We start from the raw sequence: 144,179 nt of genomic DNA, 5'->3' as shown, positions 1-144,179 counted from the left end.
GGCGATACACGCTGATCCCCTCAAAAAAAGAAAAAAAGACCTGTGACCACCCCCAAGCGAAGTGGGCATCAGAAGCCTGAGAGCAAGGCACTTTGCATATTCATGCTGAAGCCACAACCACGAGATCAAAGAAAAGCGGTGCTCGGTTAAACCTAGCACAGAGAGGGCCAGCAGCCTCCTTCCCAGGCTGCATCATTTCATAATTAAAGATCAGGGGTGGCCACAGTAAATAGCATGACATTAATCAAGTCTTTAAAATGCCAGTGTACAAATCAGTCCTTCTCATTTCAAAGAAACTTCGACAACTTCCAAAAGGCATCGTCTCGTGCAAACGGCGTGCTGTATTATAACTGTTTAATTAACTCTGGTTATCAAAAGGCAGATGTGGCCCCAGCGGGAGTCCTGATATCTCACATGGAGGCAGCTGCCTGCACGTGACCACAGCCCCACTCACTGTGCCACAGCCACCCACCTTGTCCCCCAGCAAGCTTCTTTCAATTCTCCAGATCTGCTTCACTTTCATAAAAAATAAAAAAAATAAAAAAAATAAAAAAAGAGAGAGAGAGCATCCTTGCAGGGGCTTGATGAGATCGGATGATGTTTCTGGAGACACACTTTGAAGATGAAAGCAGTGAGCTTCTCTCAAACAGCAAGTTGTGTGTGTGTGTGTGTGTGTGTGTGTGTGTGTGTATGTTTAAACAGTATTTGATGTTAACGCTGATTGTCAGCTCCAGGACCCAGAACCATCTAGGAGACTGGCTTCCGAGCATGCCTGTGAGAGGCGATCTAGGTTAGGCTAACTGCAGCAGAGAGCCTGGCCTTAACTATGGGTGTCACCACTCCACAGGGTGGGGTCCTAGATGGACTGAAAAAGCAAACTGTGAGCTGAGCATTAGCGTTCACCTCTCTCTGCTTCTAGACTTTAGGCACAATGGACCAGCTGCCCCAAGCTCCGGCTGTGACTTCTCCTTCTTAAACCAACCATGAGCCCCAAATCTTTCCTTAGTTAAGTTGATTCTGTCAAGTACTCGGTTTGTTTGTTTGGAGGGCAGCGGGTGAGGCAGGGTTTTTCTGATAGTAGCCTTGGCTGTCTTAGCACTCACTCTGTAGACTAGGTTGACCTCGAACTCACAGAGATCTGCCTGCCACTGCCTCCCAAATGCTGGGATTAAAGGCGTGCGCCGCCGCCACCACCACCACCCAGCTCAGGTATTTTGTTATAGCAAGCAGGTAAGTTCCTACCTAATACACAGTGCTTTTCACACTTAAGGATTCCTGGTAAAGCTACGACCTAGGAGAACCGGAACTTCTAACCGTTCCCAACTGGGTGCTGATGGTGTCCCATGTACAGCACTCTGAGCAGCTGGGACAAGCTGATGCGCAGTGACCAAGAATGATCTTTAGATTTAGACCCGGTAGAAGCTGCTCGTCTTTGAATGCAGAACTGTCAGCTTTTAGAGTGAAAAGCAGACCCAAGGGATAATCATAGTAGCGACCTCAGAATGTCTTCAGTCAGACACAAAGCAGGGCCAGTCTCTGCATCCGGTTTCTTTTCTGCATCCAACAGAGCACTTATGTCAAATCTCACATAGCAGAAAGGGGTGAGGCACATGGAGAACACAGCTTGTTTCTCACAGGTCAGCCTAACCGTGTGGAACATAAAAGCGCCATCTGTGATCCCAGGACCCATTCAAAAGAGCTTTGGGGTTCACAGTACGGTGGTAATACTGTCGACTCAGCAGCATCTAGAATTTCCTGGGAGACAGGTCTCTGGGCGCATCTGTGAGGGAGTTCCTAGGCTGCGTTTACTGAGCCACGAAGATCTGCTGCATCTCTGGGCGGCACCATTCCATAGGCTGGAGTCCTGGACTGGATAAAAAGGAGACAGCTGTGCGAGTGCTAGCATTCACGTGTCCACTTCCTGACTGTGCGCACAGTGTGACGAGCCGCCTCATGCGCTGTGCTTCCTCACCATCAGGGCTACACACTCAAACTGTGAGCCAAAGCCACTCTCCTTCCTTGGCTGCTTTTATCACAGAAATGACAAAGGTAAATAATATGAGGTCTTAATAGAAATTAATCAGTCCTCATGGAATTTCCTACGTCTGTGAATACTTTCCCTAATATTGTTGCAATCTGGAGAAAGAGAAGAAAAAAGAGAACAGATGGCTGGCTGGGACCCCATCCTTACTTGCCATCAGTGATTTTTTTCCCCACCAAAGAGGAGGGCAGGTTTTAAATGGCATGTGCTATTTTCTTGTGCATAGATATATTCAGTACCTAAACCTGTGAGTGGGTAAATGGACTGAGTTACCCCTCATTTGCTATATGAGAAGGTGAATTAGAAAATCATTTGATGGCAAGCCCATGCTCATCTACTGAGTTAGTGGCTCAGCTGAGGCAGTCCGCTTCTTAAGCAGGAGTAAATTGTGTTTGTTTTCTTTTAAGTGTGTGATGATTGATACTGACTGCCAGCATGATAGGATGTAGAACCTTCTAGAAGAGCACCCTCTGGGCATACCTGTGAGGGGCTCCGAACCATGAACAACTCCTTTGTTTTCCAGTCTAAAATTACATCAAACCCACAGTTAAAGCTGACTGTGATTACTCTCCAAATTTACATGCGTTCTTTTCTTGAATGCTAGACTTACTTTTAAAGACATTTCTTGGTTGGCTTTTATTAACTCTATAGAATTTTTTATAAGCTAATTCCGCCTTTAAATCATCTGGCCCCCCAAAAAAAGTAGCTCACATTTGACTAGGTAAATGTGACAGTTGAAATTTTTTTAATTCACCAAGAGCCACCATCAGGGAAACATATGATGAATTAATGAATTTGTGAAACAGGACAAAACAAAAGACACTGACTAGGAAGAGTGGGTGATATGTAGAAAGAGCATATGTAACAGCATGTGTGGAAAACAAAGGGTCTTCATATGGGAAAAATGGATGACAGCTTCCACGATGTAATGGGGGCATTTACTAGTAATGGAAAGTAGATATGTATTGGCTTGGATTAACCTAAACAAATGTCTCATTTTGGCACAAAATAATCCACAAAGAAAAACACCCAAACTTTCAACATTTTCAGTGTAAGTGCCATGAGGACAGAGAGGACTCAGGCTGAAGGTCTCTCAGCAGCCACGGGCTGCGCGTGAAGGACACTACGTGAGGTCAGAACTTCCTCCTCTGTTCAGGTTGGGATTGTAAAGGACCGAAGAAGAAAGGGGCTCAATCAATGTCACCCATTCATTGTCCCCTCTAGGTTGAAAATATAGATCAGTGGTAGAGTACACGCCAAGCATGCCAGATGCTCTAGGTTCAATCTCCAGTATTAAAGAAAGAAAAGTGAGAATTTTACTCTATCTGGGACCTTCGGTACAGATATTAGAACTGCTTATACCCCTGGGCTCGGGGTGTAGCAATCATTCTGTGGGGACATGATCTTGACTGCTCTTGATGTCTTGTCTCCACCCCACATCCCTATTTTCTTCCTACACACAGGCTTCCATTGGATGTGTTGGATATGCATCTTCGGATACGTTTTAGATATATGCAAATTTTAACTTGCATGAATGATTCTGTTCTATTTTTTTATTCAAACATCTCCAAGGAAGATGCCTCACTTGCTGTTTCAAATACTTCATGCAAGTTGTGTCTATTTCAATAGAGCAGGATGTTCTACAGAGAAGAGTAAAGTAAAGAGAGAGTTAACTGCACACGATGCCCAGTTTTGCCAGCTCCTCAGTGGTGTCTTTACTGGGAGAAAGTTCATCCTAAGCATAGAGATAGCAAAGAGCACCAGTGCAACTAGTAGGGAACTAGCGATGGGCACAGTCATGAGTCTGCCCAGAATCCAAAGACACAGGTCAACATGAAGACTTGTCATAGTAACTTTGTCTTATACACCGTCTCTTCTTTTTGCATTTGTTACACTTCATTTTTTTTTTGTAACATTTTAAATTTATTTATTCGCTTTACATCCTGATTGCAGCCCCACTGCTGCTGCTCCTCTCTTCCCAGCCCTCCCTCTCACACGCCCCTCCCCCACATCCTTCCCTCTCCTCCTCTGAGAAGTGGGAGGGGCTCCCTCGGCCATCAACCTACCCTGGCACATTAAGTCCCTGCAGAGCTAGGTGCAAATTCCCCCACTGAGGCCAGGAAAGACAGCCCAATTAAGGGAAGAGAATCCAAAGGGAGGCATCAGAGTCCAAGGCTGCCACCCCTCCCCCAAGTTGTTGGGACAATCCATATTAAGACCAAACTATGCATCTGTTACATATGAGCCGGGGGCCTAGGACCCACCCATGCACGCTTTTTGCTTGATGGTCCCCATGGGCCCAGGTTAGTTGACTTTGTAAGTCTTCTTGTGGAGTCCTTGACCCCTCTGGCTCCCTCAGCCGTGCCCCCGACTCTTCCATAGGACTCTACAATCTCTGTCTAATGTTTGGCTGTCTCTGCATCTGTTTCCCTCAGATGCTGGGTGAAGCCTCTCAGAAGACAGTTATGCTAAGCTCCTGTCTGTAAGCACAGCAGAGTATCATTAACAGTGTCAGGGATTGGTTCTCTCCCATGGGTCTCAAGCAGGGCCAGTCTTTGCTTGGTCATTCCCTCAGTCTCTGCTCCATCTTCGTCCCTGCACATCTTGTAGGCAGGACAAATTTTGGGTTGAAGGTTTTGGGAATGGGTTGATGTCCTTGTCCCTCCACTGGAAGTCCTACCTGGCTACAGGGAGTGACCATAGAGGAATCTCAAATGGCTGACAAACACTTAAAGAAATATTCAGTGACCTTAGTTATCAGGGAAATGCAAATCAAAATGACTCTGAGATTCCGTCTTACACCCCTCAGGATGGCTATGATCAAAACCCTAGCAACAGCACATGCTGGTGAGTTGGTGGAGAAAGGGGGACACTCCTCCACTGCTGGTGGGAGTGCAAACTTGTATAACCACTTTGGAAATCAATCTGGTGCTTTCTTAGAAAATTGAGAATAGCTCTACCTCAAGACTAGCTACACTACTCCTGTGCATATACTCAAAAAATGCTCCATCATACAACAAGGGCATTTACTCAACTATATTCATAGCAGCTTTATTCATAATAGCCAGAATCTGGAAACAACCTAGATCTCCCTCAACTGAAGAATGGATAAAGAAACTGTGGTACATTTACACAATGGAACACTATTCAGCTATCAAAACCAAGGAAAGTATCATCCTGAGTGAGATAACTCAATCCCAAAGACACGTACAGTATGTGTTCACTTACAAGTGGGTATTAGCCATAAAGAGCAGGACAACCAGGCTTCAATCTACAAACCCAAAGAAGCTAAGTAATCAGAGCGCCCAAGAGAGGATGTTTGAATCTCACTCAGAAGGAGAAAGAAAATAGGCATTAGCGGTGGATTGAGGGAGGGAACTGGGTAGGAGAGAGGATGGAGAAGAGAGCAGGAGTTGGGATTAGGAGAAGGGAAACTGGGAGAGAGGGCCTGGTGAAAGAAATCTGGATGGAGGCATCTCTGGGATTTGCCAGAGACCTGGAATAGGGGAGGCCCCAGGAAGTCTATGGGGGCGGGGTCACCTTACCTGGGACTCCTAGCAGCAGGAGATATGGAGCCTGAGTGGCCACCTCTTGTTACGCTTCTAATATCCACAGAATTCACACTGCTTACTCTGTTACCTTTTTTACCTTAAAAAAAAATTCAACTCTAAAGATTAAGGTCATGATTAAGTAAGAAAACTACAAGAATGCTATTCTCATACCCCAGGACGGAGGCCAAATCTTTCCTGTGAAGCCAACTATGGTGGGAATTATGAAAGAGAAACGCAACCAGCATGTGAAGTTTTACTTTCTTACCCCATGATTCCTCAAGGACATCCAAACCAAGAGAAGTTGGTGGGCTTCTCAGGTGCGGCGTGAACTGTCAACATGTTGCCAGGAACCAAAAGTCTTTGAAATGGCATGTGACAGCTAGACTCATCCCCATGGTGGGTGCCTAGAGAGGCATGCCTAAGGAACTCCTACGGAATGTAATTCTGATTCAACCAAACCTGGGCTCTTGCTCAGACCTATTGAAACAATGTCAGGATTCAGATGGTTGCAAAGATCAAGAAATGGACTTGGATTCTGAAGTCCCTCCTAAGCTCACACAGCACAATGTGTCAACATGTGGTCATTTTCTTTGCTCTCAGGTATGTGTCCTTATTTTTTTATGCCCTTGAAATTTATCCTCTAAATAAATTCTTGGAGCACAATTTTCTACCAGTGCCCAAAAAAGTCCCCATTTTTTAAAAACATGATCTGTCAGTTTCTGAGAAAGGAGTGTTAAAAGCTCTCAGTATGATGTAGATTTTCAATTTATCCTTGCATTTCTATGTCAAAGCTATGATGAAAATTGTAAATTGCTTGGGTTCCTCTATCTTCTGGGTAGGTGTTCCATTAATACATCACATCTTTCCTTTCTCCTTCCTTAATGTTTTTAGCCATAAGTTACATCTTGTCAGTTGATCACTTATTGTTTCTGTTTTCCTGTTATTAACATTTGCCTCAGATATAATTACCTTTTCCTTTATTTTCAACCTCTCTGCCTCATTTCATTTTATATTTGCGTCTTGTAAAGACACATGACTGGATGCTTAAAGCTAAATCTGTGAGCTGTGTCCTTCACGTGGATTGTGATTCCTGACATGCCTTCCATTTCCTGCTGTTCTGCTTGATTTTCAGTGTACTATTCACCCTTTCATTTTTTTCCTTTTCCTGTCTGCTTTTAATTTTTTATTCTATTTTTCTTCTCTTAGTTACTTGGAAATTACACCTAGTATTTCTATTATTTAAATAATTCCCTTTGTAATTTTAACATGCACCCTTAAAGATGTATTCTAACATGAGAATTAATTTGTGTGTTTATTCAAGAAAGTGATCAGTGCCTTCCTATCTTGTGTGAGATGGTTTCCTAGAGTAACCATGGATTCCACAGAGTTGGACCCTCAGGAACATCATGAAATTTACCTTCTGGTAGGGGATAGAAGACAGTAAAGACAATAAGTGTAGCTGCAGGTCCTTAAAGTTCAACAAGCATCCCAGTGAGTGAGAGAAAGGCAAGATGGCAGACCATGAGGTAAGGGAGGTAAGAAGTTCCTCTCTAGGAACTACTTAGTAGAAGTGGGGAGCCTGGTTTCTGTACTCACTGAGTTGGGAATTAATGAAGGGATTTCATCACAGGAGAGAAATAGTCTGAAATGAGTTTATGTGAAATTACATAGATGCAGGACTGAGAATCTAATAGCAGGGGGAAAAAAGCCAAAAATGGGATGCTACTGCAAAGACCCAGAGGAAATAGTATGTTCACGTGGACCAAAGGAGAGGAGCAGGTGGGGCAGTAGTGATATCCTAGACTTCCTGAGAAACCTTCTTGTGTCATGAGCACAAGAGAAGTGGGCACACTAAAATGTACCACATGAACAAAGGGCTAGAGTTGCCAGAAGCTTGAGAAAGAATAGATTATCAGAAAACTTGGTGGGGAATACCAAATTTGGTTTAGGAAATGTTCAAGTCCAAGATGAGCACTACACATCAGAGAGATGAAAAGTGTGGTACATAAAGACCTACAAATACGTGAGCTGGGGAGGGCTAGAGGTAAACATTTATGGGCCCTCAGTACAGGGATTGTTTCCAGAGAGAGGAATACAAATGAATTCACACAGGCACTACAGACCCCAAAGAGGGGAGAATAAAGGTGTGAGGCTCAGGACAGAACACATGTCAGGTAAACGAGAAGCCAGGAATAACCTTGTAAGAATGAGAGAGAAATGGGCCGGAAGGACAGTAGGGAAATCAGGTTGAAACTGTGTCCTACAATCCACGGGAACTTGACCAGTTTCTAGGACAGAATGCCAGTTTCTGCCAGCAGGTCAGCTAGGGCAAGGCCAGTAATTGGCCGTGGCATTTTCCGTTGCCGTCAACATGCCTCATAAGCATAGTTTCAATGGAGACAAAACATATTTGTACTTGGAGCTGTGGAGACGAGGAAGAAGAGGAGCAGGGGAGAAGGAGGAGGATGAGGAGGAGAAGAAAGAAGAGGAGAAGGAGGAGAGAAATTGGAGATGACTACAGACAACATTTTGAAAGAGTTTTGCTGCAAACAAGAACAAAAAGGGCCAATCTTTAGTAGCCTTAAAGTCAGGACTTTTTTTGTTTGTTTGGTTTTGGTTTTGGTTTTGGTTTTTCAAGACAGGGTCTCTCTGTGTAGCCTTGCCTGTCCTGGACTCGCTCTGTAGACCAGGCTGGCCTCGAACTCACAGCGATCCACCTGCCTCTGCCTCCCGAGTGCTAAGATTAAAGGCGTGCGCCACCACGCCCGGCTTCAGGGCTTCAGTGTCTTTGATGGAGAAACCATCTACAGTATAAAGCTCCCATGTTCTGGATATTTCCGATTGCATACCCATAGTACGGTGGCCTAAATATAATGTGTAATGGGAAAGTTCTTTCCTCAAATAAAATACTATGTGGAAGCACATAAACGAAGCTCAAAGAAGGCACTGAAATGCAATCAGCTGTGAAAGCCCGAGCAGCACAAGAACCAGAGGGCACAAATGCACCTGCGGGCTCTTGCATCTAAATGACGCCAGACTGGAAAACCAGTAGGTATGCCAGAGTTTCTCTTCACAGTGAGCCTTTCATATAATGACATTGTTCCTAACCTCCTGGTAAGGACACTGGAGCCCTGAAGGTCATCCAAAGGGCAATTGCTACCCTGATGAGAAGTCTCTATATAACTGTTCTCAGCTGTTCGGGTAATAATATTCATCACAGACATCGGGCACTTTAAAACTCCTTTGGCCAAAAAGTGGGATGCTCCTGCACTCAGAATCCAGTTTCTTTAATGGCCAAAGTGCTGAATGCTCCTTAAGACTGTGCAGAGCTAGAGACCCAAGCTGTGGCTGTCAGTCGAAATAAAACTGCCTGGGCCGTAGTAAGGTCAGACATGGCCTCTTCAGACAGCTCTCTAACTCTAGCCAGCCCACTGAGCCCCAAATTCTGACTAAATTACAAAGGGGGTGCTTTTCTTTCTTGTCCATTCCTCATTGGATGTAGAAAGCATCTCACTGCGTGTCCCTGATGAGAGAGCGTATAGGTTCAGTGGGAGCACAGCTTCGGGGTTTATTAGGGGAGTAATGAAACCAAAGGGAGTCAAGCGTGTCAGAAAAAAGAGAAAGACAATTTAACAAGAACACCCTGTGCAGGAGCAAAGACTGTTTTAGGAGTATGGATCTTTGTCTACTTCTCCGGGCTTATATTAATTGCTAATGTGCAATCAGGAGTTGTTATTTTCACACTCTCGCATTAAGAGGCAGAATATTCATAAATATTTACCAGATTGTTTGTATGTGGCATGTAATTTCTTCTCTCTCCATAAATTATGAACATGTGTGATACATCATCAGAGGAAAAAAATGTAGGCAGGCACAAACAAAACAGTAATTGAAATGGCAGGCCCCACTTTGGTGGTCTCTCTGACTCATTTTCCCCACATCGAGCCCCACTAAAGGGAAACTAAAGGGCTCTGAAAGGTAACCTCCTACACAGCCACAGCCCATCGTAAGTGAGTTGATCCAGATGTGTCCTGGCTTGGGGATTTCACAGCGCTAAAGGGTTCTGATAGTCAGCCACTAAGTACCATGCTCTGCAGGAAGCTTTGAAATGGGCAGAGAGCCACGTGTGCTAGCTTCGCCTCATCTCCTGTCTCATGCCCAACTCATTTTGACTGTCTAAAATAATCAAAATTAATCTCAAGTAAGAAAGAATAATCAAACCATCAAGGGCATCCTTACCTATAAAGATGTACCACCTGGCTGTATACCCCAAGAGATCGAGAAAGGCATGATGTTTTACTACCAGTACCCCAGTGTGCCAAACACCACAGAAATTAGTATTGACTTTCCACATCTTTCAGTATCTTGCTAACATTCACAGTTGAGAGGTGCTGGTCAACCAAAAACTTTAGAACCTCTGGAAAAACTGAATTTCCACACCCCCATCCCCTTCTCTGTCTCTCTCTGTCTCTCTCTGTATCTGTGTCTCTGTCTCTATCTCTGTCTCTGTCTCTGTCTCTGTCTCTCTCTCTCCCCCCCCCCCACTTTATCTGTTTCACTCTGTGGAGCAAATGAGTCTGTGATCCCATCCCAGATGTAATTTACTACTTTCATAAGTAAAGAAACTCCAAAGATTAAGAGATGAAGTTTTGGGCTGAAGAGATGACTCAGAGGTTAAGGGCACAGACTGCTCCTCCAGAGGTCCTGAGTTCAATTCCCAACAACCACATGGTGGCTCCCAACCATCTATAATGTGATCTGATGCCCTCTTCTGGCCTGCATGTGTACAAGCAGGCAGAGCACTGTATTCATAATAAATAAATAAATCTTAAAAAATGAAGTTCCACATTTGTGTTCTTTTCGGGGGGGGGGGGGGTAGGGATGGGAGTTATTTCTTGATCTCTTGATGAAATGCCCTGATTATTTCTTGATGAAATGCCCTGTGTTCATCCGAGACTATAAGGATCATTAAAGCCTTTGAAGACACGTTTGTTCATAGAATAGCTAACATATAAAATCCTGACTGTGACATTCTCCACAGTTGTGTGGAGAGCGGGGACTGACTCTGACATGAACTCTGGTGCCCCATATTTGACCACCTCCCCTTGGTGGGGAGGTCTGATGGCACTCAAAGAAAGAATAAGCAGGCTACCAAGATGAGACTTGATAGCCTGTGACCATATAGTGGGGGAGGAGGTTCCCCTCGGTCTTAGACTTAGGGGAGGGGAATAGGGTGAAAGCGGGAGGGAGGGAGGAATGGGAGGATACAAGTGATGGAATAACAATTGAGTTGTAATCTGAATAAATTAATTAAATAATAATTTTAAAAATCCTGACTGTGCCTAATCCTGGCAAAGACGTGGAGCAACAGAAATCCTCCACCAGTTGCTGGTACAAACTCAAAACATTACAACCATCTTGGAAAACAGCCTGGTAGTTTGTCCATGAATTTGTTCTTTCACCTACTTTCCTGCATTGTGTGTCAGCCATGGGAGAACCATGGCTTAGTCTTTGTCTGTCTGTCTGTCTGTCTGTCTGTCTCTCTCTCTCTTTCTCTCTCTCTCTCTCTCTCTCCTTTCTATGTGCAGATGAAATGTAACCAGGCAGCTTCCTGCCCCTGTTGGCATGTACCCTCCATCATTACAAACTCTAGACCCCTGGAAGCATTAGACAAAACAAACTCTTCCTTCCTCACTTTGTTCCTTGCTATGTAACAAAGTGACAAAGCTAACTGATGTGATAACTATGGTGATATGTGGGTTTGCCCACAATGGTCATGTCTTTCTTGGTTTAGCAATGGTTTGGTCCGCATAGGAAAAAGTGAGGTGGCCACTTGTAAGGCTGATTCATGAGTGCTCATAAAACCCTCTGTGCTACCTCTTACCCCACAGCCAGGGGCCCAGGACATAGCAGAATCCCTAACTGTAAGGAGTTGGTGAGATTGCTGAGGATGACCCACATCTCTCTTGGTGCCCCGAAGGCATTGGGAATTGCTGAAACACTGTTGAACCATGAATAATGTTAGATAAGCCTTCACTGTATGTGTATATCTTCTGTAAGTAGCCTAAGATGTTAGGATACAGAGTGCTCTGACTCCTAATTGACAGCTGTCGTGGCTTTACCTGGGGTCTGGCTGCCGGTCGGGGAGGGTTACCAGTCAAGCAGTCTGACTGATTATCTTCATGGCAAGTCAAGCCATTCTGAGTACTCCGTATTACTCCTTGGGGAAGCTACATGACAATTACAGCTGCTTACTGCCTTCACCTAGTACCAGCTCCTGAAGCTACAGCCCCTACCACAGCTGTGTTAAATAGATCTTTCCATGCAACCATTTCCATCCAGGCCAGAGGGAAAGATCTTCCCTGGAGATCTAGTGAATAAACTGCTGTGAGTAGCATAGCGAGACATGGCTGGGGCCAATACAATGCTTCCTTTGACACGAAGATCTGCTGTAGTTGGCACAAAAGCCCTGATTCGGGCCAAATAGACTAGTTGGGCTATTTGGCTCACTTAAACTATTTGGCTGGGAGTTTGCTCTCTGTGCTGCCCTGCTGGTGTTGCAAGATTAAGTCCAACCAAACACTTCTCTCAAGGGATCTTTTCTTCACTGGTTGCAGCAGAGCAGGCTCGGCTAATAACTGGCTGTGATGACAGCAGTGAAAGTGCGCACAGAGCTAAGACAGCCGAGTAGAGACAGTATCAGTGGGAACGAAGAAAAAGAAGAACAAGAACAACAAGAAGAAGAAGAACAAGAACAAGAAGAAGAAAAAGAAGGAGGAGGAGGATATAGACAGAGATAAAGACAGAGAGAGACAGAGAGATATATATATATATGGTAGCAATGGCAGGTATAGTAGCCACAAAGGGCGACTCAAGAGCCCTCAAGAATGACCAAGGCAAAAACAACCTGAATGACAGAAGTAAAAAGAACGTAAAAAGCAGCAGCATGCTGAGGTTGGACACAGAGAGGAGGCCATAACAGGAACAGAGACTGTAGGTTCACATCCTTAGAAGAGCTCTAAGAGCTGCTGCCTAAGGACTAGGGGTTTCTGAGTCCTGGGCACCAGCCACCGTCAGAGGCCTGGGGAACCCAACTGCTGAGGTCTACACAAGCGCTGTTACGCCAGTGGGTGCTGCCTGATGCTGTCCGCTACTTGGACCTCTCAGAAGCTGAGGACCGCAGAAGCTTCTGGGCACTGACACAGGAAGAGTTTCTTTTTGCCTACTGTGTGGTCAGAGATCTCCTGTCAGGGGCTTGGGCAATGGGTTAAGGTGCTCAGATTCAGTCATTCCCGGCTGGTCAGCCTACCTAGGGAGGAGAGTGAGTGGTCCAGCTCTCGGTCTCATTATAGCCTGAACAGAGGAAACCATGACATGAACATGAAGAGTGTTAAACAAAACAAAACAAAACAAAAGAGAAAAGCCTCAGTTCCATGAAGGAAGGTGTTCTGAGAGGACCAGAGCCCTTGGTGGCGCAGTCAGAGAGACACACATGTGGGAGAGGAATCAGTGACCTACAACTCAGGACCCGCAGATGCAGCTATGATGGGGGAGGAACACCCAACAGCTCTCCAGGTCCATCATGGCACCCTCCTCCCTTGGAGGAGAACAGCATGTTTCCTTCTGTAGAACAGTTTGGGATACAATGACACTGATGAAGCTAAAGAGTTTGTCTTTATTTCTATAACTTTACAACAGTACGTGAGTAGACTCATCGGCCGCCTTCAGGGACAATTGGGGACATTTAGTGGTAATCTCAGTCAGGCCAAGGCTACAATAGGATGTCCACATTAAGAGAAGATCCACACATTCTAGGAACAAAAGCAAGGTCATTCTGACTTCCTCCCTCTCCTCCATCCCAACCTTCACAAAGCCACCCCGTAACCTGAGCAATGGCTGGACTGATTTCTGGCACCATTAAAAAATGAGTGTGCCTGGGGATGAATAGTATTAGCACGGGAGACGAACAGGGTATAGGACTGAATAAAAACCAAGAGGGAGGAAAAAGAAACGTGTAAGGCTATTGGCAGATGTGTTGATGGTAGAAATAAGAATATACTGATAGGAGAATATAATAAGAAAAGAGCAGGGTCGTGTGGCTGCCTCGGAGTTGCAAGCCATTTCTACTTGAGTAAACAAAGGCTCACAGAAACCAATCTAGTGCATCCAGTCTTCCCACTCACTGGTTGTCTTTAAAGTATAGTAATAGCAGTCAGGAAAAGATGGAGGAAGCATACACTTTACTAAATAAAAAGGCTGAGATGGAGAAAATGCTACAAATTCTGATTCCCACTATATGCCATTCTTTAAAAAAAAAAAAAAGATGGAGACCATAAAAAGATCAGTGCTGCAGGGTCTAGAGGAGGTAGGGATGGGTAGGTGCTACACAGAGGACCCACTGTAGGGCCATGCACTTCAGACGATGGTGTGTGAGTGAAGGAAAATGCTTAGTGTAACTAATAGACCCAGCTGGAGTTGGGGGTCAATGGGGGCAGAAGATATATGAAAAGTCTCTGTCTCTTTCTTCCAGTTTTGCTATGGATCTAAGCCTGTTCTGAAAAGTCTATTCAACCCTCTAAAACACAAAATATGTTTTATAATGTTCATACAAATGTGCAAGCTACACATATAACTTGTACAGCTATATATTTTCATATAAACTAAGAATTTAAGCAAATTCAGGTCTCTACACAGGATATGTGCTTTTACTTCCTGGAAGATCGTCATCAAACGAGGCTGCTTTTACTTCTTTGGCTTTGTTTTTTCTTTTTCGTGTTTCATTCTCTAAAACTCACACTGTGAAGTTCATACCCCAATGTTCATATGGAATCCATACTTGGAAGTGATATATTTTTTTATTTCCTAGCATGCCTGCGTTTTAGTATGTTGCCCATCGCTTTTCTTATTTGTGTGTGTGTGTGTGTGTATCTCTAAATCCATATTTTATACCACAGTGTAATTAAATCTTCAACAGATACAGTTCAGCAACATCCAGGAGCAAGAAGGGATGTCCTGACTCTTAGGCGATAAAAATTCACAGTAAAGCCATAGATATAGCAAAGTGAGAATTACCACACCAGCAGGAACTACAGATAAAAGAGGATTACACAGGATGAAATGCAGTAATTGACTAGAAGTCACCAGATGGATGTCACTGCTCTCTGTAACTCTAATGTGCCAGAAGATTTTATTGAGTATCACCAAAGGTTCACTTTCAGTATTTTCTTGAGTGTAATTGAAGTTTATTGATATGCCATTATTGCCCAGTTTAGATATGACCGTAAAAATATACAGTTTGATGTACTCCTATCTCCACAGAAATCTTGGGATTTGCTGCTTAAAATGAAAGTGCACAGTTGTAATTGTGGTAAAATTTATTCCTCTTCTTCCATTAGTCTTTTGCCCAGAATATGGACAGCAACTGCTCCCGGTAGCATTAAAATTGCAGGGGTGTCTTCAAACGCGATTGGTGCATAAAAGATCAGCTGTGCAATTTTGTGTAATACCAAGGGAGACTTGCAAAGAATTTTTATGTTGAAGGTAAAAAAAAAAAAAAAAAAAAAAAACAAAAACAAAAACAAATGTATATGCAGAAATGATCTGCCATGGGTGGTACGGTCACCTATTACTTTTCATGGCTCTCTTCCTATTTAGTCGTCAGCGTCAGACTATTAGAGAAATGACTGTCCGCCCGAGCTAGAGTACCTATTCTATAAACATAGACATCTCAGGCCTCAGCAAAAGCAAAGACCATTTCTCTCAGCAACAAACATTTGAAATTAAGCTGAAAATAATGGGTGTGAAAATGACTGCTTCTCAGAGCAGCAAAAGAACACCCTTCCCAGGAATTCCAGGTACAGCCTGAATCTCATCCCTGACAGGTTGGTGCAAACACGCAAGAAGCTGCTGTAAAGCCCAAGTCAAAAGGCCATGCAGCGTGATTATATTTTCACAAGCTAAAATCACTTGTCATTTCTAAAGAAAACGATTTCTATCTGAACCTCTGGTGAGCCAGAGTGAGTCAAGTAAAAGCAAAGAAGAACGACCTTACAACATGGTTGTCGGAAGCCGAACCTTCTCAGAGAGAATAAAAACAGAGAAGGCAGGTCCTCATGGAAGGCCCTTTCAAGCAAATACTACCCCAGGGACACACTCCAGCGATTCCAAGTGAATACGTTTTGTTTAAGTCTGCAAGCCACAATGTCAAGATAACATACTAACAAGGCTCCCGTAAGGACCACCTCCTCATCGTGAGCTTCCAACCAAAGCAGGAATTCTCCGAGAGCTGTCTCCTAGGCACTACCTGCATAAGACTCTTCTGGAAAACTCAGATTCCTGGGGCTAGGGAGATGTCCTTACTCCCCAGCCCGACGTGAGAAACCAGGCATGGCTGTGCATACGAAAGACACAGATAGGTGAGTGCTGAGAGCTCATTGGCCAGCTGAACTAGCCAAAAGATGGGCTTCCAAGTCAGTAGAGTCCTTGACCCAAATAAATGCAACAGAGAGCAGTAAAAGTTATCCCACACGCTCAACTAAATAAAGATATGATTTTAGAAACAAAAATTATGATGTCTAAGTCCCACACCAAACTATTAACTTAGACCCTCTGGTAATAGTAAACACACACACTACATTTTAATAAACAATCAAAGCAAATCAGAAAGGAAGAAGGAGGAGGGGGAGGGGAGGAGGGGGAAGAGGAGGAGGAGGGGGAGGAGGAGGAGGGGGAGGAGGGGAGGAGATGGACAAAGACCTACTTCTGGATAGAATAAATCAGGAAATCCCAGGAGAAGGACAAGTCTAGCTACACAGTATCTAACTCCAGATCTGTCAGGTAACGGTCTCTTGGTGTGCTGCATGTACACATGAAAGAATGAAAGATTGTCTTCCATGTAAACACCAACGTATTTTCATAAATTATGCCCGAACACCCATGTCTTATGTATTGGGGGGGGGGGATGCATTCAAATGTCAAATATTTTGATATTTGCAGAGAGGAACAGTCACACATGGAATCAGCATTTCAGTACAGCTGGGGACAGCCAGCCATAAGATCAGCCGAAGAAAGCAAGAGCGCTGTGCTCTGGCCCAGCTTTGAGTCAGTCAGCACAGCTGGACGTCTGGTGATGATAGCGAGTCCCATGCGGGGGCAGTGTCTTCTCCCTCTGTTTTCTAGCACCTCGTAGTCTTGATTATGAAACAAGAATCATAATACATACATGGGCATATTTCCACTTTGCACCTCTAATGTAGTTCAGAGAATCGTACTGAAAATAACAACCAAAAGCCATATGGCATTGCTGGTTCTCCTCCGCGTCAACGTTCCTTTCCCATCTGGCAGGTCCGCCTGTTTAGCCTCTTCTGGGACACACAGTTCCCTCGTGGACCGGATTTCAACTGGAGGTTGAAGGCTACATGCAGCAAAAGCCTGACTTCTTGTGGTTGGTTTTGTTTGATTTCAAGCACGTTCATTCATTCTGCATTTCAAGTGATGACTTTGGGGCCAGCTTCTGTCTGGGGCTTCGGCGGTATCAAACCGCGTGAGGGATGCTGGGTATTCTAAATCCAGCATTGCCGGTGAGACTAGGGCCTGAATATTGTTCTGACTCACACGGGAACATCCTAACTCTGCTTGACTCCTTCAGAACGTGACTGTGTCTTCAGACAGGACCATGAAAGAGGTAAGTAAGATAAAATGAGATTATGTGGACCGACTCTATTTCCAAAAAGGATAGAGTTCTCTTAAGGAAAAATTATGATTCAGACCCTCATGGTGGGCAAGGTGGGGGGGGGGAGTGGGGGTGAGGGTCACGCAAGAAGGCTGTAATCTCAAGACAAGAAAAGAAGTCTCAGTAGGGAAAAAGAGAGAAACTTCTCACGCCTTGGTCTTCAACACGAGACGGCGAGGATAAGCAGTACCTTCAGGCATATAGGCACCTTGTCTGTGGCTGACCATTCTGACAACCTTGGGCAGCCTATACTGAAACCCCCAAACTATAGTAGGAGATCTACAGACTTTCCCATGAGAGCCTGTGGGTCTCACAATCTAGACTCCTCCAAAACTTAAGGAAAAGACTGTTGAAGTAGTTTTTCAGACTTGACTATTTCTCTATTTCTTTACAAAGACTGTGGTTATAACAAATGAAAATTCATTTTCTCATCACTTGCTTGAGCCTCCTCCCTTACTCTGGGCAGAGCCCTCCTCCCTTGCACCCCCCCCCCCCAGCTTCTGGTGGCAGCTGACAAGCCCTGGTAGCCCTTGGCTTGCAGCTACACTGTCCACTGGGTTAGTCCCTGTATCACAATTGGTCAAGACAGTCCCAGCCCAAGATGATCTCATCTTAACCAATTTCAACTACACCAGTTCCAAGTGGAGTCACATGTGGAGCTGTCAGGGACCAGGATGTCAGTGTGTCTTTGGGGACACACTTCAGTCCACAGCTGATGGCTGTAAGCACCCTCACTAACATGAGGCAGTGGAACAGCCACTGTGGCCTGACTCTCAAATACACGGCGGATGTCTCAAGTAAAGAGGACAGATGATCAGCACAGCTGTGACTACAGCAGACTTGACCTGAAACCAAGTGGCTACATCACCTCATCTGACCAGTAGAGACTTTGTCCAGGGGCTGAGGAAGGAAAAGGACGTGATCTGCCAAAATGTACATTACTAGAAATACCATGTGCTTTAACAAGTGAGAAATCCTGACATGAACAAAAGGAAAGTTATTTTATTGTCAATACCCTATGTTAAAAAACCCAAATGGTCTTTTTTTTTTCTCCAAATAGTCTTTAGCCATACCTCCAAGTACCAAAGTAAAGCCAGCTATTGTGGTAAATCCCTGCCTTATTCAAAATCACCGAAGAATACACTTTGAGTTCTCAGAGTCAAGGCTCGTTATCTCATTTGTCATTAAGAAAGAGGTGGGGACTGGAGAGAAATGCCAGGACACCATCCAACTCATCCACTACAGCCAGTTCACACATTTCAGCAACACTGAGGGCCAGACAGTCACCATGCAGACCCACACAGACCTCGGAGCACACAAGCCAGCTGGGTTTTGCAAGCTACAATCAAATTCAAAGTCTTACAGATGTCTTACCCAAGTTCCTTTTCCTGGCCGAAAGATTCTGTAGACCATCATTCTTAAAAGGTGTTAAATAATCTAGAATGTGCCTCAAATCAAATTATATTATTAATTATAATCCTTTACAGTCCCTTCTTCTTAGAGGTCAAGTGTTGCTTACAGCAGTCGCTGGTTCATTGTGCATTTTCAGATTGTCTGCTATTTGGTGAGTCTGGAATTTGAGGGCTCCTCCACCCTTTTTACGGGCTCTATTGGTTACTACCCGAGTCCGAGGCATTGTGACCTGTGCTAACTGCAAACAGGGAACAAAAGCTGTGACCCTCACATTCTGTAGGGACATGTGTTTTCTGCTTCTGGTATCTACAAAAAGAAAAAGAAAAAACCAGCTATATCCCAAATCCTTCTGGCCTCCTTTCCTGATGGGTTTGGCCCAAGTCTCCATCGTGTGGAACTCAGCACATACTCTCCTCAGAGGTGATGGTACCCCTTCTTCCTCATCTTCTGTGCTTAGAGAGGAAAACGGCCCTTTGTTAAGTCCAGACACCTGCCTATCCTGGCGTGCTTTCAGAGAGGCCTTTTCCGTGTCTACTGAAGAAAAGAAACTGGCTCATAGGTCTATCCTCCCTAACCTGTGGTCGTGGCAGCACTCCCCCAAGGGATCTGTGTGAAGAACAGACATGTTTAGGGCTCCCCTAGCTTTAAGAGGATAAGGACTGCCAAGATCTTACCACCGGGAATCCTGTTTTCGTGGTCTTCTGACTGAGAAAGGCTCTTAGATGAATCAGTGAGCACGCAGAGGAACAGGCCTAGAGATGAGGGCACTCGGGTTGGTAGTAACTGTCTCCTCCAGTCTGCAGTCATGCGGGTCAGCCTGCCTTGCTCACACGTGCTTCCTCTCTCTTTCCTCTCTCCTCCGTGTGTGTGTGTGTGTGTGTGTGTGTGTGTGTGTGTGTGTGTGTGTGTGTGTGTGTGACTCTCTCCCCCCCTCGATATCTCTGTCTCTGTGTGTGTCTCCTCTCTCTCTCTCTCTCTCTCTCTCTCTCTCTCTCACACACACACACACACACACACACACACACACACACACACACACATGCACACACCACACTTCATAAATAATAAATGGATTTTGGCAATTGATCTAGACCTGGCCGAGATCCCTTCCCTGGGCACCTAGAATTGAATACAAAAGAATGACAGGCAGAGAGGGAGGGAGGGAAGGAAGGGGACGGAGGGAGGGAGACAGAGGCCTGTTCTGAGGCTAGGTCAGGGCTCTGGAGGTCTTGGTAACTGGCTTTGCCTGTCCTATACACAAAGGTGCAAGAAAAGCCAGGCTGCCAAAAGCAAAGAATGAAGCTTAAAACAAACAAAACAACAACAATGGCTAGAAAGGAAGAAAGAAAGAAAGAAAGGAAGGAAGAAAGGAAGAAAGAAAGAGACTAGTAGATAGACCTTCCTTTTGTTTTTGCCAAGTTCTTAGCTCCTGTAGGATTTGCTCCACCTTCCTCTTAGCCCTGGATATCTGTGAGACTTGCCTACTTCTGTGTCTGCAATAAATCCTCCTTGTTTTAAGTTACTTATATTATTCATAACCAAGAGAAAACCATCCACTGCAGAGCCATTGTAAAAGCCCCTGGGCACACGAACGGCAGCAAAGGACTAAAGGGCTGATAATGTCATGCGTGTTTGGGATGTCAGTCTATCCGTTAACTCCCTTCCACATACAAACAGTAGTAATACTCATTTGATACCAACAAAGACATTTCCCATGCCCAATCTTCGTGTTTTAAGCCTCTCTGGAGCCTGGTTCCCATTGACTTACTTGGATATGCCCAGTCCTTGAAAATAAAAGCTAGAGAACGGACTGTGGAATTCAGATGCAAAACAAGAGGCAGGTCCAAAGGAGACCATCAGCTACAATGGCAACCATTTCTATCAATCACAAGGGATGCTCTTAATGGCTCTTCTGACAAAGAAATAAAGTGGAAGGGGAAGGAGGTGTCCTTGGTGCTGCACTGGAAAGTGTGATAATGGTCATTTCTATAGCATGGCTCTGTCCGGAAAGCGGATGTACAGTGTGCAGACAGTGATCAAAATAAATTCTGCAAGCCACGTCTCAAGAAGAAAAGCCAGAGTTCATTTTCGGCTTTACTGAAAAGGCTCATGGCTTACATACATCCTTTATTTCCAGAGCCAGAGGTTGGCATGCCTGTCCTCTGACTGAGCTGCATCTCCAACATTCTCCTTTAAAGAATACATAAAGCTGAGGCGCCCAGGGCTGGCCCAGGGCACCAAGACCCAGCTGCCACACTCCTGGAATGCAGGCCACTGCCTGCCACAGTGATGAAAGCCCAGATCAGGCATCTCCAATGCTTTGATTTGCAAGAACAGCTTGACATCCATAGCAACGTGGTTAACGTGAAAAACACAAGATAAAAACATTCCATTTAATTAAAAGCCCATAGTTCAATGGTAGTATAATTATTACAAGTGCATTTTATGGCTGTCTGCATTCGTTTTGGGTACATAAATTAATATGCAAATTTCCAGCCCTTCTCCTGTTCCTAAGCAGTCCTCACCCCCCCCCCAATCTTTTCTCCAACATGTCAATTGTGTAAGGCATGGCTTTTTAAATGCAAAATAAAATTCACATTTATGGTGCTTCTGAAATCTCTCTGGGCTGGTAGGCTTTATTTTAGATGGACGGTGTTTAATTAACAGAGTTCCCCTCTCTCCAAGGACCTGCAGGACAACAGAGACAAGGCTAAGGCACGCCCATGGTCTTCAGGCTGGCCAGCATTAAAGAGTATTTTTTTCCATCTCAAGGACCACCTATGAAGGTATTTGTGATTCTCTATTCATGACAGCAAGCATTACAGCGAAATAGTGTTCTGATTTACAGAAAAGCAAGTTCCTGACCCTTAGCCACATGAGCTTGATATGATTCCCCAGGGAAATTCAAGGAGGCATTATTTAAGACCGTGTGTAGGCATTCAGAAACATGGTGGCAGGCAGTAGACTCAGAACTAGTAGTGAGTAGGGTTCGCCTGAGAAGAGGTAGCATGCGCGGACTTCATCTGCGTTGACAGAATTGCTGAACTCAGCTAATAATGAGCAGAGCCCATCTGAACCTATTAACGTATGCATTGACAAGTTAGAAGATGCTACATGGTTGGGATGTGACATGTCCCTCACAGGATCATCGCGAATCCTTGTACCAAGCCAGTGTCACTCTGGGGAGCTTTGGGGAGCTGTAGGAGGCAGTGGATCCCTCAGAACCACAGATCTTGAGGTTTGGAGCCTGTGCCCACTCTCACCTTCTCTCTGCTTCCTGACCTACCCAGGTGCGAACAGGCAGCCTAATATTTTTAACACTGTAGCTGAAGCTTGTCCTTCAGCCATGTCTTTCCTCAACGATGGATCCTCGAATCGTGAGCCAAAATAAACCTTTTCTGCCTTAAAGTGCTTCCTGTCAGGTATTTGACTCAAGTGACAAGAAAAGCAGCTGAGACGATACAAGTGGCGCCATTGCTGTCTGACTAGTAACCCTGAGCTCATCCCAGCACCAGTGGCTCTGCGCTTACCTCCACTTCCTGGCACCCACATGAGGACTCACAGCAGTCTACAACTCCAGTTTCATGGAAGCTGTCATTCACTTTTGACTACCATGGACACTACATGCATATGCACATAAACTCACATAGATGAACACATATACACACAAATGAATCTTTAAAATAAAAAAAAAAAAACCATCAGGTATTTGAATGAAAGACATCAAGGTAGACCCTAAAGCCCCAAGCTTTATCTTGCTCTAGCAGTAAGTCTAGTGTCTGAATGGAGCTGGGGGAAATGTGTTTGAGTAATTTACAAATATCCCAGGCCTAAAGCATCAATTACTGTACACTTCCAGAATTAAAACTCCCAAATAAAAACACCCCAAAAGACTGAGCTTATTAAGTACAAAATTCAACTCTCCAAGTAGAAGGACTTTCTTGTATATTAAGTTTTGTTTGTTTTTAAGTTGTGAGACTAATCGTGGTACCCTTCAGGTTGGCATAGATAACTAAAGAATAAAAAAAAAGAATCATTAAAATGAAACAATACAATATAGACAAAAGGGCAAGGGCTTTATCACACTACCAGTGTCAAGAACAGTGTCTATAGGATGTGGATGGTGGCTCAGGGCATAGCACTTGCCCAGTATAAGAAAAGCTCTAGATATCCCCATGGTATCACAGTAAAACAAAATAAGCTAAGAAAGAATGACTAACATATAATATATGCTAAGTAAATACTAAGTGGGCAGGTGCTGTATTTCCCATCTCTACACTAAAAAGAGAAATTGTAGAAAATTTGGAAGACACATAAAAAGCACTAAAAAATGAAAAAAAACTTCATGTCTTTTTCTCTATGCATTTCCCTATGGTGAAACAACTTTATGTGATAATTAATTTACATCATAAAAATTATTTTCTATGTTTTAGATCTTCACAAACACGAGTTTCGCGGCTCTGTATCAGTCCACTTCGTGCACCTACATTCATTTCTCTAACCACTCACATACTGGAGGCTGTTTAGACTTTTACCAAGTACTTCACATATGGGTATTTAACACTAACATACAAATATCACCATAAGCAAAGCTTTCTTTGTGTCATGATGAATAATAACCTTCTTGCAGCTGTACATGCCTAAAGCTAAACTCTGTGTGTGTGTGTGTGTGTGTGTGTGTGTGTGTGTGTGAGAGAGAGAGAGAGAGAGAGAGAGAGAGAGAGAGAGAGAGAGAGACAGACAGACAGACAGACAGACAGAGACAGAGACAGAGAGAGAGAGAGAGAGAGAGAAGCCAAGAAAGCCATTATTCTTCCTAAAATACAAATCCTTCCCAGGGATGTGGGGAGAGTGTGCTGAAGTCCGGTGAGCCGAGAGCTAGAAGCACAGACTCCTCCATCTGGCTCCTCCGTCCATCTCTTGCGTAACACTCCGAGCAAGCTTCCTGAAGCAAAGGCTTTATTTTCAGTTCTATAGGATGGACCTCCTCAGGGTTACAGTGGAGAAGTGATGGCTACCAGTGCCTGACATAATCCAGGCTGTTGCTCACCAGCTCGTTGGTCATTCTCACCACGTTTAGGAAGCAGCTCACAGAAGCAGGCATTGTTTCCAAGTTTGGACAGGCTTGACCAACCTGGGGCAAGTGGAAGGGGTGACTGACGCTTGGGATGGTGTGGGTAGGGTAAGTAACGAAATTCTCCAGTGTCCAGTCCAATGTCAAGTGAGGGTGCAGGTTGACAAGAGCAGAGCACGGGACGCACGCAGAAGGTCGAGTTGCCAACGGGGAACTCACCCTTTATGGAAATGATGTGCATGTGCAAAGGTGCGTGCAGCCAATACGGGAAGGGAGTGCAGCAAGCGCCACCTCCTGGTGTGACTGTAAGTGAGGACAGGGCCTCCCAAGCTTCAGGAAGTGGTTAGCCTTAATGGTGCTACAGGTGGTTGGGGTCAGGGCAGGGCACGTCTCCGTTCTTGGCCTCGTGCTCAAAGAATTGAAGATAAGGGCTCACGCACATTTACAAAAGAGGGAGGAAATTTAATTTAACTCAAAAGTCAAGTCCACAGGAGCGAGAGTGCAATCAAGAGCCCATCACTGCTGGGAACGTCCTTTGGTGGGGCTAAAGTGAGGGGGGATTGGTGGTTAAGGAGTATGGATAGCCAATTCTCTGCTTTGACTGGTTGATTAGGTCATACAGTCACTTCTCTGCTGTGCGTGACCCATCCCATAATGCATCTGATTTTAATCACAGTCATGTTACTTGTGCATAGGTGTAAGATGGTAAATAGAGGATCCTCCCAGAACTCTACCTGAGGACACAATGCTGCTTTTCTTCCCACACGCCCAAAACCAGTTCAGGCTAGATTGGCCTTTCTCTCCGTCATATCCATTCACATTGGGAATACACTTGAATATAAAGTGTCCAGGTTTGACCGTGTCAGGGGAGAGGAAACCGACTTCACTGTTCAGAGAAGAGTCTGTAGGGGTAGCCTGAGGCAGGTGGACGTCTGAGTTCTGCTAAGCTCACTGTTCTGAGAGGGATGTGTGGGTACAGCGTGTGCAGGCCCAGGCACTAGGGACGCAAGCTCATTATTAAAAGAGGGAGGTGAGAACTACCTAATCCAAACCAGTCCTGGTTGCAAAGCCCTTCCCTACGCCGCCTGCCTCTGCCATGTTCTGTCACTCGGCCTACTAGAACACATGACCGTTCTCCTCTGGCCAGAGATGTTTTGCAAGTCCGATGAATGAGATAAAAGCCCAAGAACAAGCCCACAAACATGGGCCAATTACGATGTATTGTATTTTAAAAATCAGCTTCCATTATTTGCAGTGAGCGCGCCTCTCTTAAGGGCCTACCACTGCATTCGGTGGTAACGTTCTAATTCTTTAATCTTTTCAAAAAATTCCAAATGTTTGCCAAAATCTTTTGTATCCACTTGTTTGGGCTGTTATAACCAAAGAGCATACACCCAAATCATGTAAACAATAAAAATAATTTTTTTTTTTTTACATTTCTGGAGCCAGGAAAGTTAAAAAAAAAAAAAAAAAAAGATCCAGGAGATTCATTGCCTGATAAGATGATAAGAACTGGCTTCTTTGGTCAATGGACGGCTGTCATATCCCTTGGTGGAACAAGAGAATGCTGGCCTCTTCATCCCCTATGGTGTACTAATTTTATTTTGGGGGAGCCATCCCCACGACCTCAGAACACCATCACATGAGGCCTTTAACTGTCTTTGGGGGGCAATGCAAGCTTTCCAGTGCAACACTCTCCCAGTAGTTAATGACTTCAATCAAGAACCCAGAGAGGCTTTCTCTGAAATTTAAATCAATGTGGCTGTGATTACGTGAACAATAGCTAGTTACTAACGTCCCACTGTGGCTACAGGAGCGGCTGATTATCAACAGTCGCATCCCTTTCTACATTTAAAAGAATAACAATGTCCTCATTCTTTTTCCTTTTTCAAAAACTTCATGCCCTGAGTGTCTCTTGTATTCATTATTTTTTTCTAATGAGTGTACATCAAGCAATCATCTCTCCACCTGAATACATTTTCCTGTGTAGAATCACACTCACTGTTCCCACCCCAACTTGACTTCATGTTCTTTCTTCTAGCCTGGACTGTAACACGGCTCTGACCCTCCGAAATAAACTGTGCATTGGCTCCCAAGGTTTCCATAGCTGAACCCCAGAAGCACTTTGATATTACCTTGCACAGCAAACAAAGACTTTGCAGGTATGCTTAAGGGTCTTGAACCTGGGAGGTTACCTTGGATTATTTAACAGATCCTAAACACAGGCCTGGCGGTCGTTTTAAGAAGTCAACAGTGACAACAGTACATGAAGATTAAAGGGGTCACAAGCCCCAGCATGCAGGGGCCTCCAGAAGCTTTCGGGGGCAACAGAAAGGCAGCAGATTCCTCCAGAAGGTGTCCAAAAGGAGCCAGCCTAAGTTTTTATTCTACTCCTGGTTTTTCTGGCTCCAGAGCTGAGCTGTTTGATAATGCTCCGTTTATGTTTGAATAGCCATTGGAAGCTGTCCTTCCAGAAAATCCTTACCACCTCCCTCCTAGCACCTCCTCTTTTCATCCACCCTATGAAGAATTTATAGCCATCCCACTGTATCCATGGGAGACCAATTTCTGAGCCACCTGCCAATACAAAAACCAAATGATGCCCAAGCCTCTTATATAAAAGCCGCAGTATTTGCTTGCACCCTACCCACATGCCTCTATGTACTAAAAATCATTTCCTGATCATCAAATTCACAATGCAATATCTAATTGCATGCCTAATCTCCAATGCAATATCTAATTGTACACCTAATATCCAATGCAAATGCTGTGAATGGGAGGGGCGCTGTATTGCTTAGGGAACAGTGATGAGGAAAATCTGTACATATTCCACGTAGTTGTAACTTTGGAAAAATACTCTCACTCTGCAATTGATTGAATTCAAGGATGCAGTGCCCATTGGCCTGGCCTTCATCTATTTCAATAGAGAAAATAATTTCACTTTTCAACTACAATATTTTAAAAATATTTAGCTAAAAACATTTAGCTAAATTTAAAAAAAAAAAAAAAAAAAACCCTGGTGCTCACAGCCCCGAGGCAACGTTACAAAGGAAACTTTAAAGACAAAGGTACAACCAGAGTGTGGTGCTGTCTCTCACTTTTGTTTTTGAGACATGGTTTCTGTTTGCTTGTTTTAAAACAGAGTCTCACTATGTAGCGCCGGCTGTCTTGGCTGCCTCACTCTGTAGACCAGGCTGGCCTCAAAAAAGAGTGTGTCACTCGGCCCAGCTAAAACAGTTTCTGATACTCCAAGGTGGCCTCAAACTTCCGAGGTAGCCAAAGATGATCTTGAACTCCTGATCTCCTGACCTTATTGGCCAAGTTCTGGGATTTCAATGATATGCTATCATATTTGGCTTTTTATGAAGTGTTGGAGATTGAACCTAGAACCACAAGCATGCTAGGCAAGTACTCTACCAGTTGAGGCACAGTTTCAACCCAGAACATAAGGTTTTAAAATCACTGGTTGGTTTGCTTTTGCAGAGAGTAAATTGCTCTCGTTGAGTTTGATGGGAGAGCAGGTACACGCTTTTTTTTTTTTTTTTTTTTTTTGACACCAAATCTTTTTCTCTGGGGCATGAGTCTCAAGGCCATGGGCCTGGGGCCCCTACTGCACATCCTGTTCATCGGCACTGCCTCCAGGATCCTGTGGCTTCATCGTATCTGGAAGCTCTGGAGGGGCAGGAGAAGGGCTCTGTGCACGGAGTTTCAGAGGCGTCATCTGTTTGGAAGGCCAGGCTCACAGTGGCTGGGGCCTGTGGCCATGCTGTCTGGCTAGTGAAGCCACACTCACGCAGAGTTTTTCTGTCATCAGGAAGCTGGTTGTCCTTGTACAGCTGCTACTGGTCCAGCCGCCACTTGAGGATATGCTTCAGCTTGAAAACGGCGCTCCACTCTGGCATCTGTGAAAATGGCGGTCTTGCGGCATCTGATCTTTAGAAACAGGTCCTAAGGGTGGCGGAACTATCATTGTTAGCCTGAGGCCCCGCCCTGGTGCCCACCCCTTTGCTGAGTACACACTTCTGGTTTTGTCTGTTCACTTTCTATGTTGATTTTAAGCAAGACAGACTACCCAGGAAGCTGTCAAGAAACCTGCTTATATTATCCTTTTCAATCTTAACCTGAAATTTAGCTCTGATTCATTTCATTGCTGGGTCACACAACACAATTATGTCTAAAAACAAAGTACCAAAAATCCAAAGAGAAAAAAACCTGTAATTTCTCATTTAATACTATGAGCCTATTAAATTATTGTAAAGGGGCTTACAATGTGGCCCCATGAGTAGAACACTTCCCTAGTGTGCATGAAGCTCTGGGTTCAATCCTCAGCACAGGAGAACAGGTCAGAGAGTACAAAGTCATTCTCAGCCACATGGCAAGTTCAAGGTCAGAGGCTGCATGTATGTACATTGCAATAGCTTATGCAATGACTCAAGACTACCCTCCATTAGGACTCCATTTCTGGCTCTTTCTTTTTTATTTTATTTTTTTAATTATTCAGATTACAACTCAATTGTTATCCCATCACCTGTATCCTCTCGTTCCTCCCTCCCTCCCGCTTTCACCCTATTCCCCTCCCCTAGGTCTATGACCAAGGTCTTTCATGGTAAGTAGCTAGCTACATGCTATGTGCTACTTAGCCTCCGGGTTTATCATATTTGAACTATCATGGATGACTTTTGGCTTCCGGTCTGCCTAAATACCACGGCACATCCAAGTGAATGCATAGCCTACGACTGCCTACCAGAGTCCAGTCAAAAGATGGCCATCCTATAGCTAGTCATCACATAAAGAGAAGGGGAAATATAAAAATGGCAAAGTCTCATAAAATTCATGGGCCTTGGAGAATATAGTTATTGTCTGCAGGAGGCAGAAAATACAACTGAGTATGTTTTCATCTGGTTTTCTGCTCATTTTCTGCTTTCTTCCTTTTTAAAAAAAAAATTTCCCTCTCCTTCAGTTGCTGTAATTATTTTGTCCCCATAAATTTCTTTCTGTTCCCTAAGGAGGTCCAGTCTGTTTTTCTTCGCTTTCTTATCTGAGAGCAAATCCAACAGATACTCATCTCCCACATAGGGACCCTTTCCTGCTCATCTCTGGTGGAGCCAGGCCACCTGAGAAAAGGGCAGCAGACCAAGTAACCGGAGGGGCGTGGGTCCAATTTCCTCAGTCAGCAAACGTGCTGAGGGCGCTTCCTCTCTGCACAGGGCCCCCTCCATGTCAGTTGCCTACCAAGTCATTTAAATGACTAATACTGTGCTATTTACCAAATCATATTTTTTTCTAAATATACTGACCCCTTATTGGGAGGCATATGCTTTGAAATGATCTCCCCAACAATACAGCAGTGGCTGGTGGGTCTTCCTCGGCTCACGCTCCAGACAGAACCTTCTGGGAGGCTCTGTAGGCGGGAAGCTGTGTTGCACTGAGCCCCTTCTGCTGATACTGGGGATCAACTGGACATTAAATCGAGATTCCTTTTATTTTAATCACTTTGACTGCTGGTGCAGTTATTATAGTAAATAATTTTCTCACGCTATTTTACAAGCATATGGCCTTAATCTATTTGGATTACAGCAAGAAAATGTCTTCAACTAGGCAAGTTACAAATGATGTTGATTTGTTGCCTATAATTCTGGAGGACAGGAAGCCCAAGGTTGAAGTGCCCACATAGTCAGTCTCTGATAAAGGGTAAATCTTTGCCTCATAGCTGGTACCTTCTTGCTGTTTCCTCAGATGGTAATAAAAGGCTTAATAAAGCTTCTTTTGGGCTTTTTCATGACCACTCGTGAGTGGCTTTCCCTCATGACTTAACCACCCTTAAAGCAGTCCCCAATACTGTTCATTGGTGACAATTTTCAGTAAGTCAAATTCAGGGGCGTACAAATAAACTCAGACCAAAGTGCACACTGGCCATACATTTTAGAATTTGATTGAAATGACCCAATTCTAAGTTTTCAGAAGCAAAAATAAACATGCAGGTCATTTCAAGTGTGAAAAACTCCATCTTGAATCAGTGTGTTCCACTTGAGTGTGAGAACACTTGATCCTACTATGTCCTACCCTCCCTGTGTCTATGTGGCTTGTCTGTGACTCTCTATGTCCTCCCACTATAGCCAAAGCTTACTCCTTGGCCTATTAAAGTTGGCTTTGATCTTTAAAATTGTTTGGGAATTTGGATATGAGTACAAAAGTTCTGGGGCAAAGCTTTTAACAGCATTCTGTTTCTGCCCACCTTCCCGGAAACTTCCAATATTTGCTACGAAAATAAGACACCTCAGCACCCAGCAGCTTGTGATAAACGAGACCTGCCAAGATGACCAGAGCCCAGCTTAACTAAAGCCCCTTCTGATGTGGACTGAAGTATGCTCTCCCCGAAAAATGTCAGAACTTTAAGTGCTAACCCCTAGGCCCTAAGGTCCTCATGATTGGTCTATATGACAGTAGTTGAAGTTATGACCTTGAAAGAGGTAATTAGGCTCATATAGATGGACTGTAATGCACTATGACTGGTGGCCTAAGAAGAGATTGTAATGTAGACCTGTCTATACATGAGGGAAAGACCCTGTGAAGACAGGACGAGGACAGCCACTTGCATGGAAAGACGCCGTCCAAGAACACCACAGCTCATTTGAGACTTCTAGCCCCCACAACCATGAGAAAGCACAGTTTGTTGTTTTGCTCAAAGCAACCTAGTCTATAGTACATTATTCTCCCTGACAGACTAATTGACTGTTCAACACAGTGTAATGTAATGACTAGGAGCAAAGGCTTATTGCTTGAAGCCACTGAGTTTGGGAGCGGTATTCCACACAGTGTCCCTGCTGTAACAGCTGGTCTTATTTTCACTTTCATTCTTCATTGCCATTATGATGTCCTGTGGTCATAATATAAATGGCATGCTTGTACAACAAGAAGCCAAATGCTCCTGGGGATCAGAGGCCACTTTTCGTTTAGCTTTGTATCCCTATATTAGTTAACTTTTCATCTATATTACAAAATACCTGATGTAATCAATTTAAATGAAGAAAGGCTCATGACTTAAGAGGCGACAGGGAAGGTCAGCAGGGAGGACAGGGAAAAGCTGGTAGCGGTGAGAACATGTAGCTGACGGTCCTCCCATCTGGGTGGGCCTAAGAGCAGAAGGAGGCGTCCTGGCCTCTGCTCACCTCCTCTGTTTCCCATTTGTGCTCAGGCTTGGACCCCAGTCAATGAGATGGTGTCACCCACATACAGAACAGGTCTTACCCTTCCATTCACCCTTTCTGGAAACTTCCTCATGGACACGGTGAATGCCACATTTATATCCTTGGTGTTTCTCAAGTCAAGTTGACAACTTAATTGGTCCACAGTTCCAAAACTCAGGACGATTAATGAGGAATAATGGAAGACGTGACCAAATGCAGAGTACAGAAAGGCACAAGGGAGTGAGCAGAGGCTGCTTGTAAGAAATATATCAACAAAATATGGGAGATGGATGGTGTTTTGAAGGAAACTTGAGGATTAAATTTAGAATATGTTTCAGAGCTTATGTTCAAAGAATTGAGAGTTGTTGTTTGCTTGATTGATTGATTGGTGGCCTACTTACGTGTTTGCTTCTGGTGTTCCATCTGCCCTCTGACCATGAAATTGCAGGTACAAATCTCTGTCTCTCTTCAGGACATTGTTTTCTAAAAAATAAATTACCCATTAATCAGACAACAGCACAGATTTCAACAGTGACCAAAAAACAAAACAAAACAAAACAAAAAACAAAAACCTGTGAAATGAAAGCACATGACCTCATTGAGGCCAGGGACCATGGCATAAATCACAGGGGTGCTGGTGGTGAGAAACGGCGAGGCGCTGCCGACAAGGACTGCGTAATGTCAAGGACTTATCTCTATAAGGAAGCTAACTGATCAGTGGCAGCAGGCAAGTGAGACCGTGCATCTGAGAAAAGGGATTTGTTAAGATTCACACTAGTCCTGTTAGATACGGCTTGGCAGCAGCAATAAACTCATAGTTATGTATGACGACTGGTGAGAAGAGACTATAGATAAATATCAGTTATATTTGCACCGTCAGCTTCCCTTAGGGAACGCCCACAAAACGAAACGCATCTGCGTTTGAAAACTGACCTCTTGTACCACTAGAAGGTTATGTGACCTTGTATTCCTTGCTTTCCCTCATGGAAGTGACAAAAAGGGGGTGTGGTTTATCATTGGGGAACAGAGGGCATTGTGATGGAGAAGGCATGGCAGCAAGAGTAACTGGTCATGGGCTGGAGAGATGGCTCAGAGGTTAAGAGCACTGGCTACTCTTCCAAAGGTTCCGAGTTCAATTCCCAGCAACCACAAAGTGGCTCACAGCCATCTACAATGAGATCTGGTGTCCTCTTCTAGCTTTGGCGTGCAGGCAGAACACTGTATACATAATAAATAAATAAATCCTAAAAAAAAAAAAAAAAAAAAAAAAAAGATTAACTGGTCACATTGTCCCAGCAGCCAGGAAACACAGATGAGTTCTCTCCTTTTCACTCACAAGTTAGGGATCAAGTCCAAATGTGGGGTAAGGGTTTCTTCCGCTTTTAAACAGCTCTGGAATCCCCTACAGGCACAGACACAGGTACATTCCAGATTTGGTCAGGTCAAAACTGACAGTGAAGATTAACCGAACACATCAAGAGAATTACTTAGTGCCAGACGTGAAGCTCAGCGGCGGAGTGCTTGCCTGGCCCTCAAGAAGCTCTGGGTTCAACCCCCATCTCCACAATAATAACTATTATTCAATCTCTCTGAACTTTAACTCTACACCTTAACATGGGTATAGCACTCCTTGGGTCCTGGCAGCCTGTTATCTGCCTTGTGCTAGCCTACTATGTGTCATGTGCTAGCCCACTATGTGCTAGCCTACTATCTGCCATGTGCTAGCCTACTATGTGTCATGTGCTAGCCCACTATGTGCTAGCCTACTATCTGCCATATGCTAGCCTACTATCTGCCATGTGCTAGCCTACTATCTGCCATGTGCTAGCCTACTATCTGCCATGTGCTAGCCTACTATCATCTGCCATGTGCTAGCCTACTATCTGCCATGTGCTAGCCTACTATCTGCCATATGCTAGCCTACTATCTGCCATGTGCTAGCCTACTATCTGCCATGTGCTAGCCTACTATCTGCCATGTGCTAGCCTACTATCTGCCATATGCTAGCCTACTACTGCATGTGCTAGCCATCATGTGCTAGCCTACTATCTGCCATGTGCTAGCCTACTATCTGCCATGTGCTAGCCTACTATCTGCCATGTGCTAGCCTACTATCTGCCGTGTGCTGGCTTATAAAGTAACTAACAATAATGACCTTTTAGCGGTGTCATTATGGTTACACTTTGGCTTTGCTCCATAAACAGAACTAATCTAGTCAATACATCTAAGCATCCACTCACCTTCCACAGTAAAGCTACCTACACATTATAGGTCACTATTGATTCATTATGTTTGAATTGGCACGAGAGCTTTGACAGGGCCCATTTGCACACCCACATCCTCTGTCATGAGCAAGTTGCTGTCGCTGTGGATAACTGACAGTGCAAAAACTCAACCCAGAGCAAGAGTCTCTGACGCTGTGATGGAGACCTAGTGGAATGCATCCGGGAAATATTTTGAAAGCATTAGGTAACTAATTCTTTTTGAACTTAAAATTAGTTATTTACTGGTATTAGGGAAACACCTCCATTGCTGTGTTTCTGAGCAGTTTAACTCTCTGTTCACAGTCTTGCTCAGGCTTCCTGGATGTTCTTTCTTGACTTTAAAATCTTCTCATTTTAAAGCTGAGAGCTGTGGCTAAACTTGCGCTTTTCCATTTTCACTGTGGCAGACAATATCAACAGTATTTTTCATCCCCACCAAGGTAGACTAACAAGATTTTTATTTTAGTGTGGATTTCAAAATGTGTGTTCAACGCAAGCAACAGATGTTTAGGTAGAACATTGAAGCTTTCTGTGGACCATTTCCTGTCTTCGTGTTTGTATTTATCATATTCTAGGAAACAGGTTCCTGGGAGTGTTCAAGGATCCTGCCTCAACCTGGAGTGCCAGCTGTGATCTTAAATCTTTTATCTGAAAAAAATAGTAGATGACCTTTCCCCAAATAGAGAAATTACATTTAGCAATGATTAATATTCTGTATGTTAGTGTTTTGTTATTTATGAGTATGTTGGTTTTGGTGGTATGTATGCAGGTTTTCGCTGTTTACGTTATTTTAGAAACACAGAACCGGGAGCCAGAGAAACGATGCAGTGGGCAAATGTGCTTACTGCCAAGCATGAAGGTCTAAGTTCAATCCCTGTGAACCAACATCTGAAAACTGCCTTCTGTCTTTTACACTCTAGCTATGGCAGGTACAGACACACACACACACACACACACACACACACACACACACACGTACGCATGCACGCACACACATGCAGACACGCATGTCTTCTCTCAAGGCAATTAACCATTTATTCTTCTTTTCAAGATAACTCTGCTCTTGTCCTTTGCCCTGTGTTCTGTGATAGACTAGTCACCTCATAGTTGACTTTCTCAGCATTACTTTCCCCTGGGGTCTTGCCTTATAAATAATGAGTGCTTGACCACAGCTCTATACACTGCCTCAATTGAATTCTTCTAACTGGAACCTCAAAAATGCCCAGGGAAGGTGGTTTCCCATCTGAAACCAAGCCCATTCCTCCTGCTTTGAAAACAAAGTAGAATTCCCCCTTGTGTATGAGAAATTAGTCACAGGAAAACTCAAGGGAGCCTAGCTAGCTACCATCAGTTGGTTTATACCTGTGGTGGCTTGAATGAAAATGACTCTCACTGGCTGTGCTGGGGGGGGCACTATTAGGAGGAAGTGTGTCACTGGGGTGGGCTTTGTTGTTTCAGATGCTGGAGCCAGGCTCAGTGTCTCCCTCTTCCTGCTGATCCAGATGCAGAGCTCTCAACGCCATGTCTGCATGCACACCGCCATGTTTTCCACCATGTTAATAATGGACTAAACCTCTGAAACTGTTAGGCAGCCCCAATTAAATGTTTTCCTTTGTAAGAAATGCAGTGTTCTTGGTGTCACAGCAATAGAAACCATAACTAAGACAGGATTCTTGGAAGGTACCACATCTCTTTCTAGACTTTTTCCCTCCACATTTGAAACTGTAAAAATGTCATTCTCTGTAGATAACAGAGTCAGTAAATGTTTCAAGTCCCAGAGTTGTGTGTGTGTGTGTGTGTGTGTGTGTGTGTGTGTGTGTGTGTGTGTGTGTGTGTTTTAAACATCCTACATTAAGCTACAGTAGATGTTCCTATATCCTACTTAAATGACTGTGGTCCATGTCTGATAGGGGATTCGGAAGTAATAATACTTTCCAGGCTATAGTGGAAGCTGTCAGCTACACCTACAGGTGTCATGTATTTATAGGAATGTTTGCACCATAATTGTCTAATCTTGGCTAGAACAAAAATAGAAGCAAGAAAACAAATTTCAGGTTTTCATAGCTATCATGTAAAGCTGTTGATCCTGCAAAAGATTTTTTTGAGAAAGTACAGAAATTGGAGTAAGCATGGTTCCTTCCGGTTCCCACCTAGGGTCATATTTCCCTACCTTGAAAGCAAAGTCCTCAAAATCAGTAGCTAAGGAGTTGTCAGTTTCTATCTGTTAGCTGAGCTTGAAAGACTAATCAGAACTTAAACAATAAACACCAGGTAGTTTCTCCACTGGATCTCTATTTTCAAATGAGGTCTTCCTCAAACCTGAGCTATTTCCTGAGGCTTAAGAACCCTGGGCCCATTATTTGCATTCTTTCGCTCAGTTGTTTGGTTTAGGTTTGCTTCTGTGCAGTGTATAAGTTATCCATTTGTTCATTTACTCATCAGATAGTTCTGAAGTGATGGGAAAACCAAGAAAAGTCTGGTATGGGCCCTGGACCCTTTGTATTTGCTGCTCCAGTTTCTGCAGTCTCCCCACCTTACCCTGACATTTCTCCCTAAAAATTCTGCAGCTGAAGCATGATCTGTCCAAAGGAGAAAACAGTTTGCCAGCTGAAAACCAACTAAAAAATCCAAACAGAAAAAAATAAACTAAAATTCTGAAAAGCTGAGAGCTGTTTATTTCACATTTTAAATTGAGGTGTTACTTCCTATATCTTAGATATGCAATAGTGTGTGTGTGTGTGTGTGTGTGTGTGTGTGTGTGTGTGTGTGTGTGTGTGTGTGTATGCACTAATCAGGGCCATATGGTGCACACAATATGTTAGCTATTTTTTCTTTTCTTTCTTTTAATTTTTTTCCATCTTCAATTATGAAGGAATCTGTGCACATGGGCACAGGTGCTTGCTGAGGCTTAAAGAGGGCGTCGGATGCCTAGATCTGGAGTTAGAGGCCCCTGTGACTGTGACAAGTGGGAACGGAACAGAGGACTTCTGCAAGACAAGTTAACTGCTCTTAGCCCCTGAGCCGCCTCGCTAGTACCCCTTTCTATCTTTTGGACTTTGTTTACTTGTAGTCACAGTTTTAGGCAGGGTATACCAGGAAACACAAGCACAAAAAAAAAAAAAAAAGCCATGATTACTGACTCCAGGGTGCTACGGTAGCAAAGGGAGACATTCAAGTAAATAACGGGCAGCCCTGAGAGATAAATGTGGCCACCGAGGTGAACATAAGAAGACCGTGGATATTTAACGCAGGTAAACACAGAAGCAGAGGCCTTGCAGAGGAAGGCCTTGAAATTTTGACGGCCCGCCTTTCATGGAACACTGAATCTCAGACCTGAACTAAAGACTTTGTAAGCATTTTCTGACTGAATCTTATTCACACGCACGCACGCACACACACATGTATACATACGTGCACACTTTACAGACAGAAATCCATGGGAGATTGCCCAAGCTACTCTCAAGCACACAAACTGCCATGTCAGAGGCAAGACTGAGGCTTGCCCCCACGCCCTCCATGTCCTCCCATAGTCACCGCCCTGAGCATGTGGCTCTGGACCAGCAGGTTTTGAGGCTGAGCAGCTGTGGGTCCAACTAAAAGTGAGGAGAACCTGTGGAAAGACACCTGACTCTGAGGCAAGTCACTTGGCACTGGAGGGTTAAAAAATAACCTGTGAATGAGTGTAGAGCATTTGCTTAGGAAGCATGTGACCCTACGCTCGACCTCCTGAATACATATGTTTTCCATGATGGACTCTCTGAGCCCCATAAACTATATAACCACTTATGGTCGCAAATGTCTTATGTGAGGAAAAGAAGGCGCTGCACTAGAGGCCCAGCTCACACACTCTCTTGTGTCCCGGAGTCCTGGGTGGGCAGGATACGAGCCATCAGTCACCCCTCCACATCCAGATGAGTCTCTGAACGAGGGTTAAGGCTTATCTCCACACAGCCACCCCAACTACAGCCACCCTTGGAGCCACTGCATTACCCTTCCATTCTCTTTTCACTTTGGCTCCTGTGTTCATCTCTTGATGCAGCAAATGACTTCCAACTCTAGCTACGGCAACACACATCACCCCAAGGTTCCGAGGGTCAGACAACGAGGTGAGAATCGCCTGGCTACACTGAGGATGCTGGCAGCACACCTTCTTCCCTAGAGGGGCTGCAGGAGAGCCTGCTTCCTTGTCCATCCCAGCTTCCTGAAACTCTCACGACCTTGATTCCGGGCCCTTCTCCATCCATCTCCAAAGCCAGCTCCAGCAAGTGGGCATTCTTGCAGTGTTGTGTCCGGGTCTAATTTGCTCAAGGACTCCATGTTGACCTTGATCCCGTGCAGAAGATCTAGAATGATCTCTTTAAGGCCAGCTGGTTACTGAACTTAATTCCACTCCTACCCTTAGTTTGCTAAGCAACGGTTCTGGAGATGAAGAAGGCATGCCTGGGGACCACCGTCCCTTCGCTCAATCAGCAACACAGAGTCTCTCTGCTGCCTCCACCTACCAGTTTGGACAAAACAAGAAAATCTGTGCGTGTGGCAGTTGACAGGAGTATCCAACCCACTTAAATGTCAATTTCAGATCAGCAATGAGCATGAGCAAACTCCACTCGGTACTAGGACACGCCTACGCAGAAGAGCTGCTGTCTCTATCGGCACAGCTGAGGGGACAAGCCCCAGCTCATCACCAGCCCCATCATGCCTTCGCTGCTACTACTTGACGAGAGAACGTAAAGGGCTCACACACTTTAGAAAGAAGACTTAGTATGAGCTCAGCATGGGCCGTGAGACCCTCTCTCAAAATAAGCAAAGCCACAGAACTGAACCTAAATCAGATTTTTTTGCTATGGTGTCCTATGTGTTTCACTGCAAGCTAAGATTGTGAAGCCTGGTCAAATTTGAATAGTCCAGTTAAAATGAACAGTTCTGTATTTAATTCACAAAATTAAATACAGGATATACTTACATAAAAGGATATACTTATACTAAAAAGTAGCCCTTGTTTAATGTAAATTGATAGTTAACTCTGTGCCCTATATTTTCATTAGCTAACTATGGCAACCCTGTTGCCCTGAACCTTCTCGAAGAAGCTATGCTACTCAGAAAGCTCTATAGCCCTGCTAACCTAAGGTCAGACACGCCCTCTGCATTTGCTGGGGTTTTGTTTGTTTTTTTGTTTGTTTGTTTTTCTTATTTTGTTTTATTATTGTGAAAAACAGTCACATCAGAAACAAAAAAAAAATATGATTGTTAGCATCCCTTTGAAATCTATTGTAGGGCACTAATACATTAATTCTACATGGATATATATTCTTCTGTCTAGCCTCACAAGAAGAAAGCCAACCTCAGCACACAATTTGTCTAGAGTCACTCATCTACCAAAGTGGAGAGTGAAGGTTGGGCTTGTAGCTTCATGGTGGAGATCCTGCCTAAGAGCCACAGACCCTGGGCCCAGCACTGGCAGGGCAAAAACACATGATAAACTAAATAAAATATTAAAACAGATCATAAGCTTTGAGAATTCAACCTGGTTCTGACTACCTAGAGAAAAGTCATCCTTCTATCTTCCCCACCCATCAGAGCTTCTCTGACAGGGAGCTGTGGCCTCTGCATATTCAGCCTCCACCTACTGTCAGTTATCTGTACATCTACATGCATTCTAAACCTCTGCACAGGATCCTCTCCCTCTCCCCCTCCCCCTCCCTCTTCCCTTCTCTCTCCCCCTTTCTCTCCCCTTCCCTCTCCCTCTCTCTCTTTCTCTCCCCCTCTCTCTCCCCCTTCCTCTGCCTCTCTCTCCCTCTTTCTTTCTCTCCCCTCTCTCTCCCTCTCCCTCTTTCTCTCCTCCTCCCTCTCCCTCTCCCTCCCTCTGCCTCTCCCTGTCCCCTCCACCTCCCTCTCCCTCTCCCTCCCTCTCCCTCTGCCTCTCCCTGTCCCCTCCACCTCCCTCTCCCTCTCTCTCCCCCTTCCTCTCCCTCTCTCTCCCTCTTTCTTTCTCTCCCCTCTCTCTCCCTCTCCCTCTTTCTCTCCTCCTCCCTCTCCCTCTCCCTCCCTCTCCCTCTCCCTCTCACTCTCCCTCTGCCTCTCCCTCTTTCTCTCCTCCTCCCTCTCCCTCTCTCTCCCTCTCCCTCTGCCTCTCCCTCTCCCCTCCACCTCCCTCTCTCTCTCTCCTTCTCCCTCTCACTCTCCCTCTGCCTCTTCCTCTTTCTCTCCTCCTCCCTCTCCCTCTCTCTCCTCTCCTTCTCCCTCTCCCTCTCACTTTCCCTCTGCCTCTTTCTCTCCTCCTCCCTCTCCCTCTCTCTCCCTCTCCCTCTTTCTCTCCCTCTCCCTCTTTTCTCCCCCTCCCTCTCCCCCTCCCTCTCCCTCTCCCTCTCCTTCTCCCTCTTTCTCTCCCTCTCCCTCTTTCTTTCTCTCCCCCTCCCCCTCCCCCTCCCTCTGCCTCTCCCTCTGCCTCTCTCTCTCCCTCTCTCTCTCTCTCTGTCTCTCTCTCTCTCTCTCTCTCTCTCTCTCTCTCTCTCTCTCTAATGAAACTATGTAATTACAGTTAAATTTAGGATAAATTCAGGAAAAGACTCAAAGTCAATCAATCATAGGACACAGAGAATATCTCCTGCTGTCAGATGGCACCACAGCTTGGCTGTTGCCCTATTTGTAGAAACTTTCTAGGTTGTTTTTAAAGTCTAAGGCACAACATTTACTAAGCTGCCTTTCCCCTAAGTTGACAGGATCAACTTTTATTTAATTTCATTCGATATTGAATCTTCTTTGAAAGCCACTTTTGATTATCCAGGCTAAAGGAAGGTATTGCAAAACACCAGATAAGGAAGCAATTAAGTTTACCTTCAGAATATGTCACGGCACTTACACTTTGTTCACCACAGTAAAGCAGGGAGGCTCAGGCTCCCTGCCTGTGTGCTGTCCGATGCAGCCTCCTCTCCTCGAGCCCACAGTCAAGCCCATCTGTGGAGCTGTCTTCCTTCAAGGGCAGGAGTGAGGACGAGCAAGCCGGGGACCTAGATGGAACAGCGGCCTCGCCTTTCCGGAATACCTGTCAGGTCTACTGTGAAGTGCATCAGCCCCTGAGTCAAGGACACGCTGGAACTCCTTCTGAGTCACTAAAGCTCCAAGAGAGACTGCTTCTCTTTTCTTCCCCTTTCCCATATTAGCTTTTGGGAGCATGAAGACATGCTATTCACAACCTCTGCCAGTCAGGAGTCATCATCTGAAGAGGTACATAACAGGAATAAATAGCCAAAATATGGTGCACCCTTAAAAGGGAATAAAATTCTGAAACATGCTACAACATGGATGAAAAAATATAATAGTAAGTGAAATAAAAACCAACACAAAAGCACAAATATTTATTATATGAGCTACATGGAATAGGCAAATGAGTAGAGACAGAACACAGTGTAGAGGTCACCAGAGCTAAAGGGAACAAGGAATGTGGAGTCATTACATCAGGAAGCATTTAGGTTCAGTTTTGGAAGATGAGTGCATTATAGAAATGGACAGTAATGCTGATTGCACAGCTCTGGGGAGTTGAATGTAACACCACTAAATTGTAAACTCAAAAATGATGCAAATGCGTTATTTGTTGTTTATAATTTGCTGTGATTTAAAATCAAAACTATCAACCAACTGAAAATTTCCTCTTAAGGGAATGAATAGGCATACAAAAATATTAAGGCCGGTAATTTATTTACCTCTCCCCAAAGAATGTGACTTAAGAAATGATCTTTGTTCTAAAATTGCAAATAAATAATCTGAAGGAAAAAAATTGTGATGCTGTTTAATTCGCTCAAGGCCCTAATGAGTTTGCTTTATAACATCAGAGAACACAAATGGGGCTGGGGATAGAGGGTAGCAGGCAAAATTCCTCGCCACACAAACGTAAGGAGCAGAGGTCAAAACCCTAGAAGCGACATAACTGCCAGATGGTTGTGGCAGCCCACCTATAAACAGTCAGGAGGTGGGGATGAGGGACCCTGAGTCAAGCTGGCTAATTAGTGCCTGAATCAGTGAGCTCTAGATTCAATTGAGAGACCCTGCCTCAATGAGCGAGGAGGAAGAAAAGTGGTCAAGACTCCCAACTTCGGTCTTGGGCCTCACACACATGTGCATGCACATACTCATCCAAACACATGCATCTCCACACGAGAAGAGTGATATATATGCACCACAATACACGTGAAAAAGTAAGGTATAGGACATGATGCGTTTACTGGGGGCTTAAGAAGAGCACAGCTGGAAGGACCTGTGAGCGTTAGACAGAAATCCAGTCTCTACTAAGTTCTCATCTCAAGCAAACAAGAGATAGCTCACCCTGGAGCCAAACACGAATGGTTATGTCCTGGGAAGATGGGTTCAGGCAGGCCTAAATGCTACACTACAGTTTGGAAATCTTTTCCTGGAGCTTCTGTAATTACAAAGCAAACTGGGCAAACCATTGCACTTTTCTGATATATGGTGGAAACATCAGGTAAGTGGGCTATAGCAGCTGAGGAGAATCTTGCTGTTGACCTCGGATGCTTTCTAATGACATTCTTAACTGTCGAGTTGGTGAGAGATAGGATTTGTCAACATGTCCCAAAAAGGTAACAAAGAGGTGGCCAATAAATGGTTATGATGGGGGCAAGAGAAAGCCCGGTATGCTCTGGCTTGGAGCCCATCCCAACCCTCCATAGCAACAGCAGATACTATCAGTCGTGGTTTTTGTTCCCCACTGCGCCCCTTGGGGAACGTCAGTTCACAGTATCCTAAAGGGTAGGAACTTCCTAGGACGAGAAAGGTGTTACTAGCAGCTTCCCAAAAGATCTGTAAGACTTCCAGGGTGTTTGCAAATGCTCAGAGGAAATGCGGACTCACCCCGATCAAAACTGAGCATGTTATCAGAGATTAACAATTAGATATAAATCAGGACCCCAGCAGTGCATGCTGCCTGTCTTTTCAGGATTCTACAACGTTACATGTTCTCCCCTTTAGTTTTAATTTTTTCACCTTGCCTAGCATCATTTTCTTTCTTACAGTGTTTATTGAAATATATTCCTAACAGAGTTGACTTTGTTAAGTATAAAAGAGGCCCATATACAATGGTACAGATTTTCCAAGGAAGTAATGCTAAACATCTTACTGAAGTGTCCAGAGCCATGGGAAAGGCAGGGTGCACTGATCAATGAATATAAACCTTAATTTGAGCCTCACAGGGAACATTCTGTTTCCCACTTAAAATGAGTACATGTGGGTCCCTGGAGGAAAACCAATCTCACATGGCTTGGCCACTTCTCAGAATTGGGCATCGCCCTCTCATTTTAAAAGCATTCGCCGGGTACACCAAAAGGGAAATGCCTGCCTTAGTGGTAGGACGTTTGTGCAGCTGTAACACACTGATAGTGCCCACGCTGCTGGGGTCAGTCAGGATTGTTAGTCACATGCAAATACTTCTTGCAGAAATGATCTCTGATGTACCCAGGCACTGCCAGAGGGTTCTGGACGCAAACTCCTGGGGTCGCCACACTGTTATTCCCTAAGACCACTGTCATATGCTTCCCCAGAGACGCTTCTTTGCTTTACCATGTCACTTTCTCAAAGCTTTATACAAACTAATCGGATTCTCATAATGATTATGTGAAATGAAGAAAGCTAAATAACAGCCACCCAAAGATGCGATGCAAAACATGGCTCCTAATCCACAGAGCCTACACATTATCCCTAAGAGGAAGCCATCTTTGTGAGGATATGGTTAAATTAAGGCTTTTAGCTGGCATCTTAACCAAGACTAGTGAGTTATCCTGAGTCCAATCATAGGCTTGTAAATAGACGGGCTGAGAGAACTTTAACACAGGTTTACACAAGAAGGGAAAGCAGAGATTAGGGTGGGGACAGTAGCCGAGGGATCCCAGCAGCCTCCAGCAACTGAAAAACCATAGATGATTCTTCACCACAGTCTTTGCAGGGACTATGGCCCAGCCAAACTCTGATTTCAGATTTTTCTACAAGAGTAAAAAAATAATAAATTCCTGTTTTGCTAAGGCATTCAATTACGGCAATGAATTACAATGGTGTTGGAAAACACTAACAGATACCTTTTTTAAAAAATCTTCGTTCTGAAAACAGGGATACAGGCATAAAAGGATGGTGTGCCATCCCAGCATATCACAGATAGTAAGTGACATAGCAAGTATTTGAACCCACACAGATGGGCTGCAGAGCAAATCCAAATCTAGAGTAAAAATTTATTCCCCTGAAGACAACTCGCTGTCCCATCCATGATGAAAGAAGAATGCTCCGCCCTCCTCCCAGAATACAGAACATACCATAGTCTATGGACCAGCAAGATGGACAGGTCTGGAAGTCTGGGGCCAGGGTACCAGCAGCATAGGTTCCTTCTAACAGCCATAGGGAGAAGTCGCTCCAGGCACGTCCTCTGGCTTCTGGTGGTGCCTAACTCTCTGGTTCTCCTTAGCATAGGCTTCTGCCCTCTTCTGCCCCTGTCTTTACAAAGCTTTTCTCTGAGTATATATATTTCTCCAAATATCCTATGACATGGGACAGGATGCTGCCCCAAGGACCTCTCTTAACTTATTAGATCATCAACAATTCCTTTGCAAGCCAGGCCATATCCTTGAGCACATAAGAGTTTGCAGGGTGTACAACTGGACCCATAATAAACCCAGCGCATTTCTCTCTGGCGCTGATGTGGTGAGCACTCAGAAAAGCAACTTCACTCCTTTCACTACCTCGTGCAGCATCTGAAAGCACACCTGGAGCTTGCCGCACGCTCGCTTGCTGTCTTGCTAGTGCTTATTTCAGCAGATTCTCAGAACAGACTGTCTGTTCTATTTTCGACTCTTGCAGCACCATAACTTCAAAGCCAGAGACAAGACTGCATTACGACCATTTTTTAAGTCTCTGAATTTTTACATTATATTATAGCCCCAAAATGTTCAGAGTTTGAGGCGATGAAGCTCCACTTTGATCAATTACCCTTCCCTCTGATCGAAATGTCCCCCATAGGCTCAAGTGTCTGAATACTGGTCTCCAATTGGTGAAGTTTCTGAGAGGTTATGGGACTTGGGGCCTTGCTGGAAGATGTATTGAGTCACTGGGGCAGACCTTGAGGTATTATATCCTAATTCATCTCCCCCTCCTCTCCCTCCCTCCCTCCCTCCCTCCCTCCCTCCCTCCCTCCCTCCCTCTCTCTCTCTCTCTCTCTCTCTCTCTCTGCGGTGTACATATGAAATGTGGCCTCTCTGTCCTGACTGCCAGGCATTCTCCTGCCACTGTGTCCTGTTTATTTGCCATGGTTTACTGCATCCCCTCTGGAACTTCAAGCTAAAATAAACCCTTTTCTCCTCTGTGCTGTTTGTTGGTAAGGTACTCTATCACGGCAGAAGAAAACTAACGCAGCCTGGATTACAGGCAAACCCTCCACCTCACAGTTTAATTTCTTCACTCCCCTTGTACCTCTTGGTGTTGAGATTTTCTCTAGTAAACCCTCAGCTCCATCTATGACTTCCTCAATACCAAGGCCGGACCTTCTGACCAAGAACCCTCCCACACACACACACACACTTCTTGTCATGTACAAGACATGTCTTGGGTGGATGAACCTGGACTTCTAGGCAGCTGGGTGCTCCTACCTTTAAGATTAAGGAGTTTACAGCACTGAGAGTCAAGCAGCTAAAGCCGAATGAATCTTTCAAAGAGTCCGGAATTGCAAACAGGGCTGCCTGTTAGAACTTATCACCTCAAGGTCAATACTGCAGCATTTCCTAGGTCATCTGCAAGCTTTTACAGAGCAGCCAAAAACCAAGTCACTCTGTACCAATGTTCACAGATGAGGTTGAACAATTTAGTTCATGTGCCTTTGTAGGTCTGTTTGGTGGTGTGTATCACATGTTTTGTACTTTTTCTGGTGAGCTCCCTAGTTGAAATGCCCTCTGAATCTAACGCTCAGGAGCTGTCTAGCATACCTAAGGGAGGAAGGCAATGAGAGGAAAGGTAACTTTGCCAATTGTTCAAATTCCTGAAAGTGACCATATGCAAGCTGAATGGTTGTGCTCAATTAAATACCATGTGTCAGGAAAACTTGCCCCAGGCATAAATCGGTCCTGAGTTCAGTGTTAACAAAGCAAAGACATCTATTAAATGGTGTCTTTAAAGGTGAATGAGATAGCTTTGAGGTGGGAGTGCCTGAATTCCATCTCCAGAGACCAGAGACTGAAAGAAAAGAAGTGACTTCTGCAAGTTATCCTCTGCCTTCTACGTGTCTGTCATAACACACAAGTGTGCACCTGCTACACATACACACACACACACACACAAGCACATACACAAACGTACACACACATACATACACACACACACATACACACTTACATACATATACACACATACACACATAAAACACATACACACACAAAATGTATACAAACACACACACACACACACACACACATGCACGACAAGGTTATATACTGACAAGCTGATGAGATATGGCTAGGGCTCTGTGAGAACCAAACCCTGCGCTTGCTCTGGGAGTATTGGCCTGTCGTGCACTAATTAGTGTTGGCTATGACGTGACAGAAGTCATCTCGAACAACAAGTAAAGCCATTACTTTACTGTCCTGCTGATCATTACTGTGGAATCCTAAGTACCTAGCCTAGCGCCTCTTACAAGAAGGAACAAGTGAATCCATGCACTAAGAAACATCACTCAATGGCCAATGGCAGTCATGCCCTCTGTCCTTGAGAATTACAGGCAGCCAGGGTCTTCCCCAAAGCATGATCCCTGTCCACAATCAGGGGACGGTTCTGCTGTTTAAGATCATAGTCTACCAATACTGCCAGTGCTGCAAAAATTCTCCGCCTATGCTTGACACTTTCACAACTAGAGTTTTGCGGCTGCTGGTGCTCTGTAGCCTTCACTTTCACCCTAGGGTACAGCTTGTTGGCAAGTGTTGCTGCTTCTAGAGGAGGGATGGGACAGGGGGATCTAATTTGCCTGCTCTGGCCAGCAGTGCCACGAGAAAGCAGATTTGAAGCCCCTGGGGTGTGAGTTATAACCCTTAGCCAGCATCCATTTCCTCAAAGTGAGGTCATTTTCCAAAGAGAATGGCTTCACATTTCAGTAACTGGAGACGCCACTGTAACCAGAATTGTGACATTAGTGCTTCAGCATTGGGGCAACTGGGGACTTAACATTTTACTTTGTTGCGTTGCACTGTAAATGTTCCCACTGTCAGAAGAGAGTTGGGAGGACAGCCTTCGCCCAGAAGCACCTCAGAGCTAATTTAGCATGAGGGATCGAGGCTGCTTCCTCCAGCGCCTGCCTAAACTGTCCTGGAAGGACAAGGAGTGGGAGAATGAGGAAGCTACATCCACGGCCCCCAGCGTTTGCTTTAATCTCCTCCCTCAGCACAGTTATCTCGCTAGGCATAGACAAGTCTACTTCCCGATTTATGGTGCTCTGGAATTGTAAAGAGGCACGAATTGCTTCCATTTTGGTTGGGAGAGATAAACCACAGTCACTTAGCAGTGGGCCTCAACCGGGAATGCCGTTGTCAGCCAGAGCCATGCCAGTCCCAATGGAGGACTCAGGAGGGACTGACTCTTGAGGAGTGCCTGTGACAGTAAGGAGAGTAGAGATGCTGGCCTGTGCAGCTTGGGAGGAGTGCTGCCAAATGTAAATTCTGTGACATTGAGTCCTATATGACATGCCGTGTTTCTCCTTGTCTGTGGGGCCTGGGAGCCCTGGAACCAGGGGAGCCAGCCTGGAGCAAGAGTGAGGTCGAGGTGTGTCCAAACCTCAGAATTGTCCTGAAATGGTCAGGAAAAGAACTGCTCCCCCACCCTGCCCGGGGCCTTCATGTCAGGTGCATGTTGCCCCGGAGCCCTCACCTTTGCTCCCCAAGGAGGTCTCACATAGCCCAGTAGCCAAGTTAAACCTCCTTTCCCCTTACAAGGTCAAAGTCCAGCAATACCCAGAATTCCTCCTTATGCAAACGAGGCATCTCCAGCAGCCTGGCTTCAGCCAATAATGAACATTCACCACGCCCCCCCCCAAAGCTCCTACTCACCTTGCAAAGCATTTAGCAGCCTTTGCTTCCCTCACCCCCCCACCCCCCACCCCGTTAAACAAGCGGTCTCTCCAAGCCTGTCTCCCGAGAGTCTGTTCTCAGTGCAGCCAGTCCCACCCATTCCCCCTCTCAGAATTGAGCTGTAAAGGACAGGAAATGGAGCCTGGACAGCGCTCGGTAGCCATAATGAAAAAGAATACAGACAGACAATAAGGAAAGTGGTTGATGTGTGGTTTACCGTATCCAGAGAAACTAGAAGTAGTATTGGAAATATCTCCTTAATTTTTGAAGTAGGAACACCTTCCTCTGCCGGGGCACATGGCCCAAGGGGATAAAACAGAGGGGCATGAGAAATGTTAGGAACCTTGGTCTCACAGAAAGACAACCTATTGAGAGCATAGTAGAGACTGCAGGGGGCAGCAGAAAGAATGCTAAGAGCAGAGACTCAGGCACCTGGCCAGCATGAAAGGCTTTTTGTACTTGACACAAGCCTTACATTTCTGGGACACTCAATTTTACCACCAGTAAAGCAGATATAACTAAAAAACTTTGACTCTATAATGCAGAATTGTCAGACAAGGCTATAAGATCATGGGTGTGGCTCTCAGTATTACAACTGCACGTGGCATTTAAGGACTGAAGGAAAGGCATCCAGTATAGATTTAAGGCCTTGTCAATGTAAATGTTCATAAATGAATTGCTGATCCAGAGACTCCTTGGGTCTGTAGCTAAGAAGAATGGCATTTGGAGCCTGTACCCCTAGATTCTTTGCCCAAATTTGCCACTAAATGGCTCTAAGAAGGTCATAGCCTTGTCAATTGTGAGTTTTCTCTGGTGTATAAAATGAAAGTGCTTCCCTTCCGGTTCTAAGAGTTTATGGAGGATTTTTTTTCCCATCTGCTATTTTTGAGTTGCATTACTTCCGGCCCTTCCCCAAGGTCTTCTCTTCGCCGACCCCACTGAACGTGAGTTGGCCATGAGTGCTTCAGAGGAGCGCATCGGAAACAAAACCACGGGAGGAATCTCTGTCCCTGGGCATCTTGTGACGATTAGCGGGAGGTAGGACTGGGTAGTGGTGCTGCTGAGAGCACAGGAAGAAGGGGGGGGGGTGATTCTGCAGGGAAGTTGGCTTTGCCAAGTGTCCAAAGCCCCTGGAAGTGAAGCCACACTCTATAAAAAGCATATCGACTGGGCACAGTAGCCTTCCTCAAGTCAAGAAAAAAGGGGTACCAATGATGTAAGCTCCCCCAGACTTCAGTGATGCCTTGCTCACTGGTGTAATCTTCTGCAAATGGGTGAGACCTCAAATTAACAGCACTCAATTGAGCCTAATGATGATATTGCACAACATTGTATCTCCTGCTCAATCAATACTTCATTTTCTCATACAGCCTTTGGTCCTGAGCTTTTACTGTGTTTTGCAAAGAATAGCAATGGCTTTGAGTGCCACCAGTCACCTTCAACCTTAATACCCCCAAGTGGCTGAGTTTGTCTTGAAATATTCCCGACATGAATACAGATCGAATCTGACACTCGGGGAGAAAAATGGCTTTACAATATTTGCTTCTTTTAAATTATGTACATGCCTGTGGGGAAGAGGCAGCATGCACACATGAGTGAATGTACTCGCAGAGGCCAGAAGATGTGGGATGCCTTGGAACTAGAGTTGCACGTAGTTGTGAGCCACCTGAGGTGGTTGCTGGGAATCGAACTCCAGCCTTCTGCAAGAGCAGGAAGTGCTCATGACCACCGAGCCATCTCTCCATACCCTGCAATGCTCACTTCTATCATGTCTGGTATGTCAGTCCTTTTCCTCACTCAAGGCAAGGTAATTCTGGCTTAGAAACCACCCTTTGCCTTTAGAAGTAACTGCAAGAGACACTGCCGACCGTCAACAAAGTTCTATGTTCTCAGGCCTCTTTGCTGTCCGGTACAGATGCGCCATTCCTGCCGTGGCTGTCACTGAAGCTCAGCAAGTTTCAAAGAAAACTGACTTTTTCCATTTCAGTTAACAAAAGGTACTCTATAACATGACGGTGGGCTAACTTGGAATTTTTGGAGATGTTTTAATATTTTATTACGTATCTTCATGTTGTATACTGTAAAGCTATATTATAGGGTCCTCATGTGTTACACACTGTAAAGATACATTTTAGGACTCCACGATGTTGTATACTATGGAGCTATTTTTAAGGTAAGAGGAAAGCACCCAGAGTGATCTCTTCTGTATCTCTTCCTTTCATTCGTGCTGAGGCAACATTTCTTCAGAAGACAAAGGAGTTTAAAGAGATTTGAAGCCCCATCGTAAGCTCTCAAGTTCTGAAGAACTCCACAATAAAATGGTGCCTTTCTTGGAGTCTGGGCGAAGACTGCTCCCACCTTTCTATTGTAACTAGGTCTCTGTTAGGGACATAACAGATTGCCAACAACTTGTCTCCAGCCATCAGGAAAGTAGGTGTACCTTTGTCCTGGGGTTTTCAGAATTGCTCTTCAGAGTCACCATATCTGGAGGGAACTGAGATTGCATGACCATCCAGTCTTTAAGACCAGGGTTGATGAGCCTGCACCCAGCCACACATTCACACCTTGGAACCAAACAGAGCACAGCGTCCTTATGGGAACGTGAGCATGACACTGAGCAGTGAAGACCTTGCACAGTTGGTCCCTTATGCTACTGTATCTTAAACCTTTCATCATAAGCTACTGGACACATTAGTTTCTCATCTGCTGCCTCGCGGTTAGACAGTTTATGTTATTCCTGGGAGCTTACTAGTTAAAAAATTAGTGACCTGAAAAATATTCTTGCTCCAGGTCATTCATTTTGTCTGAGATTATTTCCTTAAAATATATTTTCAATGATGGCAGAATCACTAAGTCAAGCAGAACAACGTTTTTAAGTTTCTTTTTTGTTTGTTTTTGTTTTTTGTTTTTGAGACAGGGTTTCTCTGTGTAGCCTTGGCTGTCCTGGACTCGCTTTTTAGATCAGGCTGGACTCGAACTCACAGTGATCCGCCTGCCTCTGCCTCCCGAGTGCTGGGACTAAAGGTGTGCGCCACCACGCCCAGCTGTTTTTAGGTTTCTTAATAGCTACTTCAAAGTTCTACATTTGGTACTAATGTCTACACCAGCACAGTCTCTCCGATATGAAGCCTATTTTGTTTTCCTTTATCTCTGCCAGTTTGGAAAACTCAAAGAAATCACACAAGAGCTTGGTAAAAATCAATTCTCTGGTGCTATTTCTTTCACTGGAGAAGTTGGTGACTTCCCATGCTGTTGAGGACCAGAGTCCAGGCAAATGAAGGCCTTCTCGGTTGCTCAGCTCCATGTCCGTAGCTCAGAGGTTTTGCAAGGATGGTTCCCGTCTCTGGCCATCATTCTTTTTCTACTTCAAGAATGTTCTTGACCTCGCCCACCTCCTATGGTCAGAATCTCAGTCACAACACTGTGTCATCCGTGCTTCCCCGTGACCTCTTCCCCATTAAAAAGACATCCCCATGCCAGAGGAGTCCAGTTAAAACTGTTCGTCTTTGTATGTCTGGGTCCTGGTACATCGTCTGCCGTAAAGAAAAAAAAAAAAAAGACAGAGTGACAGATGGTGGTGCAAAGAGAATGAATACTGGACAAGAGAAAGTGGATAGAAAATTGATATTTTTAGGGCCAAGTCTGACTTTCACCTCTATGAGCTCCAGGTGTCATGACCTGACCCGAGCGTAGTGCTCACCATCAGATTTCAGTCGTAATGTTATTTTGACAATCACGCCGATATAGCAAAGTGCTCAATGGCTATCAGGTACAAGAAACAACAAAACTTGATGTGTTCTTAAGGAATTTTAGAAGAATTGGCCTGATAGCTTTTAAGCGGAAAGATGTCCCCAGGTCTCCCCTCTTTCTAGACTGCGGATTCTCACGCACAAGGAGAAAACAGCGGCAGGTGGGCGAACAGAGTGTCTAAGGAGATCCTAACTGTCTGTGAGACTCACATCTGGCAAGACGCATATGCTTCCCGCAGAAAGACAGCACGACCAGCGAGTAATGCTGCCGAAAGCTGTTTGCACAACATGTCTATCCAGATCAGAGCTTTACAGAAGATAAAATCCCGAATAATACACAATATGGGCAGCACAGAAAGCAAGCGCCCCACTTCACGGAAGACAAGACAAGAGTGGAAACCAAGCAAAGAAGAGCAGATGTGTGTCGCGGGAACGGAGAGGCTGTCGAAGGCCGTAGCCAAAGCAAATGGCTTCCTGCGGGCGGGGGAATGCGTCTGCAGGTTGTACCTGCCAGCTCCGATGGAGGCTGCCCTGTCTCGGAGGACAGGCTGTGTTCACAGCTCTGGAAAGGCAAAAAGGCCCGCTTCAACAGCTGTTGTCATTTTCCATAAGCCTATTCGGAAGAACGGCCACGGGCACCAAGCTGAGCTGCCTGGTGCTCCCAGGCAAAGGAAGGGCCCCCAAGCTTGCAGACATCCAGGGATATGGAAGAGATTAATTAGACAATGTCTCTGAAGTGCTTCAGAACTTTGGAAATGGACTTTTAATTATAGTATTGGCTGGAAGCAAATAAAGAACCAGAAGGAGAAATGCTAGCAATTTTGCCAGGGGTAGAAAAGTAGAGTCGGTCCAGACAACCTCCTTGCCTCGAGGGAAACACCTGTTCTCCCACGTCCTTGTGCTAGAGTCTCACACATCTTGAATAACTCACAGTGTCCTCTTACCTCCACATGTTTGTAGGATGAGAATCAGCTGTTCTTTTTTAATTTTTTAAAAAAGATTTATTTTTAATAATGTATTTGCTGTGTGCCTGTGTGTTGGTATGTGCACATGAGTACAGTTGCCTGTGAGGCCAGAAGGTGGCGCAGGATCCCTTGACACTGCAGTTAGAGGCAGATGTGAGCCATCTGACATGCATGCTAGCAGCTGAACTCGGGTTCTCTGCAGGAGTGATGCTTTCTCTTAACCATTGAGCCATCTCTCCAGATCCCATAACTGCCCTTTATGTTAACTGTACTCAGATGTTTTGGGTTCTGTAGTCATTAGTTCATTTTCAAACAAGGTTCTACTGTGTAACTCAGGCTGCCCTCCAGCTCCACACATAGCCCAGGCTGACCTCCAGCTCCACACATAGCCCAGGCTGACCTCCAGCTCCACATATAGCCCAGGCTGACCTCCAGCTCAACACATAGCCCAGGCTGACCGCCAGGTCAACACATAGCCCAGCTGACCTCCAGCTCAACACATAGCCCAGGCTGACCTCCAGCTCAACACATAGCCCAGCTGACCTCCAACTCTGGTGATCCTCCTGTCTCCACTTCCTGAAGACTAGGTTTTCAGGTGTGCAGCAGCACATCCAGTTTCCTTATTTTTAATTCAGACTCATTATTCAAATCAATTCATTTTTGGAAACTGCCTTTTAATAAGAGAAAGGTGCTTCTTTGTCTGCGATTGAGGCTTCTCGTGAAGTTACTGGAGAGGTGCATTTACCTTAATATAGTCTGCCTATAAATTCATCCCATAAAGAGCGTGGAGATACAGGTTACATCAGAACTCAGATGAGGACGCTTTTAGGTCAACGTTCTGAAAGCTTAGGGTTGGGATGGCAGGTTGCAGTGTTGGGTGCAGACATGACTCTCCTCCCTTACAATCTTGTTAAGACAGAAGGACAATGTGGGCTCCTCCCATTTTGCCTTCCTCTATGCTAAGCAAAAGCCAGAAGTGGAAGATGCCGAGATGCTTGGAAGACAATTAATCCCTCCCGGTCCCTAGATATCACCGGCAAGTCAGCACGCTTGGCTGGGATGAACTAGCTAGAAGTGAAGCTGCAGCCGATGCCTATGCCTTGTGTTTCCCAGAGCCCTAGCCTGCATGTTTAGGAGCCCCACAACATAATATGATGGCTGCGTCAGAGTCAGACGCAGGCGCCACAGGAAAGCAGGTCAGAGCATCCATCTGCAAGGTCTGTTTTCCTGTCACTCCTCAATGCAGCAGAAATACTTGTGTCCTTCACTGAAGAAGTCACCTGAACAAGGAAATTTAAAGCACTGGACTAATCAATAAAGAGAAATGCAACCTTCTCAGGTTAGAAATTTGGTTGCTTTTGCCTTTATTGCTCCAAGATCAATCAATCTTTCTGCTGAGTCGCCTGTAGCCATTGTCGGTCCCTCAAGGTCTCCCTCCCTTCAAGGACATAAACCCTGGATCACATGGATCTATGGATGCTTTTTTCTTTTCTCTTATTTCCCTTTTTTTTTTCATTATGGTTTCATCTTTAAGTTAGGTGATTTTTAATTTCTACATACCTCAAGGTTGTTCCCTCTGCCTTTTTTTCACTTTAATCTCCATCCTATTGATCCCAATTTCACTGCACTGTGGTGAGAAAATGTGGTCTGCATATTCCTAGTTCTTTGAAGCCAGTTGTACTTGCCTGTGTCTTACTTTCTGGGCCCTTTTGTAAAAGTTTCCAGTTTCTGTGAAGAGTGAACTCTGAGACAGAATTCTCTGCATCTTGAATAAGTCAAACACGAAAACCATGTTGTGAAATTTTTCTTCAACAATTTTCAGTCTGTTTTCTATGTCATCAGTTGATTGTAAGGGACGTATTAGAATCGTCTGTTATAACAGCGAATCGCAGAGCTCCATTAGTTCTTCAGCTTTAATGACTTTGTTTCCATGTTATGAAGATATTTTATTAAAAGCCTCCTAGATAATTGTAATTATATCACCAAGAAGAAACCCTCCCAAGTGCCATACAAACTTCCAAAGAAGCAACAGCCCCACCCAGCTACAGCACCTATGAACCACAACAACAGTCACTAGCATGACAAAAAATAACCCTAAGTGGTGGCACACACACCTCAGTAGAAACCAACAGCTCTCTCACGGGACCTAAGACCAGCTCAACAAGATGGAAGCCATTCCTGGTCCTGGACGACCAGCCAACCATCCAGGACTAGTGAACATTTGGATCATCATAACCCACATTGTAGATACCTATTCTTTTTTTTTTTTTTTTTTTTTTTTTGGTTTTTTTTTATTAATTTATTCATATTACATCTTGATTGTTAGCCCTTCCCCTGTTTCCTCCCATTCTTCCCTCCCTCCCATTTCTCCCCTTCTCCCCTCCCCTATGTCTGTGACTGAGGGAGACCTCCTCCCCCTATATATGCTCTCAGAATATCAAGTCTCTTCTTGGTAACTAGCTATCCTTCCTCTGAGTGCCACCAGGCCTCCCCATCTGGGGGACATGGTCAGAAAAGGGGCACCAGAGTTTGTGTGAGAGTCAGATCTCACTCTCCACTCAATGGTGGAGAGTGTCATGTTCGTCGGCTAGGTCTTGGTAGGGGTTCGAAGTTTACTGCCTACATTCTCCTTGGCTGGTGCCTTAGTTTGAGGAGGACCCCAGGATCCAGATCTTCCTGTCATAAAGTTCTTCTTGTAGGTTTCCAGGACCCTGTGGGTCCTACTATTTCCTCTTTCTTCCATGCTACTCTTGCCTAAAGTCTCAATCGGATATCCTCTCCTCTGACCCACTTTCTTGGTAAGTAAAGAATTTCATGGTACGTATCCCTTGGACTAGTGTTTTGATATAAGTGAGTATATACCGTTTGTCTCTTTTTGCTTCCGGGTGAACTCACTCATTATGATAATTTCTAGATCAATCCATTTGTACACAAATTTCGGGAATTCCTCGTTTTTAATAGCTGAGTAGTATTCCATCGTGTAAATATACCACAGTTTCTTAGTCCATTCTTCTACTGAGGGACACTTAGGCTGTTTCCATGTTCTGGCTATTATGTATAGAGCAGCTATGAACATGGTTGAGCATATGTCCCTGTTATGTGGTAGGGCATTTTCTGGGTATATTCCAAGGAGTGGGATGGCTGGGTCTTGAGGAAGCCCTATTCCCATTTTTCTGAGAAAGCGCCAGATAGCTTTCCAAAGTGGTTGTACTAGTTTGCATTCCCACCAGCAATGAAGGAGTGTTCCTCTCTCTCCACATCCTCGCCAACATGTGGTGTCATTTGAGTTTTTGATCTTAGCCATTCTGATGGGTGTAAGATGGAATCTCAGTGTCGTTTTGATTTGCATTTCTCTGATGACTAACGAGGACGAGCATTTCTTTAAGTGTTTCTCGGCCATTTGATATTCCTCTGTTGAGAATTCTCTGTTAAGTTCCAAGCCCCATTTCGCAATTGGGTTCTTTGGTTTTGTGGTGTTTAATTTTTTGAGTTCTTTATATATTTTGGATATTAAACCTTTGTCAGATGAAGGGTTGGTGAAGATCTTTTCCCATTCTGTAGGCTGTCGCTTTGTTCTCTTGACAGTGTCTCCTGCCTTACAGAAGCTTCTCAGCCTCATGAGGTGCCATTTATTAATTGTTAACATTAAGGCCTGGGCTGTTGGTGTACTGTTCAGGACGTTGTTTCCTGTGCCTATGTGTCCCAGGCTCTTCCCCACTTTTTCCTCTAACTGAATTAATGTCTCTGGTTTTAAGTTGAGGTCTTTAATCCACTTGGATTTGAGTTTTGTGCATGGTGACAAATAAGGGTCTAATTGCATTTTTCTACATGTAGACATCCAGTTAGACCAGCACCATTTGTTGAAGATGCTATCCTTTTTCCATTGAATAGATTTGGCTTCTTTGTCAAAAAGTAGATACCTATTCTTATGACCACAGATAAGTGCTGCCCTAATCAAGAAAACTTCTCATTGCAACACATAGAGAAACACATCACGGAAAACACAACCAATCAAAATGCAGAGCCCAGTCACACCTACAACACAAATGCATGCACCTAAGGCTCAGGAAACTGTAGAAAAGGGCTGAAAATATTGTACAGGCTGGAGGACCAGGGAGATGCTGTGAGACTGGGTCTCCCAGTAATGGCAGAAACTACACCATAAATTCTCACCAACATGACTTCCTGAACATGGGCTGACCTAACCAAGGACAACAGCAATGCTAACGTGGGTGGGTGAAAGCCCATGGGGCCTCCATCCTCAGCCCTACACACAGAACTACAGGCAACTGAGGAATGCTGAGGGTAGGGGAAGTAGTCTTCCACCAGAAAGAGCACACCGATTGGTTATCCAACACCAAATGGACACCCTGAAACTTTCATATACAAGTAACATTATACAGACTGAGCAGGTTGTATGTACGGAGTGTGTGTGTGTGTGTGTGTGTGTGTGTGTGTGTGTGTGTGTGTGTAACAATTAATGAATAAAGGAGCCCATGAATTTGAAAAGAGAAAAAGATGGGTACATAGAAAGGCTTGAAGGGAGGAAAAGGAAGAAGGAAATGACATATTATAATATAAAACATTTACACAATTAAGTTTTATTTAGCTGTTTAAAAAATGAGACCATGAAATTTTCAGACAAATGGATGAAATAGAAAGAAACACATCCTGAGTGAAGTACCCCAGACCCAGAAAGAAAAATACGGCATGTACTCACTTATATGTAGACATTGGCTGTTAAGCCAATGATGGTCAAGCTACAATCCATAGAAGAACAGAGGGATTAAAGTAAGGAACCAAAGGGACCAGATAGATCTCATTAGGAAATAAAATAGAATGGATAATCATGGATGGATGTCAAGGCACTGGAACAGGAGGATCAAGTGGGAAGAGGGACAGAAAAGAGGGTTGACCAGTAGTACTTGGTTTTACCCTTGATTGGTTTGAATAAGGGAATATGGGGAGAGACAGAAGGGGACATCTAAGGAGTAATATAGAAACAGTGGAGTAGAAAAATCTAAAACATATACATATATGAAGGCAATCTAAATGAACTCACTAAATCATGACAAAGACAGAATCCTAACTGGACATTTCTTGTCACCAAACAAAGCTTCCAGTACTGGGATTGGGCTATATCTAATTGAGTTTTTGGCCATAGGAGTCCCATGGGAAACCCTAACAACCCAAGCTGTTGTCAAGACTACAGGATGCTCTTCACAAGCTGACAGGAAGATCCTATTGCTGAAGACAACACCAACACAACTCATTGAACATGGAGAGTTAAAGTTGGTGCCTACATGGAGCCTATACCCATACATTCTAGTGTCGTTAGTACAGGAAAGCCTCTGCACTCTACAAAAAGAGAAACGTAAACACCAGCCCAGTCACAAACACTTTGATCTACAGTGGTGTTCTGCCTGCAAGATATGCTAAGGTGATGGTGGCACAAAGCTTGAGGGAGTAACCAGCCAATAACTGATCTGACTTAAGGTCTACTCCACGAGATGGAACCCATACCTGACACTGATTTACTGACCAAAAACTGCAGAGTAGATGTCCCAGGAACCCAGAGTAAAACCAAGTACTACTAGTCTTAAAAGGATAAGAAAAGGAAAGAAAAAGTAGTCATGAATTTACTTCTAAATAACATTCTGCTGTACTCACAGAACAGTGCCTTGTTCAGCCATCATCCGAGAAGAAGATGGGAAGAAACACAGGGACCCACAGCCAGGAATAATATAGAGGGAGAGACCTTGAAAAACTAAGCCATAAATGTATGGACTGTCTCCATCAAATCCCAACTCAGGAATCAAGGAACCCTGTAGAAGAGGAAGCAGAAAGAGTGTAAAATTCCAAGGGGGTAAAGAGCACCAAGTAAACAAGGCCCTCTAAATCAATATGAACAAGCTCATATAAACTCATAGAGACTGAATCAGCATTCACAGGGCCTGCACCAGGTCCTCTGGGTACATATTATGACTTCGAGATTAGCATTTTTATGGGATTCCAGAAAGTGCAAGCAAGTGGGTCTCTTATTCTCATGCCTTCTCTTTGGAGGCTCTTTTTCTTCTGTTGGTTTGTCCTGTACAATTTTAATGGAGTAGTTTTTGTTTTATTTTATTGTATGTCAGTTTGTTATGTTTTATTATTATTGTCTTTGAGACAGCTCTTGTTTTCTAATGAGAGACAGAAGGTAATGGAGCTGGATGGGACAGAAGCTGGGGAGGAACTGACAGCAATAGTGAGGGCAAACTATAGTTGAGATGTATCATGTGGGAAAAGAATCTATTTTCAATAAAAATAAAATCTCAAAAGTAAAAGAAATATTTTTAAAAGGACTGATATCCAAAATATATAAAGAACTCAATAAACTAGACATCAACAAACCAATTACCCCAATTTAAAAATGAGATACAGACCTAAACAGGGAATGCTCTACAGATGACTCTAGCGGCTGAGAGGCACCTAAAGAAATGTTCAACATTCTTAGCCACCAGGGAAATCAAATTCAAAATGACTCTGAGATTCCATCTCACACCCGTCAGAATGACTAAGATCAAAAACTCAAAACGCAGCTCATGCTGGTGAGGATGTGGAGCAAGGGGAGCACTCCTCCACTGTTGGTGGGAGTGCAAATTTGTACAACCACTTCGGAAATCAATTTGGCAGTTTCTCAGAAAATTGAGAATAGATCTACCTCAAGACTCAGCTACACCACTCCTAGGCATATATGCAAAAGATGTTCTACCATACACAAGGACACTTGCTCACCTATGTTCATAGCAGCTTTATTCATAATATCCAGAAACTGGAAACAACCCAGATATCCATCAACCAAAGTATGGATAAGGAAAATGTGGTACATTTACACAATGGATTATTATTCAGACATTAAAAACAATGACATCGTGCAATTTGCAGGCAAATGGATGGAACTAGAAAAGATCATCCTGAGTGGGGTGACTCAGGCAGAAAGACAAGCACGGTGTGTACTCACTTACATATATACACATTAGTCATAAAGTACAAGATGACCATGCTGTTCACAGACTCAAATAAGTTAGGTAACAAGGAGGGCTGGCAGGGGGTGGGGGGGACACTTGAATATCACTGAGAAGGGGAAACAGATTAGATTTCAGGGGTGGAGGGAGAAAGGGGACTGGGTGGAGGATGGGTGGGGATGAGAAGTAGGAGGAATCAGGTTGGGGAGAACAGTGGGCAAGTACTAGGAGAAACAGCAGTATGGGAGGGGTGCTTCATGGGATGAGCTGGAAACCCACGACAATGAAAATCACCAGGAATCTATGAGGGTGACCCCAGCTAAGAGGCCTAGCAATGGAAGATATGGAGCCCGAACCGGACATCTGTAACCAAGCAAGACTTCCAATGGAGGGACCGGGACACCAACCCAGCCACAAAACTTTATACCTACGATATGCCCTGTCCACAAGATGTGTAGGGGTAAAAAGAGCAGAATTTGAGGGAATAGGCAACCAATGACTGGCCCAGCTTGAGACCCGTGCCATGAGAGGGAGCCCACCCCTGACACCATGAGCGATATTCTGCTATTCTTGTAGACAGGAGCCCAGCACAACTGTTACCAGAGAGGCTTCACTCAGTAACGGATGGAAACTGACACAGAGACCCACAGCCAGACATTAAGTGGAGCTTGGGAACTCCTGTGTAAGGAAAAGGGAGGAAGGACTGAAGGAGCCGCAGGGGTCAGGGACACCACAGGAAGAGCTGCAGAATCACGGAGACTGAACTGCCAACCTCAGAGCACGCACGGGACTGACTAGGCTTTCTGCACATATGTGTAACCGTTGTGCAGCTGGGTCTCCAGGTGGGAGCAGGGTCTGTCTCTGACTGCATTGCCTGTCTTCGGATCCCTTTCCTCTAATTGGGCTGCCTATAGATAGCCTATAGATAGCCTATAGATATCCTCTATAGGAGAAGATGTGCCTAGTCTTACTGCAACATGATATGCCAAAGCCGGCTGACATTCACGGATGGGGTGGGGGGCGGTGAGAGGGAGTGGTGGGGAGGAGAACGGGAAAGCTGTGATATGGGATGTAAAGTAAATGAATAATTAATTTTAAAGGGGTCTACTGAATAAAGATCATAAGAATTTCAATTTTGAAAAGTAACCCTCTACTTAGTAATGTCTCTACCCTTGAAGACTGCTTTTGTCTGATAGCGAGTTGGCTGCTCCGGCCTTCTGTCTAATGTTGTCACAGACAACTGGATGCTCCTCACTGTCTAGGAGACAGGCATGCCTTTCAGCATCTGCAGAGAACTACTCAGAAGGCCCGCTGTGAGCGTGAGCGGCACCATCGCATGTGCTGGGGTCCTAGACTGAATAAACAGGAGCAGCCTGGCTGACAACCAGGACTCCTCCCTCTCTCTCTCTCTCTCTCTCTCTCTCTCTCTCTCTCTCTCCTCTCTCTCCCTCCCTCTCCTTCTCCCTCTCTCTGCTCCAGGTCTCTGGACACATGCGACAAGCTGCCTCGAGTGTTTTGCTGTCTCACCGCCACCCTTCCCTTCCCTGCATGGTGACTATACCTTCAAACTGTGAAGCGATACACATTCCATTCTTTTTTTCTTTTTTAAAAAAATATTTATTTATTTATTATATATACAGTATTCTGCCTGCATGTACACCTACAAGCCAGCAGAGGGAACCAGATCTTATTATTTCTGGGACTTGAACTCGGGACCTTTGGAAGAGCAGTCAGTGCTCCTTAACCTCTGAGCCATCTCTCCAGCCCCACATTCCATTCTTAAGCTGTTTATTTTGTCACAGCATCGAGAACAGAAATTCATATAGTAGGCACATACTGTTTCCATTGTCTCTCACCCATTCGGCCTTTAACTTTGTATTCACAGAAACGGCACAGCATCAGGTCTGGGGGAGGGGGTCCCCCTTAAATATATTTTTCCCATAATCTTTTATGTTATAAGTTCAATTCATTGATATTAATGATATACTTGAACTTGTTCACATCTGACCTCTAATTTTTCCATCTCTTCTATGCCTCATATTTTTTTTTTCTTGTTTCTTTCCTCTTTTTTAATTTTAGGGGGTTAATGAAGGATTTTAATTTGTTCTCATACTGCTGATCCATTTATTCCCTTTGAAATTAAAGCTGATATTGTAGTCTTTGAAATCATGCTATGTGCATTTAATATATATATATATTTCCACTTCTTTTCCAAAACGACAGGGCTCTGAGGCCCTCTCACAGACCACCATCCCTCCAGTACAGCTGAATGCTCCAATCTTGGGCCTTTTAAAAGACAAAAATAAAGCATTCTTCTCATATCTAGAAATTCTTTGTTGAAAACTTATGTATTCATCTTTTCCTATTTTTCACATGTCTCTTCTTTTGTACCACTCAGATCTTCCTTTTAGAATTGCTACTTTTTTTCCTTCAGAGGGCTTTTAAAGCTGGCTCAGTAGTGGTAGCTCCTGTACAATTTTTATATAAAAATGCCTTTATTTCTCTTTCAGTTTATATATATATATAGCCATGTCATTGGGTGCAGGAATCTAAGACGACATTTTTCTCTCATAAAGACATGATTCTAACATCTTCCCTAGTCTACGTGCCTTTGAGACATCTGTTCTTTGTCACATTTCATAGGTGATCTGTTTTCACCCGCCTCTGGCAACTTTAAAATCTCTCTTTAGCATTGTGGACTTCCATGTGCTGAATCTGGGCACAAGATAACTGTACATGTCTCTTCCAACACGTTGGCAAATTCTCAGCAATCATTTCTTTGAGTATCCCCTTGCTGGGTTCACTGGGCCCTTTTAGAAAATGCTCTCCAGTTCTGTGGCACATTTTCCATGTTATTTTTTTTTCTGCTTGACATTTAGGCATTTCTCTCAGATCCATCTTCCAGTAACTGTCTCTTTTTTAATCTGTCTAATGTACTGTTGAGGCATTATTATTATTATTATTATTATTTATTATTATTATTATTATTATTATTATTATTATTATTATTATTATTATTATTATTATTACAACAGTGGTAGCTCTGTTTTCAGAAGTTCCATTTTGGTTTTTGCCTGAATCTTCTTGGCCATGTCTTACAGCTGCCATGGTTGCTTGTCAAAAATGATCCCATCCTCTCTAAGCAGTAAAAGTAATCTTATCCAAGACAGAAACCCAGAAGGCGGGCATTCTAGAAAGACTTAGGCAGCCTCCAAGCTCTGTGGAAACTAGCCATGGCTCAGAACTTAACGTAATGGATACATCTCAAGCTGTGACCTGTGGCCATGTCTGTTTGGGATGAGCTGGTGCCCCAGCCACAAAGCCTGGCTCAGCAGAACTGGAGCAGATGGCCTGCCACGCCCTATCACTCTTGTCAGTCCTTTCTCAGACCCACACCCTGCAGTTACGGTCCCCCTTGTGTTTTGTTTTGTTTTGTTTTGTTTTGTTTTTGAGACAGGGTTTCTCTGTGTAGCCTTGGCTGTCCTAGACTCACTTTGTAGACCAGGCTGGCCTCGAACCCACAGTGACCCACCTGCCTCTGCCTCACGAGTGATGGGATTACAGGTGTGAGCCACCACACCCAGCTTACAGTCTCCCTTGTAAAATCTGACTCTGTCTGTTACCACACATAATTTGTGTGTCTTACCCAGTAAACAGGGCCTCAGTGAGTGCAAAGCAAGCCTCCTCTGCCCCAGCGTCCCTCTTGTTTCCAGCCCCCACCTTAGCGGCTACATGAAGGTCAAATGCGCTGTTAGCCCCACCCCTAGGATAACCCCTTCCTCCTGATGCCTTGCTGTCAGAGACTGTTTACGTCTCTAAGGAAAGCTTGGAGGAATCTCCTCCATCTTCAAACCAAGCAGTTCGTCAAAAAAAAAAAAAAAAAAAAAAAAAAAAAAGTACATTTTAAATAGAATCTCGTTATTTCTCAGTGGAAAGGAGCCCAGAGTCCTTCACTCTCATACTGACAGTTTAATTTGGACTTCAAAATAATCCTCATGGCGGCGCTGGCTCCATTATGACACCTGTCAAATCTCAGGACTTACCAAGGACTGGCCAACCAGCTTCTCCCTCAAACACATTCGTCCAAGATAGCAAACTGACGACCATCGCTGACAATGCTCCCCGGAGAATCTAGAAGAATCCTGCGGAAGTATTGGGATCCACAACACTGGCAGTGAATAAATAAATACGTCCTCCATCTTGCTTGCATCACCTAAGCACTTTTAACGCTCCTGTGCCTGCGAGTCTAAGCGCAATGACTGCAGCCTCTGTCCTCGGCCGTGTTCACAGACCAGGTAGATAAGCAGACCAGTAAAGTGATGTCATGCCTACCAAAGAACAGAAGAGGAGCCAGCAGATGGTCCCCACGAAACACCCCAGACCCAGGGCAGGGTGAGCCAGCTAGGCAAGTAACTTCCCAAGACCCACCCTGTGGGAGCTGGTGGGATGACATCTATGGCACATGTTTCTGCTGAAATCCATGCACACGTCCATGGTCTGTACTGCAGCCTGAAGCCACAGTGAGGTCCATGGGCCAGGCTGCTGCCAAGGTGGCTCAAGCTGCCATCTGAGACCATGGTGAAGTCCAGGTTCTCACTGCCACCAAGTGCCACATCTCGGTCAGAGGCCCTGGTGTAATTGGGGGAGGTCTGTGTTAATGTCCATCGTCTGGATTTCCACCAAGGGCCATGTGGAAGTGGCCTGTGGTCTGTGCTGCCTCTGGAAGCCATGTCCATGTTTGCAAGAGGTTCTGCCATGTGGGAGCCATATTGATGCGGGTGGCCTGTACTGACACCTGAGTCTATATTCATGTCCACGGAACAGGCAGTCTCTGGGGGTCTTGTTGGGGTCTGTGGTCCTGCTGCAGCAGGGAGCCACGTTCATGGTCTGTGCTGTCATCAGAAACCAATGGAGGTCCATGATCCATGCTCCCGCTGGCTGTGAGCAACAAGGAGGCTACTTGTGCCTTCATTGACTGCAGGTGTATAGCTGAGAGAGACATAGAAGGCTTATGTGAAAATCCTACTGCAGGTGTTTTGTTTGTTTGTTTGTTTGTTTTGGTTTTTTTGTTTTGTTTTGTTTTTGTTTTGTTGTTGTTTTGGTTTGGTTTTGGTTTTTCAAGACAGGGTTTCTCTGCATGGCACTGGCTGTCCTGGAACTTGCTCTGCAGACCATGATGGCCTTGACCTCACAGAGATCTGCCTGCCACTGCCTCCCAAGTGCTGGTATTAAAGGCATGCACCTGTACTGCTTGACTATATTTTAAACTCTAATTTATTTAAGGTTCCTTAAGCCATGAGCTCCCTTTCAACCCCCAGCACTAGGCAGGGGAGGAAGAAGGTTATAAGGGACGTAGGTCTCTTTAGACTTGGTTCCAGCTGGCTAGGGTCATCAGGTTCTTTGGGGGCAACAATAATCTCAGTCCTCTGGATATCCGGCGCTGCCTTCTTCCTTCTCCATTCTCTAATTGTCTCCTAGAAGCCTCTCTCTGTCTGTCTGTCTGTCTGTCTCTCTCTGTCTCTGTCTCTCTCTGTCTCTCTGTCTGTCTCTGTCTGTCTGTCTGTCTCTCTGTCTCTGTCTCTCTGTGTCTGTCTCTCTCTGTCTCTCTGTCTCTCTGTCTCTCTGTGTCTGTCTCTCTCTGTCTCTCTGTCTCTGTCTCTCTGTCTCTCTGTCTCTCTGTGTCTGTCTCTTTCTGTCTCTCTGTGTCTCTGTCTCTCTCTCTCTCTGTGTCTCTGTCTCTCTCTGTCTCTCTGTCTCTCTGTCTCTCTGACTCTCTTTCTTTCTCTCTCTCTCCTCCCTCAAAGCATCCTTTTCCTCTCTCTGGGCTCTGTTATTTATACATAACCCTGTCAGAGTCCTCAACACTAATCTAACCGCAGCTGGAAAAGGCTACACCCCTCTCCAAGCTGCACAAGGCTGTTATCATCATGAAAACTAAGGCAGTTCCATATCCCACATTTGGGTGTAAAAGTAACTTTATTCTTCTGATTCAATTGTTATCCTAGAGGCTAATTGCCTCCTTCTGTTAACCTAGGCCTATTCCTGGGAGCTTCCAGCCTCCACAAAAATCTAATCTAGGCCTAGAATGTTTTCAGCCTCTGAGACTCACTGATTAATAAGCTTACCCTTACTTGTTCTTTCTGAGCTCTGGGCAAGCTGCTTCAACTCGGCTGTTCTGGTTTATACTCTTCTCCCAGCTGACTTATTTAATCTGGGCTTCACTCTTGACCCAGAATTGCTCTGCTTGGCCTCAACTAACCCAGCAATCTGCTCTAATCTTCTGGCTTCCCCTCATTTTCTGGCCTGTTCCATCTTCACCTGAGTTCTCTCTCTGCAACCCATCTCTCTATTACTGTCCTGGTAAAACTGCCTCTTAACAAACAGCCAAAACACTGTGAATGTAACATTAATACAATTCCTGATTGTTTCCTGGTTCTTCTTGCTGTATGTGTTTTATGTTATATACATGTAATAATATAAATGTATATGTAAAAAATAAAAAATACTTTAAAAAATGTCTCTTAAGTAGTTTCCCTTTCCTCTCCCTTCTCATGAGAGTCACGCAAATTCTATTCTCTCAAATCTTCTTTGATTCATCACCTTTTCTGCCACTCAATCGGACATCATTTTCAAACATGGGTGCTTCCTTGTACAAACTAACTTTACCTTCATTTGGGATTAAAGGCATGTACCACCACACCTGGACCTGAGTTTTTCTTTACCTAATACTTGCTCTGTATCAGGTGTGTCTGTCTCTGTCTCCTGGACTGAAGGCCTGTCTGTGTTCCAGCTGGATCGCACAGACCTAGAAGGTCTTTGGATGTGATCTCTCCCAGAGCAGCCATGTTCTCAATTAAAATTCTTCTACACTTAGGATTAAAACGAAAACCCATTTACATAACATAACTGAGTTTTCAAAGGAACCAAAACTTCCACTACACCCTAATCTCCCAACCACCGCCACCCCCCCACCCCCCAAGTAACAGCCTAGACAGGAAGCCACTGAAGAGGACACTTTATATGTGTGGCAGAGCGTAAGAGGAGCTGTCCGCAACTGATGGCTTCTGGGGAGGTGCAGTGCGGGGGCGGAAGGACTCAGCTCTATGCCAAGAGGCAGGCCACCTAGAATTTGACCATGCTCCAGAAAGTATAGCAATAACACAAAGTGGACTCTCTGTTTTTTCTTTCTTTCTTTCTATTCCTTTCATTATTATAATTATTATCTTAATCTTTTATTTCTTTCGGAGGGAGGTTACAAGGAGGTGGCAGGCATGGACAGCCTGGGAAGCTATTGTGACTGGGGTGCATGATGTCAAATTCCCAGAGGATCAATAAAAATGTTAAGTAGAGGCAGGGGAAGAGCAGAGGAGGAACAGACTGTGCTGTGCTGCCATTTCTTGTTTCTGACAGCAATAGAGAGTCAACAGATATGGAAAGGAGCTTTCCCGGAGATTTCCTTATCTGACTGACAGCAGAAACTTGGGAGAAATAAAGACTGCTATAAATCCCTTCTCCCCAGGAGTTATAGCCGTGGGCTGAAAAGCCATCTGAGATGAGTCTACAGAAATGAATGCTATGAAAATAACCCTCATCTTCCATTAGTTTTCCCATATACTTGTCTTTCCACAATTTACCACCCTGGAGGGCTTTAGCACTCACTTCCTTTGTCTACTTAATCCTCCAGAATCTATGACCCTTTGTTAAAATTATTTGTAAGCTTCCATTCTGTTTCTTTGGATCTCTGCATCTTTCCTCTGAAGCCCCTATACACATAAGAATATAAACATCAGTGAGGAAACAGATGCCTGTTCTCCTACTAGCCTGCCGCCTGCTAGTGCAATCCACAGGTCGCTAGGTCACAGAATCTGAGAAAGCAGAGGAAAAGCCTGTTCCTGCCCTACAGAGATCTGCATACATATTAAAACGCAGAGAGGGGGCGTTGCTTTTTTCCTTTAAGGAGATGAGGGGAAGGAAGGGCAGGGACAGGTTCATAGAGGAGGCAGGAGATGCCTGTGAAGTGCCATGAGGGGAAAAAAATAAGAACTGGTCAAGTGGAGAAAGTTTAAGACAGAGAGGACAGCAAGAACCGGGAACAGCAAGCGTTTCGACGTGGCCAGAGAACGGACCGTGTGTTGAGTAGCCTCCCGCTGAGATCTGAGAGTCACAGTCAGGAAGCCTGGGTTGTATTCAGAGGGCAATAGAGGAGATATTGGTGGGCAGGAAACAGCCATGCGGTCGGCTGGATTTGCATCCTACTCATCATGAGGCTACGCTGTAGTTTGGTGTGTGTGCTGAGGCCACATCCTTCTAGACCAGAACTATGGTAGTTTCTGAAGAGCAGAACTCATCTATATCATCCCCCCTCCCCTCCCTACCCGCCCCCCCCCTTCCCCCCCCCCCCCCCCCGTGCCTAGGAAGACTGAGGTTCCAGCACAGGGAAGCAGGGCTCAGAGGGGCTTATCATGAGACCAGTGAAAGAAAACCCTGGGATGCTTGGAGGCGCCCCCTTCCAGAAGATGACATGTGGTCCTTGGCCATTAGGGTGAGGCAGGGGAGAGTGACAAGGCTCCGGCTAGGTATATGTTGTGATATTTTTTCCTGATGACATGTTACCAGATGTCTGTCCACCCAAGGTGGAACACTGACAACAGAGCAAACAAGTCCACCCAAGATTAACTTATAGATTAATGTATGGAACCAGTGAAATTGCTGGTGTTATTTTCAGAGGCAGCTGCCTCACTGAAAAACGTAAGCGATGACTCACAAAAGCTGCATCCCTGGAACTCTGCACAGATCTACAGACCTCTTCCCAGTGGTTGTTAGTGCTTACCTAACCTTGGGGAGGCGCCTTGTGAATCGCTTAAGTCTCATGAACTTCCTGAAACTTGTGATCCGTTTTTACTTCCTGGGTTTTCTATGTATTTTTTAAAACTCTTGCACACTCAGGTTTACACTTGCTCCCATGTGCCTGCATCCATGTTAACACCCGTGGACACATCTGAACACTCACATTGGGTTTTCTAAATTTACTTCCTCAGTCTTAAAGCAGATCTCATCAGGATATACTGCTTTAATTTAGAAGAAATTGCATGTATTAATTATTTTGGCATTAAAATGTCAAACTATCCTACAGAAAAAAAATTAAGAAAGAAGAGATTTAATTTCATCTGTGTTTTCAAAGCCCTTCAGTTGGTGTGGTGGTTTGAATGAGAATGACACCCCCACACCCCCAACACCCCCACATCCCCCCACCCTCCCACCCCCGCCGTACATAGGCTTCCGCTTTTGAATGCTTAGTTGTCAGAGAGTAGCACTATTTTAAAGGGATTAGGTGGTATGCCTTGTTGGATGAGATGTGTCACTGGGGTTGTCGGCTCAATTTTCTTAATCAATATATTTCATTACAAGCTTATTAACCAAGCGTATGTCACTTATAACCCGACTAACCAAAACAATAGCAAAAGAGGATTAACAGACACAATAACAAAACCGTAAGGATATCCGTTCCGAGGAACGATTCTCCCGGCATACTCAGCAGGATTTCTTCTGCTGGAACCTGGAGTAACCAGAACCCAGAACTTCAACAGAAGCCCAGAGCCCCAAAGCCTTTCCTCAAGCAGTTCTCTCTAGGAGCTTCTTGAAATGGAGCGATGAACAGCCAAAACTATCTCAAGTCTCCAAAAAGCCCCGCCTCCAGTTCTGGGCTTATTTAAATAACTCCTCCCAGAGTCTGTTCACAGTGTCTTTTCAGCTGGTAACAATCAAGCTCCCGCGCGAGGTGGTTGGTCTTCTAGTGGATTAACATCACCTGTTCTCTCACAAGACGGTTCCGATCCCACACTTGGGATCCTAAAAAACAGTTTCTCTCTCCTTCAAATGGTCTTGCAAACAGAACTAAAGAGAGCTTGCCCAGGAGGCAGCGGAGAAGGTTCCTGGAGAGTGTGGGCTGCTAGAACAATGATGGCCCAATAACTAAGAGCACTGGCTGCTCTTCTAAGGGGGCTGGTGTGGATTCCCAGCACCTCACATGGCCTTTCACAACTACCCATAACTCCAGTTCCAGGGGGTCTGAAGCTCTCTCCTGGTCTCTGCAGGCACTAGGCACGCGTGTGGTACACAGACATACGTGCGGGCCAAACACCCATACACACAGAAAGGCCTAATGAAAAACATAATAGTGAGACAAACTGGGGCACACCTGTTCCTGACTCCTCCTGCCTAGTGAAGGGTGTAGACTTGGCAGGACAGTGAGGACTCCCCTCCTCTAAAAAAAGAACAAAGACTGTATCTATGTGCCTGTCGGGGCTCGGCTCGTGACTGAATATGTGCCTGATGAATGAACAAAAGAAAAGGGTCCTGGACAAATACAAGAGCTAATGAAAACGTATATATCTGGTGGAATTAGCCTCAGCATGACACCAGCCTGGCCCTAAATCCTGTGTCCTCGCCACCTAATTTCCAGTGTGCCTAAGAGCATGTTTCTCCACTGTTCTCCTTACTCTATTTCGTTAGTTTGTTTCTATTTATTAGAGACGTCTCAACTTTGTTTAACCTGCACTTCTCTGTTCGTGAGGACTGCATGCCCGTGCCATGTGACAGGTTTTATATATGCACAAAGAAATTAAAATACAGACAGGCCAATAATCAACAGGCAGATAATAATACCATCGCTTGTCTTGTTCCAAAACCTGTGTGTGTGTGTGTGTGTGTGTGTGTGTGTTTCCTGCTGTGAAAGGCAGGCTCAAAATCTTCATCACCTGCTTAGCTGTCAACGTTCTCAACCTCGACTCCACCGTGTTCTAGATGCAGACACCAGGGGCTGACTCAGCAGCTAGCTGAGTGGAACAACTGCGCACAGCTCTTCGTGCAGCCCCGGCACGGAACATGGCCTCCTGATTAGTGTCAAGCCTTGCGAGGAAACAAATGGCAGGCTCTAAAGATCGTGTGCCCTACTTCTCAGAAGCCACGGGTAGGCTAGGTTACACGGCATAGGGGACTGTGCAGTCGTAATTACCTTGAGGACATTGTGACGAGCCCAGATTATCCCTGATACACAGAGGGGACCTAGTGTGGCCTCAGACTTCTGTAACAAGCACAGGAATCTCTTCTTGGTAGCCTGAGATTCCTCTGCTTACCACAGAAGTCTGTTGATACCCTATGAGCATATACAGTGGCAGGAGGTCCCCCTCTGTCACAGTCATAGGGGAGGGGAGTAAGGGGAAAACGGGAGGGACGGAGAAATGGGAGGATACAAGGGAAGGGATAACAATTGAGATGTAATATGAATAAATTAATAAAATATATTTTAAAAATATAAAAAATATATATTATAAAAATATCAGAGTCAATGAGAAAGACGTGAAGAAAGGAGGAGGCTAGGTCAGCGTGGCTGACTCTGAACACGGAGGAAGAGGCCTTGAGCAAAGCAGGCAGATACCAACTGAAAAGAGACAGAAAACTGGGCTGCGCCCTAACATCTCCAGGAGCGCAGGAGGCTCAGGCAGCCTGAGCTTCCTGAAAGAGATGCTCTCCAATCTGCTGAGCTGCTTGCAGGCTGCGCAGTGGACGCTAAGCTTCTGGCCGCCCTGAGATTTTAGCAAAGCAGCTGTCTTTGAGTCATTTCTGTGACTTTTGGTAACATTTCACCCACATTCCTGTAAGCAACCCCAACAAAAAAAACCTCACTGATTGACCCAGTTGGACTTTGGTGGCATCTTGGTCTGTTGTCATTTCCCTATCTGGGTTGAGGAGATATTTGTATGTATCTCTCCCCAGTAATAGTGCCATAGACATTTATGCCAATAAGCTACTCACAGGTGGTTGAAATGTAAAGCTTACAACATGCATAATATTCCACAGAAAGCAGAAATGCCTCCTTAGCCTGAACCCCACGTGAGTAGGCAGCAGGAACCAGACATAAACATGTTGGTCTGTGATATGTGCAGATTGTTGCACTGGCGATGCAGTTTAAGTGCACGGGCACCTTTAGCTTTTGTAAACTCTTCTTCAAACTAAAGCATTTTACTACGGTGAACACTCTAAGTGTCTAATTCTGTCTACTAGAGTTCCTAGAAAAAGAGAAGAAAAAAAGAAAGAAAGAAAGAAATTAAGAAAGAAAGAAAGAAATTACTCAAGAATGAAACTAGAGTCCTGGGATTCTACTTCTTGGTAATAGTGTTGTGTAAATTTTTAATCATTTCAACAAAGGTAAAATAAGACACCATAATCATTTCAAGCCTTACACTCACATTGCGTTCTGTGCTTTCAGAACTTCCGTGGCTGCCTATGATATGACCCCCAGGACAACCTTCTGTGGTTTGAATATGAAATGTCTCCCATAGACTCATGGGTCTAAATGCTTGGTCCCTGATGGCGGCGCCATTTTGAAGGTTGTGTACAAGACCAGTACGGTTTCATAGCCTGGACTGTTCGCTCCTTGTTTTCTGGCTGTGGTCATAGTGTGGCCAACCGCCTCGCACTCCTGCATCCGTGCCTGCCCACCACGATGTGCCCTACAGCTTCCTACACTACTATGCAAGCCCGAGGAAGCCCTTCTCCTCTTCGCTCGTTTCTTGGTTTCTTGTCATATATTTTAGTCACAGAAAAAAAAAAAGCCACTAAAGCTAAGCTAGGGATCATTTGTGCCCATCACTACACAGTAACTGACACCATAGGGTATGGGAAGTGGGGTGGCTGCGGGGGATGTGGGGGGCGGGGACTAAAACCAATCCCAGGTCAGGGTGCCCAGACTCTCCTCGGTCTCAGCCGTAGTGAACACTTTGTGGATTATGTCTTCGTTTAGCCTCAGAACATTGTCCTCTCTACAGTTGGGGTGATACAACAATTGTGCCGACTGAAAGTGCTTCAGAGCAAATTACAAGCGTCCATCACAAAGCTTAGCATCACATTACAAGTGGCTCATTGAGCCACCGGGCAGTTTGTTTGCAGGAGAAGCAAGCGGCTTTCTGCATAATCCATCAGTGCAGCTGGCAATAGCAGGAGCTGAGATAAAGGATGCAGTTCAGGGGCAGGAGCCTCATTTACGGACAAGTGAGGAGACCCTAATGGAACAGCATTTTGGCCCTGTCATCATCATCCTGAGAAAATTCCCTGTGAGGTTTCCCATTTGAATCTTGGGCATATTTATGAAGATCAAAGTAATGGCTCTTTAAAATTAATTACATGAATTTGTAGCTCAACAACCTTGAGTGAAAGACGGATGTTGTACCCCATGCCTTGTTACAGCTGTACATCAAAAGCCTGGGGCTCTGGGGAGAGCAGAGTCCCCCTCCGCATCAGCCGCGAGCAGCCGGGACAGACATGGAAAGAGTACAAAAGATCAGTCCCCAAAGTTGTTGTGACAGCTTAATTGTATTATGGTGCTTAGATAATTCCCATTTATTTGGCTTTTTCCTCAGCTCCAATGCTGGCCCCCCAAGCACAGCTATTACCAGGAAAATTAAGATTCACAACTTTAATGGGTCCGCTTGCTCTCTCTAATGCTGTCCCTGCTCAAAAATCCTGGTAATTGTTCCACGCTGATCAGGACTTCCCCCCAGCCCATAACATGCTGAGACCCGACAGCAACTAACTAATTGCAATTAAAATCTCCCACGTGAGTGGAAGAGAATAACATAAATTAATCAGTACATTAGCAGAATTACATTTAAATGTTCAAATGTGCATCCAACATAGTGGGACATTTTAAATTATAAAGCAAAGTACTTCATTACAGATGCTGATATTTTAATGAGGAAATGTGATGTTTGGTTAAATGGGAGTACAATATAGAAACTTCCTTAAAATTAGCATCGATGATGCATTTTAATTCCAGAAACAAGTTGTGATCTGCGTAATTCCTGCAAATCAGCGTTTAAAAAAAAATTGCCTGGAGCTATGGAGACAGTTGATCATGTCATTCTCTGAAGAATTAATAATTTCAGCTGTACTAACTAGCATTTTATGTAAATTGTCGGATAAATCACAGCAATAAATACAGGTTTTAGAAGAGCAAAACAGTATGCTTCTCTGTAATTTATTCAGTCATCAATCCGTGTATACTGAGGCTAAGGGATATGAAATATTCAACATCCAGGCCAATAAATAAATAAGTAAGAGGAAAAGAAAAAAGAAGAGACTGTCTCCTATGCTGGCATGGGGGGAGGGGGGTTGGGGGTAAGGCAGGAAAGTCCATCGAGTCTTCCAAAATTGTAAGTAGGAAAACATGAATATAAACGTAAAAGTTGGGATTATGACTTGAGAAGATTTGAACCAAGAGGGCTTGCCGCCTAACTCCTGTGATCTCTGTGACCATCCACATGGTGGAAGGAGAGAACGAACCAACGACATTTACAAGTTGCCCTTGGACCACCACAGACACACACACACACACACACACACACACACACACACACACACACACACACACACACACACTAAATAGTAAAAAGAAGGGATCTTCTCCCTAAACAAGCCTCTTTCCCAACAGTGATCACTCCCTGCTGTTTCTCCTACTGAAACACCCTATCTTGCTGTCTCTGTGACGCGTCACTGTTGTACACCAGGTGGCAGGAGTCCGTCTTCTCCTGAGTGGTTAGAGCAGAGCTGGGCACCCTGACATGTGTAAAGATGCCTGCTCACTTACTGACATTACCATGGACACTGCTGGGTTTTCCTAAAGCTAGTGGTCTTGATAAACAGACGTTGAGTACAAAACCTTCTTCCTTTTTTGTGCTTTGGGGGGGAAAGGGCTGCTGCAAAGATTCCTCCCTTTTCTCCACAGACACAGACAACACTCAGAGATGGTTCCCTCGCTTACGTTCAAGAAGAATACACAGAAACCAAGTCCCACTATTGGCCTCAGGAAAACTTAGCCATTCTGGACACAGTGCCACACACTTATAATGCCAGCGTTATGGAGGGCAGTGAGGAAAGGTGTTCTGTGGCAGCTTACCCCATGGCAGATAGGACTCAGAGGAAATGATAATTAATAATAAATATGAACATAATAATAATAATATCAGTATAATCAGCTGCCCCACTTGTTATCACAGAGCAATTGAAACCAGGCGTTTGACCAAGTTTTGACTAAGCATCTACCCTTCCCAAGTGCCCAGACCTGGGACACCATCAGTCTATGTAGCGCACAGATGAGAAGAGGCCAGCCACAGGTTGGAATGCTCTCCGATACTCTGTACCCACCATGGTTTGAAGTCTTCCGTGCCTGCAGGCCTGAAGGCAGAGCACTCTCCATGCTACAGGGATCTCTCCACCTTACAAAAAGCCTTTGAACAAAAGCTCTCCCTCCGAAGTGTCTCCCATCAAGCACAGTGATTAGTGGCCTCCAAATGTGACCCAGAGCACTACCGAGAGCTATGCAAAGGCATATCACCGCATCACATGAATTAATCATAGCTAATCCAAGAATAAATTGAGACTACTGAAATTTGACAGAAAACATGGGTTTTTATGTGTGCTTTGTCTGCACATATGTCTGTGGACCGTGTGCATGCAGTGTCTGCCACCACATGGGTGCTGGGAATCAACTGAGGTCCTCCAGAAGAGCAGCCTGTGCCCTTAACTTTCTGAGCTGTCCCTACAACTCCTTCAACAACACAATTTTTATTTATTTATTTTAAAGATTTATTTATTTATAATTTGTACAGTAAGTATTCTGCCCACGTGTGTGCCTACCCGCCAGAAGAGGGCACCAGATCTCATAAATGAAGATGAGCCACCATGTGGTTGCTGGGAATTGTACTCAGGGCCTTTGGAAGAGCAGACAGTGTTCTTAGCCTCTGAGCCATCTCTCCAGGCCCCTTCAACACAGTTTTAAACTTACTCCCATAGTAAAACATTTACCATTTTGTAGCCCATGAACAGGGCAATGACACTTAAGCAAAAGGAGCTCTGGCTTTCCCAAAAAGGAATTTAAGGCTTAAAGAGTATGCTGCCTTGCCCACCTCTGCAGGGAGCAAGAACATACAGCCAGGGCCATCTGGATCTTAATTACTAGGAAACCTAACGTCTGACGGACACCAGATCGGGGACCTATTGCTCACAAATGTATAAATGCCTCAACTTCTAGAGCAAATGCAGTACTGCACAAACACACACACACACACACACACACACACACACACACACACACACACACACACATGCATGCACATACGCATATGCCCTCACCAAGTTACATAAAGTTGTAACTGGGTCTTAGACTAGACGTCTACTTTGCTGGTTGCTGGGAACAAACACAGGACAAATGGCATCCATAAGGAAGGGAAGGTTATGTCTCACAGTTTGGAGGGTTGCAACCCATAACCCTGGGTAAGGCACAGAAGCAAGAGTGTAAAGCGGCTGGCCACGCTGTACCCACAGTCAGGGACCTGCCAGACATGAATGCTGGTGCCCGAGTGGCATCCTCTTCTCCCCCTTTTTTATTCAGTCTGGACCCCCTATGTCATGGCTTGGTGCCACTGATGTGGACGGTGGCTCCTACAACCTTAGTTATACCTCTCTGAAAATGCTCTCACAGACAAGCTCAGGGATGTGAATCCGGTCATGTTGACAGTGAAGATGAATCTCTCTTCTGTGACATACCGCTTACATACACGCCCATCAGAGAATAGATGGCCCTCTGTGAGATCCATGACATGGGTCCCTCGTGAGCATGTTTATCATGTTCACTATAATAGTGACAAGGATTAAAAAGAAAATAGTATCGAGAAAGATTAACATGACTATACCAACAGGTGATTATAAGTTCCTTTGAAATGGCTGAATCTCTCCCCCAAAGACATGTTGAAGTCTTAACCCTTAGAACTCATGAATGTGGACTTACATGAAAATGAAAGTGAGATTGTTATAGTTATAATTAGCCAAGATGGTCACACTAGAATAGAGCGGCCCTTCATCTGAAATGGCTATGTTCTTCCAAGAAGAGACCGTTGTATGAAGGCAGACATGGGAAGAAGTCAGTCATGGGGCAAACATGCAGAGACTGAAGGTCAAGGAACCTGCAGCCACCAAACACTGGGAGGAAGAGGATGGCTCCAGGGATTTCAGAGAGACCTTCTAGAATGGTTCTGCGAGGGCCTTGCTTTATGTGTCTGCCCTGTAGAAGTGCAACAGAGTGAAGGTGCGTGCTGCTGCACTTCTCTGGAGGACCCAGCAGACTAGCACACGGGAGGGGATGCAGTAGCTATGTGTCTGAATATGCAATGCCCGCCCTCCATAGACCCCAGGGTTTGTGGCACTGTTCGGGAAGGCCATGGAGCCTTCTGGAGGCGGAGCCTTGCTGGAGGAGGTATGTCAGGAGGGAAGGGCAGTGGGGGAAAGAGTGTTTTTAGGTTTTATAGCCTGGCCTCACGTCCTTTTCTCTCTCTGCTTCCTGACTGCCAGGCTGGTTCACACTCCAAGTCTTCTTCGAAGTTAACTATAAACAAACAAACAAACAAACAAACACCCTTTATCCTCTACTTGTTTTTGGTTGTCATTTTCTCACAGCAACAGAAAAGTAACTTGTGCAATCTAGAGGCAAACAAACTACTCTAGAGGCTTTCGCTTTGGAAGTTCCAATATGAGAAGAGAAAATTCTGGGCCAGAGCGGTTGTGACAATGAGACTAGATAACTTATTGACCAACCGAGTGGCTTCCCATTAGACTGTTAGGAAAACCCCACTTTCATAATCAATTAAGGGTCAGAGAAAACAGGCAGCTGGGAAGTCAAGCCAGAGAACGGCTGCCAAAGACAAAGATTGCATTTTCCTTGGCTTCTAGATCCAAGTGAAGGGCAGCAATCTTCAAAATCATGATGGTGCTGATGCAGCTTTGTAACTTAAAGAAATAATATACACATAACCCAACGCTCTTCTACAATGAAGACAGACAATGCAGCCTTAAAGAGTTGGCTCTCGTAAAAGTTCACGGAGCCAGGTAGACACACGGAAGCTGGGCAGTCTCCATTCCAAGGTCAATCCAGTCTGCAATAAGTAGGAAGGGGATTTTAAGGTGGAAATGCCTTAGGATGACCTTGTTGTGTCAGAAAGTCCTACCTTACCTTTCCTGGATCACTGTGTGGAAGGTAAATAACTCATTGCTTTCTTGGGCATGGGGGTCATCCCGCCCATTTTCCAGGGAAGTGGTAATGCCTTGCGTTCCTAGTGTTTCCTGTAAGCTTTCTTGTTACTCAGATATGAGTCCCAACAAGAGATGCTGACCATAAAGACTACCCGCTGTTCTCAGAGATCTGGAAGGAGGGAGCATGCCATGCCACATGGAGAATCCTGTCGGGGAAGGGCTAGTGGAAAGAACACGGAACAGGGCTTAACAGGCGCCCTTTCTGCTGTTTCTGCAAGAACTAGCCTGCAGAGCAGGCAGACAGGCTGGGGGATTGCTGGTTTGAGTAATTTCAGTGAGATCTGGCCTATAGAGTTGTCCCCAGTCATCCGGTATGTGTCTCTGGCTGAGAAGGATAGAGGATAAGGGTTCAGGAAAGGTGTTTGAGGTATGAGCCCCAGATTGGCTGGTTTTGATGTGAATGAGAGAGCTGGCTAAGCATGGGAGAGGCATGTTCATCAGCAAAGATCTAAGATGTCAACGCAAGAGCAAAATCATGGCCAACGCTTGTATCTAAATACTTAGGGCTTTATTTTTAGGACCCAGCAGGGTAATGGGAGTCACTGTGATCACGTAGAAGAAGAACTTCACAGGGGAAAGGGTTGTTTTTGTCACAGTTTCAGAAGGAAGCCACGGAAGTACAGCTGATGTCATAGTGGGCACGAAAGATACAGGAAAAGTGAGGACACAGAAAAGGCCTCCAGTGACAGCGATGGTTCAGCTTCCCCCCCAACACACACACACACATACCTTTCACGTCCTCTCAATCGTTCCACCATATTATGAATCCATAAAAGGATTAACCCATTCTAGGTGAGAGTCCTCAGGACTGAAGAGTCTCTGGAAACTCATTCATAGACCCAGAAGCGCATTTTCTTGACCTGGGTTTTTCTTAAGACAAACCACATTGACAAACTAGCCATCACCATGGGTCAATCTGAGGACAGAGGGGTTGCAGTCCAATGGTGGAGAGGAGGAGCAAGCCAGGAAACGAAGACAGGGCCTGTATATTTGAGAATCAGAGACTAGAGTGAAGGAGAGATAAATCTGTTTTTTTATGATCCCAAGTATGGGATGGGGAACGGTCTTGTGAGAACAGGTGAGGTTAATCCACTAGAAGACCAACCACCTCCTGCGGGAGCTTGATTGTTGCCAGGTGAGAAGATCCTGTGAACAGACTCTGGGAGGAGATATATAAATGAGCCCAGAACTGGAGGTGGGGCCTTTGGAGACTTGGGGTAGTTTTGGCTGTTTATCGCTCCCACTTTGAGACACTCCTAGAGAGAACAGCTCAAGGGAAGGCTTCAGGGCTCTGGGCTCCTGCTGAGGTTCTGGGTTCTGGTTACTCCAGGTTCTAGCAGAAGAAATCCTGCTGATTATGCCAGGAGAATCGCTCCTCTGAACTGATATCCTTACGGTTTTGTTATTCTTTAATCCTCTTTTCCTATTGTTTTGGTTAGTCGGGTTATAAGGGACATATGCTCGGTTAATAAGTTCATAATAAAATATATTGGTTAAGAAAACTGAGCCTATGCTACAGCTGTATCCTGAGGATGCTTTGGGGACCAGAACCTACCCGTGGGAGAGGTGTACACTATAGACATGGATAGCTGTAGGTGCCTGGTCTTGAGTGACAAGGACTCATCCATCTCAATAAGAAAAAAATCTCCAACAGAGTCAGCACCTTTCACATTTTAAACAACTCAGCACTGATGTAAGATATGACCTGCTTATTAATTCAATACTATGAAAACCATAAGGTGAAAAGAGAAATTCAGCCCACGGGTCACTTGATACAGGAGACGATGTAACTATCATAAATGTTTTCTGCATCACAGATTTCCTAGGGTGCACTAGAGTAACCACATACTGAAATGTAAGGTCAAACTTGTGGACTATTGAATTGAACTTTACATTTCATCCTTGTATTTTAAATATTCTTTACTTACTAGACTAGAAAGTCCTAGAAAACTGCTAGTGTCCTGAATATCATAGACGTTTGCCCTCAGAGTAACCAATCAGTGACCCTCATCTCCTCCCATGAGGAACTGCACTCATTTCTGTTCCTCTTCTGCTGGTTGCTGTGAGCTTCCTTGTGACAGCAAGAACTTGCCAGAAAGCTGGACCAAAAGACAGCTGGCTACAGCCAAGCAATTGGTAGAACCACCTCTCTTCCCAGATGCAAGAACTTGGAATAAATACACTTTGCTACTTTCAAAAGCACCAATACTGTTTTTCTTCGACATATCTACAGCGAATTGACCAAGCCTAAGCCTTCCAATCTTATACATAAACGAAATGCCCCCCCTCCCCCAAAACTGTCTCAAAAGTGCCACATATGAGCTGCAGATCATGGGTTCAGCCTTATGGATAAAAGATCAGAAGAGGATTGGCTATCAGGCTGTGCCAGACTGAGGTAAGGCCAGCGCACAACTCCATGATGGTCACCTGAGACCCAGCAGAGCAGAAAATAAATGGAGTAAACGGAACTGAAGGGAGAGACTTACATGTGCTGGTGTCCTTTCCCTTACAGGGGGGATTGGGGAAAGGCCTTTCATTTCATCTGTCTTCGCTTCTAGAACTCAGCAGGTGAATTCCAAGCAAACTCCAGACAACAACATTCATGCATGAGGCAGATATAGGACGATTGCCATAGGTAGAGCCATCTCAGTCTATATAGTGGGTTCCAGGCCATGCAGGAGCACATGGCAAGACCCTGTGCCCAAAGTGGACTGGATAAGGGGTGATAACACTGGGCTGGGAGGCAATTCCGTTGGCAAAGCGCTTTCTGTGCAAGTAGTGGACATAAATTCAGCCTCCAAGGAAGAAGGAAAAGGCTGCTGAGGCAGCACCTGAAGCCTTAGTGCTGGGGGCACAAAGACAGTATAGACACTGCTGATTTGTTTGTCTTCAGATCCAAGGAGAGAGGCCAATACACGCAGCTCCCCTGGGCTCAGTGAACAACCAATGTCGCCGACTTGGGGAGCCCCATACCAGTGAGAGACTCGTGTCTTAAAAAAATGTCAAGTTTGTCGTTTAACCTCAGTGTGCATGGCGGCACATGCATACGCTCTCAAACATGTACACACGGACACACAAATCGCAATAGAGTTCCTTTGTGTTGTGTGTCTCCCTAACATAAAAAAAGTGAAAAGTAAAGCCAGGAAGCAACTGGAAAAAAAAAGGGGGGTCCTTGTGCATGACTCCCCACTAAAAACTACCACAAAAGAATCTATCAGAAAGCCAGCTTTATGCAGAGTACATCTATGGGGAAGTGTGACTAGCTAGCCTGTGGTCAGCATTGGACGCCTGCCATTCTCCTTAAGAATCATAAACAAGTATAGTCCTGTCAAAATACCTGGTAAAATAGCATTCCTCACGCTTGCTCCCCCTGGCCTCAATCTCTTTGACTATATCCAGCTCTGTGGGCATGCGTGCGCCTATAGCAGTGCTGACTCTTCCCAAATAAACACCAGTGTCTATTAGAGACCCTCTGATTGTTTTTGGTTTCGTTTGACAGTTCGTAAGATGACCTGGAAAGGTAAAACTGACCTTTTCTTCCTTAGCTGAACCCAAGCTTGTCAGAGGAAGATGGCTGTCTCAGGAGCCCAGAGAAAATTTACGTGTTTAAAGACCAGGCATTCCCAGAGATAAGCCCTGAATTACAGGCCACTGCCAGGCCTTACAACCCCAGATAAGCTGTGATCCTCTTTTTCCTATTATTGGAGACAGGGCTTTAAATCAAAACAGGACTGTCAGCTTCTATGTAATGATCTGAACTATAAATATAGCTTTTTCTATTATTCTGGTACCTAGCTGTTTTGAACACTTGCTTCAGGCCACCAGAGCTCAGCTCAGCGATCAAAAATTGACTGTGTATGTGTTCTATTGGAAAAAGATAAATTTCTTATTAAAAGAAATAAAAACTAAATTGAGCAGAATAAAAATAATTAACCCATCAGTTAAATAATGGGTTGTGGAGCTCAGGGAAAGGTGGGAAGTTTAAAAATTAGATGCAGCTTCCAAATGTCACAGAAGAAAACCCCTAAGCTGCTTGTCCGTGCCCACCCAGTTAAATATAAACCACTAGCACAATGATTTGTTAGTGACTGCAATGTTAGAGATGAGGCAATGGCAGGTCACCTTAACCAACCAGCTTTGAGTCTGGGGTCATGGAGAGCAGCCTTTCACTGTCACAGAATTAAAACAAGTCATCATCAACAACAGTTAATTAGACTGTCACTGGTCATCCAAAACAGGTAGAGTGGGAGTTTTGCACCTGTCGATGGCTCCTCTTCATTGGCAATCTGATTGGCTATAGACTCCCCTTGGAGCACGCCTGCAGCCGTGTCTGTGAGGGTGTGTCCAGAAAGGTTTGGCTCATGAGGGAAGATGCACCCTGGATGAGGATGGCACCAGCCCATGGGTTGCGGTGCTGGACTGGATGAAAAGGAGAAAGCAAGCTAAGCAGTGGTGTTTGCCTCTCTGCCTCCCAACTACTGACAGTGTGACCAGCTGTCACCTGCGGAAGGTGTGTCTCCTAAGTGATTCCAGACCTGCCAAGTTGACAATATTAACTATGACAATGCCTGAGCTACTAAATGTCCTCAAGGCAAGAAAACATAGTTAGATAGGAGCTAAACAGACAACAACTCCCCCCCCCCCATCCCCACCCACCCGCCCTGCTTGCTTGGGTATGTCTGCTACCTGGGGTACATGCAGACAGAAGGAAGTCTATAATTGCCTGCAGTATAGAGAGGAAAGTTTAGTCAAGAACAGGATATATTTATCAGGGAAGAGGCTCAAGAAGAAAGGAAACGGTGAGGTGAGCAAGGACAGCCAGTAAGAAAAAACTGGGATGGCAGGCTGTTGCGGCAACCACTCAGACCCCCAAGGCCTTCCTGTTAGTCTTAGCATCCAGCCTATGGTGACATAGGAAGGGGGTGGAACCTTTAGGAGGGGGTGGGGCCTCTAGGAAGAAGTTAGGTCACTTTCGAGGTGCCTTTGAATAGGCTACTGAGACCCCAGCCTCTTCCTCTTTCTCTCTTTATGTCCTGGACACCATAAGGTGAGTGATTTCCTTTGTCTATGCTTCCACCATAAAGCGCTGAAGCCTTTCCTATGAGAAGCTGTGGACTGTTTTCGACAGGGCCGAAGTCACAGCGTCAGTCCCATCCACTCTTCACTTGGAAAGAAGCTCAAGGGAAGGACGTGGCAAGAGGCCCAGAAGGCAGGCTGGCCTTTTTTCTCCTCTACCCATCCAGTTCTTGAGAGCACTGATAAAAACACGAAGGTAGATCAAGGTGCCTGGAATGATTGAGAGGCCGACTGGCTGTGACTCCTCACTTCTACCAGACTGAAACCTCCACAGCCCAGGCTGGATGACAGACACTGGTCAGAACTGTACATTCTGATGGCTGAGGTCCTTCCAAAAATACCCACACACGCAGAAGGGTCTTACCAAATAGGATTGTATGTGACTTAGAGGCTCCACTTCCCTCAACTATCAGTTAAAAATAAATTAGCTTTTATTATTACTGTAAGGGTTCTATACCCTAGGGATGGTTTATTACAAAAATTTAAATAAATCCTATTTATATAACATAATTCATTCTCCAGAAAAGACATATTTTTTCCTCAAATGATGAAGTAAAAAAACATTCCTTATATTGAAAGGCCCAATATTTAAATCACTTGCATAGAATGATGCATTTTATATTTAAAAAAAAAAACATAAGTACCAGGTCCAAAAAGTTAACATTAAAAGTAAAAGTATCTTCAATCTTAAGAATTAACTTAGAAAAAGAATAAAGGCCTTATAAATAAGAGTTTGCCCACGGCTCTTCCCTTGAGCAAGCACACAGGCCAGAGTAAGAAGCCCAAAGCTATGTTAGCTATTTGCTGTTACCACAAGCTGAGAACCTCAACTATTCCTCGAAAGGAGAGGGAGAAATTACCAGAAGCAACAAATGATGGTTAGAATCAGCGATCTCCCAGAATGCACCCGGAAACGTGCATCTTACAATGCAACAGGGAGAGGATTCACTGATGGCATGGGGTGTCCAAAATGTACCAAACTAGGGAGATGGTTCAGCCAGTAAAGTGTTTGCCTCGCAAACACGGGGAACTGAAGTCAATTCCCAGCACCCACATAAAAAGCCTGGCGTGACAGCACGCTGCACACCTGTAATCCCAGCGCTGGAAGATCCCTGAGGCTTGCCGACCAGCCAGCCTAACCTAACAGGTGAGGGGCAGGCCGACGAGAGACTGCCTTAGCTGGGGTTTCGGTGGCTGCAATGGAAACACCACGGCCAAAGCAGCTAGAGGAGGAAAAGTTTGCTGCATTCACATTTCCATATAATAGTTCATTGTCAAAAAGAAAGGAAGGAGGGAGAGAGGGAGGGAAGGAAGGAGGGAGAGAAGAAGGGAGGGAAGGAGGGAGAGAGGGAGGGAGGGAGGGAAGGAAGGAGAGAGGGAGGGAGGGAAGGAGGGAGAGAGGGAGGGAGGGAAGGAGGGAGGGAGCGAGGGAAGGAGGGAGGGAGAAAAAAGAAAGTAGTAAGAGCAGGAACCCGAAGGCAGAAGCCGATGTAGAAGCCGCGGAGGAGTGCTGCTCACCGGCTTGCTCCACACGGCTTACTTACTGTGCTTTCCTATAGAACCAGGACCACCAGCTCAGGCATGGCACCATCCACAACAGGCTGAGCCCCTCCTCTGTTAATCACTAAGAAAATGCCCTGCAAGCTTGCCTGATCTTACGGAGGCATTTTTCTCACCTGAGGCGCCCTCCTCTCAGATGACTTTACCTAGTGTCAGGTGGACATAAAAACCAGCCGCTACAGAGGTCCCGTGTCAAAGGAGGTAGGCAGCATTGCTAAGGCTGCCACCTGGAGTCCCCTAGCCTCCATAGGCTCGTGTGGCTACACACACACACACACACACACACACACACACACCACCCACGCACCACACGTGAACACACACATATGTGCATTGTGCATCTTCTAGAAGACTAACTAAAGCATATGAAGTTGTCATCCAACTGTGACACATAGGAAGTGAAGATTCTGCAGTTCACAAGAAATGTTGTGACAAGATAGGGAGACGGGTTTTTGAATGTGGCAGGATTCACGCAGCTCAGTTCCAGAGAGGAAGACGCTGCGCCTGGTGATGGTGAGGTCAGTGGCTCTGTAATAAAGCAGAGAGAAAAACTCCAGCAGCCACAGGATGCTCCACCACAATGGAATCCAGTCCACACACAACCAAACAATATCTGGCGGATGATTTTTCTTCTTGCTTACTTAGGGAATTACCTAGACGTTTGTTCCTCCATGTAGCCAAAGGGGCCTCCCAGGACTGCAGGCCCCATATGTAGGAGGTTGTATTACTGTGCGCTTTGCATTCTGCTTTCTAAACAGGTCACGCAGCTGTCACCTAGTCTGCCGGAGACACTCCAGAACAATCCACTCCTCTTCCTTTTGCCTTCTGGAAGAGGGATGCCGCCTCTCCACGTTCATGCCGTCCCAGCTGGGCTTCCTAAGACCTGGGGCTGCTCTCAGATCAAAGGGTTTCTTGTTGTGGGACCTGCGGAGGGGGCTCCTGTGTGTGCCTTCCTCAGTGCTGCTAACAAACACACCATTCTGCGTATCTTGGTTGGCAGCCCAGCCCCGTGCCAGCTCAGGGCCAGGACCGGCTCTGTCCCTCGCCAGTGGTGATGTCTGTGCCAGGCATTTACTTGAGAGGTGCTTTTCTTTAAATTAAAGGAATTCCTGGCTTCTGGTACATACAGTGTTCTTGAAACCACAGGGAAAACAGTTTCCAAGTTGTAGGAAGCCTCAGGCTTCAGTGGGTTGTGGCTAATTGTTTGAGGCTCTGCATAGGAATTTAATATCATCAAATGAGTGAAGGGGACAGAAGCAGTTTCCAGTTTCAGCACCGTCTGTCTTTGGAAATGGGAACTTGCTGTCAGCAGGAGAATGAGCAACATCCCACAAGCAGGGGCCCGGATGCCGTGAGAAAGGTAGCTAATTGCTGTGTTTATCAGTAATTTAAATATGTTTATAAGAGCTTTCTTGGCAATTTCAATCACCAAATACACAAATCACCACATGTGAAGGTAAGCAAACCTGCTTCTGGGCCGATGGGGCATGTGGGGATCTTAGTGGGTCTTCATGTGCGGCTAGAGGAGCTGTCCTGTGGTTCAGAAGACACAAGCCCAGCCCTCTCTCACGGTAACTGTCATGACTGTGAATTCATAGCCATGGCTGAAACACGCCTCTGCCCCTCATGGTAGGAAAGAAGGGGTGGGTGACGTTCCCTACAGGAATAAGAGCAGAAGTAAGAGAGATAATTGGCAGGAAGGGTTTCTAAGAGGAGGTGACCAGAGTTGTGGCACCCGCAGAACCTGGAGTGTGACAAGGCAGAGAGGTTCGGCAATCGTGTGTGTGTACACAGACGTCCTAGGTCTTTACGGGGGAAAAGCATCCGAATTCCTCACTCTTCTAAGGAGCAGTGCTTTACTAAAACAAAAGTTCATGCTGCCACAGTTTTAGTTGAGGAATAAAAACCCTAAAACTTAACATGAGAGAGTAACTGACCTACGGGAGCCACTCTGATCCCTGAATCCTCTTTCTCTGTGGCCTCTCCCACTCCTGAGAGACACTTCCCCACAGAGAGTTGTCACCTCACTAACTGCTGGTTCAGCTGCCTCTCTACACTGTGTAAGTGACAAACAACTAAGAGCATAGCTTTTTACCCAGTGTGAGTCAGCTCACCGCCATGTACTCTTCACAGTGCGTGAGACCAGAATTTTAGATGTGTGTCCTTTCAGACTGTTTGTAACAAGTGAGCTCTTTAGAAATCAGGACCCAAAGCAACTGCACAATTCCTTCTCATTTCCTGCACGCCTTATACCCAAAGCCTTGCAGTAATCCCATGCAATATTTTTAGTGCGCCAAGGTACACATCAGGTGCCACGCCAGAAGCAAACAAAACAAAACAAAAACATTTAAGATTCTAGAACATTTTGGATTTCGGATTGTCAAATTGTGGGTGTTTATTCTGTGTTAATCCACTAACCCTACATAGAAAAGTAACCACTGTGTTCTTTGCGGCTCAAGAGGCCACAAGCCTGAGAGCACCACATCACAGACCGGCTTGCCCCCAGCCCGGAGGACCACAACAGGAAGACCTGCCGAGGCTCCTCTCCTTGGCTCTGCGCAGCTATCTTCTCCTCGTGTCCTTGCATCATCTGTCCACGTCCATGATCAGATGCTCTATCTCAGTCACTGTCCTATTGCTGTGAAGAGGCACCATGACCAAGGCAAACATTTTAAATGAAAGCTCTTCACTGGGGGCTGGCTCACAGTCTCAGAGGTGCAGTCTGCTATCAGCATGGCAGGGAGCATGGTAACGTGCAGGTAGACTCTGGAGCAGTAGCTGAGAGCTGCAACCTGATCTGTAGCCAGAGAAAGAAACTCTGGGTTTGGCAAGAGCTATTGCAACCTCAAAGCCTACCCTCAGTGACACACTTCCTCCAACACGGCCACACCCTCAGTGACACACTTCCTCCAACACGGCCACACCCTCAGTGACACACTTCTTCCAACATGGCCACACCTCCAGTGACACACTTCCTCCAACACGGCCACACCCTCAGTGACACACTTCCTCCAACATGGCCACACCTCCAGTGACACACTTCCTCCAACACGGCCACACCCTCAGTGACACACTTCCTCCAATATGGCCACACCTCCAGTGACACACTTCCCCCAATACGGCCACACCTCCAGTGACACACTTCCTCCAACACGGCCACACCTCCAGTAACACACTTCCTCCAATATGGCCACACCTCCAGTGACACACTTCCTCCAACACGGCCACACCTCTTAGTCCTTCTAGTCCTTTCAAATAGCCCAAGTATTTGGATTCAATACTCAAATATATGATCCTATGAGGGCCCTTTGTATTCAAGCCACCACACTCTCCTCATAGGAACAGCCGTCTTGGGTTACAGCCCACCCTCATAGCTTCATTTTAGCCTAATTTCCTTTAAGAAGATGATTTCTACTTCTTATCTGTAAACCAGTCATCCTTACGTGGAATTAGATCTTGGATACATGCAAAAGTGAGGGCTTGTCACGTTCAGCCTATAACGACACTTAACCTAGCCCCTCAGTCAGGGTGTGGGGCCTTGTGAGCTCCTTTTAGATGGGTGGTGAACATACTTTGGAGCATGACTATACAATCTGTGAATGCAATGACAGCCACTGATTGCATTGTCTATGAGTTAAATCTCAGGATAGATGTTATAAAGATGTACCCTTGCTTTTAAGGAGAGATGAGAAGTTTTAAGAACATCATGTCTTTCACTTTACTGTCAAATAGCCCCAGGTAGAGGATTATATGTAGAAAGTAAGTGATAAATGATGAAATAGTAGCAGTTGATAATGCCAAGTAGAGGATACACCATAAGTCTTTGTTTTCACAGTTTCCCATAAGCTTAAATTTTCACTTGTAATCCCAAGGCAGATGCAGGGGGATCACAAATTTAAATCCAGACTAAGCTATACAATTACTTCAAAGCTATCTGAGGCTGCCAAGAGAGACCCTATCTCAAAAATAAAAACAAACAAAAAAGTTAGCTATCGTTTAAGGGCTGGGTGCTTCCCTGATAGATGTGAACTCCTACATTTAATCCCTAGAATTGCAGATATGAATTCTAAAACAAATCTATTTTTTAAAACTTAACAATAAAATGTGTTGTACAACTGATTTTTAATTGCTAATTTTACATGAAACACCACTGTAGTTCAATTTAAAATGCAACTTTTATTGAGACCCTTGTCTGGCTGAGCAAGGCGCTCAGAGTTGGAGATGGCAAGACAGGAGGCTATGGCAGATCTGCTCTTAAAGTCCAGGTGTTGAGAGAGAGATAGACAGAGACAGGGAGACAGAGACAGACAGAGAAAGAGAGAGACAGAGACAGACAGACAGAGAGACAGAGACAGAGACAGAGACAGAGACAGAGAGACAGAGACAGAGACAGAGACAGAGACAGAGACAGAGAGACAGAGAGACAGAGACAGAGAGAGAGAGAGAGAGACAGAGAGAGAAAGAGAGAGACAGAGACAGACAGAGACAGAGAAGAGATTTGTCTACTTCAGGCCAAAGGTGTCTAATTTGTGTTTTCTGGTTCCCACAGAGGATGAAAGACACAAAGACAGTACAGGTGTATATTTTGCTGCTTTTTTTATTTAAATAATTTATTCAGATTACATCTCAATTGTTATCCCCTCACTTGTAGCTTCCCATTTCCCCCTTCCTCCCTCTCTCACCTTATTCCCCTCCCCTAGACCTGCAACAGAAGGGGCCCTCCCCCATCCCCCCCCCACCCCCCTCCATCTCCCCCACCCCCCCACCCTCCCACCCCTGTATATGATTACACTCTTGCTAGTGCCTCTGATTTTTCTGGTATTTGGCTTGTCACTAGAAGAAAAACCTCCACCTTAAATGCCTCTAGGCAAAGCCCTCCAAAGAGGAGGAGGTGAAGGAAAATTCTTGCAGGTTTTATTTGTTTGTTTTGCTTTTTGTTTTTTTAAGTTAGGAATACATGAGCAGCACTTCGGGGTTAGGCAGGGTCATGAGCTGTGGACAACTGCATTTGACACTTTATTGGATAAAAGTGTATTGCTGATCAGCAACAAAGCAAATCCAGGCACAAGAGTAACTGCCGGAAAGGCAACCTTCTGCTCACTCTTAACCGAGCACTGATTAATATCTGTCTCACTGTGGCTGTGTGATCATATTTAAAGGAAGAATGTCAAATGGAAGGCTTTTTGGAGCATATGATTCCAATACATATTTTATGCCATTTCGCCCCAGCAGACAATGATGTAATCCTCAGAAGGCAGTAAGTAGACACTCAGCCCCTCCCCCCTTCGTTACCAGATCACCCAAGTGATAGGCTCTCAAAGACTCTACATCTTTCCAAATTCCGACCGAGTTGAAATATGGACAACTCCACTTTGTGCCGAGCAACATAAAATAGGTAACTTGATCTTAGTTGGATCCCAACAAAGGTTTGGCTTGTCAATCTTTTCTAACCTGAAAAGTAAGAAAGGAAACAGAGCACTGAGGTTTGGACAATGTGAAATAAGAGTGTGTGGACCCGCCCACTGAGGAAACTTAAGTAAGTTGGTAGTAAGAGGTAGCAACTTAGTGGTTTCTATTGCTCTTACGGACCAGAGCAGCTAAGAAGACTTGAGGCTGGAGTTCTCATTCCCGAAGTCTCTGGAACATCTCAGGAGGCTTTTGACCAAACACTGGAATAGATCTGGTCCTACCTTATGCCATTCTGAAAAGTCTTCCAAAGTGGGACTAGCCATTAAGAGGAAAAGAGTGTATTTGTAAAGGATAACACAGAAGAATGAATTTTGTTGCCTTGGGGTCAGAAAATGTTTCTTAAATGGGGTGTAAATCATTCTAAACTTAAAAGATTGACCAAAAGGGACAGGCATGAGAGAAGAGCTGATCGCTTCTTCACAATAGAATAATCAAATTGGCCATATCAAAGGAAACTCTGCTTTAGTTACCATCAGGGAAAGGCAAGTGCTAACATTGTTTAAAAAGGACAAGGTCAATGGAGCTACTTAAACAATATATGTCACTGGTAAGAGTGTAATAAATACAATGATTCTAGAAAAACACAACAATTCTACCACTAAGACAGAGATACATCATAGAAATATAATAAACCAACTGTGGCAGTTTGAATGAAAATGTCTCCTATAGGCTGGCGTATTTGAACTCTTATCCCCTGACTCATGGCACTGTTTGGTGAGGGGTGAAAACTTCAGACGGTGAAGCCTTGCTAGAGGACTTTATGGCTTCACACCACTTGCAGTTCTCTCTCTCTCTCTCTCTCTCTCTCTCTCTCTCTCTTGGCTGAAGATTTGCTCTCTCAGTTTCCTGTTCCTCCTGCCAGCCCTGCAACTTGCTGCCATGCTCTCCCATACACACCATTGTAGACTGACTCATTTTGGAACATAAGCCAAAATAAACTCTTCCATAAATCACTTTCTGTTATGGTGATAAACCACAACAACAGCAGAGAAACTATTTAAAATGACATACAAGAATAGTCACAACAGCGCCAAACTGAAAACTGTCCATGTGTCTATCAACCATATAATATGGAAATACATTTTGACCTAGTTATCTGATGGATTGTATACAGCCAAGAGAAAAATGAATGGAATATATATGTATACATGCATATATGACTGAATCTCATAAGCATATATAATAAGTGTCATATAAGTCTATTTATGTAAAGCTCGAAAGCAAACAAAATTAAATTACCATGTCAGAATCAGAATTTGGGCCACTTTAGAACAGAAAATAAGTTTAAAGTAGAAGGGCATGTAGAGAGTACCAGCTGTGGTAGTTAATCTTAACTCTCAAATATGTTTCCTGATAGGAAGATCCATCTTGGGGCTAAGCAGCACTACCCCATGGGCCGAGGTCTTGGGCTGAATAATAAGGGGAAAGTGACGGAGCACTAGCATCCCTGCTCCCTGCTTTCTGACTGCAGATGCCATGTGACCAGCTGCTTCAGGCTCCTGCCCACTAGGCCTTCCCAGCATGGTGACTGTGTTCCTTCAAACTGTGAGCCAAACTAAGCCCTTCATCAGATGTGCTTGGTCACAGCAATAAGAAAAGTAACTAGCATGGTATGTGAGCTTGATTTCTTCATTTGGGAGATATGTTCACTTTAGGAAACTTTGCTGAGCTACACTCTTGTAACGTGTGCACTTTTCAGTAAGCGATGCTTCAAAAAAAAAAAACTGTATTAAAAATACAAAAAATAGGAACTGGGGAGATGGCACAGTGTGTGAAGTTCTCAGGGCACAAGTGCAAGGACCTGAGCTGAGATCTCCGGAATCCAGGCAAAGCGAGACACAGGAGCACACGTCTGTAATCCTGTGCTTCTAAGGCAGTCAGTGGGGTAAAGACGGAGAACGCAGGAGAATCACAAGCTAGCTACCCTGTTAGATGCAGATGTGAACAATCAAGTAAGATACAAGATGAGGGCTGGTACTCAAGGTTGTCCTCTGACCTCCCTAGCAAGCCTTGGGACAGTGTACCCGCACTCATACACAAATAATAAACAAATAAATAAATGAATAGTAGCTAAGACATGAACTAATAGACAGTTTAAGTAAAAAGGGATTGGGGAGGAGCAAACAACTGCCAAGAGACAAAGAGATCAGAAGTCATATGGCTTTGGAGAGCTGGGGGTCATGAGAACAGCGCGGAGCCTACACAAGACCTGGATGAGTAATTGACTGGTTAAGCAAGTCAGAGTCCCTAAGAGCTTACCCTGCAGCGAAAACCAGCAGAAAGTTCCAGGTAAGAAGGAAAAGAGCAGAAAACTGGATTTTCTGAGGTGAAATGTGAAATGATCAAGCAGCAGGCAGACCCCGCAGAGCCTCGCGTGTTTTCATCCTGCACACAGCTCGAGTGCCAAAGCTACACACGCAGGTAGCTAACAATCTTGCCCGTGAGAGGCACAGCAGCAGAGCTATCCTGAGGCAGCTCGAGGCAATAAGATACTGAAAAGTAAGCACCTTAAAAGTGCAGAACCTGTGCCTTCTCCGAGAGGCTGAAGGCCTGAGCTCAAGCCTCAGCAGGCTGCTCACTCCCTGGAGGTTCTAGGAGGAAGCTTTCTGTGGACGGTCAGCTTCTGATGTCTGCCGCTTGGAGACGCTACTCCGAGCACGTGGTTATCTTCCTCCTGCACACTTCCACATCTGCCCAGGGCGTTTCAGCCTCCACACAGCCATCTTCACATTAGCACGCTAATCACTGGCTCACAGACCCACAGCAAGCAGTGCAGCATGACCACGTCTCAACTAAAGACAAATAAGGTCATGTCTGAGACGCTGTAGATTAGGCCTTCAACGTAACCTTGGGAGGACAAACCCCAATCCATAACAAGTTAACATACAGCAAACTAGTGATGACAGTTTCCCTTAGAACCAGCATAAGAGCCAGATAGTCGGATCGCTTGTCAGGATGATGACCTGAGTTCAACCTCAGAACCTGTTTTGAGAGAGAGAGAGAGAGAGAGAAACAGAAGAGAGAAACAGAAAAGAGAGAAACAGAGAGAGAGAGAGAGACAGAGAGAGAGCTGGCATGCTTTTAACTGGGGTGCAGAAGAGACAAAGATAGGCAGGTCCCTGGAGCTCAGTGGATATCTCTCGTTGGGTTCCAGACCAACAAGAGACCCTATCTCTAAAATAAGGTTGGCAGTGTCTGAAGAGAAAACGCAGGTTGTCCTCTGGCCTCCACACAGATGTGTGCACCCCCACAAATGTGTATACAATACACACACACAGAGTTAAGTACAGAGAGGTTATCTGAGACCAGGTTACTTCCTGGGCTTGTGTTTCCAGGTTTCTTTGGCCCTTTGTACACTGCAATGTCAAAAGAGCTAAGGCAAAAGCCCCCAAGCGGGGATGCGGGGAAGCAAGTTGCTCAACAGGTGACTTAGATGTAGTCCTGTGATTCATTACCAGCACCACGTCACAAAAGACCCCAAGGCTTCGTGTTGTAAAACTACCTCGACTATGTTCGCCAATCCTGTGCTCATGAGTTCAGACAGTTATAGTGGGTACAGTCGGTCTCTGCACAATGCCAGGGCTCACAGTAGGAAAACTCAAAGGCTCTGGGAGGAACATTCTGAAGCGTTATTCATTCACACTCTTGTAGATGATGCTGGTCAACACACCGCTCCCTTCCTCCTTTGGAGATCTAGGCTTCCTCACAATGGTGGCTGGTTTTAAGTGGAGGCAGGAAAGAGAGGCAGAGACAGAGAAGATCAACCACGTACAAGTCACAGCCCCTGACATTTTATGACCTTAACCTAAGAGTCATGCAACAGCAAATCCTGTTCTTACCCAAAATTTTTATATTCTTACTCATCCTTGATTTTATATCACTACGTGTCTCTGGAAGTGGTGCTCACCTCTAACCCTAGTACTCAGGAGGTGGAAACAGGAAGATCAGAAGTTCAAGGTCATCCTAAGCTTCATGGCAATTCTACGGCCAGCCTGAGCTAAATGAGACACAGTCTCAAGAAAAGAAAAAGGCAATTCATTCTGTCACTGAGGTTTAGCAGCTGCTACTATATGGACACTCAAGGCAAGTGCCTCTCTCGTTCTTCCTCCCTCATACTCCTGACCTGTACATCATTTTCACCACGTTCCGTTTGTTGAGTCAGTCGCACAGTCCTGCCCAGCACCAAAGGAAAGAGGAGGCTCCAGTCCTCCGTGAGGGATGGCAAGGCTAGACCAGAACACAAGTGAACTCAGAGTATTACTAAAGCTGTTTTGGGGAAATGCAATGGGCCATACCTTGCAATAAAACAATGTCAGGATTCTGACTTGTTTGACAAATGCATCAGCCTTTTTTGTTTTTAATTGATTCCAGAATTCCAAAGAGGAAAATGTCAAAACTAATATCCACAGTGGCGAGACCTTCGACCTTCCGGGGTCTTATCTTAGCTACATTTCTGACTATACTGTTTCAAAAGAGCAGGCCTTCTTAAGATCTCTTACAAAGAGATCAGATCTGTGAAGGCCTCAGAAAATGTTTGCTCAAGCCATTTGAAGTGAAAATCTTGTGTTAAAAAAAAAATTTTAGGCATAATGGGAAATTAAGTAGGAAAATCTCTCTTTGTTTCCTAGGAAACATCTTTTTATTTCTTTTTCTTTTTAAACATTTTTTTATTTTTTACATATACATTAATATTATTACACATATATACAATAAACTACCTATAGCAAGAAAATCCATGATACAATTAGGAATTATATAAATGTTACTATCACAATAAATGTTACATGTTTAGTGTTTTGGCTATTTGTAGTTGACAGCGTTGAAGAAAATATCTTTCCTATCTCGGTGAGTCTAAAATTCTGAATATAAATGAATATCTATCATATCTCATAATAATCAACTTAAAACACCTATCTAGACTTAAAAAATCTTAATCCTTAAACAACTAATCTTCATTGTAAAACTAAGCTACTTGGTCGTCAAGCACATCAGAGACTTGAGAAGGAATAAACTTGATTACCTAAGTTTACCAGGAGTGCAGGTTAGTAGCTTCCAAATGAGAAGATGACAGAGACAGTTTGCTACCTGGATCACCCAAGGCTCTCCATAATGTTGGAGCATCATCTTCAGCCTTCTAGCTCAATATACCTGACAGACATATTTGTGAGGCAGGAGCTATTGAGGACTTGCTTACCCTGTCTTGGCAGAGTTTGGCTGTCGACTCTGCCTGTATCCAAGCTTGCCCTTTTTTAGGCAGAACTCTATCTGTGGTAGAAAGGAGGACATTTTATCCAGTGGCTTATTAGCCACATTTGAAGCCATCTCCATAAGGAGGTTCTTTGGTGCTCATCATCCTCTTTGAGGTAGGCTGGGTGTTGCCAGGAGTTAACCTGTCTCATTGTCAGTGAATCTTTAAAATAATAAAAGCACCTTTAAATGCCATATTCTGTATGTCTCTGGGGTTTTGGAAGACCTTATCTAACTATTTTACCTTATATTTCTATAGAATAATATCTACCTGTTGCACCTAAGATGTATATTCTTGTGATAAAAATAGACTAGTAATTGGTATGACCATCTTTTGATCAACTAACAATTAACTTTATAACTTATTTATCCTAAACAGCCTGCAATCGCACTTTCAAAGCACTGGAAGTAAACCTTGTATTATAATTGAGTTATATGGGCACAATACCTCATGTTAGAGTACAAATATATCTAATGTGTACTAAGAATAATCTGACACTTGAATTCTATACCATTGTATCTAAAAATTAAACTTATTTGCCTCTATATACAAAGTTCTATGCCAGGGAGTTAAAAATAACCTTGTGACAGACAATTGAGGCATTAAGTTGAGGAGTAGATTCACTAATCTACTTTTTGTTCTACCTTCCCTATATATTTCTATATTCCCCCTTCTTTCTTTTCAACCCCTATCTCCAAACCTAAGAATGTAACCTAATTATAAGAAAACAAGTCCAACCTTGTTTTCTCTGTAAATAAGACCAATAATAACTTATAACCAACTCCCACTGAAAATAACTGTTTATAGCCTGAGAAAGCAATCAAAAACCTACCCAACCCCCTTAAGTGAAATGGGGCATCATTCTCCTAAGGTTTCTTCCTGCTGATTTGAGATTAATAATACCTTTGTAGGGGCCTAAATAAAACCGAGGAAATGGTTAAACAAGCTAGGAATAGCATTTCTGGTCCAGTTTCTAAATGTTGAAAATTATAGGATGATTTAAAGTCCTGTGTGAGACAGTCTAAAATGCTGGACCAATTGGGATTGGAAGCTTTCTTCAAAGCTGCCCTGGGAGCTATCTTGTTCTAGTGAGGAACAGCAACTAAAGTACTTGGTCCTGGGACATGAAGGATGCAGGATGTCAGTGTCCAGCATGCTGAAAGGAATGAATCCCATCAGGTCTGATCCAGTGGTCAGTGTCCAGTTCTTTTGTTCTGAAAACATGTAATTTCTCACAAGCATTATGCAGCCCTAAAATTATAAATGTATAACATATGCACAGAACAAGTAAGGCTTGTTTTCTGCTCTTTGTATGAGCAGAAAGAAAGACATCTGTAAATCTTCATTCACGCCATACTGAGAATAGCATCTAATAATAATTTATTGGAGTTCTGTAGCCAAGAAGAAGCTTTGTCTATGCCTAGACATTCATGACTTAGCCAGTGTCAGAGCTGCTCCCATACAGTGGGATTAGCAATATAAGTTACCTGCTTGTTCTGCCGTTTAAATTTTTTACATCCAGATTGTATCCCCCTCCCTCATCCCCTCCCAACCCCTCTCCCTCCTTCATCCCCACTCCCTCTGTCCCTTAGTTCTCAGAAAGGGGAGCCCTCCTTCCCTAATATCTAACCTCAGCCTATCAAGTCTTATCTGTACTACTTGTGTCCTCTTCCTCTCTAGGGTGGCAAGGCTGCCTTGCCAGGGGGAAGTGATTAAAGTTCAGTGGCCAGAGTGCATGTCTAAAGTAGTCCCTACTTTCGACATTGTGGGACCCACAAGGAGACTGTGCTAGGACATCTGAGCAGAGGGTCTAGGTCCACATCATACATGGTCCTTGGATGATGTTTCAGTCTCTGTATTGTAGTATAGTTATCCTGTATTATGTGGCTAATATCTGATTATAAGTGAGCATGCACCATGCATGTCTTTCTGGGTCTGGGTTACCTCATTTGGGATGATTTTTTCTAGTTCCATACATTTGCCTGCAAATTTCAAGATTTCCTTGTTTTTAATAGCTGAATAGTAGCCCGTTGTGTAAATAAACCACAGTTTTCTTATCTATTCTTCAGTGGAGGGACATCTAGGTTGTTTCCAGATTCTGGCTATTATGAATAAAGCTGCTTGAACATAGTTGAGCAAATGTCCTTGCAATATGGTGGAACATCTTTCAGGTATATGCCCAGGAGTGGTTATGGCTGGGTCCTGAGGTAGAGTTATTCCCAATTTCCTGAGAAAACTCCAGAATGATTTCCAAAGTGACTGTACAAGTTTACATTCCCAGCAACAATGAAGGAGTGTTCCCCTTTCTCCACATCCTTGCCAGCATGTGCTGTCACCTGAGTTTTTGATCTTAGCCATTCGGATAGGTGTAAGATGGAATCTCAGAGTTGTTTTGTATTTCCCTCATAACTAGGGATGTTGAGCATTTCTTTAAGTGTTTCTCAGCCATTCGATATGCCTCTGTTGAGAATTCTCTGTTTAGCTCGGTATCCCATTTTTTAATTGGGTTATTTAGTTTGGTTGTGTTTAATTTTTTGAGTTCTTTATATATTTTGGATATTAGCCCTTTGTCAGATGTAGGGTTGGTGAAGATCTTTTCCCAGTCTGTAGGCTGTCACTTTGTTCTGTTGACCGTGTTCTTCACCTTACAGAAACTTTTCAGTTTTATAAGGTCTCAGTTACTAATGGTTGATCTTAGGGCCTGAGCTGTTGGTGTTCTGTTCAGGAGGTTGTCTCCATGCCAGTGAGCTCAGGGCTCTTCCCCACTTTTTCTTCTAACAGATTTAGTATGTCTGATTTTATGTTGAGGTCTCTAATCCATTTGGATTTCACTAGGAAAACATCTTATTCACTGTGATTTTTTTTTCCAAGTAACAGGACACATTAATGAAGCAGTTGATCCCAAGGACTTGTTTGCATTAGTAAATGTGAGTAGGGAAAACACCCTGGGAGTTCTCCATTGAGGTGCGTACCAGTTGTTCCCACTTCATATATGTGAACAGTTGGTCCCTAGCCGGAGGTGCTGTTTGAGAGGTTGTGGGATCTTTTAGTAGAAGTGTGGGGAGCCATGCCAATTCTGCTATGTCAGAAATCCTGTGCTTAGGCTGCATGCTGTGACCTTTGAGTTGCTATACTTTGCCTCATGAGGTCTTGTGTTCTAGGCTATCCTTGGACTATTTACCTTTGAAAGAAGTAGGGAAGCCCCAACTTGGAACCACCCAGAGGATCAAGGAAGTTCTCACAGGGAACTACTCAGAGAACTAGGAAGTTCTACAGGGAGCGATTTAGGCTATTGCATTCTTGCCCGGGGGCTAGGGTGAGTGAGATAAGAATAGATCCTATTGACCTTGCCCTATAGATGTTCTTACTAGTCGGGCATTAAAGGGAATCTTTTTTAAATTTTTATTTATTTTTTATTAAAGGGAATCTTGATCAGAAATTTCCTGACTTGATTCGTTATTTCTCGCCTCTCTGTATCCTACTTTCAATCCCCACTCCCTCTTTCAGGTGAACCCTGATTCGATTTTTCCCGCAGGTTAGGACATGACAAAGAAGGAGATGGAGGAATGGCAAAAAAGAAAGGAGGAGGGAGCTGGCTGGAACTCTGTCATTGTGGAGGCAGAGGGACCCAATGACCCTAACACTACTATAAAGAGCACTTGGCAGATGGGATGGATTAGGAAGAGGGCTAGGCCTGTCTTGGAGACTCTTTCAGAGGCTTAGATCAAGAATATGGCTGATCACTTACTCTTAAAAAAAAAGTTAGGAAATAGCAATGGCAATAAATTCCTGAAATATTAACACAAATAGGATACATTTTAGGGTAAAATCAGAGTCCACAACAGGCCAAGAGGCTTTAAAGTCTCTGCCAAGGGTCCAGAAGGAGAGGTCATCAAAGACGGTAGCTATGTTTTTCCCACCTTCTCAATCTTGAGATGCAACAAGGTCTTTGTTTCTCACTTTCTGGATCCTAGAAGACCCTGGCACATGGTGTCACTCAGTGAGGAACAATAAACCATCAGCAATGGCTGTGCAGTACCTGTTGGTGACAAGGGTTACAGAGAGAGGCAGCACTCCCTTCAGAGAATCACAGATGCCCGCAGAGCAAACCAAAGTCTTCCCAAGGAGAAAGCGGCTGTGGCATCGCCATTCAATCACCTCACAGACGCTAAGACGCAGCAAACCCAACAGATAGACTCCAAAAGAAGCAAGACAAGAAGCCAAGCCATTGGGGAAAGCAGCTAAGATCACTAAAGAATAAAGTCCTAAATCAGCAAAGCCACCAAAGAAGTGGAAGACTTTAAAATAACTGTGATCACAGCTGCAAATTGTCTTAGGAAGAAAGCCCAGCATTAACTCAAGAGCAAGCAATGGGGTCTGGCCCAAGTGTGAGGGCCAGAAAAAGTGAGGCTGGAAGATTTTTAACTACTCTGGAGGCAGAATCACTAGAACTTGGTCACTGACAGCTAGAAAGTGGCAGGGGAGTAAAACATAAGTAAGTTTCTGCCTTAAGAATCTGGGAGACCCCGCAACCCCACACTCCTGCTGCAGTTGGGAGAGCTGGCTCTGGGCTCATGAAAGTGAGTGAACCAACCCTGTCCCTCCCCAGCTGAAGAACTGGAGATAATGGGCTCTGCATCTTGCCTGAGCTACATAGTGGAACTGACTCTGAAGGCAAAGGCTAGGGTAAGCCAGCCCTGAGGGTGTGAGAGCAGGAGAGCTGGCCCAGCCCCTCACAGGCTGCAGCAGTTGGGAGAGTAGGGCCTGCACTTTGACTGGGTGTCACAATGGAGCTGCCTCTGGAGGTATGTGTGCTAGTGAGACAGCCCTGAGGGCATGATAACAGAAGAGCTGACCCCCACCTCCTGCTGGTGGCAGCACTGGGTGGCTAAGAAAGAAGAGAAAGAGCAGTGCTGGAGAGCTTGCCCTGGTGGTACAGACAAGGGAGAGTCAGCAGGCTGACCAGCTCAGCTACCATCCAGGCTCAGGTCCAGGGCTCTCAGTTGACCTACTCCAAAATCTATTATCATCTGCAAATGTCTGGGATGCATGAAAGAGCCAGTCGTGCTGTTTCCGAAGCTGCAGGATCTCCATGAGACAGGGCAGCAACAGGATGACTGGGAGGCCTGGTAAAGACCCAATACTGATGGTGTCACAGAAACCAGAGATCTGAAACCAAACCAATGATTCGTTGCAATGAACATTTGCGTGTGAAGATGTGCAGACAGAGGGATATACTGTGAGGTGCACTGAGATATACTACAGCTTCCACAATGAGATGCTTTCTATACTTTGTTGTAGTAGTAATCGTTGGTGGTGGTGGTGGTGTGTGTTTTATTTTGTGGGGGAAATTGCAAGGGCAAAGAGTGGATATGAGGGAATGGGGAGATGAGTGGAAGTGGGGTGCGTGTTGTGAAATTCACAAAGAATCAATTAAAAGTTTTTTTTTAAGTTTTTAAAAAAGTTGTTAAAAAGGGACACAGTATGTTTCTTGATCTGGGAGCTCTGGGCATCAGAGCTAGGAGGGGAATAAAACGTTCACTTTGGAGAACACACAGTAGGCGTCTGGAGAACACACAATAGGTGTCAGAGAACACACAGTAGGTGTCTGATGGAAAAGGTATGGAGAGGCTGCTTACATGAACTCAAGCAGAGGGATTGGCTGGATCATGAACTCAGCTGAGTAAGTTCCATTAGCACCAAGAAGTCTGGAGAGTGACGAGCATCACTGAAGAAAAGCCATGCACAGCATGACCATGTGACAGGACAGAACTGAACCCAAGGAATGCAAAAAGTTCTCTAAAAGCCAAACTAGCTGTAAAACTTTCAGCTGTCTGCTCCTGTGTGCTTCGGTGGAAAGCGTTGCTTCACATAAGACAAACCGAGAGTCGCCCAGGGCTTCCCAGGGTGTGCAATATAACAGAAGATTACTTATCTATATACTTCAAGATTTTAGCTGCATTGGGTTTTTAAAAGCATAAAAGTGCAGGGATGTTTTTGTTTACTCATGTAGCAGAAATTGTGTGGGGCACATCTCGCATTGCACCGCCTTTGTGTTGAAAGGATCAAAGCCTAAAATGGATCCAGTGTGAAACATGATAAACAGAGTGTGGATTGCGGTGAACATCCCATCACATGTCACAGCAATAGGTGGCACAGGTTGTACGTTACCTCTCCTCGGCGACTACGAGTGCCTGTTCTAGTCTAGACATATTAAATCAGCTCATCTCTCCCCAACTCGGTGAGAAAGCCTGTGTAACCAAATCCAGAGTAACCGGGATTTTTCTGGGGATTTCTGACTGCTGTTTAGAAGAATCCTCTGCTACATGTGGAATGTGCATCTTTAATGAAATCAAAGTCAGCAGAAAGCTCAATGTGGAACTGGACTCTAACAACAAAACAGGAGATTTCTTCGCTGCTGTTAGCAGCCACAAAGCAGCGTGACCAAGCCACTTTCCTCATGCCCTCTCCTAGCACAAATCCAATGGAAAGCACTCAAAAGGAAAACAAGGATTGGTTTCACAGGATGTAAGAGCCTGTGCTGGGAACTCATCTGCTGACCTAGACAGAAGGAACAGGGAGGGAAGTCATGTGTGTGTCAGGAGTCATCGTAATTCAGGAGGCCACCTGAAGTATTGAAAGAAAAGAAAAACCACAACAAATAATGAAAGAGCAGAAAGAATGTGAGAATTGGATGGTGTGGAAGGCCGCATGAGCATGACGTGCCCACAGCACTTGTGAATTCACAGCTGGTTGCGATTACCTGCACAGGGTTTACACATGGAGCTCCTAACATTCAGTCATAGAGGAGACTCTATGGGAGCCGATGGCAGACTAGGGCTGCTGAGAGAGAGGAAGGCATTGCCTTTAGCAGTGCAGCCACTGCTCAGGTACTTATGCTCCGGTGGATAGCTACACACCGTGCACACAGGGGTGCTCTGATTATACCTGGTGGGTCACAAGGCAAACAAACAAACAAACAAACAAAACAAGCAAAATGGCAAAAGCAGGATGGAGAGGACGGTGAGTTGATAGAAGATGGGGATAGAGGGAAAGGAAGAACTAGCAAGGAGAGGAAATGAGTTTAGCCAGAACATACTAGATACACGTATAAAATTGCCAAAGAATAAATTAATTTGTAAAAAGAAAGAGTAATAAAAATTTAAATGTGAATATCAAAAGATTTGAACTCCCTTACACAGCTCCTTTCCTGTGGCTTACATTGGAATAGTGCTGCCAGTGTGTGTGTGTGTGTGTGTGTGTGTGTGTGTGTGTGTGTGTGTGTGCGCGCGTGTGTCTGTGTGTGTGTCTGTGTGTGTGTCTGACTGTGTGTGTGTCTGTGTATGTGTCTGTGTGTTTGTGTGTCTGTGTGTGTGTACACGTGTATGTGTCTGTATGTGTGTCTAGGTATACATGTTCATATTTGTGAAGGGAGTATATATGTCTGTGTGTGTGTATGTGCATCTGTGTGTGTATGTGTGTGTGTGTCTAGGTATACATGTTCATATTTGTAAAGGGAGTATATATGTTTCTGTGTGTGTATGTGCATCTGTGTGTGTGTATGTGTGTGTATGTGCATCTGTGTGTGTATGTGTGTGTATGTGAATCTGTGTGTGTGTGTCTAGGTATATATGTTCATATTTGTGAAGGGGGTACATATGTGTGTCTATGTGGGAATTGTTCCTCAGGAACCTTCCACCATATTTTTTGAGAGCAGCCTTTTCACTGGGACCTGAGACTCACTGATGAGGCTACATTAGCTGATACTGTACCTGAGGGACTGCGGGTCTCCACCTTCTCAGTCCTGGAATCACAAGAATCCACCACCATTCCTAGATGTGTATGTGGGTTCTGGGGATCAAAACGGGATCCTCAGATTTCAGCCTGGGGCCATCATCTTTCTTTCCAACTTCCAGCCTTGTTTCTTGGGTGTACGAGAATTTGAATCCAGAAACATGGCTGCTCTGTCAAGGTATCGCATCCAAAGACCTAGGTCTGTGCGATGAGCTTGGAAGGCAGACATGCCACACGCCTGTAATCCCTCTGGCTGGAACACACACCTTTAACCTCTGTGCCTGGAATACAGACACACCCTTAATATATAACTTTATATCCAAAAAATAACGTCTAATTGAGGGACAGGCAAAGTGACAAATCAGAGAAAGATTTGACAGAATGAGTCAGAGGTAGGATACGCCCAACTCTCATAGGAATAGACAGGAAAAGAAGCTACTTAAGAGCATTATGTAGTATTGTTGAGAGGGAGAGTAGGTACAGTAGAGAGAGCAAGGGAAACAATGTGGCAAGGTAGAGTACAGTAGAGTTCAGTAGAGAAGACAGGAGTGCAGACAGTTGAATTCTGCTCAGTCGGTAGAGTCGAGTGCAGTTGAGTACAGCTGAGCACTCAGCGAGTCCTGAAATCAGTGCAGTTCAGTTCCTGGTTTCAGAGGCAGTTTTTCCAGGCAGAGCAATTCCATCAGAAGCAGAGCGGAGCCAGACTGAATCAGTCAGCTTGGAGAGGAGTTTGAGACAGAACAACTGAGTTCAACCAGCCAGCCAGAGTTCAGAAAGAGCTAGAATCAGGTGAGCTTATTCACCAGTGTAAGCCTCCAAGATGGCAATTATATCTGCCAAATAAAAGTTACATTATACTTAAGGGTCATTTTCTTTAAGGACTGTTTGCCTCATAAACCACAGGACTTCCCGCTGGCCTTATCACATTCAAGTGTAACTGTTGACTTTCTCCTTCACACTTACGGCCCTGTTAATGAAGACAAAAACTTTGCCCAGTTGTAGCCCTTTCTGGGCTGTGTGGTGCTCTGCCAAGCCTGCCTTTCTTCTGGAAAGTGGATCCCTGGGCTTATTGCTAAGCCCCTTCCTGCACCACTCAACAACACATGCTGACTTGATTTTATTTGTACTTTCCAAATGTCTGATGTCATTCCCTGGGTTATGATTTGACAAGACTATCTTTGTATAGTTTCAGAACACTTTCATGGGTGCTGGGAAAGTATAGGACTTTTGTCTTTTATTATTTATGATGTTTAAGCTTTGTACTTGTTTCTATTTTTCATCATTAATATAAAGAATAGTTATTCTAATGTTTCGTTCCTCTTTATCAAATTACTCCTTTTGATGTCCATTTACTATCTTAACTTTCTGGAGTATTTTTAACAAATGAATTTTTTTTTATCACTGTTTACATTTGTATTTGTGTGTGCGCGCGCGTGTGTGTGTGTATGTGTGTATGTGTGTGTGTGTATTTGTGAACATGCATGAGAGCAGATGTGTGTTTTCCTTCTTCTTTATCCTTCATTTGTAAAGCTCTTTTCTTCTCCCTTACAGTAAAATCCTCCTCAAGATTAAGGAAAATTTTAGCCAGGCATGTGGCACACACTTTTAATTCCAATACTTAGGAGGCAGAGACAGGCAGATCTCTGGGAATTCAAGGCCTGCCTGGTCTACACTATGAGTTCCAGGACAGCCAGAGCTGTATAGTGAGAACTTATCTTTAAAATACAGGCAACAACAAAAGATTAAGGTTAAGTTTTATGTCAAATGATAGACCATCTGCTACCAAAAGTACAGGTACCTCTGTCCGTGTTCTCTGGAAGCCAGCATGGTGACACTCTTTGCTGAATAAAAGCAGAGTGTGTTGTGGTTTTGAGTGAGGCCCATGAATTCCCAGCTGGAGGTGTGGTTTGGGAAGCTATGGAGCCTTCAAGAGGAAGTACACCACTAAGGTGGGTTTGAGGCTTTACAGCCTGGCTCTGCTTCCAGTACTGTTTCCTGTGTGTCCCACCATGGAGGACTACATCCCTTCCGTAACTGTAGTCTAAAAGAAACACTTCCCCCTAACTTGCTTTTTCTAGGGCTGTTTCATCACAGCAGCAGAACAGCAACTAATACAGCGCGCAAGTCTCGTAGTGAACAAGTCGCGTCTGCAGCCTTGTTCAGAGCCAGCCTGGGGTCATTCAAGGCTAACCGTCTACTGGCTATGAAAAAACACTGATGCCCATTCCAAAGCATAACTTCCTTCCGCCTCTGCATAACTTCCTCCTTTCAGCCTCTGCATAACTTCCTTTCAGCTTATGCAGATGTTGTTTAGCAGGTTAGCTCGGGACTTCCCAAGAGATAGTTAGCTAAGATAAGATAGAAACTGTTCCCCTGACCTGATGGTATTATCTGGAGACATTCTCGGGCCCCTCCTACTGCTTAGTTCCTGCCTCCACCCCATATAAGCTTTTGCCTTTGATTCAATAAACGGACCTTGATAGGGAAGCTACTTGGTCTCACCTCTTTCTTTCCCGTCTCATCATTTCAGGTATGGCTCCCCTCGTGACCCCGTAATTACTGGTCCTGCTGGATGGAACACAGCCTGAACCTCTGTGTCACGATTTCATGGGGATTTGTTCTTCAGGAGTTATCTATTTTCTATTAAATGCATATAAGTGATATTAAGTCACACTGGCCTCGTAAATCTCTTCTTTGCTTTGTTTGCGGCTGTCAAAAACGTTGCCAAAACAAGATTTTCCTAACAGATTCAGTCATTCCTAACAACTGCTTGAAAACCCAGAAACTTTTTCAAAGAGCCAAAAGATACAGTGGTCTAAAACTGTCAGTAGTAACACTCGGCTTCCTCAGAGCCTGTAAGATCAAATTTTTGCAGCTTTTTATGACTTTTTATGTGCCCCAGATATTCACATGTCTTAGCTGTAAGTCAGCATCTAATTATGCTTCCAATTATTAGAAACAAACTATCCTTTTTTTCCCAAATAAGAATTCATGGTTCTACAGTCCCATGTGTCACCAAGTAGACACCAGGAGATGAATATCCTACAAGAAGTCACTGAGAGCCAACGAAGAGTAAGCCCACCAGGCCCAGCGGTGCAGCCAGCAGAAAGCCTCCCCAACGCCAGTTGCCATGGCAAACAGTCTAATGAAAAACGCTTCCGTTCTGAATTCATCACCAGTGGGTGATTAGGATGTGAGTAATGAGGAGACGCATAAGCGATAACATTTTTGTATTAAAGGGTGCCCCACAAAGCACATCCCTACTGGAAAGTTGCTAGCAGTAGGAGTGGCCACTGCTTGTCACATCTGAACCCTGAAGCCCTTTTTCAGAACCCACTGTTTTCCATTTTGATCTCTCCATAAACTTCCCATTATATCACATAAAGATATGTAACAATTAAGGCAATTTAAATTTTAAGTGGATTTTGGGCAAGAGGAGTGACTCCTGTCATTTTCTCACTGTAGGGTGTGCGTAGAGCATTGGTTAGCATCTGTTCACAGTAATTCTTCCAATTCAATTACAACACGTTCAAAAGCTGCGAAGATATGACAGATGTATTCTGAATCACAATTTGTCATTTCTATTTCTCGCCCCCCCCCCCCGCCTTTTCTTTTCTAGCTATTCAGATACCAATTTATAACCCAAGTTGAGGACTTTACATTTTCCATTCCCAGGCACAAAATGCCCCCATTTTTTAAAGAACCTTACGGCTCTCTGCTCTGACAGGGGTTTCTGTCTCCTGTTCCCTCCTGGACTGTGCACACACCTAAAATAGCATCCTCCTCCCACATTGGGAAAATTGACATGATAAAGTCTTCCTCTTTTAAATGACATCTTGGAAATTTGTCAAGGAAGCAAAGGACTGACTCACATGAAGTCTACCCCAAACTCTTTGCTGGGGCAAGGCAATGGGTAATAAACCTCACTGTGTGACTCTGTGTGAAGACTGTAGTAATCTCTGTAAGCTCCAGCGGCACTCCTTCCTAACCAAGTAGGTGATTTATCAACACAGCACACATATGTACAGTGACTGCCTAGCATGTCTATGTAGGAAATAAGCCTGCCTCAAAGCTAGTACCGCCTCCTTCCTTTGCTTATGATAAAAATAAGAGTGAATGACCATGTGCCATCCAGGATCATTGCTCTACGCATCGACTCTGTCCGGGAACTGATTTTCTGTGCTGCTTCAAACTGCCTTCTAACACAACCTAGATGGTGCCAACAATTTATCATCAAATTCCCAAGTGACCTCACAAAGACCTGAAGACAAAAATGTGGTGCTATTTCCACAAGATCTAAATGGGGCTTATGTGGGTGGGGGTGGGGAAGAGGAAGGAGGGAAGAGGGGAGGAGGGGGAGAGGGGAGGGGGGAGAGGGGAGGAGGGGAGAGGAATCCCACTCATCCCTCTCCCTCCTTCGCCCTTTCTTGCCTCCCCCCTTAGCTCATGATGTCAATGATTTGCTTATAACGTCATTTCGATTACGACGTTCTGTCTGTTGTTGTGAGAGGACGTAAGCACTGAGGCCTCCTGATCTTGAGCTGGAACCATTAAATCTACGGCTAATTAAACTTTTATACGCCAATAGCCTCAGACATTATTGTTTAGTGAAACTAGTGCACAGACACTAACTGTCCCTTTCTGCCATCTTTATAAGTTGGGACAAACCCTGGCTGCTATATGGTCCTGCCAGTGACAGGACAGACCAACACAGAAGTGAGGAGACACTGAGGAAAGAGATGCCACTGTGCTAAATCGACCCACAGGAGCTACCTTGCTGAGATCCTGGTAAGACGCAGTTTTCTCTGGGCTGGGAGAATATTCTTAACTTACCCTGAACCTAACAGCAACAAAGCTCAGAATACATCTCCCCAAACTGACGTAGACAGTCTCGATAGTCTGGATACACTTTGGATGCACAGTCGGTCACCCAGTCCCTTGCTCCATCACAAAAGTTAAAATCACCTGCCCTGATAAGGCGCTATTCCACTCGTAGCTAAGCCTGACTGTTCGACATCACTGTTTGATTTTTTTCGGGGTGATTGTGAGTTGATTGTGGGGTGCTGCGATCTCATCTTTACCAGGTACACCAGGCAAAAGCTCTGTCGTGATTCAACCCCGCCTCTGCCCCTTTGAGATATAACACAATGTCCTCCTGTGTCCAGGAAATTCTCTGTCTGTCCACAATTCTCCATGGCTAGTGGGTTCTGCAATGTGTTCCTTTAAAGGTTAGATAAATCCTTTCACTTTTGGAAGAATGGGGCGTGCTGTTCAAAGGAACGGGAAGTTAAAAAGTGCACCATGATACACTGAGATAGCATGTGGACAGAGGCACTGCACAAACACAGGTGAGTGTGGGGTGTGTGTGTGTGTATGTGTGTGTATGTGTGTGTGTATGTGTGTGTATGTGTGTGTGTGCATGTGTGATGTATCAGTCCCATTGAGTACACTGGGTGTGTGTGTGTGTGTGCGTGCGTGTGTGATGTGTCAGTCCCATTGAGTACACTGGTTGAGGGCTCACATTGTTCCTGGCACAGAAACCACAGAACACTAAAAGGCAGATGGCTTGAAGATCTGTCTGATAGTTCGGGGACCATCATCTCTCTCTCTTAGAACCACCCGAGGGTCAGAGAGAAATATCTGTGGATTTTGCTTGTTACAATTTGAATCTTCAGTATCCCTGACCTCTTTTTTTTTTTTTTTTTTTAAAGTTCTTATGTTGAAGGGTTGGTCACCGGTATAAATGGTCAGAAAGGTGGTCGTTGGGAAGTGCCTCATGTGGACTGTGACTTCCAGTGGACTAAATCTATTGATGAATTTATATCTTAATGAATGTCTTAGTTACTCTTCTTTTGTTGTGAAGAGACACTATGACCAAACTTTTAAAAGAAAGTGTGAAATTGGTGGCTTTTTTAAAAAAAACAGTTTCAGAGAGTGACTCCATGACCATCATGGTGAGAAACATGGTGCTGGGCAGGCACGGCACTGGATCAGTAGCTGAGAGCTTATCTCTAATGTGAAACTTACAGGCAGAGAAAGCAAGAAACTAGGCCTGGTGTGGGCTTTTGAAACCTCAAGGCCCACCCTCTGTGACAGAATCCTCCAGACAGACCACACCTCCTAATCCTTCCCCAACAGTTCACTAAGGGAGGCCCAAGCATTCAAGCACGTGAGTCTATGGAGACTGTCTTCATTCAAACCACTACAGTGAGTGTGGGGAGGGGCTTTGCTGTAGGATGAGCTCTCTACTTCCTAGTCACAGTGAACAATTTCCTTAGCCACAGGCTTCTGCCCTGATGGGCTCCCTCACCAGTGACCCACGGTGATGGGACCCAGCAACCATGGACTGACACCTTAGAAACCATGAGCCAAGATAAACATTTCTTCCTTTATTTTTTAAGATTTTATTTATTTATCATATATACAGTATTCTGCCTGCATGTGTACCGGCATGCCAGAAGATGGTACCAGATGTTGATAGGTGCTTGTGAGTCACCATGTGGCTGCTGGGAATTGAACTCGGGGCCTCTGGAAGAGCAACCAGTGCTCTTAACCACTAAGCCACCTCTCCAGCCTGAACACTTCTTCCTTTCAAGCTAACTTTTCTCAGTTACTTTGTTACAGCAAGGAAAAACTGACTGACACACGGCTCCAATCTTGGGAGAAGGAAGGAAGGGCGTGATCAGGGGCCATCTTCCTGACTCTCTTACTCTTCCCTGTGACTGCAGATTAAGAGCAGCTCTGCTCCCAGCCCAGTAACATGCACATGGATCTGTATTTGGATAAGACTCTATCCACTAGGGGCAATGCTTACACCGTCCACCACCTGCAGCGGTTTGAATGAGAAACGCCTCCCATAGGCTCACAGATGGCATTGTTGTTGGGGAGGTTATGGGATGTTTAGGAGGAAGTCGGTTACTAGGGGTGGGATTTGAGAGTTCACAGCCTTGCCCCACTGCAAGTTCACTCCCTGCTTCCGGTTTTCAGCTCAGGACGAGATCCCTCAGCTTCCTGTCTGCCCGCCGTCATGCTTACCCATCATTGCTGGATCCCGTCCCTGGAATGGTAAGCCATAGCTACTTATATAAGTTACTTTCAGCCACATTATTTTACCACAGCACCAAAAGCAACTCTACACCACCCAATACCAAAGGTCAGAAAAAGAAATATGAGTGAACTCACTGTCACATTTCACAGGGAAAAAATGTGAAGCAAGTTTTGCTTTTTGCTAGTATATACATTCCTTGAACGCATCCATACTTCTAACGTATGTCATATTGGCACCTAGAAGTGTAGCGGACTGAAGAGAGGAGGGGATGAGCGAGAGCCATATCCTGAGGGACTTTTTCTTCTGGAAATATGGGATGTTGTCTCCAAGCATTAAATAAATTGAGTCAAATAGTTATACATTTTAGTCAGCTCTACAATAAAATGCCATGGGCTAGGCAGCTTAAGAAGCAGAAATGTATTTATCATACGTCTAAAGTCTATTGTGGTGGCTAAATTTCGTTGTCAACTTGATTACATCTGGAATTAACTAAAACCCAAGCATCTGGTCCCCAGATGTGTATGGGGGGTGGTTCCTGGTTGGATCGTTTGAGATAGGAAATCCACCTTATATCCATGTCATTTGAGGTCAGAAGACACATTCTAAATCCTGGCCACACCTCCTGGTGGCAACTTACATAAAAGGACAAGAAAAGAGAAAGCTTTTGGATTTTTGGTTTGGTTTGGTTTTTGCTTGCTTGCCCTGATCTATCCTGCTGCTGACACATTCCCTTGATGGTATTAGAACTACTTTTTCAGAATTCCAATGTTTACTGAAGATCAGTCCAGACATCCAGCCTGATAAAACTGAACAACCACCTGATTCTCGGATGTTTCCATCAGGAGACAGCGACTGTTGAACTCGCTGGACCACATCCTGTAAGACATCCTAATACATCACCATTTTAGAGATAGATAGATAGATGGATAGATAGATGGATAGATAGATAGATGATAGATGGATAGATAGATAGATGGATAGATAGATAGATAGATAGATAGATAGATAATAGATGGATAGATAGATAGATGGATAGATAGATATAGATAGATAGATGGATAGATAGATAGATAGATAGATGGATAGATAGATAATAGATGGATAGATGATAGATAGATAGATAGATAGATAGATAGATGGATAGATAGATAGATAGATAATAGATGGATAGATAGATAGATAATAGATAGATGGATAGATAGATAATAGATGGACAGATGATAGATAGATAGATAGATAACAGATAGATAGATGACAGATAGATAGATAGATAGATAGATAGATGATAGATAGATAGATAGATAGATAGATAGATAGATAGATGATAGATAGATAGATAGATTCATTCTAGCTCTTCCACTGCACTGCATGTGGACTAGACCAATGCCATCCAGCCTGCAGTATGGGAACTGACTGAAGTGTCCCACTGTCTAGGCAATGGAAAACTCTTTTCTTACATGTCATTCAACTCCAATCCCTTATTACTACCTCATTTGCTGCTTCAGGGCACCCTATGTGACTGGAAAAGAGCTGTCACAGTGTACCAATAGCTTTGAGTTCTCTGTATAATACATATCTCACACACTCCTAGCTTTGGGGACTTGCCATTTGCCCTAGCACTGGCTGGCACATGAACATTACTCTGTGTGGGGGCGGGGGGAGGTCTCTTTGTTAGTACCGTTGTCTTGGCAACCATCCTCTTGGATGATAGAATTCTACAGATTTTCATCTTTCACTTTGGGCCATGTCGTCCTGCTAAATGAAAAAGTCAGTCAGCCTTTGGGGTCCCCTAAGTCTCTATGGCAGAGTAACACATGTACTCTCACCTTGTATGGCTGTGCCTGCCTTTGCAGACGGCTGGTGCCCAGTGCCAGGAACAACCCGAATGCCATGGCAACCTACAGCAGCAATGGGCAGCAGACCTTGTTGGCCCCTACCACAGTGAAAGGATTTTCAGACCACCCACAAGAACAACTTGGAGCTAGATACCCAGCTGGGAGATACTGTGCCATGAAAAATGAGAAAGGATGTTTTTCTGACTTTTGTCCAGCCTCTGTCTGCTGTCTTGGAGAAGGTCCAAGCTTTCCTGCCCGTGGAGGAGGAGGAGGAGGCACCATCTGAACCCACACATGCTCTGCATGATTCAAAAGTTCACGGAACTCTCTTTCTCTTCTAACTTCCCCAGCTTAAGGGCAAAGGTGGGCGGGCACAGGAGGGAAGCTCCAGAGCGGGGCAAATGATGGATGACAGGCCAAGACGAAGTGGAAGAAAGAAAATGGGAACTGGAATCAGGCTAAGACAGAACACACTGTAGTGGGTGTAAACAGGTTTTTGTGTTGGATCCCAAGTGTGGGATGTAAAACTGCCTTGTGTGACAGTGTGTGATACTTGTCTTCTAGAAAGGGAACTGCCTCATGTGGGGTGGGGACAGGGGACATGGTCTTTGCCAGTTGAAAAAACATCCTGTACATAATATGGAAGGGTATAAAAATTGCCCCCCACACACACAAAAAAAAAAGCAAAGAGAGGTCATTTTTTGCATCGCTTCGCATCTCTTGGCTTCTTTGCTTTGCATCGCTTCCCTATGGGGATGCTTCTAGAGAGAAATGCTCCAGAGAACACATCCGGGTTCCTGCTGCTGCAATTGCAGTTGCTTTTGTTGGGTTTCTGGGTTGCTGGGTTGCTGTCTTAGTAGGTCCGCTGGAATCCACTGATGGTGAAGAGTGGAATCGCCACAAGGAACTGAGTCTAGAAAGACCTACCTCTCCTGTCCCTATTAGTCTTCTTTGTCTCCTACCTAGGGTTGGCGGGTTGGAAGGGAGGTAGACGCATTAAGGAACCCCCAAATAAAATAGGTTTTAAAAAGATCAAAGCCTACGGCACACACCGTACTAGAATCGCACATAGGCTGTGAGGGCAAGTGACCTGCAGGGGTGATGGCTCTCCAAAGGGGAATAAGAAAGCAGGCTAATGTTACTGAGTTTTACCCAAGACCCACCTGGGTCGCGGCTGGGACATTTGCAGAGGTTTGCCAACCTGCCCTCCACATCCTACTCCAAGAAGCAATTTCAATCTGTAGCTGGAAAATCCAGTAAAGAAAGAATTTTCCTTCTTTCTCTCTTTTCTGTAGAAGAGGTTTTCTAAATCTCTGATTGAAACAAAAGTCCCGAGGCAGGGAATAAGGAATAGGTTGCTATGGAAACACGATTGCTGCCCATATTGCTGCAGCTTGGTGGTGAGTGTCCCATGTCTGTGTAGACACACATATGCATGTATGTGCATATGTGTCTATGTGTATTCATTGGTAACATGAATATGGCATTGGCTTAAGAGAAAAAAAGATGCTTTAAGGAGCTAAAAATAATGTTTTAATATCATTTTCAGAGGAAAGAGGAAATTTTTCTTTCGTAGCTGGGTAATTGTCTTGCTTTCCTCGTTGTGGGATGCCTGCAGTTTGATGCCTAAATCTCTCTTGAATTTGGCTGCAGCTTGTGGGCATGTTTTACCAGGGCTGCACGCCCCTAAGCTCACACCTTCCACTATAGTCCCTTGATCACAATCCTGTGATCAGATCAACACAGCCAAGAGAGTGTCTTCTCCTTATAGCACAGAACTACCCTTCTCCAAGGAGCCTTGCGCATCGTAACAAGTCTGTCGTAGGGAGAGTTCCAGAACGTGTCATTTGGAGCTCACAATTCTGACAACCCTGCAGCGTTCCCCCCTCCTGCCCCCACCCCTGCCCCTCAGAGACTGTAGCCCATGGTGCTCCTGGCAGGCAATGAAGGAACCTTTAAGAGGTAACGCAAGTTGGAAGAACTTTGGTTCTGAGGACATTGTCTCGAAGGGAACCGAGCACCCAGCCCTTCCTCTTCCGTTTGCTTCCCAGCCACCATGAACTGAGCAACTTTATGCTATGCCCATCCTGCTCTGTCTCAAGCAACGAAGACAGACCACCATGAACTGAAGCCTCCGATACCATGAACGGAAAATAACCCTTTCCTCTCTATAACCTGACTCATCCCAGGTAAGTGTTATGGTACCAGAAAGCTGACAAACGGACTGTTTCGATCGGTTCTAGTGTTCACCCAGTTTGTTCCCAATAGCCCTTGGTAGAAGAATTCTGGAATTTTCACCTTGATACCCAGCATTAGTACACTAGACGCTGACCATTGGACCATCCTGCTCACACATCTCACGTCCCATGTGTACCCCACAGTGCAGCTCCAGTGACCTTCGATTCTCAGGACCGAACACCTGTGCAAGTCACTTCCTCTCTCTCTTGGTTTCTTTTTCCCCAGGTGCTTAGCGAGGGGACCCACATAGAAGAGACTGTGTACAGTCCCAATTGCTGTAAAATTCTGATCTGTAGCCATAATTTCTAGGGCCTTCCATTAAGTCTGGCTCGTTTTAACATCGGATTTTCCACAGGCAGTAAGGTCTATTATGCTGAGGAATATCAACAGTGAGAGTAAAATGGACTTCAGAGTGAGGGGCTAGACTTGGAGCCATGTTTCAAATTCACCTTATCACATCCTTTAATGGTGGAAGAGTTTTAGAGCAAGCTGACTGAAGATTGAACTGCTGGCCACCTAGTCAGTGCCTTAAAACAGCCAAGGGAAAAGCCAAAATGAAGAGCGAAGGAAATGGGCACTCTGTAGCCCACAGACCGACTGTAATGTCATTGCTAATATTGGAAACCTGCAAGTGTGTTCCAGACCCGTTAATTGGACAACTGAGAATGTAAAAGCCATCATAGATTAGTCTATTGATTAGGTCTAAGCTTTTGTGATCCAGCTGTCTCTAGAAATAGTGTTCTGCACACACTGAGAGGGATGCTGTGCTGAATTCTTGGGTGTTCCTCAATCTAAACAGCCAACGTGATAATCATGTTAACCATCACAAATCACACCATACCCAGAAGTCCTCAAGGCCTGAGGGAGAAGTTACACTCTGCTTCTATCACCTAGTTCCTTAAAGGTTCAGACAAATCTCTCAAGGGCGTCTGGGAGCCTCCCCAGTCCATATAATCCACCCTGTTGGGGGTGTGGTACCCATAAGCCCTAAGCAGCATCCCTCCCTCTTGCTAAGCCCCAGAGAGGCAAAGACTACATGAGCTTTACGGAATCTTCCCTATGGTTTTTTAAGTCACCCAGACAAGAGAGAGAGAGTCCAGTAAATACTTAACTACGCATAAGTGTCACAAGTCATCATCACCTGTATTAGTCAGGCTCTCTAGAGTAACATATATTTAATAGATTAATTTTTAAATCTTTATTTTTAGTATATTAATATGTAGAGATGATTAATATATTGTGTCACATTAGTCAATTGAGCCATAACTTAAGGTGTAAGTAAGTATAGCATACTTTGCTGTAAGAGCGTGGTATTCATAGTAAATAAAGAAAAAAATATATGGAGGGATTTGTTAGAATGACTTATTAGAGGCTGTGGCAGGGCGGGGGAGGGTGTCGGACAAAACTGAGAGTGCAAAACAGCCTGACACATGTATGCCCAGAGCCACCTCCACCCATCTTCTCCCTCTTAGTGACAGCAAGCTTGCCAAGTCACCACTCTAATGACACAGCTCACAGCTTTCAAGACAGCTGCAAATTCTCTTTATTGGTCCTACGTACGTGGACCCTTGTGCCGTCTTCACAAGGCATTGTCAAAGACACGAGTGTGTAAGCCATCCTCTATCGACATGAGTGGCAGTGGGCAAAACCCTCAGCACAGCACTGGAAATCACAAGCAGAGCGATGTCTTCCTCTGATCTGAGCAACCGAGAATCATACATAATGTAAAAAGGTAAATTGCAGCTGGTAGCCGCAGGCTGGATCGCAGGAGACGATTTCAGTTCATTTTTATGATCATGGAAGAACTACCTCTTAATCAGGCTGCCAAAGCAAACACTACCCCTCCGCCCTCGGGGTGTGCAGAGTCACACTGTATAACAGTAAATAACAACCTCTCTCGGGGGCCCCAAAACTGGCCTCTTTATTTATTTTCTGTGCATATTTTCAGAGTCTAGAAGCAATGCAGGCAGTGGAAACAGCATGAAGCAGGTGTCACCTGACCGGATGGGAAGCTGGTGGCGATGCTAATCGTATGCAGCTGGCTTGGCTAGGGTAGTGGCTGGTCAGCCAGGGATGCCAACCTAGACGTGCCAGCTCTTAGTCTCAAAATTAGTCAGATTCAGGAAACAGGGGCTGCCTAAAGCCACGCCTCTTCATGGTTAGAGTCATCTGGCGACAAAGACTCATCAGTGGGTTGGCAAAAGAGGCATTGGGGGACCCACTGGGCTCCCTGGTTTAGCCTGTTGCTCTCCATCACCTGGCTTCCCTCAGTCATAATCTGATTTTTTTCAACTATATTGAGACAGAATTCAGTGAACACATAATTCAAAATTTAGGGATATAATTCAATAGTTCGTGGCATACTGCACCATAACTTTCTGTGTTAAGATACATGGAGCAAACTATATACATATACATAATATATGTACACACACACACACACACACACACACACACACACGTCTAGGGAGCTAGCTAGTCTACAAAGTGTGTGCTGTGCAAGCTTCAGGACTTGAGTTCAAATCCCCAGCACCTGTGTACAATCTGAGTATGGATCACTTTCCCCTAGCTGTGCTATCTTGTCTGGCCTCAATGGAAAAGAGTGCTCTTAGTCCTGATGTGACCTGAGGTGCCAGGCATGTTTGGGGGGGCTCCCCTTTTCTGAGGAGAAGGGAAAACGGGGAGGATGGTGGGATAGTGGGGCCAGGAGAGGAGGGACAGAACTGTGATAGGGATGTAAAGAAAATAAATAAATATTAAAAATGTAAAAACAGAAAAATGTAATTTTTGATAAATTGAATTATAATTATAATTTAATAATTATAGGAATCTTTAATATATTGCCATGTTGGTCAGTTATGATCTAACTTAAGTTATAAGTAAATAGAGCATGGTATTCATAGGAAACAAAGGAAGATTTTCAATCAATGCTTATAATCTTATTGAAAGCAATACAACAGAGGCAATAAAAGCATAAAATGTTGTGTTTAAACGGTAAAATTCTATAGTAGAAATTGAATAGAAATTCAAGTCAAAGAGAAAAACAAAACATAAAATTTCTCAACATTTAGAAAAGACTGTGCATATACTTGTAAAACATGAGCTTATCATATTCTTTTGGGTTCTACTGAATCCATCTAAAAGCATAATTGTCAGGCTTACTTCAGAATCTTGATACATTTGTATGTCAAAATCTTGATACGCAGCTGGGCCCGCTAGCACATGCCTGTAATCCCAGCACTCAGGGAGGCAGGGGCAGAAGGATCTCAGTTATTTCAAGGCCAGCCTGGTCTACAAAGTGAGTCCAGGACAGCCAGGGCTACACAGAGAAACCTTGTCTCGGGAAAGCAAGCAAATAAGTCTTGATACAATTGAATGTCAGCACCTAATGTTGGGCAAAAGAAGCCAGATCATGTGATCCATTTGTATGTCCAAGACAGTGCTCCAAGGATGTTAAAACAGCTCAACCAATCCCTTTTCTTACTTGTATATCTCAAGAATAATGACAGGACGTGCGACATCCAGGGATAGACAGCTGCTCATAACATCTGGGGCTCCATCCTGAAGCAGAAGGTCCCTGAGATGTAGGGCAAGCCATACATGGATAGCTGGGGCAGCTTCTCTGCGTCTTTGGAGCCAGCTCACAAATGCACAGTTTCTGCTGCCCTCCCTGCCACTCTCTAAATAGAAGGCCCGTTTCATGTGATTTGTCATGAAGGGAGGTTTGAGTGCTTGCCACACTAACAAGTTGGTAACTGTGACAGTTCATCGTGTCAGTTTGATGGGACTTAGAGTCACTACAAAGTGAGATGGGCACAGCGTTCATGTGTCTCTGCCACCATGCCTTCTCCTTGATGGTGGACTATACCTTTGAACTGTGAGATGAAATAGAACCCTCCTTTCTTTTTTTTTTAAGATTTATTTATTATGTATACAGTATATACAGTATTCTGCCCGCATGTGCACCTGCCTGCCACAAGAAGGCACCAGATCTCATTACAGATGGTTGTGGGCCACCATGTGGCTGCTGGGAATTGAACTCTGGACCTTTGGAAGAGCAGTCAGTGCTCTTACTCTCTGAGCCATCTCTCCAGGCCCGAACTTTCATGATTAGTATAGAAAGCGGTAAGATAATAAGATAAGGTAATGAGGTACCAGATATTATGTTGCAGAGGAGTTTATTGAATGAGCATGGAGAGAGAAGGAAAGTGTGGGTACCCCAGAGAGACAGAGACAGGAAGACTAAGAAAAAGAGAGAGGGGAAGAGTAAGAGGGAGGGGTGAGGTAGGACTGTCCTTGTATATGGCCCTGGCCAGGGCCACGCCCCTGTGGCAGGTAAGCAGTGACATCACAGGTAGGCCGACTGAAGCAGACTGAAGCTAACAGTGAGCCACCAATCGTCTGATTAATATACAAGGCACTAAGATAACAGGATAAGGTAATAAAGGTGCCAGGCAACAGATATCGTGTTATAGAGGAGTTTATTCAATGAGCATGGGGGGAGAGGAAAGAGGAAAGGGGTACCTGAGAGGGGGGGGGAGAGGAGAGAGAGAGGAGAGAGAGAGGAAGAGGAAGAGGGAGGTAGGGCTGTCCTTTAATATAGGCCTGGGCGGGGCCACGCCCCCATGGCAGGTAGGCAGGCTGAAGCAGAATTCTAACACAAACCCTCTCCTTTTTAAGGTGCTTTTGCCAGGTGGTGAGGAAAGCCAGTAATGGTGACACCGGTTTACAATCTGAAGTTCGAAAATGAGCAAACTAGTAGTTACAGAATTCTAGTTAGCAGTTTTGCTTGGTTCTGGGAGGGTGGGAGGGACTAGGAAGGGAGAGGGGGATTCTGGGAGTCTGCATGCTTTTTCCCAGGTGTCCACTTTGTAAGAATTCATGGCTTGCACACCTCTGCTGTTTATTTTTAATCTACGTACAAGCTGTGATTCAATGCACATTATTTACAACCTCAGCACACCCCTGATGCATTCTGGGTATCTACGGTTATTTATCTTTCAGATAAATGTTCTCCGCCTTCTGTAACTTACTTTTTTTAAAAACTAAGCAAAATTTACAGCCAAACAATTCACAGAGGATATAAGGCGAACAGTTATCAAACCTGAAACACTGCATTTTCAGTGCCAACCAAGGAAACACATTTAAACACAACGTGTAAATCCTTTGCTCATCGGAGTGGCAATGCTGTGAAGGTTGGCAGTGGCGGGACAGAGGCCCTCCTGGACATCAGCGGAGGGTCAAGCGCGGGTGAAGAATATTGGTGAGCATCTTGGCACCATTGTATCAAACTCCACATCAGAGAAAACAGTGAGCGAGGCCCCTTCACCTCAGCCTTCGGCGGCTGGGTTGGCAGAGCCAGCCGTGCGCTTCCCGACGTCTTGTAGAGGAAGCAAACCTTCATTGTTTTGTTTACTGCATCATGGATACCCAAACTCACGGCATGTGAACTCAGAAACACAAGGGTTCTGAGTTTGGCTAGATCTCTCCTAAGGAAACTCGATCTACCCAGCTCCTAAAACTAGAAAACAAGGCATGTTGTATTTCCTACTTGTATTAGTTACTTTTGCTGTTGTTATAGATAAACGCCTGGCGAGAAGAGCTTATTTGAGCTCCCACTGCGAGGGGATGACCCAGTGTGACTGGGAAGGCACAGCCACAAGACAGGAAGATGAAAGCAGGTGCTCAGCCCACTGTCTCCAGTTTACTCGGGCCAGGGCCTTAGCCAGAGGTTGGCTGCACTCACACTCAGGCTAGCACTCTCCGGCCAGACCTTTCTGGAAACAAAGTCACAGACATCTCCAGAGTTATGTTTCCACACAATTCATAATTCAGTCGGGTGACAGTGAGAAATGGTATGTTTTAGAATTACTTTAAAACTTGAAACGATTATTTTTAAATGCCAGCTTTTTAAAAAAATGTTCAGTAAAGTAAGTTGTAAAAAAAAAAAAGATACTTTAGAACAAAATTTAAAGATAACAATTTTAATACAAATCTTTCGAAATAGGTCTTGTGTTAGTTAGTCCAGCATACACGGGATTTTCCCAGCTGTGAACTCTGAACTACAGTAAGAACCAGCCTGGCTAGATACGTTTCTTGACGTAGTAGCAGCATGATTGTGTTGGGAGTAACAAATTGCTTTCTGTTTGTTTTTTTGTTTTGTTTTGTTTGTTGTTTTTCGAGACAGGGTTTCTCTGTGTAGCCTTGGCCATCCTGGACTCACTTTGTAGACCAGGCTGGCCTCGAACTCACAGCGATCCGCCTGCCTCTGCCTCCCGAGTGCTGGGATTAAAGGCGTGCGCCACCACGCCCGGCACAAATTGCTTTCTGATTAAATTTAAGGTGTACTCTACAGGAGGGAACACTGGCCAAGAACCTGTGGTTAGGGAGGTGACAGGTCCTAGGGGAGAAACTACCAGCATTATTTTAGACAAAGTATCAACATGCTTCTAAATACCCATAAAGCGGTGCATCTCATCAGACAAGCTTCTGTTTGCAGTGGAAAGTGGCTCACACTGTGACTCCTAAGTGGTTAAAGAGCAGGGGATGTGTGGCTGTGGGGTGCTCAGCCCTAAAACGGAAGACTACATTACACGTTTTCTTCAAGGCTACAGACACATGATGGAAGAGGGGGGAGAAGAAGATAAGAGCTAAAGAGTGAGGAGAACTCTGAAGCAGTCTCACTCGGATACAATGTGGCCACTCATACGCTCACAGCAGCTATGGTGCCAGCAGAAGACCCGTTGTAGATCAAGTCAGCCTACATCCCAGGATGTACAGGACAGTGCTCATGAGGCTCCACCCCTAGCTGAAGAGCCGTTGATAATTGGTGACTGTGGTGGTGGGAGAATAATCATTCTGAAGGGGTGTGGCCCTGCTCCTGTTGATGTCCCTGTATCCGTGTTCATACAAGGGAGCACTAACCGGGCTCAGTGCATTATGTTTTAAAAGAGAGATTTAGAAATTGGAAGAGGGCCACGGAGGGAGCCCAGAAGGGTTAGGGTGGGGCTGGATATGATCAAAATACATTGTATATGTGTATGAAAGTCTAAAAGAATAAATTTAAAACATCTAAAAGAGTGTATAAGGATTTATTTGTGCAATTAAGATGAAAAATTGCAACTTTGTATCTTCAAAGTACAAGGTATACTACACACACACACACACACACACACACAAGCAAAGTAAAATTTTATAAAATTCAGAATAGACTATTCAGAATAGACTAAAGATCATCAAAGGTGGCATTTTTAGGCAAGTAAGACTTTGCCACTGAATTGCATCAAGAAAGTGACCGCCCAGTGCACAGAAATTTCAACTATCACAAATACACACCCTTCACTTACTCTGAACTATCCATAGGCAAAGCAGATTGAACAGTGGAAAAGCCTACAGCAGGGTATCCTATATCCTGAGAATGGCTCACATTGGCCAAAGCAGGGGACGGTCCCTCAACAGAACGCAGGGATCTGGGAGAGCCCATCAAGAACAGATCCTCCTAGGCCCCTCCTCAATCCTCGTGGGAGGTGACAGAGGGTGGAGTCCTGGTCCCAGTAAAGCCTCTGAGACGGTGGCAGCAGTGTCAAGGAGACTCAGCCATGTTCTCTAGGGAGGCACTGGGAAACTCTGCGTCGACCAGCCACCTTTAGCAGGCTTGAACTGGTTCTCCATTCAGCAGCCGCCACCGAGGCCTTTGACTCGCACGGGCTTCCTAAGAGGGTGTGGAAGAGCAGACACGGGCTTCCTAAGAGGGTGTGGAAGAGCAGAGGCTTCACCTGCTTTGTTGCTGTTGTTTCCAAACATAATCATCCTTCAGGCTGAAAACAGCACAAGCCAGAAGAGCTCTTCTCTTAGGAAGACATTTTGGTGACTTCACAGCGTCAATTTTCACACGGGACAGCTTTTCTTTTGCTAAGTACCCTATCAAGGAAAGTGGGGGGTGGTTGGATGGACCCTTTCCATCTTAATGTGATATTTTCTTTTCCACACAAACTGGTTTCCTGATAGGATATTGTAAAGGAATTAGACACAGAACACACAGACTTGAAAAGAAATGGCCAAGAAAATTGCCAATGCCACATCGACGCTGTGAAGACATTATGGTCCCGTCCTCTACTAGGTTCAAGGCAGCAAGTCAGAGGAAGCCTTGAAAAAAATGAGATCATGTCTCCTGTTTTATTCTGCTGCCTCTGCCGCTGACAGTAGAAAATCTATGGGCAGGGAAGCTAAATCCTGCATCTCGGTGTCTCCTACTCTCAGCCTCTGCCACCAAGACTGGGAACTCAGTGGACTTCAGGGGCCAGAGTCATCACTCTGTCTTCTCATTTGTCTCCTGTATCTGTTTCCTATTGTTGCTGTAACTAGTGACAACAGATTGTCTGCTCCCAGGTCTGCAGGTCAAAACTCGGAGTGGTTCAATGATTTCTCTGCTCTGGGTCACAGAAGGATAAAATCAAGTCGTTCTCCTGCCTGGGCCCTTATGGGAGGACGCTGGAGAAGAATCCGCTTCCCAGTTCATAAATGCTGTGGCTGTGCTCACCGTTTCCTAGAATCTAGGGTCCCTGGGGCCATGTGTGCTCTTGTCTCTCCCCCTCAGTCTTCAAACCAGCAGTACCACCTTGGAGACCTTCCCGCCCTTTTGCGTTTGTTGTGCTCAACAGAGCGAGCTTCAGGACAGCCAGAGCCACACAGAGGAAACCCTGCCTCGAGGCAAACGGACAGGCTCTTGGCTCCCATGTGGAAACTCTTCCACCGAGTCATAAAACACATTCACAAGTTCAGGAATCATGGTATAGATAACTCTAAGGGGCATTTCTGTCTGCTCTCCTTTTCTTCAACTTTCCTTAGTTGTGAAGTAGAGCCACCTTAAAAGAGGTGTGTGTGTGTGTGTGTGTGTACAGGCATACATGGGCATGTGTTCAGATGCACTCTTGTATGTAAGAATACACATGTTCATGTACATGTGGAAGCCAGAGGTCAACATCAGGCATCTTCTTCAGTTGCTTATTCAATGTAACATTCGAGACCGAATCACTTGCTGAACCAGCTCAGCAGCTGGCTAACTGGCTGGTGAGAAAGCCCCAGGAATCCAGCTACATTGGCTCCCCAGGGCTGGAGTTAAGGCACACGGGGCAGTGCTCAGCCACTTACCTGGATGCTATGCATCCAAACTCGGGTCTTTATGTTTGTACAGCACGCGTTTTTATCAACTTTGCTCTCTTCCCGAGTCTCAAAGTTATGACTGGAGTTCTATAGTGTGAAAGTTAGCATGAGTTAGCCATTGTAGACAGTAGGCAGCTTCCTTGGCTGGCTGTTGTAGAGCTGGCTGCCTCCCTGGGCTGTTTCTCTGGAGCCAATTTCTGGCTTTCTGGTTGGTTGCTGAAGCTCTGGAAGAATTCTCATTTCTGTACAGCCCTGTGTATTCAGACTCTCATCTACTGCAGTTTACTATCTGGACTCATGAACGTAGGATCCTTGAGAACAAGAACTCAATCTTTATATTCATGTTCCCAATGCACAACATCTATATAGTACATTTCACTGTCTCTAAAGGAACCCCTGTAGATCCATTAGCAACTACTTTGTTCTCTCTTCCCCCAACATTTAGGCACCACCAATATGTGTTCTGCCTCTGCGCATTTGTTTATTCTGGGAGTTTAATGTAAATAGAATTATACAAAATATGACTATTATCACCTCGTGTAATGTCCCTTACTGCACAGTTCCTGGTGTTGTCTGTCGGGGTGATATTCCTCGTGGATATATCCGATTTGGTTTCTCCACTCATTAACTGATGCCTGGCTTTTGTGAATCTCATTGCTATGGACACAACTGTGCATGTTTTCATATGACTGTCTTGGGAATCAAAGTGTGCTGTCCAGCTGAACATGCAGTTGGCCTGAGGGGAACTGAGGGAGCTTTCTGCTTTCCAGAACTACTCTCCTTTTCTCCACAGCCTGCCAAGAACACTTTGTCCCTCAGTACACTGTACCAAATGCTCTGTTTCTGGCCTCTAACCACAACTGACGTGTAATATGTACTAGATTACATATTTCCAGACTCCTTTTGGTATCCACATGTTGGATAGTCAACAGACTTCAAGTGCTCAGATGAGTGAGTAGAGATGACAAGATGGCTCAGCAGGTAGACGTGCTTGCTCTGCAAGCTTGACAATCTAAGGTCCTTCTCCAGGTCTGTGGTGGAAGAAGAGAACAGACTCCCAAAGGCTGTCTTCTGCCTTCTGTATGAGTGTTATGGTATGCATGTGCACACATGCACATACCCCACGCACACATGCATACATATGTATAAACATGCACATGCGCGCATGTTCACATATGCACATAAATGAGCACACATGTACATACATGCACATATATGCTTGCACACAGTGTACACATGTGTACAAACATGTATACAAATACACACATTCACATGCACACAGTGCACAGACATATGTGCACACATGTACATGTATGCACACCCACCATGTACTCATATGCACATATACACACTTGCACACACATGTATAAACATGCATACACATACGCACATGTACACACTTGCACACATATTTACATGCACTCTGTCATCGAAATTATCATTACCATCATAGTGATAATTTTTAAATGAATGACTAAATTAACTAAAGCATAACTGCTTTAGGGTATTGCTCCTTGTTTAATACACGATTTGTTCCTTGCGATGTTTCAATATGAAGCTCATCCCCCCCATGATCACGTTTTCAGGATTTGTTTCCTAGCCAGTGAGGCTATACGAACAGATTATAGGAAGTCTAGGGGTGGGGCCTCGCTGGAGGAAGGAGCTCACTGAAGACGGGTCCTTGAGGGCATACCACCCTACTCCCTTCCTACACAGGACTCTCTGCTTCCTGCCTGCAGTGATGTGAGCAGCTCCCGCCCCACATCACAACCACCACGGTACACTGCCAAAGGATTGTGAGCTGCACTCTCTAGAACCATCTCTCCTCCCTCAAGTTGTTTCCTTCAGATGTTCTGTCAGAGTGACCCATAGCTAATACACTGCAGGCTGACCACGGGTTGCTGCTGACATGGCAGCTCGTGTCATCTGACACAAGACACACATGTCTCTGGAAAGCAATAAATCCCAGACATCCCAGGAACCAAAGCAATCTCCACTCCACAACAGCACATTGAACTCGTCTTAAATTAGGTGAACGTCTTTGAATACGTCTCTATTCCGAGCACAAAGGCTTATTATCTCAAACAAAATACAAACCCCAGATAGCACCAACGAGCAAAAGCTGCAAGAAAACCATCTGAGCGATACACGGGTATATTGTGTCTGTGTCTCTGTCGCTCAGAATTCCTAGGCCTGGAACTCTCCCAGGCTGCTTCTGTGGGATGATTAGTGCATCTCGGAACAGTAAAGAAGGGCACAGCTGATGCCTGAGCTGACAGTGGGCTCAGCCCTCCTGTCTAATGCTGTGCATTCTTCAGTGGCAAGATCCTTACGGCTCGAGGCTTTGTTGGCGGCAGGTGTTATCCAAATGCAGTGTCGTGCCGCTAAGAGCCTGTGTACAAAGGGACTCGGTGTGCAGCTCTGGGGGCCTCGGTGTCACTGCGCTGAGGAGATCTTTCTTTTTTCTCTCCCCCGGTAAATTCTCCCTTGATGTTCAAGGGCTGAGGCTGAACAAGATCAAATAGCAATTAAGCCATAATGATCTAAGCTTTACATGACATGATGACTTGGGAAGGCTGATCTGCTCCCGAAAGATAAATTCATAAGAATACAAGGGGAGGAAACGCACACTCGGAGCAGAATGGATGCCTTGGCATGCCAGATTGCAACCAGAAATTAAATGCTCTCTCTTTTTTTTTTTTTTTTTTAAATACACCAGCCATCTCTCTGGATTTCTACTTTTGCAAATGTGGAGATCCAGGATCAGTGACAGTGCGTTCTTCTCTCGTACACTAAACGTGAATGGCTCCCCGTGGGCCAGCACACCCTCACAAGTCTACTCCTGTGTGCCTCCGCTCTTCTGCTGCCATTTTCTAAAGGCACTTATTTCGAGACTATTGAATAGCTTTCTAGCTGGCTTACTGCCTCTCCATCTTCCACACCCTTCAATGTATGCATCAATCTCCTCATACATAGGCTAATGCTCAGCTCAGAAATCGCCAAGAGCGTCCCTTCAAATTTTCCCACAAACACCTTGCTTGCTGGTACTCAAGCTCCCTATGACATAACATACCTTTCTTTGCCACAGTTAAAATCATTACTGTGGACAAATACACAAGAAGCTCTTGAATGGGGAAGCTTATGTGGCCCCCCACTTTGAGGGAATATTGTGCATGACTGCATGGAAGGTGCAGAGCATGTGACATCTCAACAAAGCTGGAACTGGAGGCTAAAAAAGCAGGACAGGGCTATTAACCTCAAGGCTCACCCTCCCCACAGTGACCTGCTTTCTCTAGCTAGGCCCTGCTTTCCTAAAATTGTCACAACCTCCTCCCCAGGCAGAGCTGCCAGCTAGAGCTGATACACTCAAATATATGAGCTGTGGAGGACATTTCCTATTCAAAACACAGCACCTAAACACACCCCTGCCAGCTCTAGTGAGTCCCCAGAGCCCCTGAGGTGAAGATGTGTGTGTAGACAGTTCACTGAGGAAATGGAACATGAAGGAGAGATTGCAGCTTCCCATATAGGGGGAGACTGCAGTGGACAGTGGGCCTGAGATGACAGAGAAGCCCTGAAGCTTGTCCTGACCCAAGGAACACAAAGATGGCGTATCCTACAGACTGCCCATCAGCTAGTCGTTGGCTAAGGACAGAGCTGGGATGGAGCAGGGAAGGAAAACTGTAACCTTGGTAGCCTGGAGTCTCTGTATGAGAAGGTAAGCGGACTCCAGAGTCCCAAGGAATCCTGGACCATGGAAAGGTCTAGAGCTATCAGAAGCAAAGCATTAAAGTCTGGAGAGAGGAGAAGGGGAGGGGTGGGGTAGAAGGGCAAAGAAAAAGGGCCCTGGGGGCTGCTAGAAAACAAGGCAGAGCCTGACATGCTCCCTTCCTGACCTGAAAGGCCATTGCGGAGAAAAGGACAGCCCCTCCATTGTGTCATTGTTTCCCATGGACTGCAATATTCCCTTGGCTCACAAGACGTATAGAACCCAGTCTTTGGAAGTTTCCAAGGCTCACTAAGCTCCTCCTCAGTGTCACATAGGCAATAAACAACTGCTGAGGGAAGGAGAAGGTCTTTGGTGGACCTGCCTGCAAGCTGAGTAGGAAACCCCAGTGGTGTGATTTTCGTGAGACAATCTGGGGTGAGGAGACAGAGCTGCCAGAGCCTCCCGTGCTCCTGTGAGTAACCCCAATAATGGGCTCATCAACCCAGACCTGGGTAGAATTGTTTTCCTTCTGTCTTCAGGGCCCCACCTGGGTGCACATAAATACCTACTCATGTTTCCTCATGAAAAGTCATGTGACCTTTTCAGCAACTGCTCAAATCATGAACATCTTTCACAGCCCAGTTCTGAGGCTTCAACAAGCTTTTGCTAATTAACATACGCTCACACACAAAGACGTGAGATCACAGAGATGGGGTCGGCTAATGGCACAAGACAGTGTGTACAAGGCCCAGTCTGTCACGAGTCTCAACCCAGGAAGATGAGTCTTGAAGAATGTGGATGGGCCAGCAAAACAGAGGGCACAGTAATGTGAGCGGGCAGCACTGGAGGTCCGGGAGGCTGGATGAAAGTGACTTAGGCTTCGTCAGAAAGGATGAAAATTTAGCGCCTACATTTCTAGGGAAATCCTTCAAGTTCCTAGAAAGCAGTTTAACTACATGAGGCAGCAACAGAAGCAGAAACTAAACCAGAAATCCAATCCCGTGAATTAGTCCCAACAGGGAGATGAAAGGACAGGTGGGGGCCGACCCAGCAAGGGACTTCAGCTTAGGTCAGGCCGGCCCTGCAGGTGGTCAAACACTGACCTCCACCCAAGGCAGAAGGCTGAAGGTGCTCAGTGATCGAAGAGATCAGTCTTGCGGTTTGGGGGCTGAACTGCCACAAGATGACTTGCCAGCGGTAGGTCCCCTAAGCAGAAGTTGGCAAACAAAAACACTCAGGTTCAGAGCCTCTTCTGTTACTGAGGTGGCCACGTGTTCCAGGCCTGAAGAACATGTTAGAGGCCACACTGCTCCTTTGTTCTGACTGGAACGCAGAGGCTGATAGCTGGTGTCCAGGGAACGAAAGCCATGATGAGGTCAAAGGCAACAAAGGCAACAGAAAGAGGCCCAGGGAGATGGCTCTGAGGAGTAAGGTGCTTGTCACCAAGACTGATGCCTGGAGTTCAGGCTCTAGGACCCACATGGTGGACAGCAAGGATCAACTCCAGAAAACCCTTTGACCTCCACATGCACACCTTGACACACACACACTTGACACACACACAACAGATAAATACGTAAATGTAATAACATTTATGAAAGAAAGTGGATTGGCCTCGTGATGTGACATTTGTAAAACACTCTAACGGTAGCTGTTATCACAAGTAAATTCTGAAATCTCACACAATGATTTTTTGTATGTATAAAGTTCTGATGATGAGGGATAGAAACTCTTGTTCTGCGCATCCCCACTGTGTTCTCAAACTAATGGAAGACTTGCTCCTGGGTGTGGTCATCCAGCCGACAGAGAGGGGGAAAGCACTTGATTGTTTCCTCAGTGGTGTGAACAAGAACTGAAAATAATACATTTCATTTCCACTTCCTTCCTTTCCTTCAGCGGAAGTGACTCTTATGGCCACACTAACTGCAAAGCAGTCTTTGAAATGTAGCCCAGCTCAAGGTGAGAAGGAAAACTGCCACGGTAACCTCACACTCTGAAGTGCTTTCCTCTAACCTGCTCATAAAAGAAAAAAATGTATCTGTCTTCTTTACTCATTTAGGGGCTGGGGAGACGGCTTGGAGGTCAAGAATTTGTACTCGTCTCTCAGAGGACCTGATTCTGGCTCCTAGCACTCTCCACGAATGTCTCCCAAACGTGTCTAACTCCAGCTTTGGGAGGCTCTGATATCTCTGGCTCCATGGGCATCTGGACGCAATGCACATATCAACACACACACATAGTTAAAATTACAAAAATACATCTTTTTAAAAAGTGTTTTTGTTGTGAATGGGATTATAGGCATAAGTCACCATGCTTAGATTTTAGTGTAAGGACTGAAGACCCAAACTCATGACTGTCACTTTACAGGGTGAGCTACCTCCCCACCCCTACATCCTCACTCCCCACCTCCCCACCCCTCACATCCCCATCCCCCAAATCTTTATATTTTCAGTAAACAGGAAACTGTGACTCAGAAAAAAAATATCCTTCAGAGATTTTAATATATAGTCTCCAAAGGTATTAGCTAGGAACACCCCATCAGAGCTACAGATTAGGCAAGGCCAATATCAAAAGAAGGAAATAATGTTAGAAGAAATAAACTCCCTCTACAACCAGCCAATCTCGGCAATGCAGCTGTTAGGGGCTGTACCATATACTCCCAACATCTATATGTTGAAGCTTTAACTCTCAGTGCCTCAAGTTAAGACAAGGTGGAATTAAAAAAAAAAAGTGATTGCATTAAAATGGGGTTACCAAAGTAGTCCCTAACCCATTGTGTCTTTAATCCATTGTGCGGAAGGAAATTGGGATATAAAGAGAGATTTCAGGGACACACACACACACACACACACGAGCACACGAAGACAGTGTAGGAAGGTTGCTAGCTATGAGCCAGCACAAACCAAGCTGTCTGACTCCTTGACGTTGAGGCCTCTAGCACATGAGGAATCGAGTTTCTGTCTCTGAGCTCCAGCCTGTGGTGCTTTTCCAGAGCAACCTCAGGAAGTTATTGGCAAGGAGCAGCTCTCCTCACCTGCCTCAGAATGCTCACAGACTGCAGGAGGTGACTCAAAACGCATCACCGCAAAGCAGATCCTTTCATCCGCCCCCCTCCACCTAGGATGCCAGGTATCAGGGTTGGGAAGCACAGTGATGCTGTCTTAGGAATAAGTAGCAGGTAGGGAGACAGTGGCCCATCAGCAGCTGAGATGGGACAGATACCATGACGCTCTCACACTGGATTAAGTGATGGGAGAGAGTGGTCTCAGAGGTCTCAGCTCTCGGATATGAGAAGCTGGCTCTGCTTGGTAGCAGATTCCCCAGCAGTGTTGTGTGCCGTCCCTCATGACTGACTTCATTAAAATTCCTCAAGTATTCCATAGGATCTACTCTCTTGTGAAAAACCCCACTGGAAGCTGCAGTTGATTAATTTATTGAAAGGTTTATTGCCCAGGCGTGGTGGTGCACGTCTTTAATCCCAGCACTCAGGGGACAGAGACAGGTGGATCTCTGTGAGTTCAAGGTCAGCCTGGACTAAAAACCAAGTCCAAGACAGTGATGGCTGTTACATAAAGAAACCCTGTCTTAAAAAAACAAAAAGACAGAAAGGCTTATTGCCAAGGTTAAGAGCCATGACCTCTTTCTACTTATTTAGAAATATCCTGTTGCACTTGAGCCAAATCTGACAACACTCTGGCAGGCATTAAGAAAGTAGTTAAAAGATATGAGCTTAATTGGGTTAATTGCCTGCTGTCTAAAGCCCTAGTCAAACAGGACCCTCGGCCCCTCTCGGCCCCTCGTGCAACCTCCATGTGCTCACGTGTGGATGGTGCAGCAAAGCCTGAAGGGTAGGTGCTCAGAGAGTGGAAAGGAAACCAACTGCTGAGAGTCTGTCATTCTGAAGACCTTGTCCTAAAGGGTCCTGTCCCTCTGCGGGACCCAGTGCCATCACCGAGAGAGAAACAGGGTTTCAGAGGGCACCGGTGTGAACTGGGGGGAATGAAGGGCAGCAGGTGTAGATGGACACAGAGCATGGGGACACGCTGGGGACTAAGGAGTAGGTGAAGAAAACACTTTACTCAGGGAGGAAAGCTTTGCATTCTGAAGAGACTGGAAAGGATGAGGAAGGAAGTAGAGAGAGGAAAAGAGAAGAGGAGGGGAGGGGACGAGGAGGATGGGAGGGAGAGGAGTGTGCTTCCCTCAGAAACACCCTGGACACACCCCTAGTGTCTGTGATTATAACATTATTCGGAGATCAAGTCTTTACAGATATAATCAAGGTAAGATGACCTCACTTTGGTTAAGCCATAGCCAGCACAGCTGGTCTATCTTAAGGAGACACAACCTGGGACACAGACACAGACACAGAGGCAAGATGGTAGAGCGGTAAGTCCCATTAGCCAAAGGATGGTAAAGGCTCCCGGAAGTTGAAGGAGCTGAGGAAGGGTCCCTGGAGACTTCGGAATGTGACTGCCCCTTCCAGCATCTTTATTCTAGACTCCCAGACTCCGGAACTGAGAAAGAATGTGTTTCTCTTTTAAGACCCTGCCCGTGGTACCTGTTATGGCGGGGCAGAAGAAAAGTGATAAAGGGTCGAGCCAAGCTTCCCACCCCACCAGGATACTTCCATTCCGCCTGCCTCACAGGAAGCGCTCGGCAAACATCTAAGTCCATGTGAAGCAGTGTCACAGCAGAGATCTGTTATCTCTTCTTGTTGGCTAGCTCACTGCCGAACCAATGTGCCAATGGCCTGATTGATCCTTCCCCGTGGTGTGACGCCTACGTGTAGACTCAGGGTACACACTCCTGTGGGGAACATCACTCACTTTTTGGAAATGGAATAACTGCTCATTGGAAAACACAAACCAGGGTTTTTTGGTTTTGGTTTTGGTTTTTTTCTTTTGTTTTTGTTTTTTATCACAAGAGAAGATTCAAATGAAGGGCACAGGAGGAGAGATAGAAAAAGAAAGGCACACTAGGAAGAGCACTGTGGTGGGTCAAATGAGAACTGCCCCTCCCCCTCCCCTCCCCCCCCCCTCCCCCTAACCCCCTCCCCATCCTGAATGATGAGCAATAACAAGCCCAACCTTGACTCCTCCAAGGCACTGGCTCCAGCAGCAGACCAGCCTTTGCCGAGTTTACTCCTGCACAAGAGCACAGGACTGAAGGTCTCTTTGTCCTGTCATCAGGGCCTCTGAGAAAGTCTCGGGTCAGTCTGGCTCCTCACAGGCCCCCACAAGACCATGTGTTTGGACACTTGGTCCCCCAGTTGGTGGAACTGTTCTGAGAAGGAGTAGGAGGTGTGGCCTTGCTGAAAAAACTGTGCCCCTGGGGTGCACTTCTAAGTTGCAAAAGCCCATGCCACTCCCACTTAGCTCTCTCTACATCGTGCTTGTGGGTCTCAGGATGTAAGCCCACAGCCACTACCCCCGCTGCCATGCTCGCCCCCCATGACGGTCATGAACTCAAACCCTCTGAGGCTATTAGCCCCAAATAATCTTCTTCTTCTACAAGTTGCCTTGGTCACGGTGTCTTATCACAGCAATAGAAGCGTCCTGGACAGCAGAACAGAGCCTAGGGTGGTATATCGACAAGTGAGGATGTGGACGGACTCCTGCAACTCCCTGAGCTCTGGAAGGAAGTGTCTATGCTGACACTTTGATTCTGCATCTAGGCTCTTCTGTGAATATATTCCTGGTGTTTTAATCTCCCTGGGTTGCTTGTGCAACCTCGTTCAGGAACTCTTCAAAAAGCAACACGTGGCAGCAGTTTAACAGGGCCCACTTAAGCATTGTTTTTTGTTGTTGTCGTTGGTACTTGAGGTCTGAGCTCAGACCTGCGAGGTTACATGCAACAGGAGATCTTGTCTAGCGTAGATACAAAGAATTCCTGCCGTAGAGAGAAAACAGCCCAAAGGTTGCAATTTTTGCTCTGTAGGACACTAGTAAATTTTATTTCAAACTAGCAAATGTAAAAATTTCTTCTCTCATCCAAACCTATTTTTCCATCATTCTGTTTCCTCAGTAGGAATTTGAATGATGCCTTTATACTGCTTCATTCTGTGTGAAAGTCATCACGTTTCCCCAACGGCCTCACCTTCAAGGTCTGCACATGCTCACAAGGTGGTCTACATCAATGTCCCTCTGAGAGGACAGAAGTCTTTCCTCCAAAATCCTTCCTCCCCATCAGGGGCCTATACAGCCCTCGCTTGATGGGGGACTCACGGCTGCTTGCAAGCTATCTGCTCTGTCCTCCTGAGTTCTGCATGAGAAAACAAACTACCGCACCTGTCTAGGACTCACCTTGGTTAAAGGAGTCAGGTGTCTTGGGGCAAGCTTGAGCTTCACCCTCAGGGTAGCTGATTTCTTCTTGTTGTGCACGGCTACTTTACCGAACCACAGCCTCCCACCCCGAAAGATCAACAGCCAGCAACCCAGCAACCTCTCGGGGCCCTAGCACTTATATTCCTGCTGAAAAATCCCCAGAATTCCAATGGTCACACAATCTCAGAAACTATCTGCAGCTGGCAAAACCATAGTCAGCTGCTGTGAAGCAGCCCCATAGCCCTACACTTGGGACTAAAATGAAAACATATTCTTATATTTCTGTGTGTTTTTAAATTCCAGAATTCTCACTTACAGGTGTGCCCTTCCACTTTTGGGTTTTAGCTAATTCCAGATGTAGTCAAGTTGACAAGCAAGAACAGCCACCACAAAACCAGAATCACAGGTATATGTTACCCCAAATGCCATGTTCCAGTGTGAGAGAGGGCTTCTTGAAGTTGTAGAGTTTTATACAAGAAATAAAGTCACAAATCAGGGCAAGTCTAAAATGTACTGGTTGGTATATCAAAGAGGCATTTACAGCAAGATGGAGAAAGTCCTGCTACAAGCTCAGACGCTGGCTTTTGGGTTGGTGGAAGCTAGTGGTCTAATTAGGTTGATAGATTTTTTTAAAAAGGTTTATCTATCAGTCACAGGATGTTAGTCCCTATACAAGAGGTAAGCAAGGAGCTGCAGTTAGTCCAAAAATAAGGTAATTAGCCCCTGGATCTACAACACTTCACCCTCTCCACATCACTGTAGTTGCAATCAGTCTTTGCAGACACAGATTTGTTCCAGTGATTCTCACTGACACATTTATTATTATTAAACTATTTATTTTAAATAAGGATTCAAGGAGAGAGAGAGAGAGAGAGAGAGAGAGAGAGAGAGCACTAAAAGTAGATGAGAACAAAATCCTCCTGAAGACATAAAGAAATAGATTGTAAGACAGACTCTTTATGAGCTTTGCCTGATATGGACCCCAGGATGTGTGTATGAATGAACAACAGCGGGACCGGTCTGAACGCATCCCTTCCACCCTTCCTAGCTGGGCGTCCTGGTGGTGAGCCCGGCTGTACCACATCCTAGCAGTGCCCTGGCCTCTGTCAAGCTCTGGCCTCAGAGTCACAACTACAAAAACAGAGCTAGGGCCAGAGAGAGGGTTCATTGCCACACAAGCCTAACAACTCCATGTAAAAATCCAGATGGCATCGAACACATCCGTGATCCCACCGCTCACTCCGATGGTGAAATGAAAGGAACAGCCTGGAAGCTGTCGAGCCAGGTCGCTCAGAGTACGAAGCAAAACAGCAGAAGTAACAAGATAAGAGGCTGCCTGATGTACACACACACACACACACAAACACACACACACACACACACACACACACGCACGCGCGCGCGCGCGCGCACACACGCATGCATGCATGCAGACAGAGCAAGCTTAACATAAGTATTAAATAAATAAATAAGGATGCTTTGAGAATTAGCAGGAGAGAACTTGTTAAGCATTTCTCTCCAGAGCATACTTTATTATTTATACACTTCACCCCAAAAAACTTAACTTGGTAAATGTTGATTAAACTACAAATATTCTCACCAATTCTTTTTGAAAGTTGGAGATTCTGAAAATAGAGAAGACAGTTGCACTTTGAAGAAATTAAAGAAAATAGGCAGTGTGCAAATTAATTTTAAAAAATAAAAGAAAATAAAAACTTCCACCAGGCACGGCAGCTTATGCCTTTAATCCCAGCAGTTGGGAGGCAGAGGCAGGCAGATCGCTGGGAGTTTGTGAGTAGCCTTGTCTACAAAAAGACCTCCAAGACAGCCAGGGATGTTACAAAGAAACCCTGTCTCAAAAGGGGAGAAAAAGGCCAACACAACAACAACAACAAAACACTTTAAAATGTGGATATGGTGGGAAATACAAGAAGTTTAAAAAACATAAGACAGAAGAGAGAGGTCTCTAATTCCGACCATCATTAAATGTGCGTTAGCTGGGGGGATGGGCAATGTGCTCCAACTTCTGCCTTCAGAGACAACAATTTTCCATAGCTTTACAGAATCCTTTATCCGTCACATCTTTCTCGGCAATATCTCCTTCCTTTGCCTTACATTTCAATAAACACTAACATACTTGAAGTTTTAAAAATAAAATTCTTCTTGCTCTGTCTTCTCCAGGCGTTTTCTAGCAAGGACTCTGACAACTTCTTACCCAGCCTGCAACTTCTCCCAGCAGAACCTCAAAAAAACAAAAACAAAAACAAAACAAAAAAAAACCACCGATCACCCAGCCGCCCTAGCCTGTGAGGCTGGGAAACAGAAAGCTGTATTGTGCTAGGCCCTGACTAGCTGAGGGTGGTCATGTGATCAGGCACTGTGACAGATAACTTCTGGACTAGAAGTTTTTCTGCCCTCCAAGGATGAACCAGTCACAGGAAAAGATCCTTTCCCGTTTTTTGAGAGGTGCCGTTATAAGTGAGATGCCTGCGACTGAGCCAACTTACACCATCGCAAGGATGGGCAAACCCAGGGCCTCAGGAGGGGCTGGAGGCAGTCCGCCTGTTCCTAGGATGCACATGATACAATGCCTCAGCGCTTGCTTACTCCTGCTGGCTGCAGTTTTGTGTTAACTGTTATGGAAGCTGCCTTATTTGATCCACACATGTTTTGTTTTTGTTTTGGGGTTTTTTTTTGTTTTTGTTTTTTTTTTTGGTTGTTTTTTTTGTTTTGGTTTGTTTTGGCTTGGTTTGTTTTTTGGGGGTGTTTGTTTGTTTGTTTGTTTGTCTTTGGTTTTGTCAGTTTTTATAATCTTCTCAGGAAGTGATGACTGTTGAGCCTGTTCCTGCCCTGCTGTGTCCACTTGCAATCCTTATTTTGATACGTACCCTGCTTCCAGTGTGATGGGTTTAGGAGCACAGGCTTTGGGGAGGTGACTGGGTCATGGACCAAACAAGTGGTCAGGGAGCGGTGCCTTGACCTTTCTACCACATGGGGAAACAGTGAAAACTCACCATCTGTGAATTAGCGAGCAGCTCCTCAGCAGACACCAAATCTGCTAGAACACTTTTGTTGGACCTGTCAGCCTCCAGAATGTGAAAAGTAAACTTAAAAAAATAATAATAAGGTGCCTAGTTTGTTGTATTTTGTTATGGAAGTCAGTGTGGACTATGACATTGTAGTCTGTATTCCTCAAACCATGCTATCTTTTTTTTTCCTCCTTGATCCTAACAGGTCTAGTAAACTGTGCCAGGTCAGAAATAACCTACTCATGGCCAAATGTGACTTATTGACTTTTTTGCCTTATTGACTAGTTTGCCACCCTGTTCCCACTCTTAAGTTCCATGGCCATAAGTTGCCTTCAGCCCAGTTTTCAGTGAATTATTATTGCCTTCATTGCTAGTTCATCCCCTTGAGGAAAACTGCAGACCATACCTACCCTTTTTCTCCGGGTACCAGCTACAAACTGAGGTGCTATTCCTCCAAAGTTCACCCAGGAGAACTAATGAGTTTGTTAGGCTTATTTATTATAGAGCAATGGATGAGGAGTAGAGTGACCTTAAAGCAGCCACATTGGAAGGCGCGCATCGAGTAGGGAGAACAGCTCTAGCACGGCTGTGTAGATGGAAGCCCCTCCCCTCATCTTCCCTCACCCACAGAGACCCCCAAGGCCATGCACGATTAAGATAGAGTTGAAGACAGTGCATACAGCTGGATACTCAGGCATGGGCCCCATGACCCTTCCTTCTGCGCCTGCTCCTTTCAGGGTGGAGTCAACAAGCTACGATCTTTGGTAAGAAAGCCCAACTGGACTCCTGAAGACAGCAGCTGCGTGGCTTAGACTCCAAGCCTTAGAGGATAGTCTTGTACAACTTGCTATTGTAGAATTTTTTCTCAGCTTATCTGAGACAGTAATTTAACCTCGCTCGATTCAAAGAGAGGTCTGACCCTTCCTGCGTCCCTGAGAGATAACCTCTAAGCCTCTAGAACATGCTGTCTGATAAGCATGTATTTGTTTATATGGGCCGTGCTAGATCTTGCTAACAGTGTAATTGATGGTAGAGGCCTCAACTTTTATCAGCTTGGCCTCTGGTGGGTAGCTTGAGCTGCCAGTCTTGTCTGTGTGACTAACCCTTCACACCATCCTTGGGGACCTAGGCATGAGGAGCTCCCCAAGTAGAAGTTATGTCTCTGGTCATACTCTCACTGGGAGAATCAAGTGTTGTCTACACAAGTACACAAGGTAATGGCAACTGAAAAGTGTGCTTGGTGCCCGCCCCCCATCCTCCACCCTGTGAATCATATTCCCTATGGAATTTAATTGTATCTTCAGCTCTAATAAACTGTAGGAATGGGAGCACTGCTCACTTTTGTGAGCACCTGTAGCCAGTCACTGAGCCTAGGGTAGTCTTGGGAGTGTCCAAGCACACCCCCTTGGGCTTCCTGATGGAATGTCTCCTATTTTAAGAGGCCCTCCCAGAGGTAAGCTCTCACACAGCTGCAGCTCTCCCTGTCTGTGCTCAGATCTGTAACAGAAGTGTGTGGTTCTCTCCCAGGGCCTCTGGACCGGAGCTCGCGTTTGTCTACTGTATGTCTCACACTTCCAACCTGTCTGTGTCTCCAGGCTTTTTCCTCTCCTCTGTTCTTTGTCTTCTACCCTTCAATGGGTTAAAAACCTGTTACTTCCCTGAGGGTATGAACTCTCCTGGCTCCGAAACCCAAGCGCCCAGCAGAGGGACTCACAGATACCTGACTTTTTTTGTAAAAAGAATCAAAGGGTCTGCACATAAATAATTAGCTTTCCATGTAATAAAATTTATTTCATGTTGACAAGAGCATAGCTATATTTGAATGTGGAAAAAAAACAAGAGCTTTAAGTTTAAATTTTTAAAATAAAGGTGAGCCATTAAACAGTACGCTTACTTTATATACAGAAGAGATGCAGTTTGTCATATATGGAGAGTAAATTGCAGTTTATTCATGGGAAAAAATGGTTGTGCCTATTACAGTTCACTGAAAAACGTGGAGAGGTCAACATTAAAAAAAAAAAAAAAAAAGTACACTGTTTTTGCAATGAGGTGAGAGAAAAGAATTCCCACGTGCCTGAAAGTTCCAAGCTGTGACACCCTAGGATTCAATCCCATGATCACTGGGCTATGAGAAGATCTTACCTGCTGATAAGTGCTTTCCCTGCCACGTGCCAGGGTGTCCTGGGTCCCAGGGTGTCCTGGGTCCTACTTACCTTAAGACCTCATCATCCAGCTGTCACGGGCATTGTCAGGGTATGTTCAGCTCCCCAGAGAGGTGGACAGCTGGCTGCACTGTGTGAGAAATGGAGTGTGGTCAGAAGTGACAGGGGCCAAGAAAGCAAGACACCAATGATCCTGATCCCAGCCCCCCCAACCACCCAAGGCAAACTATCCATCTAGGTACCGAGGCATTATTCTACTGTGGAATAGAGATGGATAGACACTGCTCTGTCCAGTCACACCCCTCTGCTATTCTCACCTCTTGTGAAACCTGGCCTTTTCTCCTCCGCTGAAGTCTTACTTCCTTTCATCTGACTTTTAGTGTCTGGAAAAACCCAGATGATGAACTGCCTCCTCCAAGGAGACCTGCCTTAACCCATACACTTTGATTTCTTAGGTGACAAAGGTCAGTGGCTTCTTGCCTCTCACCCACTTACAGAAGCTGCTGCATAACACACATCTACTTACTTGTGTCCACCTCTTAGAGGAGCTGCTGTGCTCTGATTGTGTGCAAAGCCTTGGGACAGACCACTGGGTTCAGCCATCTCCCCATCAGGTGCTCAGGGGTGTGTGTGTGTGTGTGTGTGTGTGTGTGTGTAAGCCAGAGGTCAATGTTGGGTGTCTGCTTCAGTCTCTCTCCACTTTAGCTTTTGAAATATGTTCTGATGCATCCACTGATCCTGGAGCTTGCTCTTTTGGCCACACACTGGTTGGCTAGCAAGTTCCGGGACTCTTGTGTGCCCTTAATGGTTAAGCCACCGCCCATTCCCCCGCCCCATCTTGACCCCATGGTATCTGTGGGATCTTAGGCAAGGGATTAAGGACATCAGCTTCAGTCTCCTCACCTGTGAGAGGGCTCATGATGGTAGCCAGCTCACTGCACTCTATTTCAAGGACTCACTAAATGAGTGGTGGGAAGTGTACGGCAACAGCCTCAGCACTGACCCTAAGCGGGCATCAGCTTCCGAGGAATTGCCGTTTTAGCACTCAGCTCTACTCCTCTTCTTGGTGGAGTTTTAGTTGGTGACTTGGTTTCCTCATTAAGCCCTCTAACTCATTGCCATTCCTCTTAGTGAAAATGGCACGTGTATGTTTCCCAGCATTCTAGTTTGCTTCTCTGTGATAAAATAATAGGAACTGAAAGAACTCAAGGGAAGAAAGGGTTTCTTTGGCTTACAGTTTACGATGTGCCTCAGTCACTTTTATTGCTGTGAAGAGACACTATGATATAAAAGTAATGTTTTTTCATCTCCTGAGGATTACTGCCTCTGGCTGCTAACCTAGCCTGGACCTGGAAGCTTCTAGTCTCAGTACAATCTAATCTAGGCCTAGAATGTTTTCAGCCTCTAAGACTTACTGCTGAGAGCCGGGCATGATGGCTCACGCCTTTAATCCCAGCACTCGGGTGACACAGGCAGGTGGATCTCTGTGAGTTCAAGGCCAGCCTGGTCTACAAAGCGAGTCCAGGACAGCCAAGGCTACACAGAGAAACCCTGTCTCAATAAATAAATAAATAAATAAACTTACCCTTTCTAGTCCTTTCTGAGCTCTGGCTGGCTGATTCAACTCAGCTGTTCTGGCTCAAACTTCTCCCAGCTGACTGATTCACACTGGCTTTTTTTCTGCTTCTCACTGAATTTGCTTTGCTTGGCCTCCAACTAACTCTAGATCTGTTTTAATCTTTAGGCTCCTTCTTATTCCCTGGTTCTCTCTGTCTTCACCTGTGTGTACCTTGTTCTCTCCCTGCAACCTGCATCTGTACAACTGTGCTGATAAAAACACCTCTAGGGGCTGGAAAGATGGCTCAGCGGTTAAGAGCACCATCTGCTCTTCCAGAGGTCCTGAGTTCAATTCCCAACAACCACATGGTGGCTCATAACCATCTATCGTGAGATCTGGTGCCCTCTTCTGGTGTGCAAGTGTACATGCAGGCAGAGCACTGTCTATGTAATAAATAAATCTTTAAAAAAAAAAAAAAGCCTCTAAATTCCACGAACTCAACTCCACTGCTCAGAGCTGACTGAACTCAACTCAGTGATCTGCGTGCTTCTGTCTCCTGAGCACTGGGACTAAAGGTGTGTTCCACCACACCTGGACCTGGGCTTCTCTTTACCTGAAACTTGCTCTGTATCAGGCTGACCTTGAACTCAGAGCTCTGCTTGCCTCTGTCCCCTGGGATTAAAGGCGTGTCTGTATTCCAGCTGGATCACACAGACCTATAAAATCTTGGATGTGATCTCTTGCCAGAGCAACCACGTTCTGAATTAAAATTCCTCTACACTATGATTAAAGCAGCTTCTTATAAACACAAGCACTTAACTGGGGGCTCGCTTGTATCTCAGCATCCCGAGAAGCAGAGAAAGGAGAAAGAGAGCCGAACTCCTCTGGCTTTCTCTCTCCACCCGTTTTATCCAGTTTGAGATCCCAGTACATGGGACGATGGTGACGCCCATTCAGAGTGGATTTCTGTAGTTACGTCTAAAAACACCATCAAAGACAAGCCTCGAAGTGCATGTCATAGCTGACTCCAAAGTTAGTCAAAGTGACCACCATCACTCAACGGAGTCTAATGGGTGGCCCTCTGTGGGCCCTTTTCACTACACTGTAGTCACTGGCTCTGAAGTCTTCTACCTCTCGTGGATACATTTACCTCTACACGGCCTGCTGGTTCCCAGGGCCACCCTGCTCCTTTGAACCGTGAAGAAAATGATTCACAGCCCAAGCCGAGACCACGTTCATTCTCAAGCCAGGGCCACCCTGGCTACTTACTCACTTCTATGATTCTGCTCAGACAGCCAACAAGAAAGAAGAGGGGACTGAAGGTAGAATTCCTGTTAGAGTACCTGTGCCACCTACCATGTCTCTTGCCTGCTACAAATGGCATTTTATGTTACATTTATCTTAATCAAAGTTTCTTTGTGTAAACAGAAGTAAGAGCCACTTGAGTTAGCTTAAGAAAAAGAAAAAAAAAGCATTGAAAGGGAATAGGCTGTTAGGGCTTTAATATGGTTTGATGGGAGACACCGCCATGTGGCGGTGGTGTTGGGAGGCAAAGACTTTAAGAGGTGAAAAGGTCACTGAGGGCATTGGCTTAATTCTTGCAGGACTAGGTTAATTGTGAGTTGCTAAAGGAGGCAGCCTTTGCCTTTGAGGCACATGCCTGGTCTCGGGAACAAAGTCTTTCTAAACAAATGCTTCAAGCAAATATTCTGCTTATTTGAGAAAAAACAAACAAACAAACAACAACAATAAAACCCAAACCCACAGCCTTGTGCTTATTTCTCCTCACTCCGTATAGTTCTGATGATCATCTCTGGAGATACGACTTGACCAACTTTTTCCCCCAGGGAAACCTTCAGGGACCATCTAACCAGGATAAAGACTAATTCCTTATTACAACATTCCAGATGCTTCAGTTTAGAAGCTTCCAGCCCGTTTCTCTATGTGTCTAGAAGCAGTCCCACTTTCTACAAACATGGCCAGAGCTTTCCAAAAGGCTATGCCAGTTTTGTTGTTGTTTTGTTTTGTTGTTATTTGTTTGTTTGTTTTGTTTTTGCTACAGTGCTGACTCTCCTAGTCTTTCCAGTTAGGTCACATACTGAAGTCATTTGTTTCTGATCAGAGGACTAACCTGCATGGCCCTGCCCAATTGCAGCATGGCTGTTCTTCTGCAATGGAATGGGCATGTAATCACGTCCAGGCCATCCCATTGTCACTGAGTAGTGTGAAGGAACTGGAAAGCCGCAGGGTGAAGACGAAGCCTGGAGCCACAGCATGGGCTGTGTGGAGCAGGCATGAAGGAAGGGAACGTTTTACCAGACTGAGGCCCCGAGAGCCCAACTCACAACCATGCTGGACCAGTCCCCAGCACCCAAGTCACAGGGCCTGGAACTCCAGCTCCAGGGGACCCAGCGCCCTCTTCAGGACTCGGTGGGCACATGCACCTACGCAATTAGAATTATGTTTTTGGTGTTTGTTGCTTTTTTTTTAGGTAGAAGAGAGACCCCGAGTTCCTTATGTTCTCCTTTGTATCATGGGGATCCCATCAAGAGGCATGGAGATGTTAATAACTGAAATGCACCTCAAATGTAAATGTTTCAGAGTCCAAAGTCATCATCTTAAATGTCAAACATTATAACCACTCCCCAAACTATAACCAAATCAGCTTCAGTCCAAAATGTTCTAAAACCCCAAATTCATGGCTTATAAAGTTTTAGAGTATTTTAAATTCCATATTTTCAAATCTAATGGATTACTCACCTTGTACATGTACCGGTGTAGAGGACATGGAGATATCGGCTGAAAGGCACCCAGCAATTAGGATGTCCACACAAGATTTGTCTTGCAAATACCCTCGGTTTATTCACACAAGCGTTACTTATAGCATGATGCTAGTATAAAAGTTAAAGACATCCCATCGCGCAGGGAACAGTGGTTTGTGCAGAAACTCCACTGGAACCTTCTCTTGAGCGCACTTCGGGAGTCTGCAGGTTTGATCCGAGTCCACCATGGAGTCTTTCAGCTGTGGTGGGCTCCGAGGATGGCCCTGATGGTGACAGCAGAGGCTAGTGGCTGTCACAGGTGGGCCTGTGTGAGCCCAGTGACAGGCAGAAGTTCAATGGTCCCTGGGGCCAGGGCCACGCGCAATCCCAAGCCCTTTTGCCGATGGGCACCCATCCACACAGAGGATAGAGAAGCGTGTCATGTGACCCTGGAGATCATTGCCCATCTTCCAGTCTTCCTATCATTTTGTCTGGTGGTGGTGGAGGTGATGGTGGAGGTGGTGGGGGTGGTGGTGGTGGAGGTGGTGGAGGTGGGGGTGGGGGTGGAGGTGGGGGGGTGGTGGTGGAGGTGGAGGTGGGGGGGTGATGGTGGTGGTGGAGGTGGAAGTGGGGGTGGTGGTGGTTTTGTACTGTCAGGACTTACAGTGTAGGGCTAGCAGACCTGCATTTCAGTTAAGCACCTTGGGGACAGTTCACTATCATATCAAGGCCTGTCCTGGGCTTGGTTTGTATTCGAGTTGGCAGGTAGCCGGCCTGGAACTTGTTTTGTGGTCTGGCTCCTATCAGAGCTTCCTGGTGGCCAATTTTTATCTCACATGCCGTTCACTATTCCAAGTCACACAAACGGTTACTAAGCTACCCAAAGTGTTTTGTTTTGTTTTGTTTTGTTTTTTAATTTTGTAAACTTATATTCCTAACAACTAGTCAGTTGGAGGAGGGGAACAAGGGCAGAGAGGCACCTAGGAATCAGGGCTTTGCCCATTTGTTAGATGCCAGGACTGAGGCCGACTTTGGGAAATGCCCTGTGTAGCAGGAAAGCAGAGAAAGTGTGCGTTGAGTGTTTTGCTACTAATATACAAGGAGAGAAGCTAAACAGGGCACTAGATAAAAGGGTTTGAACTCAGAAAGCAAGGAACAAAAGTGTAAGCCAGATGTCTATTGATTGGAGTGTGGACAGTGACTAAGTCGTATAAACCGTACAGGGACATCTGTGAAGAGAAAAGGATGAGGCCTTTAAAGTGATCTTAGCGATCACTCAGGGCAGGCAAGCCAGCCAACCAGTTTGGGAGGGAAAGCAAAAATGTCATCTGGCCTCAGTAAGTGCAGGAGACAGCAGATGTGACTAGCAAAGGCAGGTTCACTGAATGGACACCAAGTAAGTGAACGAAGTTGGAGACAGCTGAGCGCAGGGACGGGGTGGGGAGATAGCATTCTTCAGTGATGAAGGGCAGGGCAGGCAGTGACACACAGCAGAGGAAAGCTAGGAAGGGTCTTAATGCTAGGAGGAAGCTGCGGACTCCACTCCAAAGGAGACAGATCAGAGACTGCCGCTTTAAGGAGGGCGTCGGAGGTCACTGAGGTTCCAGGTCGGCATGTTTGGCCGTTTTCTCTTGAAGGTGGCAGCAAGTAAGTACTGAGAATGGAAAGAGAGTGAATGGCCTTCTCATCAGGAGGAAGGTGACTGGAGCGTGAAAGCACGGCTCTGTTCCTAGGGCGCGCCGCAGTCCTGGAGACAGCAGGGCCTTGGGAGGGAGAACTCACTCCTGGTTCCGAGAGGGACAGAGTGGGGACGAATCTTCAACAACTCCAAGACAGAAAGAAATGTGGGAGTTTGGGGGCTTCGGCAGGTATTCTACACGCCCTCGGCAGAGCGCGAGAGACAAGCCAGGAGCAGGCTGAGAACGTGCGCGGAATCGCCGGGGAGCCCGGGGCCGGGCCTGGGCGCTGCTGCGGCTTAGCGTCCCGG

At 45.1% G+C, this 144,179-nt stretch overlaps 1 pseudogene; it reads right to left on the bottom strand.

Moving 5' to 3' along the window:
- Positions 1 to 27,417: 27,417 nt before the first annotated feature.
- Positions 27,418 to 142,199, bottom strand: LOC127202349 (elongin-B-like; annotated as a pseudogene).
- Positions 142,200 to 144,179: the final 1,980 nt, after the last annotated feature.

This window comes from Acomys russatus, chromosome 18, assembly GCF_903995435.1.
Source record: "Acomys russatus chromosome 18, mAcoRus1.1, whole genome shotgun sequence".
In the NCBI taxonomy this organism is placed as follows: Eukaryota; Metazoa; Chordata; class Mammalia; order Rodentia; family Muridae; genus Acomys; species Acomys russatus.
Note: the sequence above shows the minus strand (reverse complement) of the source record. Positions and strands in the feature narration are given on the sequence as shown.